This window comes from Anastrepha ludens, chromosome 4 (assembly GCF_028408465.1).
Source record: "Anastrepha ludens isolate Willacy chromosome 4, idAnaLude1.1, whole genome shotgun sequence".
NCBI lineage: Eukaryota > Metazoa > Arthropoda > Insecta > Diptera > Tephritidae > Anastrepha > Anastrepha ludens.
The window spans coordinates 71,857,600-71,977,401 of NC_071500.1; the positions used below are offsets into that span (position 1 = coordinate 71,857,600).

General features: G+C 35.6%; 3 protein-coding genes across 4 annotated transcripts; all 3 read left to right on the plus strand.

The window, feature by feature from the left end:
* Nucleotides 1-286: 286 nt before the first annotated feature.
* On the plus strand, nucleotides 287-4,858 carry LOC128859761 (probable serine/threonine-protein kinase tsuA). 2 transcript variants are annotated; one of them, XM_054096821.1, is made up of 10 exons: nucleotides 287-354; nucleotides 434-640; nucleotides 726-884; nucleotides 1,312-1,509; nucleotides 1,582-1,794; nucleotides 2,231-2,390; nucleotides 2,468-2,829; nucleotides 2,936-3,027; nucleotides 3,087-3,189; nucleotides 3,385-4,858. In XM_054096821.1, the coding sequence occupies exons 2-10, from the start codon at nucleotides 518-520 to the stop codon at nucleotides 3,910-3,912; spliced, it is 1,938 nt and encodes a 645-aa protein (XP_053952796.1). In that variant the 5' UTR covers nucleotides 287-354; nucleotides 434-517; the 3' UTR covers nucleotides 3,913-4,858. The 2 variants fall into 2 exon arrangements, with proteins under 2 accessions (XP_053952796.1, XP_053952797.1); XM_054096822.1 differs by having other exon boundaries at nucleotides 292-358.
* Nucleotides 4,859-8,916: 4,058 nt separating this feature from the next.
* Nucleotides 8,917-12,127, plus strand: LOC128859762 (ATP-dependent RNA helicase DDX54). The gene is made up of 9 exons (XM_054096823.1): nucleotides 8,917-9,038; nucleotides 9,100-9,300; nucleotides 9,357-9,705; nucleotides 9,780-9,959; nucleotides 10,020-10,183; nucleotides 10,245-10,655; nucleotides 10,726-11,004; nucleotides 11,078-11,239; nucleotides 11,322-12,127. The coding sequence occupies exons 1-9, from the start codon at nucleotides 9,036-9,038 to the stop codon at nucleotides 12,030-12,032; spliced, it is 2,460 nt and encodes an 819-aa protein (XP_053952798.1). The 5' UTR covers nucleotides 8,917-9,035; the 3' UTR covers nucleotides 12,033-12,127.
* A 2,317-nt stretch (nucleotides 12,128-14,444) lies between these two features.
* On the plus strand, nucleotides 14,445-84,436 carry LOC128859763 (integral membrane protein GPR155). The gene is made up of 13 exons (XM_054096824.1): nucleotides 14,445-15,391; nucleotides 74,843-75,132; nucleotides 75,217-75,356; nucleotides 75,419-75,747; nucleotides 75,816-75,981; nucleotides 76,048-76,479; nucleotides 76,547-76,700; nucleotides 77,046-77,138; nucleotides 77,203-77,566; nucleotides 77,643-77,850; nucleotides 77,932-78,107; nucleotides 78,185-78,310; nucleotides 83,403-84,436. The coding sequence occupies exons 1-13, from the start codon at nucleotides 15,168-15,170 to the stop codon at nucleotides 83,614-83,616; spliced, it is 2,916 nt and encodes a 971-aa protein (XP_053952799.1). The 5' UTR covers nucleotides 14,445-15,167; the 3' UTR covers nucleotides 83,617-84,436.
* The last annotated feature ends 35,366 nt before the right edge of the window (nucleotides 84,437-119,802 follow it).

Consider the following 119,802-nt stretch of genomic DNA (forward strand, 5'->3'; position numbering starts at 1 on the left):
ATACGCGAATAGGTATTTTTATTTAATTTTTTTTTTTTTTTTGGTGTTTTAATTTTGTTAAGCCGGTTTTGAGCGCACAAAGAAAAATTGGAAAACTTTATATTTTGTCATCATTAAAGTAAGCTAATGTCATTAATCATAAGTTTAAACTAACTGAAAAGTTATATAATTGAAATTTTCTTCACATTCCGTTCTAAAAGGTAGCTGCGCGTTCAAACTTTCGCATGCAACCCTACCATTTCTCCTTTTATTTCTGCTTTTTTTTTTGTTTTTATCTACATTTGGTCAACGAAACAGCACCACAAAACGGATTGACGCGACTGAAGTGACGGAAAAGAAAAAGCTTGCTATTTTGTACGTGCGTCTTGTTTCCTTTTCCTCTAATTTTAATTTCGTTTTTGAGAAACTAAACAATTTCCAAATGCATTTCCAGATTTCATTACTGCAGTGCTACCTTTCACGAATTACACAAAGTTAAAACAATAGAGGCAACCATATATTGAAGCAAAGGTAGAAAATGGTAGGCGGCGGTGGCGGTGTTGACAATAAAGTGGTGGCTACTTTGCGAGCGGATGGAAGTGTTTATCCTGCAAGCGGAACTTCAATTGGACAATTAGTGAATTTAATGAATTATAAGATTGTGAGTTTCTCTAGTGATACTCCTTAAAAATGTGTACTCAATTTCTTTCTATTTGTCTCGTTTTTAATTTGCACGGGCTGATCAGCGCACGGAAGTGGATGTCAGCAACAAGGCGCTGAACACATTTAACGTTCCCACAACTGTTGTAGATTTGGGAAAGCAATTATTACAATACGCCCGTGACGGTGATTTGAAAGGAGTAAAAAATATGTTGTCGCGAGGTGCTCCATTCACTTCGGACTGGGTAAGTGTATTGCACCTGTTCATCTGTCAATCTTTTCAGCATACATACAACCAGGAGAAATATATTGAGCCCGCTGCTGGAGTGAAAGCCCTTGACCAGACATAAATTTGAGTCGGACTGGGTTGTTATTTGCTGTTTCAACAGCATATAACTGCCCAAAAATGTTGAAAAATGTTGCTATATTGACAGTCTTTGGCCGGATATAAAAGCATGTCAATTCGGTACCGCATATGCGACTATCGGCTGTCGTTACTGTTGTGCAAATAAAAAAAATACAAATTGGCCAAAGGCTATGATATCTTAACTGGATTCTCGTATTACTGTGACTGAGGCAGTAGCATTGTAAAGATGGGTTCTGCTCACCAACACTCCAGCAGAAACTCCACCATTCTTTCGATTATTAATACTTATCATTCTTAAACTTTAGTTGGGTATGTCCGCGCTACACTTCGCAGCTATGAACAACCAGTACGAAATTTGCGATGCACTATTGAAAGGCGGCATTAATAGGGATTCCAAAACAAAAGTAGATCGTACGCCTCTGCATATGGCTTGTTTCTACGGCAATGATCGCATAGTGGAGCTTTTATTATCTAAAAAATGCTTAGTGAATCCTCGAGATATGGTATGTTGAGCATAAAACTCCACATATGTATATGTGCTTATGTTCATATGCGAAACAATTTCTGTGTTTTAGCTACGAATGACACCATTACACTGGGCAGTAGAGAAAGGTCACAAATCCATTGCTCGTTTGCTGCTTAAGCACAATGCCGATGTGACCATAACATCCAAGTTCGGAAAAACCCCCATCGCCCTTGCGGTAATGACAGAACAAGCAGATTTGCTGGAGGAATTGGAGTCGGCACGCCAATCGCAAATAAACCGCAAATATAATGAAGAGCATGAGGTGAGAATAAAGTATTTTTAAATTTCGACTAAGGCGGGAACATGCATGGTTAGAGTTTTTGCTGCAACATCTGGTAGTGTTAAATGCAGTTAACAAATAATCTTCATAATTACATGCTTAAAGTTTTAATTTTATTTGTGCTTTTCTATTTGTGTTTCTATAATAAATATGCGTGCATTCAAACAAACTTATGTTCAAAAAATCGTAAAAATGCGCGCAGGTGCGGTCCAAGCGATTCAAAGTAGGTACCCAAGTTAGCTTGCATTGATATAATCCATTTCGCTTTAAATTTCTTTCTGTGCATACTATTAATAATTTGGCGAAACGAGTATTCCAAATTATATTCTAATATTTCTTAGTAGTCTGCTTTCCCAAAGTTATCTAATTTTTTTAAATTAAAAATATTACCGAATTATAATGTAATTCAACATTACAGAAGGAAACTTCGGATGCGGTGAACTCTATCATGGGACTGACAAACTTTATCACCGAGGACGTTGGGAGTTCAACAAAAATTACATTGGATGCGGAGGATGATCTTACAAATAATAGCGATTTTACAGAAGCTAAATTTTCAGATTTGGCAAATATCAAAGGTAAATTTTGTTCATTAAAAGTGGAAGTAATTTTTTTTAAACAATTACCACATTTTGCCGCTTCTTGTTTTAAATAGAAACGGGTGTTTTAGATAAAACAACAATAAATATGCTTAAGGATCATGGTATTTCTATGATGCCAGAGGACGAAGACACGTCTAAAGAGTTACTCGCAACTGCCTTGCAAAACGGTCGTCAGCTGGTGCTGTCGGAAGGTGGAAAATTGCTACTTAATGAAACAAAAAACCTACATAATAATAACAATAACAATAATACGAGCAAAACTAACTCGATTAGCAGTGGAAAACCTAATTCAAATACCAGTAATATGAATTATACTGTCCTACCCGTACGTGGAACATTGGCATCGAGAACACAAAACTATAAAGCGCGAGCCAGTATCATTTCAAAAGCGAAAGATAATCTCAATATGTACAAGGTTTGTAAAGCATATATGCATATATATGTGTATTCGTTGAATAAGAAAATAATTTAAGAGCAAAATTTTATAATCTAATAATAATGTGTATAATATTTTGTTATAGAACGTACGCATTATTTCGCTGAATGACTTTAAAAAATTTTATGGCAACACAAGTATAAAAGGAGTGCAAAAGATTCCTGCTTCAATTGCGAGGTGAGTTAAATTCCAAACACAAAATCATTGCTATTAGTTGGACCTTCTAATTTCTTTAGCGAACGAATGGCGCGTATGAAGCAAATTAGTGATGAACAACGAATACTTAATCCTGGTAACCGGCAAGTTTACATGAATCCACGTCTTCTACCCCAGCGACAGGTATTTTTAGATGCAATGTTAAAAATTGTCAAGTGCTGACTAAATAAATATCCCTTTTACGTCTGTCAACGTTTTTTGTTTATTTGGTTTACTAACTGAGGTCTAATTATTAAGTATCTAAGTTTATTTATAAATAATATTATCTGTCTAATTAATTGAAATTATAACAAAAGCTTTATTTTCTCACTTGTGCAGTTAAAATCTGACCAAACCGTTGCGAAACCCGAGCAAACAACACCTATCATTGCGGAGGAGGATGATATTGACTCGATCATACAATTGGCTCCAACTGATAGTGACAACGAGATGTCGGACACTGATCAATTACAACAGCTACAAGTGCAAAAGCAAAATCAGCAGCCACATAAAACGAGTACAGTTAGTGTTCAAGGGACAAAACAATTGCTCAACATTGCTGCTCCTCCGCTAGTGCGTCAACCTTCTACAAATGTGATGAAACCAGGCACTTTCAATACTAGTAAAAATAACACGACTGGGAGTGAGACTGCCAAGCAACAACCTGCTCACCAATCGAATGTAATTTCTCTATTATCTGTGCCGGAAATATGCCGTCAACTATATGAGTTACGTCGTCACAATGATGAATTACGACGTAAATTTGAGACAGCACAGAAAGAGAAGGAAGAAATGCGTCAGCGTTTGGATAGGCTGGAAGAGTTATTGTTGGTGGAGAAGACGGATGATGGCTACATTGATACCTAGTTACAGCCGTTGAAAACACAGTGCATTCTAATTTTCTTTTCATATTTGTTGCAAATCACGTGAAAAATGTGAATTAACGCCTTTGGTTGGTATCGAAACAATAATTAAAACCCGATATCTAACATATTTAGTTAAATAGTAATTTATAGTCGTATGTAGTTGAGTAATGTGCATTGCAATCGTTCTTGAATAAGTTGAAATATAAATTATTTTTATTTTAAACTGTAAATAATTAATTTTTAAACATTTCATTACATGAGGCATTTGAATGTCCTGTGGCACTGAATTAGGCAGGTTTAAAAGTTTCATTCTACAAATATAAACTACATTTACTTTCAATATTTTTCAGTGTCTTACATTTTAGCGTTTGTGTCTTACACTCACCATACTAACATCAGGATAATAAATTTAATCAACATAGTGCGTACATATCCTTTCGGATTTTTTTTTTCATTCAAAGTAAAGAAAAATTTGTATTTATTAACTCACGAAAAAAAATTGTTAATTCGTTAGGATTTTTGTATTTTTCTAATGTCAATGTGGAACACAAATGAATACCAAACGCATAGACGCAAATGAACAACTTCAGAAATTATATGCTACTTATATAATATATATTACATATGTACATAAAAAGATGTATATGTTTAAAAAATGATGTAACTAATGCAATAATATTGTACAGACTATGGAGTAAGCATAATTTGAAGTCAAAAAGCGGAAAATTAACTTTTGTTTCTATTATTCGTATAAGAAAACTATTAAAAAAAAAGTAACAAAATAAATTGTTTTAAATAATAAGAAAGTTAATGTTATCTCGTAAGGTTTAATGAATAAAAGAAGTTTCTAAAAAGTAAAATAAGTTACTCAAATTTTTATGGAAATAATGATACACATATCTGCTTACACAATCAAAAGAGTAAGCCAGATATTAATTTCACATAGTTCTTTGTTGTAAGAGTATAAATTACTCCCCAATAAATTTTGTGGATTTTTGCGGCAGACTTGAAGTACTCAATTAGCAATGTCCGCTTGACGCAGGTTTATGGATTAATAAAGAAGCGAATGGTTGATTTCAATGCAAAATGGCTACAGAAATAAAAGCACAATGACAATGTATACGGATCCCCAGAATCTTATACACACGTACATTCTTTCTGCTGGTGTCAATACTAAATATTTACTTCATACAAATTCGATTAGATGTCATAATTTCGTTTTATAAATGTGCATCTATGCACCTTTGCTGCTCGGCCTAATCCCACGGCCCCCTTGACCTCCATTTACAATGTTAAGGTTTACGGGTGTGAATCAGAGACCTACATGGCTCACTGTTTTCTTGAGTTGTTCATACGCTAAATTTCTTGCTCACATTCAGTCAATTGAACCAAAATATTTGGTCAAGTGCAGTCAGCTCATGCAGGCGAACGCGTAGTTCAGCTCAGTCAACACGTATGATCTAATGTCTTCGGCTCAAATCTAATCATTGAACAAAAAGCAGCATTGAATGAAATTAGCATCGGCCTTTGCGTTCAAACGATCAAACTTGTTCAAAGAAGTAATTGTCATTATTGTAAATAGCACATGTTCGAGCAAACGAGCGTTGGCGTACAATGTACGCTGTAAATTGCGTTTCGTATTTGAAAGGATTAGTTGGTTTCAGCAATGTTTCCTTATTAACATTATTTTCTTTCGTGTTTTATTATAAGTTGTAAGAAAAAAAACAAATATGAAAATATAGTGTTTTTGCTTTAAAACTTTGCTTTTACTTTGCTATCGTTAGTTACAAGCAAAAACTCAAGCGGGATCATACGTGTTCAAACCGGCTCATTTGGCTCTATAGCCCTTTATTCTTGCTCAAAAAAATGAATGTATAGCCGAACGAGCAAATACCCGAAACGGCTGTATGAAGACGATTGGTGATAACATCGGAGAGCTAAAACGCAGCACATGATTTGATTGAGCTGAAATAAACAATGATAATAACTTATTTGAACAAGTTCGATCGTTTGAACGAAAAGGCCTGTTTTTTTATTCAAGCGAAGCGTATGAATGTTTTACACTGAGCCGGTGCAGTTCTCTGGTGTGAATACCGAAATAAAACTTCCTTCTAGTGCTATTGAGACCTTATTATATGTACACTCTTGTTAGCATCCTACAAATGGCATAATTATAAAGATGATTATTATAGATAAAGGCTTTCATGCACAACTTCCATCCCCAATATACTATATAGGTATGCATTAAGTTGTTCAAAATTGCTTCTAGGCTAAACTCTCGAAATAGTAAACAAAATTAAATTTCTTTTGTTGTTCTATAGGTTTTATTTGTACTCTATCGGAAAGTGTACGTTTTATATTGCACAACAAAATGCAGCTTCTAATACGTTCACACATAAGTAGATGATCCACTTTTTCGCGCTTACCTCTCCCAAAATTTGAGATTATAAAATAATCCTAGATAATAACGATACGTTTTGACATACAACCCTGTGTTTTCTGTGATCGATAATTATTATTACGAATGTAAGGAGAAACATCAAAATAAAAACTATATGAAATGGATGCCGGCAAAGAAAACAGGTCTGTAGATATAATTCTAATAAAATTTTTTTTAGGTATTACTAATTATGCATTCGGTGGTCTGGTGACTGACGTAGAGAGCAATCTTAAATTATGGAGGGAACACTTCTCGAACCTGTTAAACGGTGACAGCTGCGCATGTCATAGAGAATGTGAAGATCCCGATACCCCAATCGTTGACGACGGAATTGTCGTTCCGTTACCCGACCATGACGAGGTGAGAATAGCAATATCACGGCTAAAGAACAACAAAGCCGCGGGCGCCGACGGACTGCCGGCTGAGCTATTCAAACATGGCGGCGAGGAGCTGGTAAGGTGCATGCATCAGCTCCTATGCAGAATATGGTCGGATGAAAGCATGCCTGTCGATTGGAATTTAAGTGTGCTCTGCCCAATCCATAAGAAGGGCGATCCTGCAATTTGTGCCAATTACCGCGGGATTAGTCTTCTAAATATCGCCTATAAGGTTCTAGCGAGCGTATTGTGTGAAAGGCTGAAGCCCACCGTCAACCAACTGATTGGACCTTATCAGTGTGGCTTCAGACCTGGAAAGTCTACCATAGACCAAATATTCACAATACGCCAAATCTTGGAAAAGACCCATGAAAGGAGAATCGACACACACCATCTTTTCGTCGACTTCAAGGCTGCATTCGACAGTACGGAAAGGAGTTACCTGTATGCCGCGATGTCTGAATTTGGTATCCCCGCAAAACTAATACGGCTATGTAAGATGACGTTGCTCAACACCAGCAGCGCCGTCAGAATTGGGAAGGACCTCTCCGAGCCGTTTGATACCAAACGAGGTTTCAGACAGGGTGACTCGCTGTCGTGTGACTTCTTTAACCTGATGTTGGAGAGCATCGTACGAGCCGCAGAACTTAATCGCTCAGGCACAATTTTTTATAAGAGCGTACAATTGCTGGCGTACGCCGATGATATTGACATCATCGGCCTTAACAACCGCGCTGTTAGTTCTGCCTTCTCCAAACTGGATAAAGAGGCAAAGCGAATGGGTTTGGTGGTGAACGAGGACAAAACGAAGTACCTCCTGTCTTCAAACAAACAGTCGGCGCACTCGCGTATCGGCACCCACGTCACTGTTGACAGTTATAATTTTGAGGTTGTAAAAGACTTCGTGTATTTAGGAACCAGCATTAACACCGATAACAATGTCAGCCTTGAAATCCAACGTAGAATCTCTCTTGCCAACAAGTGCTACTTTGGACTAAGTAGGCAATTGAGCAGTAAAGTCCTCTCTCGTCGAACAAAACTAACACTCTACAAGACTCTCATCATGCCCGTCCTAACGTATGGCGCAGAAGCTTGGACGATGACAACATCCGATGAAGCGACGCTTGGAGTGTTCGAGAGAAAGATTCTGCGTAAGATTTTTGGACCTTTGCACGTTGGCAACGGCGAATATCGTAGACGATGGAACGATGAGCTGTATGAGCTTTACGACGACATAGACATAGCGCAGCGAATAAAGATCCAGCGGCTTCGTTGGCTGGGTCATGTCGTCCGAAAGGATACAAACGCTCCGGCTTTGAAAGTATTCGATGCGGTACCAGCTGGTGGTAGCAGAGGAAGAGGGCGGCCTCCTCTGCGTTGGAAAGATCAGGTGGAGAGGGACTTGGCTTCACTTGGAGTGTCCAATTGGCGCCGGTTAGCACGAGAAAGAAACGACTGGCGCGCTTTGTTAATCTCGGCCAAAATCGCGTAAGCGGTTATCGCGCCAATTAAGAAGAAGAAGAATTATGCATTCATATAACAGAAAAAAGCGTGTGCCCATAGTCGCTTGGGCCTGTTATTGCTTATTATAAAATGTAATATCGAATTTCGAATGCGTATTGCTGCCATAATTTTTTGAAACCTCAGTAAACGTTGTTTACGGATTTGCTCCAACTTTTTTTTATTAGCAGCCAATTGCGCAATTAAATTAGCTAATCATTTTCCTTATATTTTCTTCATATCTTTAATAATAATTAAACAAACCAAAAACACCGAAATATTCCATCAAAATAATTTCTATAAAGAAAAACCTTTCACAGCAGTATTGACTGCTGATTGTCAATTTTACAGATAATCTGCCAGATGTGAACGGGAAGATTAATTTTGTGGATTTTTTTGGTAATTAATGTATATGTGAACGTACTTTTACTTTATCATGTTGTTGTAACATCATAAAATCAAAGTTTAAAAAAACTTTTTATCCATTGGTGTTTCGAGCACGGAGATTAGAGCCTGAATTATCAACGTTACGTTATAATAAAAGTGTTCTTGATTTCCATAATAAAATGTAGGTTAAAAACGAGGAAGATAAAATGTATTCTGTGTACAGTGGCTTAAAAAGGGTTAGCGGTAAACTGCCTTATCGACCAAATCAATCAGCTGTGTGTTGTTAAACCTCTTTGCTGTTTTTTCATTCCTTGACCGCCGCCAAAACAAACCAAGTCACACGTGTTCTCAAAACTTGATCTTGCTTTATACCGTATAATTCTAGTAAAATCATAAATTTATTTATCTCTAAGTGCGAAAATGGTTAGTTGTGATATCCCTTGCAATTCTTTCATTAACAATAGAAATCGTCTTCAATTTATAGGCTAAAAGAAAAACTGATGTTGATTTGCCAGGTTTCCCTTCGCTTGAAAACGTCGATGGCGGTGATGGTGAGAACACAAAGAATAAAAGTTCAGGCAAAGCTAAGAAAAGCGGCGGATTTCAATCAATGGGTATTTCTTACGAAGTACTTAAGGGTATAACGAAAAGAGGATACAAAATACCTACACCCATTCAACGAAAGGTAACTGGAAAACAGCTACGCAGCAAATTGCTAAGCATTATAATTTTTTCGTTTAGACTATACCTTTGATACTGGAAGGACGTGATGTAGTGGCTATGGCTAAAACTGGCTCCGGCAAAACAGCATGTTTTCTCATACCCATGTTTGAGAAATTGAAGAACCGCGAACCCACAAAAGGAGCGCGTGCATTGATTCTCTCTCCCACAAGAGAGTTGGCTGTACAAACTTACAAATTTATCAAAGATTTGGGTCGTTTTATGGACCTAAAAACTATTTTAGTACTTGGTGGCGATTCCATGGACTCGCAGTTTTCTGCCATACACACTTGTCCGGATATAATTGTAGCAACACCTGGCCGTTTTCTGCATTTATGTGTCGAAATGGACCTTAAGCTGAATTCAGTAGGTCAGATAAATGTTTGAACGTATTTGTACACATTTCTCAATGGTTTTTATTTTTTATTTATTTATATTGCATAGAATATGTGGTGTTCGATGAAGCAGATCGGTTATTTGAAATGGGTTTCGGTGAACAACTGAATGAAACATTGCATCGTCTGCCTACAACGAGGCAAACAGTTCTGTTTTCGGCGACGCTTCCTAAGCTGTTGGTAAATTTTGCTCGAGCTGGTTTGAATGACCCCATTTTGTTGCGTTTAGGTACATGATTAGGCTTATTTTGGTTAAGAATTGTCTTATTTTTACAAACATTGCTTACAGATGTTGATTCGAAATTACCAGAGGGGTTAATGCTTAAATTCTTATACTGCCGCCCGGACGAGCGATATACGGCTTTAGTAGTGCTGCTCAAATACGTAATACCACCAAATGCTCAAACTGTAGTATTTGCTGGTACACAGCATCATGTTGAATTAATATGCTTTGTAAGTAAATATGCCAACATTCAAATTGAAACTATAACTAAATCAACTTTTCTGCGCATAGATTCTATCAAAGTGCGGAATATCCAACACGGCAGTGTATTCTAGTTTAGATCCTACGGCACGGAAAATTAATACTGCAAAATTTGTCAATAAGAAGGTGTCTGTGCTAACTGTAACCGACGTAGCAGCACGCGGTATTGACATACCAAGTTTAGACTATGTGGTAAATTTACATTTTCCTGGAAAGCCAAAACTGTTCGTACATCGTGTAGGTCGCTGTGCACGTGCTGGACGAACCGGTACCGCCTATTCGATATTCTCTACTGATGATGCTGCTCATGTTCTTGATTTACATTTGTTTCTTAATCGTTCATTCAATATAAATGACAACAAAGTGGTTGGTGTTACGCCCCAGGATTTGTTGGAAGAAGAGCATCTGTCTGTGACAGAAATTAAGAAAAGTCATGATATTGTAAGTAATTCACTTATGCCACAACTTTCTATATTTATACTAAATACAAATCCTTACAATTTTGCATAAGGCTGGAGTACTAAGAACAAGTGAAAATGCGTACAAAAAATATTTGTCATCACGTCCCGTAGCCTCGACGGAGTCAAATGCGCGCATAAAAAATATTAAGTTTTACAGTTGCAAACCCTTAGACGATTTTCTATCAGCAGCGCTAACCCTCGAAAAATCAGAAGATTTGAATGGCGAAAACAATAAGAAATCGGCAGAAGTTCAGGCGTCAGAAGCACGCAAACAACAGGAAGATAAACATGATTTAATGATAAAAATGCGCAACTTTAAGCCATCTACAGTAAGTAGGAATAACAAAAAAAAAAAAAGGAATGCCTAAACTCTTTTGAAACATTTTATTTATTGTACTTTAGACGATTTTCGAACTGAACCGTAGCCAAAGATCTCTACCGTTTACTATAATGAAAGAAAAACGCACAAAACATACCGATGTTATTGAGAAATATAGGAATAAAATGGATGAAATTGATAAGGAGGAGGCTAATAAACAATTCGCAGAAACCGAAAAGGAAGAGGTGTGTTTAAAATACAATATATGATTGTGCTCTTATATGTACATTCTAACACACGTTCACTTTTCCGATACCGTTATTTTAGATGGATGAAGCGGATGCAGATGATATTAATTCAGCTTTTGATACAATCGTCGCTCCAAAGAAGCGCAAGAATCTAGAAGATTTATACAAGAACAAGAAGAAAAAGAAGAAGACAAATACGAAAGACACTGAGAACTATATCCCTTACCAGTCGGCGGATAAACACACCGAAGATGGCCTTGCGATTAACTCTTTCGACCGTCAAGCCATGAATGCTGAATTCTCAGTGGTCGATCGTGATAACTCTGCAGATATGCGCCATAAGCCGGGTATGAAGAAATGGGATCGCATCAAAAAGAAAATGGTATCAGTGCAGGATCCGCGCGCTGGCAAAATACGTACCGAATCTGGAGCCTGGATTCCGGCTTCGTTTAAGACCGGTCGGTACAATGACTGGAAAGAAAAGTCTAAAATCGAAGAACAATTGCAGCGTGAAGCCGGCAGTGACGATGATGGTTTTAAGCCACTTTCTCATTCGCAACGTTACCCTGTGAGCCGACATGCGCGTCACAATGCGAAGGTAGCGGCTAAGAAGCGCGAAGGTGGTGGTGATAAAGAATTGCGACATCCAGAGCAAATCGTTAAAGCACGTATGCGCTTGGAGTTCATTAAGAAGCGTAATACTGAAAATGCGTTGCGTAAAGCGGAGAATAGGAAGCGCAGCATGCGGAAGAATCAGCGTACTAAGTTGAAGAAGGGTGGTAAAAAATAGGGACATAACAGATAAAGGTTCAGTGCGGTATTTTCGTTTTTTTTATTACATATAGGGATATGTATATAATATATTCTCCATTTACTTACAAAAATGATCAAACTGTGTTTTTTTTTTGTTTTTGTTAAATTTAAGTAAATACGAAGATCTTTCAATATGTGCAAATAGGCTGAAACCACTACGTCATTACCCTATGATCAAAAAGTACCGGGAATGTTTAATTCAAACGAATCGCGGACGTGGGAACCGACCCAAATTGTTTTCTTATGTTGGTAGGACTGTAAGACACACATCTGCCACTTTTTAGCGCCATCGGATCATTAATGTCTGCCTGGCTGGCCGGAAATGTGGGCAAACAGTTCCTGGATTTTGCATGATGATAACGTGCCATCGCACCGAGCAGAAATTGTGCTGGATTATTTGCCCAAACACCATGTAAATACCATCGTGCAAGCACCGTATTCAGTTGATATGGCCCCGTGCGACTTGTTTCTCAAGTTTAGCGACGAATCGAAATTTGAATTTTGGACTGATGACACTAGATCAAGAGTCATACGCAGAAAAAACGAAGCTTACCCTAGGGTCTGCGACAGACGATAAAGTTTCCAGTAAGCGTCATGTTCTAGGGATACTTGTCAGCAAAGGGTGTTGGTAAATTACACTTCGTAAACGACACAGTAGGTAACAGCACCACATCAATTTTTCGGAAACTATGTAACTTACTTCTATCTGCGCAAATGCTTCGTATGAATGAGATCTGCAACTCCTTGTCAAAATTTTTTATAAAAGTAGATGGTTGTCGCACGTTTTATATTGGGTTTCATGCTTGCATAAACGAAAATGTTCTCGAAAATCTTTTTAATAATCTTCGTCACTGTTAATATTTTCCCCGCTCATTTTAATTCACAAAAAAGAACTTCAATATTTCTTTCTCATTAAAATAACTCTTGTGAAACTCGTTTTCCCTCTTTTCAAATATATTAAATCACCAAAAACAGCTATTGGATGTAAGGCAAATTGAATACCTTATTTCGCGCCATTAAAAAAGAGATACTTTTTTCACGATTTTGACAAGTCCTGACGCCAATTCCCTTCGCAATACAAAAGTCATCTATGATACAAAATACAGAGAACGTTAATGTGGCGTGCGTCTTATGTTGTTCCACAAATGGAGAGATCTACAGTTTCAAGCCGAACGGAAGATATTTTTATGAGGAGCTTTTTCATGGCAGAAATACATTCGGAGGTTTGCCATTGCCTGTCGAGGGGCGCATGCTATTAGAAAAAAGTTTTGCTTAATTTTGGTGTTTCACCTAAACTCGAACCTACATTCTCCCTGTGAATTCTGAATGTTAGTCACGCACCAACCTTTCGCCCAGTAATTCTTCTCCCTTTTGTTTGTTTATACATGGACACGTATGACACGACGAATTCGAAAGGCGCAATCCAAGGTGGATTTAATAAGGTGACAGCATTCACCCAGCTGAATTTTTCGCCGTAGGTATGGCTTACGTCAAAATGATATGCTTTGTTTGTATGTATTGGTATGTTTTCATTCGTATGTTTACATTTGCTTGCTGATTTTGACATGATGCTTGCACCAAACGCAACAACAAATACATGTAGGGTTTTACTTATATGTGTTTGCTGTCACCTGTAATAAATTCGCCTTGGCGCAATCGTTTCTCTATCATTATTGTGAATGAATTTTCATTAACATGTAATTTCTCCTTAGTTTTGTTCGTTTTGTTCGTCTATTTTAATGTTAATGTATAATGTATACATTAACGTTCTCTAGAAGAAGAGTAGGCGAGAGCAATGGAAACAACCAAACAGAAAAAAATATATACACCTACACACATACTTTCTAACCACGGCGCCACAATATTACCAAACCATTAACTGAATTTTCACAAACATATAAGTTTCATTACTTTTGTTTATTTTGTTCGTTTGTCAAAATCACGAAAAATAAAGTAACTGTTTTTTAATGGCGCATACGCTCTTACGACACAGCGAATTTGGAAGGCGTAATCTGTTTCTCTATCATACTTGTATTGGATGAATATTGGCAAAGTGAAATGAAAAGTGGTTGGATATCATTCACAGTAGTAGTTAACTAATGACTGTGAAAGCATCAATTTTTGTATACAGTTCTCGCTAGCAAATTATTTGAACAAAACACAAAACTGTGTTTGTGAAATGTCCCATCTATGAATTTGATGGCGCCTTGATAATATATCAAAGATCCATCAAATTTGATGGTTGTTTTCCTTGTATCGCTGTGTGGGGGCCCTATTATGTTTAATCTTGTTTCTAATCGTTAAAATTGTCGTGCTTCTGGCAGCTCTGAACAACCAGCTGTTGATAAAACTACCCCTAGATGTCGCAAGTACTTATTTCTTAAAAAAAAATTATTTTGACATTATATGGCTGTATGATGGTGTATTCTTTTGTTATTTGTTCCTAAGTTTTACTGGCTTAGTATGTGCATAAATTAATCAAATTCGGTAAAAATATGTCCAAAGCACGCTGTAACTCTCCGCAGTGATAACGTAACGCTCCGTGCAATATTATTAACGCGCGGGTGCTGTTCTTAGCAAAACAGATCCATTAAAATTGTGAAGTTTCTGGTAGTGTAAAAAATTGCATATAGAAGAAAAACAAAACATTGTTACGAGGTCAAACAAATACACCGCGACGTAAATATAATATACAAGCTACGCTACTTTCGATTTTTTGCAACCGAAAATAAAATACACCATGTCTACGTAAAGCGAAATATTCTCAACTGTATGCCGTTCGGTGATTTCACTGAAATCTGCATACAAGTAATAAAGCGGATGGGCGAGAACAACCCCAATTTGCAAGCATAGTCGCTGCGCTCAGAGCCAAGGGCAACTGAAAAACCCAGACACAAAGCTTCGAAAAAACAATAAATTGTTTGATTTACAACGCGATATGTGACTAAATAACCCATAACATGAATGCTGCTGATAATATTAATTTTGTGTGCCTATATTTCAATATAATTGCAAATTAAAGTTGGAAATATACCGGAAAAATTTTGCAACATTTTTTTATGAAAAGAATATATAAGCGCAATTGGTGCCGTGTTATTCAAAATCAACAATAATGGATAGTTCAATGGCGTTGGGCGTATTTCGCAACGCCAACATTGAAAGTGTCGATTCAGATAACGACATGGATATGGATGATATTGACTCGATGTTTCGAGCTTCTACACTATCCACAGTTTTGACCACCACAACGACATCTGCACCGGACAGCGGACAGTCAGTGTCGATGAATAATTTTTATCCTGCTTTAGTACAATGTTTCGGCATAATCATTTGTGGGTAAGTAGATACTTAGTGGTAATTGTCAAAAATGTATAAATGTTAAAAATTGATTGGCCAACCATTATGGCCGCGGAAGTTTTGCCTCTATTGTCGAAGTGGTTGGACCTAATTTAAAAATTAGAGAATTATTCAGCTTATGGCGAATTGATAAAGAGAAGTGAAGGGATGCTCCAATATATGCGTATTGGCCCCAGAATTGAAAACCTGAAGAGACCGAAATGATTTTTTGTCTTCGTTCAAAAGTTATTAACAAAAACCACTTTTAAAGTGTTGCTCTCTTCAATCACTAAATACACTTCACATTCTTTTTACACGTGGTAATATATTTCAACATGCAAAAACATACTCACTCAAACCCTTTACTCGTATTGATTGAACATTTGATTTACATTTAAATAATTTTTTATATTTGACGAAAATGCTGTTAATTTTAATTAATATATAATAGTTTAATTATATTTCGAACGTTTGTAATACCGTACAAAATAAATGTGCTGGATGAACTGTCTAAGGAACAATATTAAGAAAAGAATAAAATGAACATTAAAGAACCCAGACAATCAATGGGAATAATTGTTGTAATTTTATTTATTTTATAATTAGTTATTTTAATAATTATTAATCACCCGAATTTTGGCCAGCGTTCCTTTTTATATAAACTAATAAAATTGAAAATTGCGCAATATTTTCTGTTGCGTCTGTACTTATACATAATTGCCTGAAGGTCTCCGTTCTAAAGCGTTCGCTTCATTTTTTCCAAAATACACAAAAACTTTCTTATTTCAAACTTTTTTTTTATTTATTATGAATTATTCTTTGTTATAAATTTGGTAATATATTTGCTGGTCTAATAAATAGGTTATAAAGCTCTCTTCAATGTTATTTCAGTACATTAAGGAAATATAGTCCTAAAAAATCGTAATTTTTTAAGCTTCCTCTGGGGAAACCCTAGCGTTGCCAGGGAGAACCTTACGTTCCCACGATAGTCGGTTCTACGTAACCGGCTACTACGTAGCCCAAAAATCGTTATATTGATCAGTACAAATTTATTGAGAGGCGTTCAATATACTATGTATATGTTTAAATGTATTCCTACATCTCATATGCGCATTCATATAAAAACCTGGGACCGAATTACGGCACAATAAAAATATAAAATAAAATACCGGCTGTTTATTCACGTAACTCATTTTGCATAATTTAAAGAAACTTGTTATCGAGTACCGCAGTCCAAAAGTGGCATTTCCAATCGATACGTATGTAAAGATTTGGCTCCATATTAAACAAATGCGCTAATACGCTAAACTGTTATGAGTTCTAATTAATCGTGCACGTAACTTTAATTTCCTTTGCTTACTCTAATTACCAGATACTTTCAAAAAGAAGAGATTTTCTATTATTTTCAAAGTTTTTTCGACCCAGAATTGAGCAGAGAACTGCTAACTAAAACCTTATATCTAATCTTTGATCTACGAACATAGATCTTTCGTTATACTAATATGTATTGGACTGATCCTGCCCACTAGTCACAGTTGCATTTCAACTATTCATTATAAATCAATTAATTTATAACCCATATCCTGAATGGATATCCTTTTTTGGGTGTTTGTCCAAGCACCACCTCACCTCTAATTTGTGGTGTTGGACTTGATGTAGTTTCTCGAAATAGAGTGGCCTTTTGTTTTACGTCGCTTCCGAACAGAAATTGTATCGGAAGTTTGTTACTGTTTTCCGACCGCTATTACATACCTTTTCTATCATTTTTGAGTTTCCTGCGTATTAAGCGTTTCGAACCCAAATGACAGTCACGCACAAACGCATTCGGCTACGGCCTTCGCTTATGTCGACTTAATTTTTTTAAAACAGAAGGTTTTATGTATGTATTTATGCACACTACTGATAAGCATATGGTGTCCTACGTGAATGTTACTTTCATATTCAATAATAGATAAGGCACATTTCTGCGCAGAGAATGATAAAGTGCTTAAGTCTATTTAACAGAAAGTTTTAAAATGGAGCTCGATACTGACCCTCCTCGTAAGTGTTTTAGCTTCATGGAGACGATACTGTGACGTCATGAAAAGTGAAATACACCGCACCAAGTGGTTTTTGTTGTTGTAGCAGAATAAACATTTCCAAAGTATATACAGGGAATGCTTCTGAAGTGACAGTCCTTGGCCGGGCATAACTCTGGGCCGTTCAAGTTGCGTAGAAAAACCGATCGTGGGAACGCACTAAACGGTCAAATGTTTTGCTGGAACGAACTCTAACTAGTCTAGCGCGTGATATAAATTTTATTAAGTTGAATATTATACAATTAATTGGAAAGGGTCCAATATGTATAACTTGCTAAACAAAGGAGGACGATATACTTTATTTGAAAACTGTGGAGAATAACTGAGCTCCTGAGAAGCCCATTATATTATATATAAACCAATTTTTTTTATTTCGCTTTTTGTTTAGAATCCTGCATAAATATGTATACCTCGTTGCTCACGTTCTAGTCCGAATGTGCGTAGAGCTCTATTATAATATAGCTAAAAAGTTCTCAAACTGCGATAAACGAATACAATATATTTGCATAATTTCTTTGTAGTAAACTTAAAATTTAAATACATTTTTCAAAAAGTCGTATGTATGTATATTGTTTTTTTACATTTTCGATCCCACAAAATATGTCGCTAACTCGTACATTCATAATTTGCAATAAAAAAGCTATCTGGCAATCTTTCATGGTTTATATATGAAATATATAGGGAAGTAGATGTCTCATATTTGTGTTATATTATGAGTCATGAGTGAAGAAGTGAAAATGTAAAAAAAAAACACTGTTTAATTTTAAACACCAATCTTCAATGCCTCGCAGTAAAGTCCTCTCTCGACGAACAAAACTAACACTCTAAAAGGCTCTCATTATGCCCGTCCTAACGTATGGCGCATAAGCGTGGACGATGACAACATCCGATGAAGCGACGCTTGGAGTTGAGAGAAAGATTCTGCGTAAGATTTTTTTACCTTTGCACGTTGGCCATGGCGAATATCGCAGGCGATGGAACGATGAGCTGTATGAGCTTTACGACGACATAGACATAGCCCAGCGAATAAAGATCCAGCGGCTACGTTGGCTGGGTCATGTCATTCGAATGGATACAAACGCTCCGGATTTGAGAGTATTCGATGTGGTACCAGCCGGTGGTACCAGAGGAAGAGGGAGGTCTCCTCTACGTTGGAAAGATCAGGTGGAGAAGAACTTGGCTTCACTTGGTGTGCCCGATTGGCGCCGGTGAGCACAAATAAACGACTGGCGTGCTTTGTTAAACTCGGCCAAAATCGCGTTAGCGGTTATCTCGCCAATTAAGAGGAAGAAGAATCTTCAATGCCATTGCTGAACGTCTTTATTGAAAAGCCAGCAGCCTATGAGGAAACTCTTGGAGTTGGTTGCAGAAATTTCAAAGTGTAGAAGCCAGGCAAGGCGGGGGAACAGCGTATCATGTTGGCTTCTTTAGACTTAGAGCTTTGGTTTTATTATGTAAGTGCCGACCTGCTTATAATCAGTCAAATAAAAGTTCACTGATCCCCACTCCGATTCCAATTTGATTCAGATTTGCTCGTCTTTTTCTGAGACATGGTCTCAAACATTGTTGTTGTTGATATTGTTGTAACAACATACAAATTGATGTCTGAGCAATGCTATTGAAATGAGAGTTTTTGCAGTAATCTACGTCGTTCCGGTAATGTAAAACCGACGACGGACTGTGGTGGATATGAAGGCGACAAGCCGGAAGGTTTTAATCGAGGAGCATACCTTCCATTTGGTGATTTATACACATATACGGTATATACTATTTATAAATTTCCCTTGTTTTATTAACAAAAATCATTCCAACGGCGTATGTGTCTTAATATGGTGGATTTGCTGTCGCTTCTCTTTCATAACTATGTTGTTGTAATTGCGACTTATATCTTGATTTAAAATCAAATCAAATTATAACTTCAATCATCACAAGATTGGGGTATGCCGTACAACATTTCAAATTATAGAGGCTTTTAATTTACTTTCATACAAACACACATATAAATAAACAGCGCAAATTCTGTTTCGCTTGCATGTTGATATTCAGTTACAGGATTTGTAAATCATTTTAATTAGTTTATTTGTTTTAATAATTCGCAAAAAACATATGTACATATATGCAATATCAAAATTAATAAATTATAGTTTATAAAAATTCAAACCATACCTTACTGCATTTTTTAATTACCGATAGACTATTAAATAAGTTGGCAGTTATAAAAAGTACTTATCAAACTACCGCTCCCGGTGGAACCTGCAAGTGTATACATATGTACATATCTAACTTCGATTGATTGCACTGATTTTCTTTCATGTAAAATGCAAATATTTGTTAGTGTACAAATTAATTTTAAATACAATTAAAAAAGCAGAGGTTGGGCAGATATAGTGACTAATGCAGTTTTACCTGGACGCGCATGGTTGCATGTATTATACAAAATGTACGAACAATTTATTTAGTAAAAGATTTCTTACTGCAACAAAAGCCATATGACAAAAGGTTCAAACATTGCACGAACTAAAATTTCAGTCTTATTTGCAAACTAAGAAAATTACATCAAAAAAAAAAACATACTTTTATACGGGTATGGTTTTTGACAACAAATCCACCCTCACTGCCATACTCTGAAGGCAGGTCCGTAGGGGTGCAATACTTAAAAAATTTACGCTAGGTATCTTTCTCGACATAGAAAGGGCTTTCTACCCGGTTGCTGTTGTCAGGGCTCTGCTTCAGACATCGCATAGCCAAATGATATTGCATTACCGGCATCAGGGAAGCATCTCCAATTTCCGAGTTCTGAACGAACTGTTACAAAACGCGCTCTTAATTATGGATAGCTATCTGATTGGACTGTAAGTTAACGCCACTAAAACCGAAATAGTGCTACTCGCAAACAAATATTAAATACCTGATTTCAAGGCCCCTTAAATGTGGTAGGACTTACCCTTATACTAAATTCACTCGGGATTATTATAGACAGTGAACTCAACTGGGATCGAAACATCGAAGGCAGGCCTAGAAAAGCAGTTACTACTCTATATGCATGCAAAACGGTTATAGGTAAACTTTGACCCGGGAGAGCTGTAGACTACGGTTACCGGACTTCTGCAGTGTCTTTCAAGCCGAGTTTATATCTATAAAGGAGGCTGCATTGTGGGTCAGGCACTCATCCGTCGCAGCATAATCGATCACTATCTACTCTGATAGTCAAGTTGCCATAAAATCTACAGTGTCAAGGTACTTCATCCAAAGTACCAATCGCATGTAAAGATATTCTAAATGAGCTGGCTCAAGCGGTGCCCCACGAACTAGACATAGCTACACTTCTGGGGTCCTAGACACAGAAACATGCCTAGCAATTACATCGCGGATGAACTGGCCAGAAGGAAACTGATTTTTTAAATCAGTCTATCCAACCCTGTTCCAGTTATGTTTAACATGTGGGTATCTCTAAGAGTAGATGGCTCGGAGTCCACTTGTGAGATAACTAGACGAGTCTGGCCTAAACAGAATGAGCACAGAACTAGGGCCATCATCAATCTAGGTCGGATTTATATTAGTGCAGTGGTTGGTATCATCACTGCCTAATGAGAATACATGAGAAAGAATGATCGTTGGACCTTCTCCTTCCACTAGAAACCGGTCCCAGTTCGCTGGCAACAGCGGTGCAGTCAACATCGCTCCGCGCGCGAAATGAAATTTTGCGTAAAGCTAAACAGTTTGTACCTCCAGGAAGCATTGTAAACGCGGCATTTTACAAAGAAGTGCTCCTTCGGCTGAAAAACCGCGTCGCCCGTGTTCGGCCCGACCTCGTCAAGAATTGCAGCCTTCATCACGATAATGCGCCGGCGCACACCGCCTTCTTCTGCACCTCTGCATTGGCCAAGATGGGAGTTCCGGTGCTTCCCCACCCTCCTTCCAGCTCAGACCTAACCACTCCGGACTTCTTCTTGTTCTCGCGCCTGAAAAGAAAGCTGAAGGGGAGGCGTTTCGACTCCATCGAGGCGATCCAAAAAACTGTGACAGCCGAATTGAACGCGATTCCGGCGGATGTTTCCTGCAGTGGAAGGACCGCTACCAGCGGTGTATTGATGCTCAAGGGCCCTATTTCGAAGAATATTAGTTGTATAAGCCAAAAGCTGCTTAAAAAATTAAGGTTCATTACTTTTCAATCAAGCCATGTATATGGAGTTTGACGTCTGTCGTAGCTGCAGGAATGGGGAGGAAATGGAAAACGTTGAACATTTATCCTGCCACTGTTCCGCTCTTGCCAGAACGTGATTTAGACAGCAAACTCATTTCGTTGGTTTCCTCTGAGACTTGGAGTCGGCAGTCATTCATAGTATTTTATCGTTTATCCGTGGGACGAAATGGATTCACCACATTGGGAATTAGGTGTGGAACTTGGATCCAATCTAGGACCTCCACTACGGGCCTTCAGGCCTCATTGGGTCCCTCGGCAACTATATGGAGAGTGGCAACCACAGAAACCTAACCTAACTTAAGACCACGCATAACTCGAAAACGGATCGTTCGACTTCAATAGTACTTTTTTTTGTTATGTTCACCTTGACCCAAAAACCGAAGTAAGTTGATCATTGCATTCCTGTCTCACTAATCTACTTCGAAAATCGTAATAAATCAACGCGCGAAAACTTCCACGAGTGAATTGCACTGAAAACAAACAAAAAAAAAATAAAAATAAAGCTCGTAAGTGAAAATTTATATGTAAATTTATGCTAAAAGGTACGAAGCCTTTCATTAACAAAATACCCAATTAAAGCTTATCACAAATGGTGTTGCAAAGGCGGGAGGGTCCGTGCGAGGCGAGGTGCACCCTTTTTTCATGTCGCACAGCACACAACCTCTTCTATAAATACCTTCAAATATTTTTTATAGAAGTATTTCAATTCAATAATTTGCTTTTCGATTATTTCTATGTGATAACATTCAATTGAAATTAATTATTTAATTTGTCTCATTGTAAAGAGTGCATGAGTCAATCCAATTTATAGTTCAATTATGCAGTTCACTGAATGTGATAATGCTAATCAATCCTCTGTACACTGTGAAATTGTGTGTGCTTTCCTAGCTCAATTATTTAATAATTTAACTACTCAGACTCTAAAAGTACAAGGGAATTCAAAAGTACTTACACTTTCAGTTCTACCTATCTCGTCACGTAACTGTTCTTAACGAGTATTTTTTCGATTGCCGATCAGCGTTATTTTCAATGACGTTTCTTTCGCAAGAGTTGCTTCATAAGAGTGATAAGCTACAAATAGCTATATATGCACACAGTGCCTCACAAAAGTATTCGGATATCTAATTTTTCTAGTAGAGAGCCGAAACAAAGATTATTCTATCTCGGGTCCATATTCAACAATTCATTTTTTAATACATATAAACACTTAGCTTTATCTTGAAAAAAAGAATTCAACATCTCAAAACAAAAACAAAATATGAACTGACTTGAACTCACATCACATACATAAGTATTTGGAGTTTTGAATCGTAATTGGCTTTACCGTTATCCACACAAAGGCGCGTCGCTCTTTGTGGAATTTTACATTCATTCAAATACGAGAAGTTGTTTATAATATGGGTAGGAAATAAAAAAAAAACTACTTTGGAGGAAAGGAAAAGAATATGAAGAAAAGCATTAAAAGAGATATTAAATTCCACAAAAAGAAGCATTTCAACCGTCCAGGAAAATTCGATAAATTTAGAACAGCAATCACGAAGGCCTGAAAAATGTTACAATAAGTCCCCGCGTTAAGCCCTACCCCAGATATTAATCGGAATCTCGCTGAGATTAGCAGAATAACCGTTAGTGATAAACTGTGCGAAGAACGCTTAGAGATCCTGGGTCTAATGCGCAAATACCATACATTAAGTCGGTAATAAGTGCAAAAAACCAAAAATGGTTTGGAAGTCGCAAAAAGTAATATGATCGCAGGTAAAAAATAATACTACGTGATGAGACTAAATTTAACATTCTTAGGCCAGATTGTGGTAATACAGTGTGGCGAAAAATTAATTCCGAAATGCACCTTTCAGTTAAGCACGGTGATAGCAATGGAATGTTGTGGGGATGCATAAGGCCAAACGGTGTCGCTAACTTGCAATTTATTACTAATAAAATTAACCATCGCCTTATATTCAAATATTAGAGAATAATTTTAGTGCTAGCGACAATAAACTTGATAAAACAAAAACCCAAAGCATACAGCTCAATATGCCAAGCTTTGGATATTATATTTATAACACCACAAATGTTTTGGAAACACCACTTCAGTTGCCTTATCTAAATCCGATCGAGCACTAGTGGGCGGTTTTGTTGCATACCATTCGGAAACAAGAAATTACGTCAAGGGACATCCTTAAAGCAGCGATACTCAAAGAATGTGCAGAAGTATCAGCTGTGACAACGCAGAATTGATTAATTAGAGAAGTTACTAAAATTAAAGGATATTAGGAAATTAGTTAAAAATACCATGAATTTTAGGTATGTTTGCAATTATTTTCCAAAATACTTTTGTGTCGTAAATGCACATACTTTTTACGTTAATGAATTATTTATTTACGTTTTTGCCTGAAAAAATAAAATATATTATTGACTTTATATAATGAAATGACTAAATTACTTTTTAGGCAATAAATAAAAACTGAAAATAGTTTCTGATATTTTATAACCTAGAAAAAAAATTGGCCGAATATTTTTGTGAGGTAGTGTATGTTTTTTTCATTACTTACATTCTGTCAAAAAAATATCGGGAATCGTTTAATAAATCGCAAAATAATTGTATAATCATCAACATTTATTTTATCGCCGTCAAAATAGGCTCCATTCGGAGCAATACACATTTGCCAACGATTACTCCAGTCATCGAAGCGCCGCCATTCAGCCGCCTGTTGACTGGTTTGCATGTCAAACTTATATAGCACGTCTCTTCACCTGTTATGATGCGCTGGACCAAGCATGTCTTAAGCCACCTTCTACCGATGAATTTTTTTAAAGAAATGTAACTCTCTTGGAACGAGTTGAGCAGCCACGCGTCTCATGCCCAATCGATGGTGTAAAATGTTGCGAATTGATTCGTGAGACACGCTAAGGTCATGAGCTACTTCTCTCAAACTTAAATGATGGTTTTCCAGCACCGTTTCTTTGACTTTGTCGACGTTTCCATCCATCAATGGGTGACTAGATCGAGGCAAATGTTCCAGGACTTATCGGCCCTCTGCAAAAACTTTATACCACTCGTAGAGGCGTGTTTTTGATGAAGCACACTCGCCATATTCTTTCTGTAATATTTTCAGCGATTCGGCACAGGAAATCCCGTTCAAAACACAAAATCTAAGTCAAATTCTTTGTTCGAGCAGAGCACACCTGCGGTTGACTGATATAATTAAATGCCTAAAACAAGCTAATTGACAGGTCACGCTCAAACTCTGCGACTCTATGAGAGACAACATTCCAGCAACAAAAAATTAGACATATGTGTAACGCGAGCTTTTTAAATGAACAATTCCCGATATTTTTTTAACAGAATGTATACATAGCTACTATTTTTAAATTAATATGGTATTAAGCGTAAATTTTAGACTTATTTGTTTTAATTATAACATATCTAAACACCGACGTTTCCAAACAGATCAAAAAAAAAAAATAACTAAAGTTTTGTTGTTTATCAATAATCTGAACTTTGCAGAACTAGTCCTTAATTTAAAGTGCACCTCAACTTGTTTCCTTTTCTTAACTGCATAACAAAAAAAAATTTGTTAGTTTTTAAGCGACGACAAGACATGAGTCAAAATCCACATTTTGTTTAACTCTTATATTTTCAAGACTGAGCGAAACGAGTCTTTCTTTGATTGCAATGCCTTAGTTCACTTCACTTCAAGTAATATTCTCGAAAAATAAATCGCTGTTTGTTGTAAAGAGAATGTGCATTTTTAAAAAATACTTATAAGACCTGAGCGTCCGATTTTGCATAGGAATTGGATGGTCTGGTTTTTAAGTGTTTTGGGTGTAGTGTACTTTTTGCAGCTTATATGACATATTTTTGTTATCACATTACGTACATGGTCTATACTACGTGCCATGCTAAATTTGGTAATGTTTCATAACGTGTGGACCAAAATTTTTGTATGTTTACAATTTCGTTTGTTGACAATAGCTCCATTCTTTTGTACACGAGTTGCAAAAGAACACTTCAGCTGGGTAAACTCAGATACTTCCAAAATTAAGCAAACGAAAAAAAATTAACAGTTAAATATATTGAAAACTTGGTGAGTATAAATTCATATTCAAAGTAAATTATAAATAGTATATAAAGTAAAATATAAATAAACTAAAATAAAGTTATTTTAACATAAATTAATAACAAGAAATGTTGGCTGCGCCCAAATATCTCAACCATCAGCTCCACGTAAAGCGCGAAGCATGGTGGAAAACCTTCAAGCATGAAGGTGCTTTTTTGAATATTAAAAAATAATTATTTATTTTGAAGTAAATATGAATAAAATTATTACTTACTGGAACTCGCAAGGAGGACATGGACCAACACATTGGTATTTCGGCTGCTCAAAATTCAGCTTTTCCAGCTAAACAACACTGCAGATACTTTTCGCACTCCTTCTTTTATTTTTTTCACTTCTGAAAAAATGTTATTTCAAAATTTTCAAAGTAAGTTTTATTCCTTTTCAAGTTCCTTAACTTCAAATCTCCACCTAGATTATGTTAAAAAACCAGTGTTAAAACAGAAATGTCATGATGCCATTTTAAAAATAAACTGTTAAGACAGCAAAGTGCGCACATAAGAAAACGCAACAAAATGGAAACAGAAATTTCACAGATGTGCGAATTGAATTTAACTGGGCTAATATATACAAGTTTTGCTGTTGCTTTTCATATAAATCGACATATAAGTGAGTGTTCTTTTGGAATATAATTGAAACATAAACGACTCACAGCTACATGAAACCAGCAACAGATTTAGGGTTTTTTTTTCTGTGAGAACCAATCAATCTGATCAATCTGCATTCCAAATATCCTTGTTTTGTAAAGGTAGTTGCACAATTTAAACATTTTTTGTTTTAAAATTTTCTTATTCTGCTTGTCTCATCTATTCAAATTTGAAGGACATGGAATGACGTGGTTTCCACTGAAATACTAAGGTCATTCACATATTTGAATGACTCGATATGCCATGTGTTAAAAACTGTTTGCTAAAGTAAAGACATTTCGTAAAAAGTACGAGTTAGTATTTGGTCTCTACTTATCAATTCAACATATCTGAGAGTCTTATTTATAATTTTGCTCTAGTTAGACGTATTGAAACTAGCTCATCTTAGGTCGGCCAAATTGATACTAACAATCAACCAACTGCAGATACATAATTCAGCCACAAAACAAATTTTTGTTGACATGTCTCGCAATGAAAGGTTTCGAAATGATTTCATTTCGAATTTCTATATGGTAATGTGTACAAAACTGTGCAAGGCTACTGAATAAAACACTGAAGGCCATAATGCCTGGAACGCTTGGTATTACAGCTAAATAGCGGTTATCCCTCAAAAAGCAATGGCGAACCTACAAGTGAATTTCTACCATGCAAATGCTCTTCATAAAGAATCATCTACCATTCGGAAGCAACGTAAAATTGTAAATGGAGGAGGAGCTCAGCCAAAGTGTCAAGAAAGCATGTAAGCTCCAATTACATACATAGGTATATGTATGCATGCAGTATATAGTCGTTCTTATATTTAAATGAAAGAATAAAATCGTCGAACCAAGGCGAATTTATACAAAGTGATATGGGTAGATCAGCTGATATATATTTCTTTATTTACCTTGGTTGTGGATTATCAAACTGAGATGTTTATTTACATTTTGTTTGCTTACATTTTAATTTTAATTTTCTATAAAAACAGAAAGAAAAAAAATCGTTTAAACTAGGGTGAGTGTATTCTAGAGCGGGAATTCAGCATTTTTCCTAGTCCTCAATGATTCCGTTAGTAAATTAAAAACAAAGAAGCGCTTGTAAGCATTTTTGTGGATAGTTTCCATCCAGCCATACAAATTACTCGTTTCATTACACGCAAATGTATCCCTGTACCTTATCGAATTCCTCGAATATCTTCATTTATTTGCATCCACTTGTATTTATAAAAAAATGCATTAGAGCAATTAAAGCAGATTAAGCAATATTTTGTTTATATTTTTCAATTCGATCCTCAAATATGCTTTGAAAATATGTAAGTTATTTCAATCAAAGCAAATTCATTCGCCTTGGTAACTACATATATCTATCACCTTGGAAGGAATAGAAAAACCAAATAAAAATTTGATGCGGTGGAGGCGATACATTTTTCTATCAGTAATCAAAATTGCGGTCTTTCCGTCATCACTAGAAAAAATTGTTATTTAGTGAAATAATGCATAGAATATACTTTCTTTGTGTGTTAATTTTTCGTACATAAATATTCAGTAATCAGTTGTGAATTGTTTGGTTTGCAACAGTGGTTGGTATTGCATAAATGTTCAATAGTAAGGAACCATTTTTTCAATGTCTTTAAGTGGTGGTAGCTTAACTAAATCTTGGTTTGAAATAGCAAATTCATATTCACCAAGGACTCTTCAGGTTAGTTCGATTATTGTGAATACGTTAGAAATGAACTCACAAAAACCGATTTTGAGTGCATACACTAAAACTTCACCTCAGCTGAGTTTTGTTTACAATTATTGTATGTAACTCAGATTACCGGTTTTGGCGCTGTATTTCTATTTCTCTTCCTAATATTATAATTTAATAAAAAAAAATTAAACGAGAGATCAGCTACCAAATTCATAAATTATAGAAGGCGTGAAAACGGTTTCTGGGGGAAAGAAGTAAGAAGCGTATTGCCATTTTAAACATTTTTGAGAAAGTGTTGCAATTAATTGGTAGCTGTTCGTTAATTAGACATTGAGCAAAGAGCCCAAAATGCTGAAAATTCCTAATGAAATAAATTATGTTAAGTACGCGTGTTTGTATGATAATGTTTAATAAATTTAAAATGTCTTTCTATCGGGTGTTTTTTTAGCTGCATGAGAACTATCGATAACTATGGTTTGACAGCTGAGAATGGCAACGGCGTTGACTTTTTTTTCAGTAAGGTTTGGCAAGTCATCATGAATCGTTTAACGCCAGAAGAACGCTTCCAAGTTGTGAAAATTTACTTTGAAAAAAAAAAAAAAAAAATTGAATAAATCTGTTCGTGAAGTTCATAGCGCACTGGTTTCATCATCGGTTTTTTTGGTTTTCTTTTAATGTATGCCGAGCATCGAGCCATGCTGACTGAATTTTTGTTTCCAAAAATTAATCAGCTAAACATCGACATTTGGTCCCAACAAGATGGCGCAACTTGCCATACAGCGCGCTTAACTAATACGTCTGATTTATTGCCATATTCAAACCACCATTGACGTCAACGGCCAGATTTATGGGGAAAAGTAGTTAAAAAAAAGAATTCATAGAAACAAAAAAGAAATTGCTCGGTGAGGTTTAACCCCTTTTTATAACTGCTTTTCATGCATTTAGCGGGAATATAAGGCTATCCACAAATTGCGTTGAAGTTACTGACGCCAAATCATTATCATTATGCCATGAGAGTTGCCCAGCTTTATGCCCTGTGTTGGTGTTTGCTTGTCCATATATGAACAGCGTTTTACAAATTCATTTATATAGATTATAATGTGCTTTATGGTAGCAACAAAATCAAGTTTTTTGATTGGCTATTTTAATTTCTTTCTACATATAATAGATATTTATATACACATGAAAATTTGTCGCCATTCGGCTGACTGAATTCTTTGTGTTCCTCTGTTAATAAAACAAAATAATAATTTGAATGTGCATACTTTTTACCGTGTTATCTATAAATATATTTTAGACGATATACCGACATTTTTTTTTGGCCAAATCTCATTAAAATATACTAAATATTTACGCTTATAAATATTTGTAGTCAAGCTAATATTCTTATTTGTATTTTCTTTTTTAACCTATTTGTACATTGGTAATAATGGCATCATTTTATTTATTTATTGAAGTGGATTATAATTGAACAAATTACACGAGGGTTGCCAGGCGCCATCTGACATTCCCACTGGAAAGTTTGATGTATTTTGCCATAAACGCACTCAGAATGTTTTGATGTGTGAGGCATATTGTTGTTTACAGTGGCTTTAAAAACTCATCTTGGCAGAAAAATGTAATTAAACCTCGAACATTTTCGACCGATTATTAGCAAGGATTAACAAGACTGAAATGCATCGATGAATTAAAATCATTATAAGAAATTCAGCCACCGTAAAAACTGTTCCAAGAATTTTCTCATGGTCATGGTCGTGAATTCAATTTGAATAACTCAATAAACATTTTATAACGCAGTGCACAGATTACTAAAAAAAAAATTGGTTCTTGATAACAGAATTGATTTTTTTGTAACTGATCTTATCAGGCCTATTATTAGTAACTGACGGCTGTGTTGCGGCGAGAGTAAATTCGAAAAAATATAAAAGGTATTAGTATTTATTTTTACTCATACTTCGACCTCACTTAAAACGTAGTGTACAAATTTTAATCAAAACAAGTGAGCTTATGGGAATTGCCACCAGTGTACACAGCTATAGAAAGCGGGTATTTAAAGCCTAGTTTTCCCTCCTGTCTCCTTTTATTTCGCCCAAGTTTTATAGTAAGAGGCATGTTTGCGATATCTTTATCTTACATGTAAACGAGTTGAGAATAACAGTCATATGCGCCAAGGGAATGAAACAATAAGAAAATCGCGTACTTCGCCTTTGTTTTTGGTTTTGCTTTTTGATTTTTTAATAAATAAGCCGAAACCACTTTTCCAATATTTTTTCGTAAAAGTTCCCAGATTTTTCTACATTCCGTTGGCAAAAACAATTGCTTCAATTCATGTTAATGTTATTCTGCTTAATCAATTGTTGTGAAATCACTCATTTTTAATTGGCAGTAAACAAGACTCGCCGGCAAATACTTGTACGTTACATGCTTTTAAATTTCTTGACTGGAAGTACATTTTGTTTTGCTTTCAAACTACATAGTACTTTGAATTTAATGTGTTACTGTAAGTTTGTTCGTTTTTTTATAAATAGTTCAAATAAATACAATAAAATTCAATGTGTATTAATCATAAAATATTTTATCTATTCCTGTGAATAAGTCAAATTGGATTCCTAACGTACCTTGTTTTTTTATTAATGGAAAAGAGTGCGAAACTCACACATTTTCGATACGATTAAGAGCATTTGCGTGTTCAATTGATAAAATTATCCAAATTAAATGTGTCAGCGTTTCGGTAAAGGTTTGATCATTTGAGTACATATATACAATTAGGGCGCTTCTTACTTTTCCACTTTCGAAATGTAGCGGCGTCAACTCGCCATTCGCTTCTACCACCTAAATAATGAACGCGTGATTGTTTTTTAACTGATTTTTAGTTGTCACAACTACGTGCCCCTAAAGTTTGAGAAAATAATAATATTCTTTCCTACAAATTATTGCATGCGAAACAACTTAATTAGTCATATAAACATTACAAGTAATGCCATTGGGCATCTCCTGACGTAGCGGTAAACTCTTGTTACTTCTACCGCAAACATTGGTACGCCCTTGTTGGGTCTAAATAAAAATAAATATAAAAAAATTGTATACATTGCCTATATTACTTAAACTTTATAAAAAGTTGATTTTAATTTTTCTTTACAAAAATTAGTATATGAAAATGACGTGACTCAAAGTACAATAAAAAAAGATGCTCCACGGTCTGCATCATTTCTCCTTGAAATGCTGATGGATCTGTAAAATGTAAAAAAATTCTCGTAAAATAAAGTTGTAGTTATAGTCTGTTGAGCCGGATTTATGAATTTCGAAAAATTTTGCAATTTACGGCATTTTAAAAAAAGTATGCGTTTTAAGTCATAAATGTCACACTTTAATTATGTTTATGAAATTTTTTGATAAAAATATCAAAAATCAAATCTATAGAAAAAACACTTTCGAATATTAAAAAAAACACCATCAAGAAATATTAAAAACTGTATGAGTTATCATGTAGACAGGCCGGAAAAAGTAGATTCGGGAAAAATAAGTTTAAAGTTTTAGGTTACCTGGTTACCTAGTTAATGGGCTGTAGAAGCTATAATATTGGGAATTTCCCAATAATACTTTTAAAATATAGAACAAAGTAAAATCGGATTTTTTTTAATTCTGGACGTATGCAACCCCTTAATACGAAGAAGTCTACATTATCACCCTAAAGCACTTATATTTTCTTGTTATAATTGTTTGATTTGTGTTAAATTATGAAAATAATATTTTTCTTAAAATTTTAATTTGCTGACAGCGACCCCTAAATATCAGTTTAGAAATGCAAAAAAACATAAGATTTAACATTTTTTTCATGTCTTAGAATAGAATAAAATTATGACGTGTCAAAAAAAAATTTTTTTTGTTATTTGAAAGAAAGAAATTTTGCGTTTGGTGCGCATTTAATTTTGTTGGAAATTTAAAGCAGTAGATTTTATGCAAGAACTCATTAATTTCATATTACTCACGCAATTAATATTACAAACAAATTAAAACATATAAATCCAATTTAAAACAAAACGCAAATTATTAATATCTTTGAAACGTGCGATATTTTTCAAAAAGAGTTATTCATAATTGATCAAAATCATTACTTTCTTCAAAACTGTCGCTATTACTTTGGTAAAAAATAATATATTCTCTATTTCTGCGATTATGGGGCTGTGTACTCCAAATAAAACTCACCAAAATACTGATTGATACCCCACTAACAAAAATTACTATCAAATAAACAAGAATGGACATGCTAAATGTTGCCTCCATTTCAATGACGTATCAGAAAGTCACGTGCAAATTTGACCAAATAAATGTATGAAGCTCTGATATGTGAAATATACCCAAAGGATTAAATAAGAACCACCCCAATACATATACTTATATATCTACATATGTGTGTGTGCATATGCGCATTGAAAAAGTCTCTGCAATTAGTGACTAGTTCGTTTAATGAGGTGCATATGTGTGTGCAAATTTATACAATACAAACATACGTATGAGTACTTTATATACTGTCACTCAACAAAAATTACTCTACAGAGAGAAATGTGTATATAGTATGTATATAGTCATATATATGTAAGTACTATTGATCCAACAGTGCAGTTCGTTTACATTTCGCATCGAAATTTTTCCTATGCGCCCTTGAACTTTCCAAAATGTTCATTACCAATTCATTCCTCGCTTTAAAGTTTAGTTATGTGACTGTGAAGTTGGAGGTCGCGTATAAAGCAGGAGAAGTATAAAGTTTTTGTTTTGCTACTTTTGCTATTTAGCTACAACTAGGAAAACCTAACGGCATATAGTGTTTCGTCGTTTTGGCGTATAGTGGTACTGAATGGTTCACAGCCCAGCGCAACGCGATGTTCAAAATGCAAAGAAGGCTATCGTTATTGCAAACTTCACTAAACTGATTAGCTGATGCCGTGCCGATCCCATTCTTTTTCCAGAAATACAGTATTCCGTTCCGAAATTATGTGAAATTTTGTATTTACGACTTTACTTTTCTCTTTCTATATTAAAGATGATTTTTCTATAAACTGCCACAATGTTTTTTTCATCTTCCTTATATCTACAAGACAGTAAATTTTTTGGCAGTTTTGTATTAAATTTGTAAATATAGTGTTAATTTCTGCTGAGTTTTTCATAGTTCAACACATTCTAGTAATGATAATGGATCCCTAGCTCTTGGCAACTAACTTCATTCAGCAAGAAAGAGCTATCTTTTATTCATAGCATACTTTGGATGTATGTACATAATAGTTATCCGGTAACCTCACTTGTCAGAGTTTTGTAATAGGATTTTTGGACACATTTACAGTCAATCAGCATTTCAGGCACACTTTGCATTCACATTTTAGGACGTCTCTTATTTCTGAAAATAATTAAAAGCAGTATTCTTAAAATTAATCACCGATTTTCGCTTCAATCTACACAATCTCGTATTTTATCATTTGTGTTGCCAATCTTGGTTTAAGTTGGTTAGTGGAAGTTAGTCAGCTGGGCCGAGGCGTTTGGGACATATACTATATGTATTCCAATTGCATGCCCTCAATTCATAGTAAAGGAGGTTTCTACCGGAAGTTGCAAGACTTTTTACGTAGATTTGCTTTTAAGAGACATTTATGTTTAAGGCCTTTTTGCAAAAATTATCTGCCTATCGACGGCGTCATAAAACTGTAAATATCCCCGTATGTAATATATTTGTGTTCATTGTAAAAGGATTTGTGAATTGTTAAATTATTAACTAGAATCTTAAAAGTTGTATTTATATTAATTTTTTCTTATCGAGCATTAAATATATGTCTAACTTAAAAAATTAAAAAAATCAAATTTTGCAAAAAAAATCTCCATTGTTTTAGAATTTCACAACCAGTCTGAACTGCTGGTTAGGATCAAGATAAAATCGTATTCAAAAATTATCTAATACAGATATTAATTTCTTTTGTTAAGCCAAAGCGAGCGTGTGAAATATTTAATTAGCTCAGGTAATTAATGTCTAAAAATTACTACTGATATTTAGATAGTGATAGTTTTCTAATTTATTTGCTGTCTAAAGTTTTAGGAAAAAGCTGGTTACTTTGTAAGAAAAATATTGTTATTTCTATTTATTTGACACATCGGAATAAATAATTCAAACAAAGGGATTTTTTATTTATTATATTGTAATTTCCCCAACAAAGGGAAAAGCGTACAATATTTTTATTCAAGTCAATTAATTTTCATCTTATTTAAATTGTGTATAAATAAGTTTGCTTAATAAGGAATGGACACGAAAAATATTGGTCGGGCGAAAATCGTTAGAGCAGCAAATTTATGTAAGCTATCAAAACAATTTTTATTTTATTTTCTTTATTAAGTGTACTATGCGAAACAAAAAACTCATATCACTTCTCTTTGTATAAACAAATTGGCGTAATTTAAACTTGACTCGCCTTATGGGATGGACATCGGTTTTTATTACGGTATCTGCTGCTCTCTGTCAATCCATTCTACACTGTTGCTCATTTTCAATTTCTTTTTTCAGTTTGGTCCTTTTTAATAATATTTAGTACGTGATTTTCCTACCAGTTTATAGCAAGACGGCTATAAGGATACAATGCTAGATCAGATCAGATCAAACTGAGTCTTCATGTTTTTTTATGAATGGCAGCCAAAGTTTTTGCAAACGCTCCCTCATATAAATTTCTTGATTTATAATGTCCGTGGTAATAAACATTTTGCTTTTCAGATGTTTCAAATCGTTGTTTTCCACTGCCAGGCCTTCGTTCCACAGGCATGTTTTTATTAAACTTTTTTAACACCTATGTTACCGTATTTTTCAGATAATTCAAAGCTTTGCCTTGGCATTCTCCGAAAAATTTCCCTTTGTTTTTGCTTTTTGCGCACAATTTTCACCGAATGCTCACACTTAACCGAATACATTTAAAAGAATACGTAGAAGTTTCAAAAAGTGAATACGCCAAATTAGTGACAGCAAACTTTATGAATATGTTTTTACACAATCAATGAGTGAAAACAGTTTAGAACTTTGATTTATATAGTTGTTATTAAAATATTTATATCTATATATATAAAAAGAAGTTACATTTCCTTGGTAATCTTATAACTCAAGAACCGCCAAACCGATTGACCCGAAAATTTTAGAGTTCTTTTCTATCTTTGGAGGAGGTGGTTTGTGTGAAGTTTGATTGAAATCGGTGCAGCCGTTCCTGAGTTATGACATTTTTTGTGATCACAAAGTGAAGAAGATCATGTTCGACGAAATTAAGTGGAAACACAACGACACAGACGGAGAAATCAGTCGGTTAATAGTGAAGCACCAAGAAACCATCGTGGGCGTACGTCCGTTTATGATATACGTCAAATGGACGGCGTGTCTTTCAATTACTATGCCACCATTGATTACAGCATGCATGCCTACATTGGCCAAATGAATATAGAATGTATACATTGCAAAGCAATTAAATTCAGAAACTAAACGCCTGGTATGTGCTGTGCTGGTGGGAAAGTCAAATTGCCGGTGCTAGAACTTCCGCCAGAACCTTTGCATTCATTGGTTTTTGGCAATTCACCAACGTCCAAGCATTTCCTCTTAAACATTAAAAAATACAATTCATTCTTTCAAATGACATCTTTTGGAGCTACAAATATTATAAGAGATGGATTTATGCCCACGTTTAAGTTTATTACTTCGTTTGGGATAAACAATATCATATTTAATTTATGTGCCGTCCCTGTGTTCGATGTTTTTAAAAATTCAGATCCGTTATCTACATATATTTCTCGAACTTTACAGATTCAAGGTCAAATATACCATAGAGCTGGGTCTTTGCTACTATTCCCAGATGGTGGCCATCAATTTTTGCAAATATATTTTATTGGTGATGAGAATCGTGAATTAGATCAGCGCTGTGCAATTTCGACGAATACGAGAAGATCAATCGTTAATAAATTGCAAACAATGTTCCATCAACACAATGAATTGGTGAAATTGTTCAAAGTGGCTATCGATCTGATGCCCACCGATGACCACGAAATAATAATAAAAGCCGATAAAACACCAATTGGGGAGCACGCCAGACGATTCAATATAAAAAAACATTTTATGTATGGTGGTGCGAAGCCCACTGGGGAATGCTAGTATTTTTATAAAAAACTTAACGAAAAAATTGCATTATGAAAAATATTGCGAATATTGTAAAAAGGTAAGGTGACTTAACTATCTAAGCACAAATGTACTTCATCCTTTGTGTTCGCGGTCGCCTTTGCTTTCTCTGCCCACCTATTTCATACGCACACGTCGGCTGGAACCAGTGAACTTTTAAAAATCCAAATATCAAATTAATCTAATTTAATCACACAATGATTTCTTCTGCTTCGTACAGATCAAAAATCAAATGCAAACTCACCGATTTTCGATGCCTAAAGAAATGGTTGATGTGTTCAAATCATACGTTTTGGAGTGACATCAATATGAGTGAAAAACCCGCATCGAAAACTGATTCGAACGAATGCAAAAGTGTATTGATCCCCTTGGACCATATTTAAAACAATATTAAAGCCCTTTTGGATTTTAAATACTAATTATTTACTTTTCTATCTCTAAACTTAAGCAGCAATCCTCGTATAGAGTACCCAAAGAAAGAAGTGTTAAACGTTTTTTCTCTTTATTTCGACCTTGAAATTAAAATTAGTTATCTTCGTTTCCTGGGCAATGGAATAAATGCTCACATGTCGATCAGACTTGACGATTTTTATGATTTTCTCAAGATTTTTAATGATTGGCCTACCAGAATGGATTCGTTGGAAGCACTGTTGTTGCATTTTGTTGTTGCATTCGATGCTGTATTAGGGCCAACAAGGTTTTCTTTTTTTAATCACCTGCTCCGATTCTTCACCTTGGTCGTATTAGAACTGAAGAATGATCGAATTTTCGTTTTTCTACTTTTATTTTGGAATATTGGAGTTTAGAACTGACTTCTTGAACACAAAACTGTCAAAGAAAATTTGTGTATGATCTGATGCAATGTTTACATAGTAAGATAATTCTCATTAAAGCATTTAGTAGAAAACATTCAGATCTCTTTACTACACCTAATATCTCCATTTAAATTTCAGTATTGCTACACACAGCGGTCGCTGTAGCGGTAGAATTTCGCCCGTGTTCAACGAGTTTCTTCTCGTCCTACTTTCTGGGAAATTCGATAATATGGCCTTTGTTAGTCCACAGAAAGGCTGAGGATCAATTAAAGGCATGTTTGTCCCTTTTTTGGTTGTATGATCAGCTATTGAATTTCTCTCATATCCCTCATATCCAGGAATCCAACCTAATAATACTGTGTTAAAGTTCCCTAAGGTGTTACGAAGGTTCAATAAGTTATTTCCCATTTTTGAGGAGATTACAGTTGACAGTAGGGCTTTCAAAGCCGCCTGACTATAGAAAATTATTTAAATGTACATTTCTCTCATTTCCTACGGATACATTCTCTCACACATATATCACCAGTAAACCATATCTGGAATCCTGGATCTACAGGTCGTACATTCACGAATAAGAACTTGAAAGTTCCAGCAGGGAGCAAATATGAATACGAGCATACCTAATGCGTCAGTTGGGCATGTTTTCATTGCTCCTGTTATATTGACACAAATGAGGCGGTACAATTTGTTGAGTTCATTTACCGCCTTTCGTTGCATAACTTTAGGCCACATCCGAGGGAAGCGGGACTATGGGTTTAACAACTGTAGTGAATGGCCAGTAGGTCATTCTGGGGCTCAGTCCGCATGTTTTTCCACAAAACCTTGTACGTGCAAAGAATGCTCTTGTGACTTTTGCAGTAACTTTCTCAAGATGGGAATGAGCGTTTTATAAAGTTTGATGCCAAGATAAATCGTTTCTGTGATGATCGTAAATCGTTTCACTGATTCATTAATCTAATATTTTTCCCATTGTTTTGAGGAAAAATTAGTTAAGACTGATTAGTCTGTATGATTCAGGCAAATGTTCGGGTTTTTTCCTTACCTTTGGAATAAATGCAATGTTTACTTCTGCCCATTTCGTATAAAGGTATTCTAGCAATAAACTTGCTTGGATAAAGTATGGACAATGTATTGGATTTCCTGTTGCAAAAAGCAAGGGAAAATCCCATCAGATCCTGGAAATTTGTATGGATTGAATGTCGATATAATCCATTGTGCTTTTCATGGACTGGTTTATTTGCCAACTATTAGTAGTGACAAGTTCTGCCAGCGTTGGAGACTCATATGAAGGTTGCACTTCGGCCTTAAAAAATTTCTCGTGAAAATCGTCTATATTCAAAGGTGGCATAGAACCTTTTTAGAGTAAGATTCAAATATTTATATATCTATATACAATACATTGTTATATGTATATTATATATTGTTACACCCTTCAACACACCCAGTTATTACTTTATTAAGCAACATAAACCTCTCACAGCGATATAAATATTATATAGGGGGGGCCATGTAAAATTTGCTGTTTGAATCGGCTATAAAAACAAAAACTAATTCAATATTTTTTCAAACTTTTTTTTTATTTTGAAGATTGAACATTGTCATTTATGAATGAAAAATAATATCGTTCAAATGACTGCCATGACTGGCTTTACAGTAGGCCATTCGATCAACCCAATTTTTAAGCACATTTTCGATTGTTTGGGCTCCAATTTCATGAATGGCAACTTCGATTTCGTGTTATAAAGCATCAATCGTCTCTATATGGTTCGCATAGCATTTGTCCTTAACGGCTCCCCACAAAAAATAGTCCAACGGGCTTAATCACAGCTCCGAGGCGGTCAATTGATATCGGAATTTCGGCTGATTATTCGGTTTTCAAAAACGGTAGCCAAAAGTTCGAGTGTAACTTTGGCAGTGTGACAAGTTGCACCGTCCTGTTGAAACCAAATGTCGTCCGGATGACAATTTTTGGAAACAAAAACTCGTTGAGCATATAACGGTAACGCTCGCCATTTACTGTAACCGCGGAAGAAGAAGAAGACTCACCACTTTGGAAATAGGTTTCCAATATTTCCCAATTTTGTTCAAGCGTATAGCGTCCCATTTCGTAAATGTCAAACCTTTAAGTAAATTATGAACACATTTGACATGCCATTTGTCTTACCATTCTCAAAAAAATAGGTGGTTCAAAAAGCAAATGCTATATGGCCCACCCTGTATATAAATATACTCATACATATGAATAAAATATTTTCAAATATAAATAATTTAAAAATTGAAAAAAAAAACCGGTACTAAATGTATGCTATAAAATCTGAAAGAAACTCTTAGACACTAAGCCGCTGTATATTAAAGGTGCAGTCTATTTTGTTTTCAGAACAATTGCGCGCAATTGTATTACTATATAATTTTATTTTATTTTTCCAATTTGAATAATTAAACAATGCAAATGCAAACATTTTCTTATTAATGAAATTATAAACTTAATTCCTTACAATGCACTGTTACTCTTTTGACAGTGCCTTTTTAGATTTGTGCCTCACGCAGTCAATTACAATCAATCAAAACAATATTTCTTATTCAGCGCATATTGACACAAAAAAGTCGCCTATTTTGTGATTCTATATGTGATTTCTGTAATAAATATTTGTTTGAGTTTATGATTGATACTACATATTAAAATTTATTTATTAATTCAATTATCATTCTGAATGAACTGCTTGTTTGCTACATCTTCAAAGATTTAGTAAATACTTTCGTACTTATACCTGTTGGTAAATCCACTGAAGTAGCTGTTCTTTACTGGATATTAACTCGTTTCGTTCCAGAATTCAGAACGAAATGTCCTGCGCGCGTTATTAGTTAAGTACTTTTTATGCTCTCCTTTCGCCTTCAAAACACCAATAATACGAATCGACATGTTTGTAAAAAATTTTTTTTTTTTTGAAAAGTCTGAACAATTTTTCTTCTATTCCCGCTGAGCTCTGCAAGTCGGCCTTTCAAGCCTTATCACAAATGTTCGATTGAGTTGGAGTCCGAGGATTGGAGAGGGCCAATATAACTGTGCATCATCTTTCTAATTCGTATGTTTGGTATTTACTCTCATGGTTGCTCTCAGTTTACTTGATATTTTTAATTTATTTTGGAGAAATTATTTTTTCTCTGCCTAGCTTACTTACACTGAGATAAAACAATGACGGTGAGCTGTTTGAAAGGCTGGGTTGTTAAACCACAATAGAATTGTAAAAAAATTATATCTGCTTTTAAAAACGAATGAAGATCGGAGAAGGGACAATAAGCTTTGGCAAGTTGTCAGGATTTCATTTCATTCAAATTGCATTTATATACAAATTAAGGAACATGTGATCGATGTGAGAGTAATAGTACATACATATAAATGTATGTATGCACGTATTTACATATTACTGAACATTGATATTAAGTTTAAGTTAAACACTATTCAAATAACCATGAAATCTATAGTAGCAAAAATACAGATATATGCACCTCTATGTACATTTTCTTGCGATAAAGATATTCCCATTTGGATCTAATCAGTTCCGCATTAGAATTTAATTTGTTTATTGTAATCTTTAATGTAATCTGAGTTAAAAGAATTTACAAGCTTCACCGCAACGTGATAGTATTTCTGAATAAATCTCGTGTTTGCCATCATTGGATTTAATATTGTATAATATTATACTCGTATATACATACGTCTGTATGTAGAAGTTTTTACATTCAGTCAGCTGAATTTTCAAGACATAGTTCATTGCTCGTGATATCAGTTGAAAGACAAAGAACGAAACAAAAAAAAAAAAAAAAAAAAAAACAAACAGTAGCAGTTTACAGCACATAACATTTCGCTTTTTTTTAATTTACAAGTGAATGCATGTGTTGTATTTGTAATTGTATTTTTATTACCAGTATAGAAGCACATACATATATGTACAAACGAGGTGTGTTCAAAAAGAATCGTGAATTTTGAATTTTCGCAGGTTACGTATATTCGAATTTCGATTTTTTTGTGGCGATATGTTGGTACTCATATCTCTCACTCATGCCGACGAGTTCGGCCATTTTAAATGTTTAGTTAATTGTTGACAGCTGCTTTGCTTGCACGTGTTTCGGCTCGTCTTCGATTTTTACCTATTCAAAAAGATGGATCAAGGAACCTGTATCAAATTTTGTGTGAAAAACGAAATTAAGTGCGCGGATGCATTCCGAATGTTGACTGGGTCAACGGAGAAGCTACTTTGGACCAAAGCAACGTTTATCGGTGGTACAAAATGTTCTCAGAAGGCCGAGGAGATGTGAACGACGAAAAGCGTGACGGACACCCGAGCACTTCAACAAGAGGCGAAAAAATTGATAAAGTGAAGAAAATGGTATTGGCCAATCGTCGAATCACTGTTAGAGAAGTGGCTGAGGACCTAGACATATCGATTGGCTCGTGCCATTCGATTTTTTTCAATGATTTGAGCATGCGACGGGTCGCCGTAAAATTCGTACCAAAACTGCTCAATTTCGAGCAAAAGCAGCATCGCATGAACATTGCTAATGAGATGTTGGACTCTGTCCGCGACGCCCCAAATTTGCCCCAGAGGATCATAACTGGTAAAGAATAGTGAGTTTATGGTTATGACCTGGAAACCAAAGCTCAATCATCTCAATGGAAGCTGCCGCACGAACCAAGACCAAGTTAGGTCGAATCTAAAAGTTTTGCTTATCGTTTTCTTCGATTGCAGGGGCGTTGTGCATCAGAAATTGGCTCGTGCATCACGATAACCCCCATGCTCAAAAACAACCCACTAATGATGCCACAGCCACCGTATTCCCCAGATCTGGCCCCCTGTGACTTTTTCTTGTTCCCGAAACTGAAGAGACCCATGAAAAGGCGACGCTACGCTACGATTGACGAGATAAAGACGGAATCGAAGGAAGAGCTGAACAAAGTAAAAAAAAAAAGTTTTTTTGAAGTGCTTCGAAGATTGGAAAAAACGTTGGCACAAGTGCTTAATATCTCATGGGGATTACTTTGAAGGGGACAAAATAAATAAATAATTTTTGAAAAAACAAAATTCGCGATACTTTTTGAACACACCTCCTAAGTATGCACGTGTGAGCTCACTGGCGTATCCATAAATGTGATAATCTTTCAGTTTCTAGTTGGTCTTTGCATTGGCTTTTTTTTTTTTTGTTAGTGACAGAAATGTATTATGTCAATAATTTTTCTTTAAAACCTATTGATTGGCTTTTTTGCCTTTGCTTTTCAATTTTACTAGCAATTTCTGTCAAGGTGTTGTAGCACACTTAGGAGTATGTGAGGCCCCATGTCCATGCTAGTGGTACGCAAAGAAATGCCCATACTTGAAGGTTAAAAATGTTTATTGAATTCGTCATGGAGGATTCAAATCCCCAAAACCTACGATAGATCCGGTCTTGGGTATAGTACCTATATTTGTTATTTGCTCAACGACTCATTCTTGATTGAATACATGCATACCTACAGTTTTATTATATTTTATTATTTATGTTCACTTACATGCAAACATACATGTGGCTGCTTAAGTAGAGTTTTTTTTTTAATTGCTTGCTTGCATTTTCAACTATGCAAGTATGCCATTGTGTTAGAGCTACTGAGCTACATCCCTCGCACCTGCTAGCCATCAATACATACATACATACATCTGTACATGGCAGCTTGGAATTGTTTGCACAGAATCAAATGAATCAACAGCCAGCCACATAATTTGTGACGACATGAAAGTCAATTGCATTGAATAACTGCTGGCTGGTCGTTTACATTTCATTGTGGTTTTGGGGTTTTTCCATTTTTTTAATTTATACCCAGATAGCATTTGTGTACAATTGTTATAAAATGACCGATTATAGGTGTATGCCAAACTTATGAGGATGTTAATGAAATCAATCATTTGCTGGGTCCTTATTAACAAGTTCATAAAATGGAGTTACGCTGATGTAGAGGCTGAGTAGATCATTGACTGATATCAAACTGATACATACTAGGCCCTACTAGAAAATACCAGGTGATAAAACGATTACTTCTGCTAGTAAGGTACTTATAGTTCTGAACCAAATAGCAAGTTTGACGGCAGGTACATACAAATGTATTTCCTATATTACATATTTAAATAGAAAAATCAAATAACACATAATTTCTTCGAATATTTTGTTTAGTGTGAGGCATGGTAATGGTTGTACGGGTGAGGCTAAGGGCTTATGCACTGCACTAATTATTTAATTATAATTATTTAGTATACCGAGGAATCGAACCAGCTCTTTAGGAGGAAGCAATTGTAGGTCTTCTTCCTCTAGTATGTACAAGCCCAGGATTCTGTGCCTCCTGTAGTCTAATGCCTCACAGTAATTAAGGGTGCCATAGACTCCTCTTCATCACAGCAGAACCTGTATGATCTTGTACTAGATAACCCTATTGTGTTAAAGTGTTTATTACAGGCAAAGTGACCTGTAAGTGCTCCACAGAGTAATCTGAGGCCCTTTTTATCAAGGGTTAGAGCAGATTTGGCTCTGTTGGCATTGAAGTTCAAAAACTTTTTGGAGTGTTCCCTGATTTTTGTTTGGATCAATTTTTTGTTTTCCTGTTTTATATTACTTTTGTCAAAGCCGAAAGATGGAGTTGGTCCAATAAATAGTCCTTCTGCCCCTCTTTTGGCATAAAAGTCTGCCTTCCCGTTTCCTTCGTATCCCAATCAGTGAGATTCCTGGTATCGGTATCAGTGAGATCTGATTATGAGTGGCCAGTTCGTTGAGAGCATTGTTGCACTCTATTAGGACCTTTGATGTGAATGTGAAGCTAAATGTGTGCGAAAGTATTTTAATTTTTACTTTCTCGAACACTCTTTTGGATATGATTTCCACAGTTTCCATTACGGCGAAGAGTTCCGCATGGAAAATCGTGGTATCTGCACTTACTGTTAGGGATTTGTGTGCTCTAGGCCCCAGTATTTCTGTTCCTACTCCTCGGAGCGTTTTGGAACCATAATCAATCATTAGATTATCAGAGAGTGCGTGACGTCACATTGGCCGAGTTGTGCAGTGTTGCTAACAATTTGCTCTTCCCAATAAATTTAGTGTTTTTTATAGGTGTATTCATAGGAAAAATAAGCAACAAAATACTACTGAAGACACTATAACGGCATTTTTACAAAAAGAGTTACATAACCTCAAATATAGCAAAAAAGTTGTTCTCTTAAAAAAAGAGTTTCTCTTAACAAAAAACTCATACATTAAATTCTACATAACCATAACACATTTATTAAAAAAAAGCATATTTAAAGACAATTTGTCACGCATACAAAGGTCTTTAAGTAATTCAATAAAAAATTGGGGTTTTATTTTCTTTAAATGAGCATTTTAGTGCGTTTTTATATCTAAAGCTAGGCAATACTGCAGTAGCGAGAGAGAGATTTGACTGCCGAAAGCAGAAGAACGCCAACAACACCTGCAATCGCGGGCAATGCCCCCAGATGTTAAAACAAGTAAAGCTAAATAAAACTGAGTGAATTATTTAACTATTGTAATTACTAAAAAATGTATATTTTACAAAATTATAAACATTACATTTAATTAGAACAGGCTAGAAAAATGTCATGAAGAAAGAACTAAAACTCTGAGACTAAATAGCAAAAAAATGCTAAATCACGAAAATGGTAATCTGACCATACTGGTGCTAATGCGACGTGACTCATTGTCAAATTCGCTGAGAGCAAAGTAACGGGACCACGATAGGCGCCATCTCATTATTCTTTCCATCATGGTATTTACTCGCTTTTCAAAAGAATCGGTACTACCAGTATCGATGTAGAGTATTACACATTAAATTGAACGTTGTACTTATCTTCACTGCTGACTTGCAGTAATCAAAAGAAGTCAATGCTACATAGGTATTAAAGCGAAATGACTATATTTACTGATTTTCTATTTTGAAGTCAATAATAGTCAAATTATTACTATTCGAATTGTTTCCTTTTTAAATTGAAGGCCTTGGACTCATTCGAAATCAGCTCTTTTTCAAAAACAAAGTATTGCTAGATGAAAATAAGGAAACCGATACTTTTGAAAATATATGCTCTATCGATTCTCATAAGTACTGGATACCATGACTAATTTTTATCACTCATACTGTGCAAAAACGGTTACTCACAGTAAGTCATTCCACTTGTTTATACATTTCGTAGACTGTTTTACACTGAGGTACCTACGTTTGTATATTATCTGACGTTTACGTCACATTTATTTGTTTAAATTATATCAAAGATCATTATTTCGATTTCGGTGACTGATACATTTTTTGTAAAATATTTAATTAAACCTGTTGTCATTATCCCACTGTGGGTTTTACCCAAACTTTAATTTTTTTGCGAAAGCCCAATACTTGATTGCGCAAATTTAAAACAAATTAAAATAAATCAAGAGCAATGACGTATGTATATGTTCATATGTACATAGGTACTAATTATTTGGTAACTGCATGCGTAAAATGTATGCTAAAAACAGTAACACTCGTGCCATAATTCCTCGGAAAAGTCTGCTAAAACAAGTCCAACAAGTTGTTGCATATTTTCAATGCGATTGTGTGACGGAAATTCACACTTTCGTTTTCTGAGCAAGTAAAATATTGTTGTAAATGGCTGTGGCTTATCTTCATAAGACATATTAAAAATCAGCTAAGCTCAAACTTTCGGATTTATGCTCGTTTTCTGGTTCAGTATCTAATATAAAATTTTTTTTTTCAGAAAATATCGAAGCCTCTGAGAAATAATAATAATAAAATTACTTCATTTTTATCGTTAAAGCAGATACTCAGAGAAAGCCAAGGTAGAGGCAGTCAGCCAACTAAGTTAGGTGGAAAAAAACAATCCTACCGCATTTGGAGTGGCAAGTAGTTCAACACAGTTACAAAATACGTAAACTAGTTCATGAATTGTTTTTTCTGGCTTATTCTTCAGATTTAGCCCTGTGGGATTATTTGCTGTTTAGATATGTGAAGAAATAGCTTAGCAGTAAGAAATTTGGGTCGAATGAAGATGCCATCGATTAAGCCTTTGGAGTTGATATAGAAATTGGGAAAACCATTGGATTACTTGCTAAGATTAAACTATATTGAAAAATAAAATGAATTTTTCCGTATAGGTTTCTCTTTATTTCAATTTTAAGAGACATATGGACACTCAAAGCTCGATATGTCTTAATACTCTGCATATTATTGTTGCATATTATTAGTCATGGGTATTATCCATCCACACTTTATTGTTATTCCCTGAAGCACCATAAAGTGTGGAAAAAATTTTGTTAAAAAAATTTAATCCAATCTGTAAAATAAATAAAACAATAAATAATTGGCAAGTACACTTCTGTTCCTTGGGCGTGGGCCTTGCGTCTCGGCCTACAGTTTTAAACCGACTCATATTTTTTATGAGGAGCTTTTTCATGGCAGGAATACACTCGGAGATTGGCCATTACCTGCCGAGGGGCAACCGCTATTAGAAAAAATTTAACATATTATAAATAAAAACTTAAAAGTCATATTTATAAAAGTGTTCCATTTTGCAAAATGTTCAAGCTATACTTTTTAGGCTTAATGATTTAGAAAGCTAAAATTATAAGAAATAACATAAATAAAAGGGAGTAACATTTTACGGAAAATAAAAATCTCAACAATATAAGTTTGCCTGCTACTTATTAAAGCTATCAAATATTTTTTTTTGTTTTTATTTTATTTTAATTGAGCTTATACAATGTTAATAACTATTATATAATATAAACTGGGGTTGTCATGCAGCACTAGCTTCAGAGGCTATCAGCTGCTATTAAATATTAAATATAAATATGCCATCATAACTTGTGTACCTGTCTGATAATTTTGAATTGATAGACTCACAGCAATAAGCATAAATCTCAAGTATTATTTTTCTTTTTCTACATTTTTCATAATCACATACCTGATATTGGCGTTTTTTCTGTTTCTGAACTTCGTTTTTTTCATTATTTCCCTGACCAGTTAAGTGTTTAAAGAATTTCTGACAGTTTTCAAGTATATGACAAAATAAGTCGTACAATTAAGGCTGCAAAATTTAGCAAGAAATATTAGGAGACGTCAGCACTAGAATTTCTGGCTACGTTCCACAGGGTACTCCATCTAATATTTGGAAAATTAATTATCGTTTTTTTCTTTAACAGCTAAAATAACATCTGCATGTGTCAGAAATTGAGTTGGGGCTAAAAATTTCTAAATAATCGTTGAAATGGTTTGAAGAGCACAACATACCGCCATTATCACTCTAAAGAGTATTCAGCTAAGCTGAGGGCGTGAAGCTATTATCAGTAGTTTTATAATAATGCGGGAAGCGCGTTTTAGATGGTTTGCTTTCCGTTGAACCACAGTGTCTGACAAAAAATTTGCAACTGGAACACATCTTTAGACATTTTTTCTCTTACAATGCATTTTTTCTTTTGAAATGCTTCTTATTGCATATTTGGGACTAGACTGTTTCCGTAACATGTTTTAAAATGTTCATTCAATTGAATTTGTGATAAAGTAAGTAATGGCCTCAACAAAATTCGATGAAACTTTGCGGATGCTAATTATTAATAACTATAATAACGGAGCTTGTCGAAAAGACATTTCCATAAAATTTAACATTTATAAGGCGTCAATTTCACGAATTATTTCTAGCTTTATAAAAAACTCATCCTACATCTTAAATATATAGAATGTGAAATTTTAGCTGACCTTTTTTGTTTATATAAAATAAATAAACTTCCATTGCTTAAAACAGCAAAGTAAAAGGTCACTGACAGTTAAACGGTGTGCAATTGAAAGTATTCACTTTATTTTATTTCAGTTACAAATCTTTTGTCCAACACTACATTTCTTGCAGCTTGTTTGATAATATAAGCCAAGACGCAGAAAATATTAGTCTTATGCTTACTTCGTGTTTAAAACACGTGGTCACTTGCTTTGAGGTGCTTCTACCGCGAACTACTTTTATATGTCTTTTTTCAAGGAACACCCAAACTGTTGATTGTTGTTTTGTTTCCGGCTCATATGCATACATCCAAGATTCGTCACCTGCTACTATGTTATAGATGTACTTTGAACTACCGCGCCTGAATTTCTCAATATACAGGGTGAACGATATGAAGTGTTACCAACTTCACACTGCTTGCATCTGTAAAACAGCTCATAACATCAACGTCAAAATTGTTCTAATGACAGTCTCAGTTTTGTTGAATTTTTTTTTCTGTGATGGAATTCAAACGTAATAGTGTGATTGCGTTATATTTGGTTGGAAAATCACAACCAGCCATTGTGCGTGAGCTCAGTCACCTCAAAGTGAATAAAATGTTTGTGTATCGCACTATAAAACGTTACAATGATACTGGTAGCATTGCAAAACGCTATGGAGGTGGAAGAAAAATGGCCAAAGAACTGAAAATATCGCAAGACAGCATTCGACGCATATTGAAAAATTAGCTCAAGGTCAAGGCTTACAAGTTCCAAAAAGCGCACGATCTTTCACCCCAGAAAAAAAACTTCCGTGCGAAAGAGCAAAGGAGTTGTTGCGCTTGCACGAACGTGACGAATTTCCTAACATTCTGTTTTCTGATGAAAAAAATTTCCCAATTGAGCAGTTCATAAACACTCAAAACGATCGTGTTTACTTGACCGAACGCTCATACAAGAATTTGAGCCTACGTATGGCCACTGGAAGCAATTTCCCATCGCAAGTAATGGTTTGGGCCGCAGTGACCACTGATGGACGCTCTCCAATCGTTTTTATCGAGCCTGGTGTCAAAGTGAATGCGACTTATTTCGGGAAAATGTTTTAGAAGCTGCTTTAGAGTCCAACAGGACTCGGCACCGTCTCATAAACCCAGAATGGTTAAAAAATCAGGTTCCACACTTCATTTCGTCCACACAATGGCTTTCGAATTTGCCGATCCGATGGACTATTTCATCTGGTTCATTTTGGAGAGCAAGATGAGGACTAAAAAATATGCCAGTATGGATGCGCTGAAAAAAGTGATTATACGAGAATGGGCCAAAATGGGCATGCAACTCATTTTTTGAGCGTTTGAAGGCTATAGTCAAGGCAAAAGGTGGTCATATCGAGCTAAAGTAAATATATCATTTTTGAACAATTTTGTCTTTGAAATCAATAAAAACTAATTTCACACAAAAAAGTTATGGTATTTTGAATATCGTTCACCCTGTACATTTACACCAATCAACACAAGTTCTGTTGGGGCGACTATCAAATTATGCGGTAAGTAACGAGACCAAATCTTCTTGACGATTCTTGTTCATGCAATATGAATTGTTTTCTGGCTGCCACTATCTCGCAATATGATGATCTGGTAATATCAATTGCAACAACCGTTTTTGGACGGCCTTCACAAAATTCATCCTGTTGGTACGCGTTTCACAGTGACTAAGTGTGGTACTTCAACGTCAAAAGTCGAAGTAAGTTGATCAAAGCACTCCTGTCCCGAGAATAGACAGCGAAAATTGCAATAAATCGTCGCGCGAAAATTTTTACGTGTTCATACCATCTTTTGGGCGAAATGAATTTTTCAACTCACAGAAAAAATAACAAATAAAGGTCGAAAGTGAAAACGTTATACCTTCTGCTCAAATATGAACGAGACGTTATCAATAAAACGGTCCGCGGATGACATATGGCAAAAATAAATTTTTTGTTTTTTGGTAGGACTGTTATAAGCTTACATGGCAAATTTCAGCGTGATATGTCACATAGTTTGTTTCCTGTGCTACTGTAAACAAGTCAAGCTCGAGTGTAGGTATATAAGTTATGCTAAAAAATACCAAAATGTTCGTTAAAAATTTCGAATTTCAGCTCATCACACGAAGCGTTGCAAAGATGCGTAAAAAAAGGGCGTAAAGTAAAAAAAGGAAACCGATTTATCATAGAAATGCAGAAATGAAGATGTAGTTTTCGGGAAATATAGGCGGAATATGGTATTGAGTAGAGTAGTCTATAATCCTCAATCCGAAAAAATATACAAAAAAGCATTTCATAATGCAACTCACTTTTCAAAAAGCTACCCTGCTAATCGTATATATTTTGTTGTTAATTAATTTCAATTTCACTCCTGTTTTAACAATTGTAAATGTGCAAGCTGCACTTGCATATATGTATGTATCTACAGTGTATGTTTGTATATACATATGTACATACAGAGTTTTCAACACATTACATACAAGCATTTAAACGTACTCGTATTAAGCGTGTTAATAATCGCTTTGAATTCTTTACTATTCAGAGCCATTTCAAGTATGCAAATATTTACATTGCAACCTGTAATATTGGATTAACGCATAGTGTTATTACAAGTGTTACAACTGCAGTAGTTGTAACTTTTGAGTGAACTTTTATACACTCGTATGTACATATAGATTATGCGAGCAAAAGTGATAAGACGGGTACTTGTAAATGTAGTTAAATAAGCAAACGAGGGGCTAGAAAATGATGAAAACAAAATTACTGCTTATAGAAAATTAATTGAATTGAAATACTATTTTCGTCTGAAATTATTGTCAGAAGTTCAAATTAACTTTTAAAAATATTCGTTAAGATGTAGATTTGTGCACAAAGACACCAATTATTCGTTCTAAATTGGATAACTTAGATCATTTTATTTTTTATTGTAATTTTTTTATAATTTTTGGACTAAAGAAAGATGTTTTATCTAAGATTGTAGATTAATGTACTTATTTTTCAAGTAAGGCCTTGTTAGAACAATTTTGATAATAATTTCATAAAAATCAATTATTTCTTTCTTTTGGGAAATAATAATTCAAACCACCACACTTATTTAGAAAATTATAATTTTCACTAATAACACCAAAATTCAGACCAAGATTTTTAATCAAGAAGTTATATATGTATATCATATTGCAGTGTACTCTCTCTTCAGCGGACACCTAAGAAATGGAAAAATTTGTCCGCTTATGAGGGAAGATTAAAAAAAATTTAATAATATGTTATGGGAGAATTAAAGTGTTATAGGAGGGTTGTCCGCTCAAGAGAAAAAAATTGGAAAAAATGTTTAAGGATTTGTGGTATGTACCGAAAAAAATGTCCACTTATGGGAGGTGTCCGCTTAAGAGATGTGTTCGTTAGGAGTTGTATATAAATGTTTATGAATAAAAGAGAACGACTGAACTCCGCTTCGGCCATGTTCGGCTACAAAAGTGCAGTTCTGTTTCGGTTAGGCTTTGGCAAAAAAGAAGCCGAGCTTTGGCCGAACATTTCTATGTTTCTTTCTTTCAGAACATTTTTAAAAGAGGCTCTGGGATCTACATGATATCGAAACAATAATATTAATGCTGCCCAGGTATTGTAATATTTTTTAATACCAGTACCAGCCTACATTTTCTAGTGGAAAAAATGCTCTAAAATATCTATCTGCTCCTCTATTGGACGTGAACATGAAACCACTTGAAAAGGTTCAGTTCTATCGGGCTTAAAAAACGATACCTGGATGTTCCTACTGAAAATCAACAGTCATGAAAATGGAAAATTTGTTATTCTAAAAGTGTCTGCCTTGTTGTATCAGTCACTTTGAAATAAAAAAAAAAATGTGTTCGAAAATGTAATCGTAAGCCCCGAAAACTGCTTTTGAGTATATTTTTAAAATATTCTGCGCCATTTTGAATTTTCGAAATCTCGCTTATATTTTCATTCCGTAAACCGCCATTCGCTAATGATTATTTCCAAGACAATTTAAAAATTTGTCGGTTTTGTGCAATATTCCTAAAACGACCAGGAAAATATCCACTTCAAGACTTCTAAACTAAGAAAGTTGTAAAAATAACCATCTCCGAGTATTTAAAAGTGAAAAATAAAATTTAATAATATAATTATTAAAATAAAAATTTAAAAATTACTATTTAATAATATTATTATAATTTTTAAATTTTATAATTTCCTTCTTATTTTCACAGTTCAGTAATGTGCAATTTATATACGAATATCTCTAATACCTTTAACCTTTCCATGACCTCAATTTACTTTGCTCCGTTTACCTTTCAAAATTCACACAATATACTAATACAAAAGTTTTACAAACTTGTATGCTTATAAAGCCTTACTCGGTTTTACGCGTAAGCATTGCAGTGCATTATTAAACATATTAGTAAGTAACTGTATTTTGTGAAAGTTTACTACATTTAAGTGATGCTATTTCATAATGAATTGTTGCATATTTATACTGTAATAATATTGCATTTACCCAGTTGGCAATTTACTCAGATGCGATTAGTTAGGTTAGTCCGGCTAGGGCTACTCTTGAAAAGAGTTTGCTACACCTAAACAGTCCAGATTCTCGAAGAAAGAGTTTCCTATAAATCTTAACGCACTTGGCGCAGAACCGAATAGAATCTACTTCCTACTCATCTATATAACTTCTACAGAAATCGTTATGACGGGCCCAGTCCCGTGAATCGCCGTATATTAATTTCTCGCGATCCTAAATAAGCTCTGTGTAGAGCCAGACGCTTCAAATCTAAGAATTTTGTAGTTTTCGTAGCTTAGTAAATGAAATAATTAAATTAACCAGAATAGGAATATACCTATATGCGCATATACAAGTTTTTATATACACTTTTATTTATATTTACCTCTTTCTTACTTAAGTTCATTCACTTTATTCTACATCTATGACAGTCTGTAGAAGCGTGACCGCCATAACTTGGAAACTATTTGATCAATTCGAAACTAACAAACTGCTTTATGTGAGCTTATAAAAATTATTATATGAAATATATTCAATGAAATGTATAGTCGCCACCATTAGCTATAACGGCTTCACATCTTCGAGTCATATTTTGTGTTATTTTCTGCGCAAGTTTTGGAGGTAATCGGCTCCAAATCAGTCGAATTTGTCTTGTTAACTGTTTGAGTGTCCATATTTGTTTTCCTTTGAGTTTTTGCTTAACTATTGCACAAGCATTTTCAATGGAGTTTGCATCAGGCGACTATGAAAGCCAATCCAATATTTCAATCCTATTTTGCGGTTTAAACTCTACACACTTTCGGCTTTGGAATCATGTCTTCTTGTAAAACCCTAGGTTGGTTAGTTCTTCCAAACACATTCGCAATTGACGGTAAAAATGATTTTTGGTAAATTTTACTCATCTGAGCTGCATTGAAATAGGCGGTAAACACAAATAAACGACCGATTTTTAGGAGAAGCAACACCACACTTGAAGCTTAACTGACTGATTAACAGTTCGTTGAAGTTACCAATCATCAGCAGTACTACAACAGGGCCAACGTATACTACGGCCAAAAGGACGATTCAAGAATATTGAGTTTGCACAATTCAGTACATTGCCTTAGCCCATGCAAGTCGTTTTTTTCAATGTGTGGTAATAAGAGCAGCGGCTTTGTCAATGTGCTCCGGAATTTGAGGTCTTCTGCACGTAAACATCCCTGAATCGTGTCTTCGGATACATTGCAAACCCCTTTTTCATAAAACTGTTGCAGCTTCACCCAACGATCAGTTCGGCTTCGTTTCAAACCAATCAACGAATTTCTGATCTTGATTTGGAGAGGTATTGGCTAATAGAGCAGCCAGAATGATTCCGTTACGGCGCCTCATTTGACTGACAGCCGTCCTTTGGCTTACGACAAGAACAATACAGAACAGTTCACTCATTGTTTGTATGCGCATTTATTCTATCGAGGGTATATATATATATATAATTGGCGCGTACACCCTTTTTTGGGTGTTTGGCCGAGCTCCTCCTCCTATTTGTGGTATGCGTCTTGATGTTGTTCCACAAATGGAGGGACCTACAGTTTCAAGCCGACTCCGAACGGCAGAAATTTTTATGAGGAGCTTTTTCATGGCAGAAATATACTCGGAGGTTTGCCATTGCCTGCCGAGGGGCGACCGCTATTAGAAAAATGTTTTTATTAATTTTGCTTTCACCGAGAATCGATCCAACGTTCTATCTGTAAATTCCGAATGGTAATCACGCACCAACCCATTCGGCTACGGCGGCCGCCAGGTCGAGGGTATAAGAATATGAAAAATTATAAAATTCTTAAATGGTTACAATGAGCGTGTGGGATTTGTGATTTTTGGAGTTTGCTTTATTATATTATTGCTGTATTTCGCGCCCTCCCGCAATAAAATTAAAGTTACGGCATAAAATAGTGACGAATTTTCACTCATTTTTCTTTATCCGTCGAGTGTTGTCCGATGTGGCCGCAATGATGGCGCCCAAATTAGTGCAACTGTTGTTAGTAACTGCTCTAGCTCTCTCTTTAATTTTGCAAACATGAAACCCGGCAGGTCTTGTATATAGATTTGGTCTGGTTTTCCAAAATGCTGTCTCAGGTCTTTTCCTCGCACTTCTATCCGCGTCCTCATTGCTTAAAACATCACCGTCTCCCGGCCTCAGTAAAGATGCTGTAATGTTGAAGAGATTGTTGAGAGCTTCGCCATTCATCCAAAATGTAGCATTCTACTGTGTTCATATGTTAAAATCATAAAAAATACGTGACAAAGCATCATGCACGAAAAAATAAGTGAGTAGTCCAATTTTCCAGTATCTACAGTCTTATGAGAAATTTTTCGTTGGGCCGAGTTTAGGAATGTGCATATTACAAAATTTTAACCATGCATATGTATACTCGTCTTGGCCAACTTCCGTAGAAAAGTTTATGAAAGCACAAACATTTATCAGATTTTATTTAGCAAGTCAAAGAACCGTCATCGGAGAAGCCCAATCACAAATGCAAGCTGGGTAGTGCATCACAAGAATACTTGCACAAACACATATGTTATGTTAGTTAACTACGTAGCTATTAAATATTGAATATGAAATATGTTTGTACATATGTAATTAAGTATAACTGGTTGCATGCATTCTCCTCCCATATCAACAATTACGAAATCGATGAGAAACCCTTACAGTAGAAGAAGAAAAGTAAAAGCCCACTATTTTGTTCAACTATTTTCAGGACTGGTTAATTTGGTAAGCAAAATCAGTCGATCTTTATTTATATCGTCTAGATCTTACTGAAAGGCAAATCAACAAGCCTTTAAAAATGTCGACCGGAAAGTATAATTATGACGCAAGCCATATTGTTAAAGATTACTTAAAATACGTTTCCTAGTGTTTATAAATTACTTTGGGCGTGGATTATGTTTTATAATGTTCACTCCGCCTTATCTCGAGAAGTAGTCGCTTTCAAAGACTCACTAGATTAAAAACGTGGGTATCGCGGGTAACGAGATAAAATAAGTATGAAGTGAAAAAAAGTAAATAAATATTCCGGCAGCTAAGGGGCATTTAGGGGCCTGGCTTCGATACTAGTCAGGGAATACCGAACTTGCATTAAGATGCGGGCCCAACCTAGATAGGAAAAGGGCTTGAGACGTGGTTTCCCTATGAAATGAGAGGTTTGTGGTTTTCTTGATTAACAGTGGTCTGCTCCTGGAAGGGTGGGATTTGCGTCAAAACAGGCGAGCTCACGCGTGGATCGGAACCGCTCGAGGGAATTTCCATTCAATTCAAACAATGGGTTATGGGTTATTTAATAATTTGAACATATTGTTCAGGAATATCAAAGTCATGTACAGTGGCTCACAGCTTATTTCGTGTGGCTGTATGTTAAACTAAAAAATTGTAAAATTATTTTTATTTGATTTACTTTAAAAAAAATTTAAATGCACAATCAAAGATAAATTATTTCTAATTACAAACATGTATAAACGCATTCAAATTTTTTCTGCTTTAGTAGAATATTTACAACAAAAACAGAATACTAGGTAAATTGACGTCACAGCTTATTTCGTGTGTTTACTTTTACCGTTATTGGCGCCAGTAAACCGGTTAGCAATTATAGGAAATTTGTTTTGCATAGTATATTAATTAGATTATATCCTTATTTAGTTTACACATTGAAAGGAGTCGGTTGCCCAGCTTAATTTAAAAATACCGTGATGGGTCGTCGTACGTCGATTGAAAGGCGCGAATTAGTGATTACGCATTACAAAAATGGAAAGTCGCAGAAAAAAATTGCTGAAATTGTAAATTTAAGTACTTCCACAGTACATTACATTATTCAACGCTTTTCTCGTGAAAAAAGAGTGGTTGACGAAGGCCGCCAAGCTCCAAACAAAATTTTTACAGAAGCTGATGAAAGGTGGATATTAAGAAAAATTAAAAAAGACCCACGAATTAGTGCGGCAGCTTTGACAAAAGAGGTTGAAAAAGTACTTGGTAAGTCATGTAATCCTGAAACAATAAGAAGAATTCTGCGCAAAGCCGATTTCCATGGTCGTACAGCTCGAAACAAACCGTTTGTTAATGAGCGTAACAGAAGATTAAGGGTGGAGTTTGCCGAAAACCATGTTAATAAAGACCAAACATTTTGGAATGACGTTATTTTCGCCGACGAAAGCAAATTCAACCTCTTTGGTTCCGATGGAAAGTCTTTCGTTTGGCGTAAGCCCAACGCGGAGCTGGACCCGAAGAATCTGCGTGGTACAGTAAAACACGGTGGGGGTCATGGAATGGTTTGGGGCTGCATGTCAACAGCTGGTGTCGGAAACTTGGTTTTTATCGTCGAAATTATGGATAAAACAGTTTATTTGAATTTATTAAAAAATAATTTACTACAAAGTGCTGAAAAATTAGGCATTCGGGACAGGTTCAGGTTCTATCAGGACAATGATCCGAAGCATAAGTCGGAATTTGTGCAACGGTGGCTTATATGGAATTGCCCTCATGTGGTAAAAACGCCAGCACAATCACCTGATCTCAATGTAATTGAGAATTTATGGAATATTCTGGATCAAAAAATTAGAAAACATAACATAAGCAACAAGATCTAAAAACAGCATTGCAAGTGGAGTGGGAGAAAATATCTCCTGAATACACTGGAAAACTTGTTAGCTCCATGCAATCCCGGTTAAAAGCTGTATTAAAACAAAAAGGCTACCCTACAAAATATTAGATTAGTAAAAACTTAATAAATTTAAAAAAAAATCATGTTTTTTCTAGTTTGGTTAAGCACACGAAATAAGGTGTGACGTGGACTTACTTATAATTTTGATTTTGCTGTAAATATATTACTTAAGAAGAAATAATTTAAGTTTATTTATGTATGTTTGTAACAAGAAATTGTTTATCTTTGAATGTACGTTTAAGTTTTTTTTCTAAATAAAGTTTATACAAAAATATTAAACTTTTTTATTTTGATAAACGGGCACACGAAATAAGCTGTGAGCCACTGTATTTACATTAACTAATTTGATAGAAATCCTTACCAAATTTTATATAATAATTATAATTTATAAAATACCTCTACCTACTTAAAGTGGATTAAATTGTTCAATTGGCAATGTTAAATTAATTGATTTCTACAAAAAGCTTTCGTATACAACTTTAAGCCGAACTTGCTAGAAAAAACGGGCTTAGGCGTTTCTGATAAATAATTATTAGGATTTGACTTGTTTATGCACTAAAATTATTTACTTAACTTGCTTACGTCTATTTATCAAGTTCAAACCGGCAATTTGCACGCTGAGCGTACCAAAAATTATTAACTGTAAATAATTTCCAGCGTCATCGTCTACGTCTTTAGAGAGACAAATCGTTCAAGTCAACTTTAAACACGCCTTCTAGGTTATTTTTGTCCTCCCTTTACTGCAGTCCCGTCAGTTATTGTCTTTCAGTGCAACAATAAAAACCCAAACAATTTTTTTGTGTTGATAACGATGCTGCTCATGCCGTTCAATATCTACAGACGTATCATTTGCAAATTTTAGTATTTGCTTACACACACTACGTATCTACTTTTTGTGTTAAACTCAATATTTCTGGAAATTGCGTTCATTTTCATTATGATGTAATTTGTGTATTAGATTTCGTTATAATATTTAAAGAGATTCAAAGAAATTTATTGGTTTTGTTCTTGGTTTTCACTGCAAGCTATGTGCGTATGCATGTGTGTACATATGTTTACGGAGACGAAATAATTTGGTAGATGCTTTTTTATAATATTTTTACGGCAAAAAAAGCACTTATGACATAGCCATTGTCTGCCAAGGAAGAACTGTTGTCAAAAATGAAGTTTTCTATTGCATTGCCACCAACATGGCCTAGCCAACAGATTCTTGGATGTTTATTCATTAAACTGTGTCTATAACGTCGTAAAGTTCAGCGATATTTGTCACTGTCAACGCCCAGAGGGTTCATAAATTTTTGGCATGATCTCTCCCTCGCACATTCCAACGGCCGCCTCATAGGATGTTATCATCATGCTTGAGAGGCTGTGATGAGAAACTCATGTGTAAAGTGTAGTTTTCTTATCGATAGAGGACGCAATTCCGCACCGTACGGTACCATAATATGGTACACACATTTAAAAAATAATTGATTGTAGTTTCGAACCCCCTAAATACTTATTTACCCGTTAAAAACTTTACGATATCAGGCAATACGATGCTTATGACACCTTGTGAATGACCTAAATATTAAAATAATTGTTTGTTGAATAGATGGGAAAATTCTATAAAAGTAATAGTTACAGTTTTTAAACGGTCAACGGTGTTACACCAACTTTGAGCGACTTTTGCTGTTTGGAAGCCCAAAACTCTTGTATAGAAGAACTAGGCAACTGGCTGTGCAATTTCGTTAATTTGAGATCACACTACACTGCATCCTTCGTAGCACATTAGCGTTCGCTCCTCGGCGGCCAATGGCAAACCTCCGAGAATATTTCTGCCATGAAAATGCTTCTCATAAAAAGCTGTCTTTCAAGATCCACAGTGTAAATCGGAGGAGGTGCTTGACCAAACATCCAACAAAAGGTGAACCTCCAATTATCTGTACAAATATAACAAAAACTAATGCATGCGGGTATGATGTTTGAAGTGGTAGATTTGAATCAATTGTACTCATACTTATAATATTACTTAAAACAGTTACTTCTGAATGATACCAACCAGAAGTTCTCGGAAAATTAAGGAAAGCCAACCGCCGAAGACGAATTATCCTTCCCCAAGACAATACGAGCTTTCACGTATCGACACACACAATAGAGTTTTTAAATACTCAAACTATCGAACTAATGTGTCATCTGTTATACAGCCTTGTTTGGCACCTAATAGTTTCTGTTTGTTTCCGAGAATCAAATTGAGGGGTCAACGTTTTTCAACGCTTGTAGCAGCTGTTGAAGCCTTTAGTTCGTTTTGGAGGTATCCACTTATGAGTGGCACAGAACTTAGGCTTTCGAGTTTGTTGAAGTGGCCTTAAAGTCATAAACTTTTATGCAAGGTTCGTTATAAATATGTGACATTTTTTAATCTAAATCAGTCAAGCTGTGCACATAAATATGTATGCGGATAGGGCTTTTTATTGATTTATTTTTAGTGTCTACGATTGCTTTTATTTATTTATTCATTAATGACTAACAAAATTCAGAACAGACATTTAAGATATTAATTCAAAACTAAAATACAAATTTTGCAATATTTAAGATTAAAAAGTTTAGATTATCAATATAAGAAACCATTAAATTGCCTAAAATTACAAGGTCCGCCACTCGAAGGGTAATCAACTTCAGCTATTGTTCGTGAGCTCGAGCACTTTAAAGTAAATAAAGTTTTTGTTTATCGCACCATTACTCGTTATAATGGTACTGATAGCATCGCGAAACGTCATGGAGGTGGTCATCAAAAGACTGCAGTCTCATGTGAAATGGTACAAAAAGTGCAGAAGCGACTTGAGCGAAATCTCCGACGAAGTGCCAATCAAATGGCGAAAGAACTGAAAATATCTGGCCGTAGCATCCGGCGCATAATCTCACACCAAAACAGCAATAAGTCAGCCTTGAGAAAATCAAGTAGTTGCTACGCTCGGCCGAAAGCGGTCAATTTCCGAACATTCTGTTTTCTGATGGGAAGTTTTCAAATTGAACAATTCGTAAACTCGCAAAACGGTAGGGTTTATTTGACCGACCGGTCATACGAAATTTTGAGTCATAACAAATATTTAAAAAGTATTATTTTGATTTTTTACATAGAAAGTAATTTTTTTCATTGCATTAGAAATGCCTGTTTGGCCCCAGAAATGTTAAATCCAAAAAGGTTGAGACATAACTGAAGTCAGATGTCTGACGAGTGACGCATTAACACTATATAATGCCCTACTAACATGGCAGATACATAATAATCTAGTGCACTAGTGCGGATCGGTCTAAAACGGAAACGTATATTATATTAGGTGAAGTAAAAAGTTTTGGATGCTTTTTGTTTTTCCTTTTTTCAATCATGAAATTAATATAATGCTGAATTAATTATCTTTATGTAAATGGTTCCGAGCAATGGAAGAAGTGCCCAAATGCCGGTTTAATTCGACTATTTCTAGTAGTAGAGCGTGCTTTCTCTTCGATGTTCATATGCCCGGGCAACGATGTCCATAGTAACAACAAAATTAGTATCACTGCATTGCATTTGCATTTGATATTGTGTTAGGGCCATAAAAAGCACAAATTTTGTTGGCCGCCTGCTCCGACTTTCCATCTTGGGGGTACTTAAGTGTGAATCGAATCGCTGTAGTACACATTCGGCTTCACCGAATACAAAACTGTGACTTGTAACTTTTTTTAAGTATAATATCCCCTTAAAATCATCATGTAATATGTCATATGCGCCCAATAATGAAAGCACATTAAAATAATATCAAAAATTCGTTTATTGCTTTATAAAATGTTCTCCCTGGAAGTCAATACACTTCTGTATTCGCTTAAACCAATTTCTGAAGCGCTTTTGCCACTAAGAAGTGGATACCTCCAAAAAACGAGCTAACTAACGGCTTCAACAGCTTCTTCAGACGTTGAAAAAGGTATTCCTCTCATTTTATTGTTGATGTTCGGGAACAAACAGAAATCATTAGGTACCACATCAGCGCTGTAAGTCGGATGACCCTTTAATTTGATCTTTTGAGTCTTTTAAAACTCTATTGCGAAAACCGATTTGTGAGAGCTCGCATTGTCTTGGGGAAGGATGATTCGTCTTCGGCTGTTGGTTTTCCTTAATTCTTTGAGAACTTCTCTACGCCAATGGAAATGGTCCATTGTTTTGGACAATTGTCAAATTATGCGATATACAATGAGGACACATCTTCTTGACGATTCTTGTTCGTGCAATATGGAATGTATGCAGATTGCGTCTATCTGGCAATATGGCATATGACGACCTTATGATGTCAATTGCAGCATCGATTGTTTTTGGCATAACAACCGTTTTTGGGCGGACTGCACAAAATTTATCCTGCAATAATCAACGGTCACGTTGTACCAACGTTTCACAGGGGCTAAGTGTGGTGGATCTTGTTGTACCAACGTTTCACAGTGGCTAAGTGTGGAGGATCTTGTTTTACCAACGTTTCATAGTGGCTAAGTGTGGTGCTTCTACGTCAAAAGTTGAAGTAAGTAGATCAATGCACTCCTGTCTCGAGAATCTACGTCAAAAATCGTAATAAATCATCGCACGAAAATTTTCACACCTTTCATACTATCTTTTGGGCGAAATGAATTTTTGAATTCACTGAAAAAAGATCAAATAAAGCTTGTAAGTAAAAACGTGTATGCTAAAACATACCAAACTTTTCAATAAAAATCATTTTTGCAATGTACGTACAGACTGTGAAGTACAGCTCACTTAAGACATCTACATTAGTTAGCGAAGTTTTTGGACAACCCAAGGTGATAATTTTAGTGCAGAACATTAAAAACCAAAATGGTTAAGTCATGAAACTGAGCAAAGTTTGAGTTCAAGAAACTTGTTTATTGAGTTATTTTTATGTGTGGGCAGGAACAGATATAAAAATATTTGGCGATTACATTAATATTTTTTTTGTTTTTAGTATTATAATTATTTACATACTATACATACATACGACTCTGTTCGAAACAATAGCAGTGGCTTATAGTCGAGAAAATATCTCAGAGCGAGATTTCATTTATGATTTTTGTTTTATTTGCTGATGTTTAAGTTTATAAGATAAACAGTTAGCAACGAAAAATATGTACAGAACTCTATTTTTTATAGAAATGCTTGAATATAAATCTTTTTATTTTGGAATGGCCTTTGTTGGGGAGTACTGCTGCACATCTACGAAGCATAAAGTCTCGCTGTCAGCACGCCTTTCTCACAGTCTTTCAGAGATCTGTGACATTTGTATGATTATTATACAGTTTCTTTGGCTTCTGCCCAAAAATTTTCAATAGGATTGCGGCCAGGTGACTGAGCTGACCAGCCCATGACCTCGGCCCCGTTTGAAACAAACGAATTTCTTCCCAACTTGCTGGGATGCTTTGAGTCTCGAATCTTGCATATGCACCAATTTCAGATGCATCTTCTACTCCGCATGGTTGGCTTCATAATCTGCAGGTACAACTTGGCATTCATGCTTTCTTTTATCCAATATACTGGACCAGTATAGTTTTAGGAGAAGCAGCCCTATACGTTGATTTTAGCTTACTGTCCTGGTAACGTTTTTAGGGTTTAAAGAAGCATTATTTGATCTTCGTACAACCGAATAAAACAATTCTCATTACATCGCACAATAACATTCTCGAACTGACCAATACAGGTGCTCTTGTTCTGGTTCATACATGTCGTGGCTGTAGTAGTGACACTTTTCTTGCGTTTCTTCCGAAAAGTTTAGCTGCTGTGAGCTTCTTTCTTCTGAGCTGACAAGCCCACGTTAAGGTTTAGCTCATCTATAAATTTTTTGATGGTATTAAATATGTTTTTCAACTCTTCTCCGCGCTCTTGTTTTGCTTTTTGGCATGCATTTCTTAACGTTAGCAATCATTTTTGCTAACCAGCCCAGCAAATCCTGGATAAACTTGTTAGTTTTCCACTCCAACAGCAATTTCTTAAAAAGTTTTCCTTCTCCGCCGTACTAATGTTTGTTATTATATAATAAAACGTACACGCAACTAAAAATCCTTAAAAAAATTTAGTTTCACTCCAATTCGACTAAATACCAAAAGTGTTGTTAAGAAAAGAGGATTCTAATTTTTAATTGCTTCTTTGATGGATGCTTTAAAAAAACTGTAAAGGTATTTATTTTATTCTTTTCGTTTTTACATATTCATTATTTAATTATATATATTTTTATTTACCTTAGTTTCCCCTCTTATGCTTTATTTTTTTTCAATTGGGCCTTATATGTGCCCGCGTGCACCGAAGAAAATGAAATGAGCGAAATAAAAAGGTAAAGCTAAGTTATAATGATTTCGCGCAGAGTTGCTTTATTTCGTAAATTTTTAAGGGTTGCTTAAATCGGCAACAAGTCTCTTTCTTGCATTGTTATTTTTGAGCACAGCAAGCAAGCAATCGGAGCAAACAATTAACAGAAGTTTTGAACATGGCAACGAGATCATTAAAATAAATTCAGTGGTGCGGTATTCAGGTCTGCCATCTAGCATTCAACAGTTTTATTAGCAATTATTGTTGACATTAATAATACCATGCATTATTTAATTGTTTAAATAATTCGTAAGTTTGGCTAAGAAAGGACGGAAGCCTATTGCCATACCCAATACTTTTGACGTGATAACGTCTTATAATTCGATTTAGCCGGCTGCACGCACGAAAAAATGTGTCGTTACCTTGCTCCTTTGTCGTTACCTTGCTCATTTGTCGTTACCTTGCTCATTGTCGTTACTTTGAATGAACTGCAAACGAAAGCGCGGAACGAACGACAAAGCAAACAAAGCAAACGAACGGCAACGTTCGACATCTTGCTCTCTCCTACTTAAGTGAGCGTATATATGTATGTATATGCGCATATGTACATATATAAATTCACGTATTTGTATTTGCATATGCCTTCTTATTGATTATTATTAATTTGATTTACTTGAAGAATTTAAAATAAAACCAAGTTTGTTAATAATACCTGTTGTTTTAATGTTATTATTATTATTTTTTTTATTATATATGAAGGAAAAAATGTATGGTAATATTTACCACATACCTTATAAGATATGTTGTATACTAATATATGTATATAAACATGCATATACATATACAATTTCGCGCAATTTTCAAAAAGAACAAATCTAGGTATATTTAAAGATGCATACAAATCATATGGACATATCAAATATACGAATCTATTCCGTACGCAAGCAAATGTAAGCTAATGTGCTTGAACTGCAAGCGAGAGCGCGGAACGAACGACAAAGAGCACAATCGGCCCCCGCGTTCGGCAACGTTCGACATCTGGCTCTGTCCTACTTGAGTGAGCATATATGTATATGTATGTGTATGCGCATTTGTATGTAAATTCACATATTTGTATTTGCATATGCCTTCTTCCTGTGTGCATGGTAATGAACCATTTCTGTGTTGAGAATAGGACGATGATAGAAAAAGTAGGAAATGAAAGGGAGTGTTTCGAGTGTAAAGTGTCTTGAAAAAGGCAAATCGATGATGATGCCTCTTAGTGTTGTTGACTTATTAACGTCTGATGCACAATCGAAATTGAACATATCTTTCATGAATTTGATAAATGTTTCGTAATTTTTCACGTTTGTGTAAATGTAACTTGACCTATTCCATTGCAATTCCATTTACCCCCTCCTCTATATCCATACAAAATATCTATCAAACAAATAAAATTAAAATTTTGTTTTGAAAATTGCAACCCTTACATCAGTATTTTCTTATGGCGTTGTCACGTTAAACTATCGTCAGTAAACCGACTTTACAGACAACCTCTTTTTATTGTAAGCCACTGCTATTTTTTCGCACAGAGTTGTGCATTGTACATATGTTTTAATAGAAGTGCATGTAAACGGTATTTTCCGATACAATTTTGTTGCTTTTGCGTATGTATGTAGCTCCATATATTCAACACAAGCTATTATATGTTGGTGTGATAACACTAATTAAAAAAAACGTTTTACGACTCAAATGCAATAAATCTGCTACTTCACCTAAAACAAAGTTATTATTAGTGCTATGATTGGTGATTATTTTTATTGCAATGTAGGCGTGACAAAAAAAAAATGTTCGTAGCATTACGGCAATACGTGAATCACACTATTTTGAACACGCTATACTTGAACTTTTCAAAAATATCTGTATCATTTTTTTCAATTTTGTTTGTTTTGATTTGCAATGCTTATGAACGGAAATCTAGACTCGTAAACAAAATATAATAACAAAATGGAAATGGGCGGCGTTTGAAAGGGGTGTGTCTGCCGTTAGCCATAAGTGCGTGTTTGTGAAAACTTCTTATTTCATTTTATGTTACACTGCTTCCGATATTTGTACATTCAGCGGGTAATAAAAGAGAAACGCGTTTAATGTCACTTATTCAGCGTCTTGTTTCCGTTCTTACTAAAATAACGAATTGCGATTTGCATTTAAATTGAAAGTTTGGAAAACAAAAAAGGCGACAAATATTGTTAATGTGTTGAAGATTGATTGCTATGGGTCAGCGGAAGTCTGTAAAGTGTTGTAATTACAGTGTAAATATGTGGAAGCGAGAGGACTTATGAGCGCACGACGCACCGTGGGCTATTAAGCATTTAAAAAGTAAATCAAATCATTGAAAAAAACTGCTTGCGTAATTAAGTTAAAAAATAATAAAAGGCAAAATCTTTTCAAATAATTGTATCACTTAAGCAGCCCATACCTATACTTATTAATATTTCTATCAAGTTTTGTTTTCAATTAACATACATTTGCCGATAGGAAACTTTACCAGAAACCAGAGTATACTTTTTCAAAATTTTTCGAGGTCATAATTGCTGTAGTACTTGGATTGGAGTTTGCTTCACAATTTTATTTTCGCCCAATTAGCGCACTTAAAAAATTTTTAATGTATAAATTTATATTAAGCACAACTCTATTAGTATTTTATTAGGAAAAAATACTGTTGTGACTGCTGTGTGCCCTATGGCGCATAACGTCAAATGTAGGCCACAATCGCTTTTCATGTACTTTTAAACCTGATTCTTTAGAGCAATTGTGACCCCGAATTTAGAGTCAGCAAGTCGAAAAGTATGCTCTGATTTTTGGTATACTACAATTTTCGCTTGTTTAGGCGATAGCCGAATGGGTTGTTGCGTGGCTATCATTCGGGAGTGCGTAGGTTTGAATCTACTGGCATTAACATCAAAGAATAGAAAAAGGTTTTTCGAAATGCGGTCGCCCCTAATCAGCGTGGCCATGAAAAAGATCCTCATAAAAACTATTTGCGTCATTTATTTATTAATTGAAATTCTGTTTATTTCTTTCGTCAGAAAAATTTCAATGGGCTAGAAGTAGTCAGATTTTCTTGTAAAGCAAAATTTCGAAAATATTACCTGAACATTTTAACTCAGTTGAATGAATATTTCTCGAGATATCCGCCAATTAATGTGGAGCTCTCAGACCCTCAAAACAAAATCTTTAAATGCGGTTTTCACAAAACTATAGTATGTTCTCGAAGTTGCTGACCACTGTACTTTAAAAACCATGCAATGGATTTAAATAGATTTATAGAACCAGTACTTGATTAAAAATTATTTGCAAGATTTATATATCGGAATGATTGACGTACATACATGCATATGTGCCACTTGTGAACTAGACAGCTGCAATAAAAAACAGGCAAGCAATGGAGCGCGTAAAGGTCAAAATAAAGATTTCCATCACTCTAAGTCATCTTTTCTTATTGAGTAAAAAAGTTATTCAAAAACAAAATCGGATGATTAACTTTGTGCCAGTTTGTGGCAGAATTTTTGTTTTTATTAAAATTTGTCTTTATTTTTTGCTTACAAAAGTTGTGGTTTTGTTTCTTGAAAATTCGGGAAAAAGTTTTTGTTTTTAAAAGCCGGTATTTTGTTAATTTAAATATGTTTAAAATTGAAATAAATGAAATGAAGGAAATGAAAATGTTTGGTAACTATGTGTATATGAACGATTAATTGGGTTGACTATTGTTTTCCAATATTGAGCCCATTGATCAAGAGCTGGTATATGTTTTCTTTGAAGCAAATAAATAAGCTTATTTCTTTCTCTGATAGCAGAGAAATGGAGCATCTTTCTTGACAAATTACCGAACTAATCTTCCTTTCTGCATTTTTAAAAATTGTCGTTATACAGCACGTGGTTATAGTTTTTGACCGGTTTTGCTTATTTTATTTACTGATCCCAGGGTGTACAGTGAGCCAAGTAGCCAAAAACTAAAAAAAGTATACATGGTTATTTGACAATTCGTTTGAATGTTTTTATCTTAAGCGTTATCAGTTTGAACCCGAATGAAACTACTTTTCAATTGTGGAATTATTTTGTGAAATATAGAAAAATAAAATTAAACAAATACCGCAAAATTCGTGTATTTTGGGCAAAATCACTAAGTGTGCTGTCTCGATGCTTTGCGTCCCGCGCGACGAATTTGCAAGAAAAAATTGGGAAATTGCGTGTCATACTTTCTTATTCTCTGGAACAGTAAAGACAAAAGCTCTACTATGACCCTAAATGAGGCTAGTTGTACGGCATGCATGCATATCTCTTAAAGAAAGATTTTCCACTGTCCTGTCTCTCGACGCTTAAGGCCGACGGGCCAATTAGATGTCCTAAATTCTGTAGTTTTCGCGAAGCGTTGTAGGATGAGAAAAAAAAACAATTAGCCAAATGAAGTTTTGGGGATAGTTTAATATATATTTGAACTAAAAAAAAAAAAAGTGTACAATCTCCAACAATATATTGTAAGCCGAGTTATCAATAGATTCCCAGAGCGCCTTGCCACTGAAGTATCCAACTTCTGTACAAGATACAACTTGCAATTTTCATCTGAAAACAAAAAAAAAAAAGATTATTAATTTTGATGTAATTATCTTCGATGTGAACTAAGAAAATTGGGAGAAACACGTAAAATTCGAATTTTTGGGGAAGGTATATTAGAAAAAAAAGTGGTTTTTCAAGGAAAGAAAACTCTTCAACTGGGTAAAAAAGTCGCTTGAAAAAAGTTTTTGGATGTTTTTTTTAGTTCACATAGAAGAGAAAACAATACTGAATATAACGCATTTTGAATGAAATGGATAGCTCGTTTAGTTTTTTTGCAATCGTGTACATAAATTAGGTAAAATCGTGAAAATGAAAAGCCGAGAAAACGCGCTTCAAACTACAACAATAAGCGCACGGTTGCTCGACGCCGCACTACGCTCGGCTCTGTAGCTCTGCAAATACTTGGAATTTAACTCTGAAAATTTGTGTCTCATGTTCTTGAATATCTAAGCTATTGATTTCAGGAAAAAAAAAATCGATTTTTTTGACCTTTTAATTGGCCCGCCGGCCTTAACAACTGGGTCTGAACAGTGCCGCTTGAAGAAAGTTGTCTTCAAAGCATCATCCATTTCATGAGAAATTCGGGCCTTAGCTGTGAAGAGAAAATATGTGCTTTGTTCTTCGTTTTTTTTTAAACATATTTTTTTATATTATAAATCATTATCACTTGCTTCCTATGGGCTAATGGAAGCAAACTACTAACGCATATAAATCATTTCACATACACGTTGTCAAATAAGCACGTTGTCACTGTACATACATTAGGCGAAAAAGTCTGCGTTCAGTTTCTCTTTCTACAATATTCACATTATTTTCCGTTTGTATAAAAATATAGTTCTTATTATGAAAAAAAAAAACCAAAGTTATTTGAACAAAGCTATAGTCTTGTGCAACAGGGCTTGGGTGTACTTCGACGAATTTTGTTCCCAATGCTGACATGAAATACCTAAATGGTATAAACGCAAATCCTCGGGTACACTTCGGTCATGAAAAGGCTTCTCATCTAATCTATCACTTTTCCAAAGCGGAGATCGCCTGGTTTCAGGCGGCCAGTGGCGCATTCACTGTTCAACAAAACGTTCACGTTGGAAAATGCCAAAAGGCAAGCAATGTTTAAAATAAGAAACGGAGATTTTAAAATATCGCATTTTGAAATTAAAATGCATAATACTTGTTGCTCAGCCATCGCGCAGTGCCTTATTTATATTTTTAAATTATTAAATAATCTTTAAAAGGCAATTGCCAGCGCGGCACAGAAACGTTACGAAAGTTAAAACAGCTGTGCATTTGTGGAATTAAATAAAATTAGCCAAACAAATTTATAAACAACTTATCAGCGGAATTAGTGTTAATTAACTTTTTTGTTTTAATTCAAAATATATAATACAAGGTGTTTACCAAGCCATACAGAACCTTTTAAACAAAGTATATTTAGGGAGCTTCACCATCCATATCACAGGGTGTTTTGTTACCGACTAGAAAGACGTTTTCGTAAGCATAACACTTTTACATCAAAAGATAACTGAAAGACCTTTATAGTGAGACAAGATAAAAATAAGAATGGCTGCCATTCATAAGGCAATCCTTGCAATAAAAATGCTTTGACTTCTTGAAGACTAAAATCGCAGTTACTGCTTCTGGACTGTTGTAATGTATTCATCTTTCATGTACAAATTAGTATCGAACCAGAAGTAAATCATCTCTATTATCACAAGCGACAGATGTTCCTAACCAGGTGGAAAGATTTTGGGGTGTGTGCGAGGAGAGTTGAACCCATTAAAACCAGATGAAAGATAAAATTAATAAGCCCATTTCATTATAAATTTTGTTTTATTTGTATCCAACAATCTTATCATTCGGTATCCATTTTCACCCAACACTTGGAAATAAATTGAAGCATCACTATTTTCCCAAACAAAAGAACCATGGCTTGTTTCTGAAATCAATAAAGAACAATAACATCCATATCTTATTTTATTTATCCAACTTCACCGCTAAATTCAAAAGCTTTCACATACTTACTTCTTGAACAGACCTCGTATATGTATATGATATACACCTGTGTTCGCAATAATAGCAGTGCGAGATATTACAAAGTTTTGACTATTTATTTATTTTTTTATTTTGCAAACATTTGCACATAAAAGGTTATTATTTTCTATTTGTGTATTTATGGATGCATGGTGAAAAAAATACAGAAGGTGTGGCCAATATCAGACCGTTAACCGGCTCTCAGCGAATTTGAAAGGATTCAGCATGGATATACTTAGACTTGCCATAAATTCTGTGACAAATTTTACAATTTTACGAATTACCGCACGATCAATCGTTTTTCTCAAACATGAAAGCCTTCCATCGCTCAACTGGTCATCTCATGACAACGCGCTTGTGAAAAATTAAACTTGGCAGATGCAAGCAGCTTCTTCGTTGGCACGCGACCAACGGCCATGCAAATATTCAAATTTTCACAAATGAGAAAATGTTCACTGCTGAAGAAGATTTTAAGAAGCAAAACGACAAAATCTACGCTAAAACTTCTAAAGACGCAAAAAATGTTGTTCCAAGAGTTCAGCGTGGCCCCCATTCAGCCCCCGTAATTGTTTGGCGTCGGGTGTCTTGTAAAGGCGTTATATCTCTTCATTTCTGCGAAAAAGAGGTTAGGACCGGAGCAAAAATGCAGGGGGGGATATGTTAGAAGGCTTGGTGAAGCAGTTGACTGGGAATCTCTTCAATGGAGAGCTTTGGATCTTCCAGCAAAATTCCGCTCCAGCCCATAAGGCAAAAACCAACCACCAGATCTGAATCCATTGGACTACAGTTTGTGGTCAGAATTGAAAACCATTGCCTGTCGAATACCTCGCTGAAATTCGGAGAGTCTAAAACATTCTTTGGGTCGAGCAGCGACGGTCAAAATCCATAGAAACCGTGCGTGCTGCTATAGCCGAATGGCCTAATCGTTTGAAGGATGAAAATTTTACATGATTAAATAAAACCAACTTCATTAAAAAAGTATTCTAATTTCATATCTAAGGACTTAATATAACTTGTAACAAAACTTATGACAGGTGGCTACTGACAATGATGGCAATGCAGTGCATAAATGGCCATGCAAAGCCTTATCTATAAAAGCATTTTAGCCCACTGCAACATATCCGTCGGCTACCATAATTGGCATGAATATTAAGTTTCATGTTAGTTTAGTTTTGCGGTTAAAGGAGTACTCTCCTGGGCAACACCTGTTTTTCGGGCAGTTGCGGGGGTGTCACCTCCGACTTCTTTAGTGGATGTTTCCGGCAAGAGACGACTTTTACCGGCTTTCTCAGCTCGAATCCAACCTCTTCTGCAGTTTTTCATGACGTCAAATAGTTCGTCAAGCTCTGAGACTCCGGTCTTTATTTCCGTGGAAGTATTTCTACTCTTCAATATAACTGCTTTCATCTTCCTAAGCACTCTCAAACATTTCTCTACGGCTTCCTCTTCTTCAGCTCGCATTTTGAGAATAAACTCTTGTCGCGGAGATGCAGTGGTTTCCCGTTCTGTGTTTGCATCCTTTGCAGTTACAGGGGTATGCGACGGCGCATTGGGCGCATTTGCAGTATTTTTAACCTCTTTTGACGTTACTCTTACATCTTGAGGCGTCATTTCAGCTCCTTCATTGACCGTCTTTGATTTCCCTATAGTCGGCAATGTTCCACTCGTAAGGGGCAAATTCCCTTTTTGTGGTGGCGAGTGAAGCAATCGAGGTTTCCTTACAAAAGGGCTCTGCTCTATATCTCCATCAGTAATGGCCTTCTGCTGTTTTTCTTCTTTTTGTTTCTTTTCCATAATTTTTTCCATTCTTTTTTATTTAACCAGCGCATCGTGTGCAGGGGGGCGGGCCGAAATAGTCAAGAGGCGGTGTACCCTCGGAGGCAATGCTCCTACCCCAGTTCCCTGAGGCCTGACCTACGCTTTACCGATCCCGGAAAACACGGACGGACCGGCGCTCGCCCGGAGCAACGAAAGCTACTACTCTTTCGCCCAATGAACACTTCCTGACCAGGGTCCAAGACGGCTGGTTACTGATATACAACGAAGCTAACACATCGGCAGAGCGAACTCACATCACCCCTTTGAGGTCGCAGGTGGAAAGCCATAACGTCCTATCCAGGGACTCCCAGTGCGCCCCGTTGCATACCGGTCATGCTTTTTACATACAGTCGCACCTAACATGGTGAACAGACACTGACCAGCACACCGCCCAATATGGGAACAGACATGTGCTGGATTTTGTCTCCTAACTTTCTAGCTAACTCTTACAAAGTCGCTGAAACGGGGGACATCTTGACTAGGGTCCGCGGGGTCGTCGTGCCCGTCACCTCCTTATGGGAGATGCCCTTGCGGGGGAGGGTCAACCATACTAACAAAACGGGTCTACAAATTTTAATAACTTTGGCCTGTAGAAGTTTTTGTCAGCTGATTTGATATACCCCTTAAATGCAAACCAGACGTAACGACGTTCATTAGTCACATGCTACATTGTCATGTGTTACATTTCCGTTTACATCATTAAACGTTTGTTGTTGCTGTTAGCATGACGCACATATGTACATACACATAACCAGAAATTGTTGCCGGCAATATCAATCACGGGACATAAAAGAGACAAAATTGCTCACATGAAAGTGTTGGATGTTGAAGGACAGTTTTAAACTTATACATATGTATGGATGTAAAAATACTGGTTGGTTAAAAAGCGTCGAAAGCTGCACTTAGTAACCTGTAAGGGAAGAAAATTTATCACTGAGCAAGTGCATGATATTGTTTGTGAAAATCCAAGCTTGACTAAGCGTGATACTGTTGATGCCATATATAGCACATCTCAGATGGACGTGTACTCACTCCATATTTAAAACGAAGAATTCCATATGGAAAAGCTGTTCGGACAGTTAGTGCCGCATTCGTTATGAGTAATAATTCAGTAAAACCTGCGGAACAACATTTTGCAGAGCTTTCGAAAAATCATTACAGATATGGTACAAAATTATTGATGGATCGCTGGAATAAGTGTACATATAAGATGACGGAAAATATGTTGACTCAAATAGTATTTTCAGTTAAACACTTGCATTGTTTTATTTTTGCTTTCTTACTTTTCAACCAACCTATACTTAAGTTCTTATATCCATTTGTTAATTCCTCCTCTGCTCCTTTTCGTTCTCGATTGTGTCAAAAGCTTAAAACATTTTCGTGGAGCCGATGGCTGAAGTAATTTGTATTGAAACTTAAAACCATTTTGGTGTATCACTCCTGCAATTCAACTTTCTTATCCCAGTACCGAGAAAACTCAAAAGTAATTCCGATGGGAAATGGGACAGGTAGAAATTACACAAACAGTCACGCATTTTGCGCGTGCGGACAATTGTTCTAGTTCAGTATAACTTTGTTCATATAACGGTTGTTTGTAACAGCCAATATGTATAGCCACATCGTCATTAAAATTTTGTTGTACAGTCTGTGTCTGAAGAAAAGAACCCGTTTTTCTTGTAATTTCAAGATAGGTATATTTCGTTCTGCTTTTTGGTGCATAATAGTCCCACTTAAGGGCTAACTCAGGTTAGTGTCGCCGCGGCTGTAAAAGTGATTAAAAAATCAAAAAAAGTTTGTTGTGATGTGGAATCAGCGGTATAAGGTGTACAAAAATTTTGATGACATTTCAGAGTGCGGCTTGAAGCAAGTGACGACAAAAAAGCAGGATAATCAACGGTCGTCCAACTTTTTAAGGGGGACCCTTCTTTGTGACTACGCCAAGCGCAATAAGTTCTTGCTAAAAAGGGAACGTCGTACGTCGACTGAAGAAGACGATCATATCGTACCGTCCCACATCATCAAAACAACTACTCTCAGAAAAACACATTGAGAAACAACAAAACAAGAAAATGGCGTCACAGTATTGGACTGTCCTTCCCAGTCCCCAGAAAACGTATCTTGCCGGAAGTCCAGTCCATGATTTAAAGCAACTCGTGCGTTAAGCTCGCAAAATCTAGTCCTGTTTGTCGACGAGGTGCGCAGAATAACCGGTTCAAAGCTTAAGGAAGATGTCAGGCTATACTCGACAACGATGAAGACTACACGGCTTATTGAGTAAATGCGACTGGTAGTTTTGTACATACTTTCATGTAAAAAAAAATTTAAATATATATCTTTTATACTTCATGAATAATCGCGATCCCTTTTTTCTGATACAGACTTTAAATGCCCTTAAGCCCGAAAAATCAAACAACTATGGTATTCCACTCCCATAAGGACCTACCATTATTATGGATTATCAATTCTATGCCAAATCGAATACAAAATTCATTGACGATCATGGTGGACACAGTGATTATTGATTAATCTTCGATAATTTAAACAGCATTTTAAATCAAATAACAAAGCTCTGTTTGTGTTGTATCTATTTCTATTTGGTGCCTATTTTAATGACCACAGGCTCTTTTCCGTTTTGTTTCTTTTGTCACTAGTTTAAGTTTTAAAAGATCCTTGAATGATTATCTATATTTGTTATATTCATCTATGAAATAAAAACCACATGCAATTGAATATCTGTTATTTTTAATTTAAAAAAAACTTGCATTTTCCGTGTGGACATAGGGTATCTATTTTAGTGACCATATGTGTATGTATGCCAAAATATCCAGATTGATAAGAGAAAGTGATTAGTCCAGTCCGCCCATTGGTCTGTTAATCTGTTTGGCAGCAAAAATTTAATCCGATAATCTTATAGTATATTTACTTTTATATTCTTTATATTTTAGTGCCACTTACTCATTTTCTTATACTTCTATGGCTCTTTTAATCCACAGTTATATCGCTGGTCGTTTTAAAATCATTTCAAATTCCGAAACTAAAGGCCTAGGCACATTCGTGGGTACATTTGCGTTGCCATCACTAATCTTTCTCTCGCTGGTCGAGCTTGATTGGAGTACTGTAAATTGGACTTTTCTGCTGGCAATGGCAATTTCTAAGACTATCGTTTTCTTTGCTGTGCTGATAATTTCACTGCTCATTACACGCCCGCTCAACTATGCTCGCGCCGGTTTGCTGAGTATTTTCTGTACCCAGAGTAATGATTTTGCGATTGGTTACCCTATAGGTAGGTAGATGGGTTTTTTACAAGTTTCTTTTCTTCATTGAATTAAAACGTTTATTAACAAATTTATTTGTGGTTTGCTTTCAGTATTGGCCTTATACCAAGATGTGCATCCGGAATATGCTTCTTACTTGTACTTGATGTCTCCCATTTCATTAGCGGTGCTCAATCCCATCGGTTTGGTACTAATGGAAATATCCAAAATCATACAAACTAAAGCCGAAGTGGTAGGTAAAATTTTTTTCGGATTTTTGCAGTTTTTTAATTGATATTTTCTCCCCTTTCTTAGGCTCAGGAATCGCTCAACTGTCCGGACAGTTGTCCTGCCGAACAATTGACAAAGCGCGCTCGCTGTTTAAGTGAAAACCAATTGCTTGTTTTGCATACGCTTCAATCGCTATTTTTCAATCCCATGTTACTAATGACGCTGCTTGGCGTTGGCGGCGCATTTGTCTTTCCGAACGGTATGCCCGAGGTAATTGCGAGTGTATTGCGTGTCTTCGGCCAATCCTTCTCGGCGACAGCGCTTTTTCTGCTGGGCTTGAAAATCGTTGGGCAAGGTGGTTCATTACGTGGCTCAGGCTTTCTGCTCCCCGGTATCTTGATATTGGTTAAAATGTAAGTTAACAAAATATTGCATACACTTAGGCGGCCGGCTTAAATTTATACAAAAATGCATTTTATAGATTGGTACTGCCACTAGTGTGCCGACAGACAGTAAACATCATGCAGGCGGGTACAGATTTCAATGACACAACTGAATTGAGTACTTTCGGATTTTTGTATGGTACATTCCCGTCAGCTCCGGGCGCATTTGTGATCGCTACACAATATAATGTGGAAGTAGAATTGGTAAGTGAAAGCAGCATTAGTGAACTGGTACAATGGCAATTCAATTAATTCGACAATCTGCTTTAGGTCGCTACGGGCATGGTGCTTTGCACTTTCATCTCGGCGCCACTAATGTTCATCTCGGCTAAAATGATTTCACTGACAAATTTGAATCCAGTGGATTATATACATGAGTTGGATATATTTTCATTTGACATAAGCGTTGCCGGTGTTGCTGCCTGTGGTTGGGTTCTGTTATTGTTAATTGTGACAAAACGTTTCAGACGCATGCCGCAACGTATAACATTTTGCTTGGTGCTTTCACAATTAATGTGCTGCTTGGCGGTAATAATCTGGGCGAAATTCGATCACGTGGAAAAGTGGGTGATATACTTGCAGTTCATTCTCTTCAACATGGGGTCGTTTAGTAGTCGATTATGGACAGCCATTTTGGCAATTACCTTGTTGTTCCTGCAATGTCGTAGTTTGTGCTTTGTGCTGAAAATGTGGCCTTACATGGTGAGTTGAAATACTCGTTGTGGCAGGTATATAAATTTAACTATTATTTACTTCCTCCTTCAAACAGATCGCTCTTGCTTGGGGTATACCTGCGATTATCTCAGCTCTGCTAATCGCTTTGGATAGTCAGATTATATCGCCTGATAAACATAATCCTAGTTTTCAATTTGGCACCGCGCAGGCAGCCGTCACCGTGTTTATGCTTGTTATGTGCTTCTGCGGTAAGTAGTAATTACCTATTCATTCTCGGAAATTCTAGTATTTATTTTAGTGATGAGGAAACTCTTTTTGACAAGTTACGATGGGTTCTCCAAGGCATAAGCGGTGTTTGCGGCATTCAACGGCTACCGAAAAGCTAATTCCATGGCTATTAACTGTGCGTGTTAAGTCACTAACTAGCCATTGCAGCTTTTTTTGGTTGCTGAAGTCGATAAACGCCTGGTGCTTTGCGCGGCCTTTCAGTGATATATTTAAAGTTTTCAATCTGATTGAAACACCAGTATAATAAGCCCTTTTCAATTGCCTTATATTTGTGGTTAAAGCCTTATTATGAAATTTAATTGCAGTAACTGTCGGCTGTTTAGTTATGCATCAACGTTACAAGAAGCGTTATGAAAAATACTTAACATATACCCGCGAGCTATCCAATCCTGATTCCGGTAAGAAAATTGTTTATTTATTATGAGCTTAACGCTAATATACCAATGATTGCTAAATTTGTAGAACCTTCTGACTTACAATCGACCATTTCGACTGCAAATTTACTTTCGAATACGGAGGGTGCGCGTGTAGCCAATGGCGATGCGCCTACACAAAGACGCCGTTACGCATCCTATTCATCTTCTGATGACGAGGATATCATTTCGACGGCAGATAATGATGCGGGCACGATTGTTGGCGGCTGTGGTGGTGGTAATGGCAATTGTTGTTCCACCATTACCGCTCCAACAACCACAACTGTTGTTGTAGATATTGAAGATTTGCTTCAGCGGCGCCAATCGGCCTCAAATCCAACACCAGAAGATGGAACACGACAAAGAAACGTTGATAAAGCAATCACTCCATCGACAGATCAATTCGAGGATGAGTAAGTTTGAGATTTCACTATCATTAGAACTTAATATACTAACATTTTTTACGTTCTGTCTCTCTTCGTCGTCTAGAAACCTTGGCATACGTTCAGGGATTTGTAGTCCGGCCTTTAACTGTGGCGCTAGCTCTTCGCGTCAAAGTTGTCAAACTATTATTGAGCGCTATCAAGACCAATCACGTCGTGGTTTAGAACCGTTGGAATGCCCCAGTGATGCTGACGAACATCAGACTTTGAAGCATACAGTATTGTTGATCTTGCTGCTGTGTTCAATGTTTGTGGTATGTTGAAAAATGATAGCAGATCTTTTGGAGAAGTCTGATTTTTCTTATAAAACAAAACAAAAACAATTATATTCCCAGGGTTTGGCTGTATCTATATGGACTCTGGTCATGGATGGAATGTCTGGTATTTATCTGGAATTAAGTTTTCTCGACGCTTTCTTGAATTTCGGTCAGAGTTTAATCGTGTTGGCAGTGTTTATCACTGATACTAGTGAGCTGCTGACACCTTTGGTGAAAATTTGGCGCAAATTATGGTGCGTAGAAGTGTCTCGGATTTGTAAAAACAATTTTCCATCTAAAATCAATACCTTATTCAATTTAATCCATATAGGTACGGCGCAAATGTACTGACCTTGCCACACTGGTCAAGTCTCAGTCCGGAAACCAAACATATTTGCGAACAATTCCGCAATCATCACTTGGATAATTGTAAAAAAGATATTGCCAAGGATCGAAGGTAGGTTTCACCAGATTTTTGCTTGCTTTTTTGTTTTCATTCTTATGGGTATGAAATTAGTTTGAGGCATAACATTTTTAGAGAACTAAATTAAGTCTTAGATTAAAACTTTCTCAACCACAACCAGTTAAACAGGTCAAAAATTTCAATACAAACATATGTACATATTTAACTTACTCGATATGGGGCTAATTTTTTTATAATATTTTTTGTCTGGCACAATGCGCCCATTGATAGCAATTTATCATCATCATATGGATATGGATAATTTTATCATATTTATATACTTATTGTAATTGGTATGCTATTGATCACAAATGTTATTTCCTATATGTGTATATACATCCACATATTTATTTCCTAGATGGCGAAATTATAGGGGCCATACGTTTGCTTTATAATTTTAAATATAACCTAGTTTTTTTTTTCAAAATGAAGCCCACATTTGATTGGAACTCTTTCGGTCAGACACTTCGCCGGCCCAGTAGTTTTGTGAGCAGCATAACATGTATTAATTCGCAAATTCAGTGTGAGATTCATAACATGTATTAGATCGAAGATTCAGGGTGAGATCCGGATATGAAACTTATAAAATTGCAGAAAAGTTTTACAGCGATGAGAAGCCTTATTTCTAGCTTTTAGTGTCTGTCGTAATGTAGTATCGTTTTCTATCGCCTTAAACAGCTGCTGGTTGTCATAAGAATCTTTTTCATGGCAGAAATGCTCTTCATGGTTTGTCATTGCCTGACAAAAGCTTTTAGAAAACACTAATTTCTCACTTCCATAAAAAATGAACAAATGTTGATTTTTAAACAATCAACATAATTTAAAAATGTGACACGCATTACAGTTGTTTGCAGCCCAGTAGAGTCATAAAAAGCCAGAAAAATGCTTAATATTAATTTTAGTACTTAGTTAAAGTCAAATGCAGCCCTATTGATCGTTCATAGTGTTTTCTTCTAATATCAGCTGATTCACATGTTTTGAAAAGGTACGTAATTTCTTGTTGCACGTTTTATTTTTAATATACACTTATTTAAATATTTAAATTTTTGAGGGTATTTGAAAAAGTCGGCTCTGAGCGAATTTGACAGAATCGGCTGATGGACTGGCGTCAGTTGTGGTCACGGAACGGTTTGTTTACGAAAAAACTAAGATTGTGTTAGTGATATACGAAAAAATTAACCAATGACACTTCGTTGCCATCTGAACAACGACTGATTGGACGAGTGTGTAAATACATGAGAAATGATCGTGCAGAATTCGGCTGCCGAATCCACAAGTGATGTGACAGCCAAAGTTCCCCTCACAATATTCTTTTTCACCATAGCTAAATAGCAAACCTTGTAATCTATCATCGTTAAGCGTGGAGGCGATCGCGTTAGCTTCGCTATTCGAGCGTTTTATTTAGTCCAGATGTCGCAGTGGGCGAGTGACCTAAGTGCATTCGCACTCGAAGCGTGTTTCAATGCCAATGATTTGTATGCATCTGTACGTCGTAGATTTTATCCACGTTGCAATGTTCGTCTTTACGTGATTTCCAAAGTGGGATTTGTTTCATAAATAGTTTCGAAGTTTCCCAGGGGTACATCGAGAACAAACGAAAATGTTGAACTCGTCGCTACAAGTTTGCACGATAAACCACATCAGTCCGTGCGCAAGAGAGCGGCGGCTCTGAGACTTCCAACAACTAGAAAACTAGGATTTTAGCCTTCAAAATTGAAATCGTAAATTTCTGTGACAGAATGTTCGAGCGATTTCCTACGGTAAACACTATCTTTTGGAGTTTTTCGAGTAATGAAGCCCATTTTAATTTAAATGGAAGTAGAAATAAGGACAATTGCCGTTATTGGTCACCTAACGGACAGAACCCACTTTCCACTTTCGTAACTCGCATATTTATCTAGTAGGGCCTTCCCAGTTGCACTGGAAAACGCTACTTCCCGTTCTTTCCAGGAATCGTCTGGTGTTCCTCAAGGTGGTATTATCGGCCTACTTGTCTTTATAATTTTTATTAATGATATAAGTTCACTTTTCTCTTTTCGAAATTCCTTCTTTACGCTGATGATCTTGAAAATTACTCCGCCATACCGAATTTTGAAGATTGCAATTTGACATAAACAGAGTTTATTTTTGAAGCGAGAAAAATCATTTAGGTATATTTGAATCTGGATAAATGCTTTCGAGTTGTTTTTTCCGGAAAAGTAAATACTGTATAGTATTATACTGATCATGTTTGGGAGTACAAACTGTCGACCAAATTAGAGAGGTATTTTTCGACTCCAACATTCAGTAACCATATACGTAGATAATTTAATTCCGAATGCTTACGTTACGCTAGCCTTTGTCCGGCGTAATTGAACACATTTTAAAGATCCTTGTACTCACAAAAAGTTGTACATAGCATTTGTTAAGGTCCGTTTGGAATATGCCACTTCCTATGCGGTCCTTCTAATCCACTTACTATACATAACAAGAATTAAGAGTTTACAAAATTTTTTTATAAAATTTGCGTTACGACTACTGAACTTTTCAGAGCTATTGCCAAGGCGAATCTATTCAAGGTGGCATTCAAGCAACAATAACATTGTTTAAATTAGAACTGTCAAGGGAAAGAAAATAGAAGAAATGGATTGAATGACAAATATATAAAATTTGTTAGTCGCGTATTCACAAAACAACAACAACAACCCGTCATATCGTTTTACTGGTATTTAAAGGTAAATGGAAGAAGAGAAAATCAACTACTCTAATCACACTACATTCTATAGATACGCCACTGGTCATTGGCGATGTCAGCTTTTGAATTTAACATCGCTTCCGTCGTGTTTCTTTGTACTAAATGTGCCATATGATTATATTGACATCTTATGAAGATTACCTCTTAATATACCTGTTAGGTGCTTACACCATTTTGTACAATTGAATAAATTCAAGATGCTATGAATGCATGCATTGCACAAATTTAAGAGAGCTCGATAATATCAAAAAGCTATTCCTAAATCATTTACAAACTCGTAGATCCCACTTACAAGTGCATAACTGGTAAGAATCTAATTGCATTATATAGTTATATAAATAAAGGATCGCACGATTTGCCATAAAGTCTGTCACAAATTTTACAATGCATACGGCGAGAACAAATTCGCAGAAAAAAGTTCCGATATTTTTACTTTTGTTCATGTGCATTGTCTACTCATCAGTTTCGTGGCAAATTTTGTTTGTTAAGAATGGAAGGGGGGGAAAGGCTAAGGAAAAAAGTATTATAACTTCATATTTATATCGGACTTAAGGGGTTAGGGGTAGTCAGAGGCTCGAAAAAATTATGATTTTCAATAACTTTTTTTTGCTAGTCAATTGCTTTATTTTACAAATATAAAAAACATAGCATTAATACATCATATTTCGGCTTGAATTTAGCAAATTTTCAAAAAAAAAAATTAATAATTGCAAAATTTATCGCTGTTTGTGTGGAGCCCATTTCTGCAGAAGTCCCTTGCGGTGATCATCACTAGTCCTTGGAGATTCATCTAAAATCAGTCGGACAAGAGAAACGAGTTTTATTAATAGATAATCTTGTGCCTGATCAAGCTTTTCTCACAATTAACAATATAGCGGCCACAGGAAATATTAAAAAAAGGGGGAAAACCGGCAAATAATTGTTTAAAAAAATCGAAATTTTTGAAAAAAGAGGTTGTCTGTAAAGTCGGTTTACTGACGATAGTTTAACGTGACAACGTCATAAGTAAATATTGATGGAATGGTTGCAATTTTTTTAAATTTTATTTGTTTGATAGATATTTTGTATTGATATAGAGGTGGAGGTAAATGGAATTGCAATGGAATAGGTCAAGTTACATTTACACAAACGTGAAAAATGATGAAACATTTATCAAATTCATGAAAGATATCTTCAATTTCGATTGAGCATCAGACGTTAATAAGTCAACAACACTAAGAGGCACCATCATCGATTTGCCTTTTTCAAGACACTTTACACTCGAAACACTCCCTTTCATTTCCTACTTTTTCTATCATCGTCCTATTCTCAACAGAGAAATGGTTCATTACCATGCACACAGGAAGAAGGCATATGCAAATACAAGTATGTGAATTTATATAGAAATGCGCATATATATACATATACATACATATATATGCTCACTCAAGTAGGACAGAGCCAGATGTCGAACGTTGCCGTTCGTTTGCTTTGTCGTTCGTTCCGCGCTTTCGCTTGCAGTTCATTCAAGGTAACGACAATGAACAAGGTAACGGCAATTAGCAAGGTAACGACAAATGAGCAAGGTAACGACACATTTTTTCGTGCGTGCAGCCGGCTAAATCGAATTATAAGACGTTATCACGTCAAAAAATCCTTCGATCAGGCACGAGTTTTTTATATTTTTCAAAAGCAGTATAAATTTTATTGAAATCTACCAAGCGGTTTTTAAGTTACAGTGATCACCAGTTCAAAAACGCAAAAACGCACAGTATTTTTAAGATATTAAAAAAAAAAAACAATGTTTTGAAAATTTTGACGGCCCTTAACCCCTTTGTTTGTAACAGAACTTATGGCAGGGCTAAGTATGTACATACTTTGAAAAAAAAAAACCTGTTCCCGAAGTTGGTAGAACACTGGCGGCATCATCGGGTCCTTATTTCTGCCATGCTGACTGAATTTTTGTATCCTTAAACTTATTAGCTAAATGTGGTCGATACATTCAGTTCCATACAGCGCGCTTAACAATCGATTTATTGCAATATTCAAGCCACCATTGACGCCAAAAGACCAGATTTGTTGGAAAAAGTAGTCGAAAATTGGACCGATCGAATGGACCTTGAAACTCGTAGACGCGGCGAACATACACCAGATATCACATTAAAACAAAAAAATAAATGCCAGGAAATTATCTACCAGATTATAGTTCAACAAAATTCATTGTAATATTTCTATTTTACTTTACTTGAAAAAATACTAGTATTAGTAGTATATAGGTCAGTTGCCCTAGTATAAATTTTCCTGTTTTTCATCTTATTAACACTGAATTTGAAAATTCTTATAACTAATCTGTTTTCTTTCTATTCTCCACAGGTGGCGTATTAAAGTCTATCGCAGAGTATTTTACGGCACCGAATTCGTGGATTGGCTGATCGAAGTGGGTCTTTCAAAGGACCGCCTGGAGGCTGTGCATTATGCCAGGCACTTAGTGGACGGGCGTGTTCTGCGCCATATAAATAATGTATACCAATTTGAAGACAAGCAGCTCCTATATAATTTCTGTGCACGCATGCAAAATAATTCTTAAGTGTGGAGCAATAAAAAGCTAGAAATTATTGTAATTTTACGAGTATATACATACAATGATTGGAGAATTCGAGTTTAATACCTCCAAGCGAGAAACGATGCATTGGACGTGGTGCTGTGATGCGTGTCAAATATTTTGTATAAGTTCACTTATTATCTTACATAGATATATAATATTTTAGTTTGGAAAGTTACTGGCGTAAGCAGCCATTTACGTGATTAACTTTAATGATATCTTCCCACTTAGCTGCTGCAGTTAGTTAATGTTTGGTATAATTGATTTATTGTTATTTCGGCTAAATGTAAACTCTTATTAAGTGTTAGGAATTTGCAATAACTAGTCGACCTAGTTTTAATTGCCCCTCTCCACATGCATGAGCATGTATGTAAAACTCACGTCACAAAGATTTATAAGCTTTCAATTAATTTTATTTTAATTGTGCAATATTAAGTATTTTGATTTTAAGATTGATTACGCAAATGTTTTTTGTTGTTTTGTTTTATTTTTATTGAATTGTACGTACGTACACATGTTATGCCAAATATCTTTTGTAAATTATAATAGAAATCATGTATACAATATTTTAAGAAAGAAAGAGTTGCGTATTTTAAAGAGAGAAGAAATAAAATTGTAATATAGGCAAAAATATGCTTAGGATAAGTTGATACAGTTGATTGTGATTGCTTTTAAGCATTGTTTTAATCTGTTTTGGCTACAAGCCATCAATGAGCAGATGTAATGAAAATTTATTATAATACATTAAAACCATACAAAAATAAATAAACAATAATTTGCTATGGTCACAAAGAAGCTGATAAAATGCACAACACGTGTTTTTGCTATTTTTATTGCGCTTTTTATTTATGTGCAATTTGAAGATTGGCGCAGCGACACTTTTAGTAGAAATTTTAAATATGTTACGACTTCTCGAGTACTTTGTATGCATAGGTGCCACTAATGTCCGTCTCATTTTCATTTAAATTGCTTTGCTAACAAAATAACTACCAGCTTAGGAGAAATCAATTCGATAATTCGCGCAGTATTGCCGCAGTCGTCAATTATTACCAAGTAGAAGTATTTCCAAGCCGGTGTCGGAGCACAGAAGGAGGGAGTATTGTGCGAGGCGAGTTAATATTTGATATGAAATTGTTTGGCATTGTACACATAATGTGCAGGTATTGTGGTAACCCTATTTGTTGTTTGCCTACAATTGTGAAAAGTTGTGCTCGCTTTTAACACGTTTCGTTCCGCGTAACCCATACTTGGGTTATGGGCCTGCTTCCGTGGGGTCCATGTAACCCACATGTGGGTTACGTTATTCTTGTTCAAGTTCAGTAAGATTTTCAGTTGCATTTTGAATACAAATTTAATGGAATAAGTTCTGAAGCATAAAATAGATATACAACATAAAAGTATAAAAAATACCACTTTTTGAATTTGAAAAGGTCGAGCCAAGGAGCACCAGGAGATTTGGTGGCTCCTAAAACACTCAGGCTAAAGAGCCCATTGTATTTAAAGCTATGGAAAGGGGGTAGATAGTCAAGGAGGAAGGGAGAAAAGTATCAGAGAAAGAGATAGAAAAGAATAGAGACAGAGATAGAGATAGGTAGTCCTGTGAGAATTTTCCAGATTCTTTGGCAAATCTGTAAATATCCTCCAGTTTTAGAAAACGAATATTACTCATTCTCATGACATCGGAACCCAATACTCGTAGTCGTGCTCTAGCAAAGGCAGGACACTCACAGAGAAAGTGCTCAGTGCTATCTGCCTCCTCCAAGCACGACAGGCATACCGGGTCCTCGATGATTCCAATGGTGGTCATATGCTGACCCCATGGGTTGTGTCCTGTAATGATGCCGACCGTCAACCGAATGTCTTTCCTTCTAAGTTTTAGTAGAAAGTTTGACAGTTTTCTGTTCGGACTTGTCACAAAACACTTTGCAGTTCTGCAGCGTTCTAGACCGGACCATCGCTCTTTATGTAGATTGCCTACATAATCGCTGATCCAATTCTTGATTCCTGCGGGACTGATTCCGATTATTGGCTTTGGCCCCTGTGGGGGCACCGCTGATCCACGGTTGGCCGATTCGTCGGCAATTTCGTTTCCTTGAACACCGGAGTGTCCCGGAACCCATATAAGTACAAGCCTGGCTTGTCTTGCGACAGAATTAAGACCACTAGTAGGTTGCATTGGTGGTAGTACAGGGTGAGCCATATAGCGTTTGCTTTTTGAACCACCTATTTTTTTGAGAATGGTAACACAAATGACATGTCAAATGTGTTCATAATTTACTTAAAGGTTTGACATTTATGAAATGGGACGCTATACGCCTGAACAAAATTGGGAAATATTGAAAACCTATTTCCAAAGTGGTGAGTCTTCTTCTTCTTATTTTCTTATGAAGCTCATTTTCACATCGGTGGCTACGTCAATAAGCAAAATTTTCGGATTTGGGGCTCAGAAAATCCACACGTTACTGTAGAGAAGCAAATGCATCCACAACGAGTCACTGTTTGGTGCGGTTTTTGGTCTGGCGGCATTATCGGGCCATTTTTTTTTTTCGAAAATGAGCGAGGAGCCGCGGTTACAGTAAATGGCGAGCGTTACCGTGACATGCTCAACGAGTTTTTGTTTGCAAAAATTGAAGAGGATGACATGGACGACATTTGGTTTCAACAGGACGGTGCAACTTGTCACACTGCCAAAGTTACACTCGAACTTTTGGCTACCGTTTTTGAAAGCCGAATAATCAGCCGAAATTCCGATATCAATTGGCCGCTTCGGAGCTGTGATTTAAGCCCGTTGGACTATTTTTTGTGGGTAGCCGTTAAGAACAAATGCGATGCGAACCATGCATTGACGCTTTAAACCACGAAATCGAAGTTGCCATTCATGAAATTGGAGCCCAAACAATCGAAAATGTGCTTAAAAATTGGGTTGATCGAATGGCCTCCTGTAAAGCCAGTCGTGGCAGTCATTTGAACGATATTATTTTTCATTCATAAATGACAATGTTCAATCTTCAAAATAAAAAACAAAGTTTGAAAAAATATTGATTCGTTTTTTTTTATAGCCGATTCAAAAAGCAAATTTTACATGGCCCACCCTGTAGTAGGTTACATTAGTGGTATTCCCACACATCTCTCCGCTATCGTTCTAGTGCCTCGACAGTAAAACTTGGGCCGGCAGGGAATTCAACGGAATCACTTTGATACGAAACGTGTCAATCAAAAACATTTTGCAGTCAATAGTATTCTACAAGGTGGCGCAAAATTAAGCATCCAATTTTGTTTTTAAGTAATTTTAAGTTCTTTAAATAAAAGGAAAAGTGTTACGAAGATTTCTTGGAGGTATAAGAAAATCAATCTTTGAAGCAATAGACTTGCTGGCTGATCTAATGCAACAAAAATAATAATAATAAGTTGCTATAGCGCCGTCTGGTGGGCGCATGGTGCCCTCATAAATGTTTTAAAAATGTTTCGACATTCAACCTTTGCCTTCACTTGAGACCACGTCGTGTTCATCCTCGTTGCACTGATTTCATCATTAAGGCTGCGTCTCAATGAACCTCAGGGTCGTCTACTCCTGCGCGTTTCGCTTGGATTCCAATCGAAGACCATTCTACTGATTTCGGAAGCAGGTGTCCGTAGTTTATGACTTATCCATTTCCATTTGCCTTCACGGAGTTTCAATTGCTTATTGCGACTGAGAAATCCTTAGCTTGAAGCCGAAGTATCTGGCCACCATATCGATTGACGAATTCAATATTCACTAAAAACGGCTAAATTAGACATTTTGGACCGTCCAGTGATTGCACGCAATTAGGTTTTTAGTGGCGAAGGACATATTTTCTTTGACAATGGTTTCAAAGAGTTTGGAAATAGTCGAGAGCTTGGAAATTGATCGATGATTACTTACTTCATTATTGTTGCCGCTTTTAAAAATTGGGGATATTATTAGTTTCCAGTCCTCGATGAAAATTGCAGATAAAGATAATGACTCATTTAATATGATTAGAAGAGAAAGAACTGCCGCATATGTCTTTCGAAAAATGACAGAAGCCAATCGATATGAGTCTGAGAGGAGTGTTTTAAGCTTAATATTCCGTGTATGAAATCATCATCTGGAACACTTACGTGCCCAACATTCGGAGTTGAAGATTGATTTAAACATCTATCTAAGCGATAGCATTAGAATCACTATTATTTTGAACAAAATTGGAATGGAAAAATTCTGCGATGATGCGGCATACTAGCAGTTTTACTATCGAAACAAATAGCAGATGGAACACTACTTTAGGATTTCTTAGATTTAATGCAATTAAAGCCATTTTCTTGCCTATCGTGGTTCGCAGTTGTACCACTCAAGTGGGAAAGGCGTTTTTCGAATTATGGTAAAAGAATGTTTTGTAAACATATTTCGAAAATAAGAGATTTAAATTATTATTATTATTATTATAGTTGCAATTAATGTTTCAGATCTTACCCTTACAAAGAACGTAGTCCAAATAAATGTGATACAGACAGTCACTATCTCAGTTATTTCATCAGTTATTATTATTGTTAGGTCAAAATTTCCATCTGTCTTTTAACTTTTTCGACTGTCATTTTGTGCAGAATAATTTATGCAATATTACAGCAGATTACCAGCTAACATCAGCAAAAGATTACGGAGCCAGTAATAGCGTTGAACAACGTAGGGCCCAGCACTAGACGATCACGGGAGCCGTAGACGAATGGATTGGTGCGTGATTACCATTTATCCGTATTAAATGATACAAAGTTTTTTATTAGCGGTCGCCCTCGGCGTGGATTTCTTCTATGGATAAAGCTGCTTATAAAAAATATCTGCCGTTCGGAGTCGGCTTAAAACAGTAAGTCCCTCCATTTGTGGAACAACATCAAGACTCATGCCACAAAAAAGAAGAGAAGCTCGGCCAAACCCTCTTGGGTGCACGAACTCAAATGGGCAACTGCAAAAAAAAAACCAAATCTGATTTATTTATTAGGTCAGCCAGAAAATTAGGATGCGTTCTTTTGACGATTTACGATAAATAAAAAGTTGGACTTGCAGTCCCGTCTTCTTCTATTTACAGGAACTGAATGAGTCGCCCTCGTGTGCATTGCGTTGCCGCCACTAACCAAAAAGGCGCTAAGATCGTCAAAACTCATTGTGCATGCACAACAGCACCACACTCTCGGGCGTGAGTTCGTGTTCGAAATGTGAATTGAAATATTCACTGCAATAATTTCGTGTACACTTATTTTTTATTCTTTTATCTGTCATTCCTTTCATCGGGGATTTATTTGTTATTTAAAATATTTTCAAAATAATTTATTTCATACAAAGACGTATTCAACAAAAAACAAAAATCAAAACAGAAGACGAAAACGCTACCTAAAAAAAGTTGCAGAAAAAATTCGCATTTATTGTGTTTCCTCAGAAAAAAATCAAACAATACACGCCACAAATTTACATCAATTCAACAGATACATGCATATAAAATAATTGCTCGTACACAAGAAGAATCTTGATTGAATTTTAAGTGGCTATACAAAAATGGTTCGTTTTTCTATGTAAATAATAACACAAGTTATACCTACCAAGCTGCTGAATAAAAGATAGAGAATACAGATATAAAATAGCTATTTAGCAGTACGTGAACCGCCGTATTTGGCACAATGCTTAATTTCGCAAAAACTTTATGCCAGTCAGTCACCTTAAAAGCCATCCCATGCATTCTCGCTATGTTCTCTGTACGCCCCATCAGAAGAGTGTGGCCGTCAAAGTTCCAGTCTCGCGCCATCAATAACTCAATCAATAGCTGTTGTGGTCATGTAAACTAACCACGCGGCGCCTGTGTGTAGTCACAAAGACTGACCGCATTTGCAATTATTATTTTATTTTTAATACAGTTATAGTGGTTGTTTTTGTTTTACAGCTACAAGATACAGCTTTATGTGAATCTGGTTAATCGATCAAATGTCAACACGCTGCTGACAGTTGGAATGAAAATTTTGCATAAATAAATAAGTTAAAACATAGAATAACACAAAACATAACATCAGTGGTGCACAAACTGAACGTCTGCAAACGACTTAATTTTATTTTTAATATTATTTGGCCGACTTCCTCTTATGTGTGGTGTGCGATTAGATGTTTTACGCAGCCTCCGAACGCCAGATGATTATTCTTTTCAGAAACACCTCGAAAGTTTTCATAGCCTGCCGACGAGCTAAAGTCCAACACAAGAGCCAAATTTAGTTACCTAGCAAAAAATTAAAAATTAGTAGCAAAAAAAAAACATGCATGTGGTAAGACCTCCATTACATTGTTTCTATGTTTTCTTTTTGCGGCATGCGGTCGAATAGGATAATTTTGCCAAGTCTCTCTTGATGCGGCGCAAAATTTTGTTAAGAATTTAAATTTCAGAACGACTTTATTCGTATGAATTCGGCATTATATGCGGAATATAATTATGAGCAAATGGCCATCGTGATTTTGCGGATACGGATACGGAGCATCCTAATGAATCACTTTTGGATGATAAATGTGACTCAGTTTATGACGGAGACCTGAAGGTCCGACTACCATTCGGCACAGGTTCGAAACTTCGGTCATGAAACACCAAACGGTAGACAAGGTTTTTTCGAATAGTTGTCCCGCTCGGCAGATAATGGTAAGCCTCTGATTGTATTCCATCCACGTATAAAACCATCTACCGTTCGGGGGCGAATGTTTTTTTGGGATGATGCCCGTAAAGAGGAAACTCGCAAACTCTCATGAGTACTGCTATACCAGCATAACAGTGTTCACGATTTGTATGTAGCCTCACAGCTACACCTACTTACTAAAGACTACTACTCTCTACCACTCTCCTCGGCACCCCTACGGTACCTACGACACCTTGTGAACTACTACCTAGTTTTTGTTTAATTCCTTTACATTGATATTTTGTGTGGGAATAAGTTTCCGTCCTTTTTTTCCAAAATTACGAATTATTTAAACATTTAGAAGCTACAATTTTACTCCATCTCAAGCAACATACGGATTCCTCTGACGAAAAATTCGAGTTCTTTTGACTTGATCCATTCATTGAGCCAGTTTGCGATGGTCTCGTAAGAAGTGAACCGCTCTCCAATAAGGGCAGATTGCATTGATCGCAACAGATTGAAATCCGAAGGTGCAATGTCTGGGGAATACGGCGGGCGGGGCAAGATTTCCCATTTCAGTCCCTCTAAATATTTCTGGACGGATTTAGCAACGTATGGCCTGGCGTTGTCATTTAGCAAAATCAGTTTGTCATGTCTACCGTCCCATTTCGGCCGCTTTTCTTTGAGAGCTCGATTCAAACGCATTAGCTGCAGTCGGTAACGATCGCTAACTTTTTCGACGCTTACGGTTATCATAATAGATCCATTTTTCATCGCCAGTGACAGTGCGATGCAGAAAACCGTTCTGCCGTTCAAGAAGCATCAGACGTCACCAAACGTCTCTCGATATCCCCCTCCTTCAATTGATGTGGCACCCACTTATCTGCTTTCTGGACCGTTTCCCTCACGTGCAAAGGTTTACCGATGGTTGATCTGTCAACATTCAAATCTTAAGATATTTCATCAAGGGTTTGACATGCGTCTTCATCCAATAATTGCTGTAGTTGAGTATCTACGATTTTTTGGTGCCCCTTCGCAATCTTTACCACTCACGTCGAAATTGCTACTTTGGAAGCGTTGAAATCACTCTTTGCAAGTAGTATTTGATGGAGCGAGAGTACCGTAAATATTGATCAATATACGACACGTTTCAGCTCCACTTTTCTTTAAAAGGTAATACTGAAGCATGACTTCCCGCAAATGCAGTTTTTTTTGAGAGGAACATATACCTTTACATTGCCAGTATATTACTAGAGCGAACGCAAAAATAGTATCAGCAGCGACACCTTTTTTACGAGGGTGGAAACTTATTCCCATACCCAATAAAATAGAGGAAACAAGTATTAACTGTATTAATGTTTAAAAATGCTTTTTTTGAAGATCTGCAATTCATATTAATCCAATACTCATTGACATTAAGTAACCACTTAAACACTTATTTTCCCGTTGTATGTACTCTCGAAGTTCGGATTTGGAGCTTTAGTAAGGTATTATTTTAAATCCATGTGAGTAAATAACTAAACAAAAAAAGCAAAATATGGTTTATTATCTGCCTGTTCCTCCTATTTAATTACCATAGCATAACTTTTTTGCCGAAAAATATATTACAGGTGCTATAAGAGGACAAAACACACAAAAAGACAAGCAATGGAGCGCGTAAGAGTCAAAATAAAGATTTCCATCACTCAAAATATTTGTTCTTTTTTTGGATTTAGTAAAAAGTTATTCAAAATAAAGGAACGGAGTATCACAATAAAGTTTGCAAGCCCCTGTTTTGCATTCTTTCAATACTGGTGTAAAATAAACTCAATTAGTAGGCTATGCAGGTAGGCTTTTGTGTTGACAAGAATTGTTGCGCAAATCACAAATCGGAACAGTTGGCATGCTGATGAGTTGCGGAAGGTATGGTTAAGTAAATACTAGAGCATTCAATCCCGGGAAACTCTGGAAATGAATTCAGGATTTCGTTGTTCGAAATAGCAACTCCGGGGTGCCGCGATTTTTCTGGATATAGCATTCATGTCATCCTAATATGAGTCGTCGCGATTGCCGTCGGTATCCTTTGTTGTATTTGGACTACACTACTAATTGCGTAATGCGGCATTATGTGCCCAAAGCCGACGCGATAGCAACTAATAGTATTAAATAATAATAATATTATAATTACATCTCATCAAATTTCGGGTGGGTAGTTTCACATAGAAAAAAAAGAGTAAAAATAAATTATTAACGATGCCCATTTTTATAATCCCGGGACTAGTTCTGGGGTTTAGATATTCATTATTTTGCAACAACTTAACTCGAAGGAGCTATTGCTTGAGAAGCTCTTCTTCTATAAAATATATAATAAATTAATGAGCTTTAACTACCCAAGTTTGTTCACATAATTAAATCACTTTAAGGGTTTACAATATTCCCTATAATTTTCAAGCTATAGTTTTTTCGTTAGTTAATTTATTGTTTATTGCGTAGCAAAATAACAAATTTAAAAAATGTTCATCAAAATGTTCAACTTTTTATCGGAACGTTTGAAAAACTTCTGGGTATGCAGTTAGCCTACTAAATTTTAATATAATAAATCTTAAGTTTGAAGTAGCTCCAAAATCGCATCAAACACTGACAAATTTTTCACATACAATTTACATAAATTGAATTGATGTTGAGCATATTTTTCCATATAAAGAACTTTCGAACGTGTGTTTATAGCGAAAAAACAGAAAGAAGATGGCCGTTCCCCGACTAGAAATTTTGGTACGGCGGTGATTAGGCGCAAATAAGTCTGACCGCATTCCAAATTTGCGCCTCATAAGGCAGCCAAACTAGGCCCAAGTCCCGAAAGGTATCGCCACACATCTGCCTTATTACGCGCAGGTTCGAAAAACCGAACTTCGGTAATACTCCGGATGCCCTTCTACAAATCAGTTAGGGATTCCATTTTAGCCTAAGTGAGACACTACCACAGATTTTCGTGACCACAAACAAATTTGGTATTCTTCTGGCATGCCAATCTTTGCCTTGCCTAACGTGGGCCTGGTAAGGTAATAGTGAGGCGTTCCTCAGTAAGGCTTGCCTAATTCGGGCCTAACTGATTCTTCGGCATGCCTCACTGTAATTCTAGTCGGGTCACTCATTTAATTTTAATATTATTTGATAAAACACGAATACTACAATAATATTTCAGTCATTTAAAGAGTTAAATGTTGAACGCAAAAAACCCAGCTGATTTCCACCGAAAAAGTGTTGTAAGCACAAAGTGTTACTTTTTACTTTTTTTGGGATTTTGCTGTCTCCATCCCAGGCTTAAAAGAGACTGCAACTCCGGGATTGACATCCCTAACATGTATGTACGCTAACTTCCTTCGTGAAAAAATGTCATTTGGTTTTTGAATAAATAAAGGCTAACATAAGTCCAAACATATGCTTTCATTTTCATCCAAGAAGGAAATTGGTTGTTGAATTTTATTTATTAATATCACATTACAAATCAATTAAATCTTTTATCATTAAGCACAGAAGCTCTCCGGTATTCAGTTTAAAATCAAAGGCATAGCTCCAGTTTCAGAATGCAAACTTTACTTTATCTCTAGGGCACAGAAAATACACTGGAGTCCCAAGATTGGGATGTCTTACGCCAGATTAAATTATCTATTACAGTTCTTACCCTGCAGGAAAAACTAGTTGAATGAGTCTTTGTTAGTGTCTGTGACAATTTCGAAAATTCTATATCACGACAATTAGGCCCACACTACTGGCACACGCCAAGAACTGTCGCTGCAATGGCAAAACATGTTTGGAAGGTGTATATGCTCTTGTCTCTACAACAACAAAATAGTTTTATTATGAATGGATAAACATTAACGATCACGTGGATATCAAACCAAAAATTGTCACTTCAGTAACACTAAATAATTTTTTATGAAAAACAAAAAGTTTCGAAAGTGTAGTGATTTTGCTGTGTTCGTGATATTTGACCCACCAACTAAATAGTATACGGTTCGACATAATAGCGTAAAAACACCAACCAGGAATCGTTCACACTCTTCGCCATATGAAGGAAAGAAGTCTTGTAGCGCTAGAACTGGATGAAGCAGTTGGCATTGCAAAATTCCGATTAAAAACAAGAGACAGCAGTCATTCTTTATTAGTACACGCCACAATTACAGCCCATATTTGACCTTAAGTCCACGGTTTTCAGATAATTCAAGTGCTTGATCAATAGTTTGTGCTGCCATCTTGTTCATAAATTACTTCGTAAATACGTGGCCGAATGGATTTGTACAAATTCTCCAGATAGCCTAACGAAATTTCAGACCAGGCCGTTTTAATGATGCGTCCATCCGGCTTATCCAGATTGAACTCACCGGGATAGTTATTTATTTATTTACATATAAAGTCTAGAACACCTTCTTTGTTCTTGCCCTGCATTAGCTAGAACCTGAATGAAATGTTTAGGAGCTTTAGAATATGAGCGATTAGAATGTCTCACGGGGTTAGAGATTCAGAGCTTAGGTACTTAGATTAGCAAAAGACGCAGGCTTATTACAAGGAGCCAACTTCAAGGAAACGTAAAGGTCAAGCTCCATCTGATACCACTAAGGACCAATGGATCTATATGATGGTTTTCAGCCAGCCAGGTCAACCTAACCTAACCTATATACACAATTTCAGAGGTTGCGCGAGCAATTAGCGCGATTCGGGCATAATTTTCTTTGTTATTATTTCCGTAAAAAGGGTAAAATTTCGATGTTCTCTTCTTGGAACATTAAAGTTTATGTTTTCCAGAAGGCCAGCATAAAGTTAAGGAGAAAACAGATCTTCTACTTTCTAGAGCTTTGAGATTTAAATGAAGTAAACTAGCATTATATGATAGAAGAGGTTCAGTTAAAACGTAAACACGAAAATTGTACTTACGAAAGACGTTTTGGATTTTCTTAATCCTACGGCCACCAAATAATAGTGGCATACTCAAGGTGAGAACGTATAAAAGTTTTGTAACGCAATTTTAATTTGTATGGGTCCAATTACTCCGAGCGATTCCGCTGAATGAAAGCAATGTTAATGGGATTAATATGTAAATGTAAATTTAATATAAAAAAAAAACACTCAGGTCTTTTATTTGATCAACAGTCTCCAGGACATGGCTAGCAATACTATAGGAGCTTTCATAAATAAGACGCGAAGATTTTAGAAATTGGTATAATAATTTATTTAATAAAATAATAATTATAATTTTTTAATAAAAGACTGTCAATCTCAGCTTGAAGAAGTTATCAGCGTATAACAGAAACTGAGCATATGAAAAGCAAGAAGGAATATCACGAACAATATGAAAATGAGGGGACCTAGAATACTTTTCGGAGGGACACCAGATATAGTATGGAAGGGTCTAGATGAAAAGCCGTCAATAGAGACAACACACCACCTATTACTCAAATACGACTTAAGCCATTGCAAAAAGATAGAGTGAAAGACTAGGCAGGCTATTTTATGAATTAGTAACTTATGAGAGGCTTTATCTCGAATGCTTTGGAGAAATCTGTGTAGATGCAATCGGCTTCCATAAGTACACGCTGAGATACAGTATTCACTAAAAACTGCAAGGTTCGAAACTGTGGAACGCCCTGTGACAAAAACTTGGTTTATTTTTAAAGGAGAAATAAATCTTATCCTTAACTATGCTATCGATTAACTAGGAAATATTAGAGAGTTTCGATATAGGCCTGTAATTACATACGTCACTCTTGTTTCCACATGTATTAATAGGCATCGATAAACTCACCCTTACGAAGTGACATATTGAATAGTATTTCTAGAGGCACAACTAGTGCAAGGCAACCTTTTAACAAAAGGGTTGCAATACCGTTAACGTTTGCCTTAGAGCAATGTTTTAGTTTGAATATAGCAAAATATTATCATCAACTGAAATAGACGTTGAGCCAAAATCAAGTGTAGAATTAATATCAGATGAAAAGTCGAAATGAGGAGCATCACCAACACACAAAAAATTGGATTTGAAAAAATCTGCGAACAGATTGGCAGCAGAACTGGAAGTGACCGCAAATTTGTTATTGAAAGAGACAGATGAAGGAATAAGTAAGCACGATTTTTTCGAAATTATGAAATTCCAAAACGTCCTAGAGTTCGACTTTATATTGTACTTGATTCGAAATTAGCGATGTACTTTCTGTAAAGGAACCTGCCCAAACGGTTGAATTCCTTCATATAATACTGGTATTTATAGGACTGGGCATTGGTCTGAACAAATTTCTTGTAAAACTTGTTCCTTAAATTTTTTAACTTTTTTATACGCTTTGTGTACCACGGCAATTTTATTATTTGTAACAGAACTCCAAGCCATATGGTTTCTTGCGAAATCGAGTGTTTTTTGCGAAATTTATTCAAAAATGCCTTTTTTGTAATTTTGTATGCCTCAAATGTGGCGCTTTTAGAATATCTTTTCGAACAATGGATTCACAGGTGGCAACATTTGTCATTTTTTTAATTGTTGCTGCTGAAAATGCGGTATCTGATGCAATCCTAGTGATTTTAGGTCTCTTTCGGTGTTAAAGGTATCGCAGTTCTGCGGTTATAGTTCTTACCATAGTAAATACTTTGTTTCACGTAAAGATCCACAACATTTGGACTTCGACCAATATCACAATTGATGCTTGTTTATTTTCCACCAAAGTACAGTCTTCATTTGAATTCTCAAAAACCTTTATGTTACCAGATCAAATACGGTTGCTTTAATAACCATTTTATTCCAAAAAAAAATATTGCCTCTAATCAACTGAACCGGACTGTATCTGTAAAAAATACGCAGTCGGAATAATAGCTTCAAATACCTCGCGGGCAGAATTTACAAAGGACGAGGAAACTTACAAAGTACAATCGCCTGGACTATTGGGAATTACGCTGCATCAATGTAGGTTGCAGAAAACATGACACAAGTTTTTTATGTTATGAGCTCCGTGTTGTCCCAGATGCTCTTTTTTCTTACATCAATGTGTATGGGGGATTCATATAAATACTCCACGTTAAGTAGTTCGTGAAAAAAGTCAAATGTACAATAGCATCCTGTAACGAAAATGTTGAGCCCAAAAGGATACTGTGAAGGAGTGGGTCACATTCATCGTGAACCACCATTAACATGTAGTTTTTTAGGCCATACGCTAGCTGTCGACGCGAAGGACAGGCTACTAAAAATAAGTAGCACTATAGGATGCTAAACAACGACCTAGATGGCCTTGATCCTCAATTTAGCCGAGCGTGGTGAGAGGAACACCATTTATTTCATTATCTTACACTGTGAACACTGATTAATATTTTTAAGACAGAAATCCGACATTTGCTGTAGACATTGGGCATTAGAGGGAAATTTTAACTCAAATTAGTGGTATCACAATGGGCCTCCGGCATTGAGTAGGCTCTTCTATACTCCCATGGAGACTGGCAACCTTAATACCAAACCTGTAGATAGTCCAGCCAGCGCATTAATAGTCAAATATTGGGATGAATGAACCTTTTCTTGGGAAGAAGAAGCCTTGAACATCCAGGGAAGCTTGGTAATTTGGGTCATATTTAAAACAATTAAAAAAAAAGAATAGATGCAATTTTAAGTTTTTTTAAATATTTAATTTCCAAAGTAGTTCCATACATAAATCATAAGAGTTATAGACGAAAAAATCCCTTCAAGCCTTCACACATTTAATGAAGAAAAGTGTGCAAGGCACGCAAAGTTAATAACATCATACATTTTCACAAAGCAATTTTAGTATATTTAAGCTGCATAGGATTACACACACATTTTCCATTCATTTCATGCTAAAATTAATTACCCTTTTATTAATTGCAAAATATGGAACACGAAACGAGTTGCGGCAGTCAGACGTCAGCAAAAAATTAGGTAAATGGTTGATTGACTGTGTATTCATGGTTACCTAAATAGACTTTGATGGAGAATAGTCGTTAAAATTGTCATTTTATCACACAAATTCCACTAAATCACCTTCCTAATGAATTCTGCGCCCAAAGCAAATGTAAACATAGACAAAGGGGCAAATAGAAAAGCAAATACAAAATATATAGATATGCGCAGGTACTTTTTATAATATGATAATTTTTAAAAATCGAATACTCGAACAATGACATGTTTTATTTAAATAACGAAAATAGGACATATATTGCATTTTCATCGTTAAAATCGTAAGCAAGTCATGTAAGCCGTAAGTGATGGAAAAAGGCGTCCAATAATAATAATTAAATACAGCCCCCGAAAAATATAGCACCTCAACATTTTTTACCAGTTTTGACTAGTTTTCCTTTCGCACCCACCCATGCGGCTACGCGGCCACCTATAAAAGTTTAGTTAATTTAAGAAGTTATACAAAAATTAGGGAAATTGTACATATTTTTATGAAACTTTCGAAATGTTTAATCAGAACTAAAAACAAAGAGTAAGGTACGTTTTTAGTACGTAAAGTTTTAGTATAATAAAGTGCAAGTTTGAACTGGTTCAAAACTCTTCAATTTTTCATCATTTTTTTTTTTTGACTATGTTTCGCACTATTCCACTACTACTGCTATACATCCTACGCAAATTTTTAACAAAAAACTATTCTAAACTGAGTTTAAGTAAAGGTAAAAAAATTAAAACGAACTTATCAAATTGAAAATATATATATATTTTTTTTCTTATTCTGAGTAATGCGGTTTAAAGAAAGAACGAACTTTTCTGGAGACTACGGCTCGATATTGGGATGCGATACAAAGAAATCGGAAGATACTGACTACTTACACATATGCATCCACCTAATAGCAGGAACCTGGCATCAAGTGATTACCGAATCAATTTGTTGGCGAAAAATATGAAGCAAATGACTACTTCATGGAAAGACATTGTCGTAGCCTCACTTTTTCGATAGCCATATTCCGGTTATTTAATTAATAGCATTAAAAAATTACCATTCTATGCTAATATACGATTTTTTAACACTATTTTCAATACCAGCGAATGAAACTAATAACTTCTTACAAATGCAGCCCTACTTACTTGACTTACAGAGACCGAACTTGACAAAATGAATTGTTTTCTTGACTGAATAAAAATTCGCTAAACAATTCGATAAAAGTCAAGTTGATTTTATTTAGAAAGTATTGAAATTATGATCTAAGTACCTATAACATATAATATCATAGAATAGAATAGGTAGATTTGAGGTTTGCACTTCGACCTCATGGTCTCTTGTGGCCTCTACTCTCACAGCACTTCATCCAAGTCCAGTTCTCCTATTAAACTTAAGATAGACCTGGATTGGACTGAAGGTACATGGCTTTCTTCTCAATCGTCTTCGAGCTATAGTGCCACATTCAAGGAGTAGGTGCATTGAAATCTTCGTGGATTGGTCGCTAAAACGGCAAGAGCCAGTTGACCATATCCCAATCCTATGCAGATGACTAAGCAATTTGCAAATGCACGTGATCATTCTCTGTTTATCCTTGGGGAGGGTTATGAGTTTCCTAAATCTCTTTTGATTCTACACAAAACAATGATATATTTTTTATTAAATAATTTTTTTTTTCGGACCCTAGTTTCAGTTTTTCTTTCACGACACAGTTTAATTGTGAAGTGAATTAAGCATTTGAGAAAGGAGGGCTACCCTAATGAAGTGTATACGAAGGTTAATGAACCTAACTGTCAAATAGTACACGCTTAGACATTGTGCCATAAAATAATAGTTAATAAACAGGCGCTTCCATACTGCAAAAGTGTTCAGCCCCCTCATTCAATTTTTGAAGTACGTGTTAGTGTTTTTAGGGCCAGATAGCAATATCATGAGAGAAACACGCTCGACGAAGCTCGCCCAATATCAGCATAGCAGTGACCGCTATCTAAAACAACTTTTTGATGTTTTATAACCGAAATATTCAACGAAACTGGTGTCTGCTTCTGGTATGTCATGCACTATCGCACACGGCAGACGGAAACTATTATTTTATACATATTATATTTACAAGGTGGCACAAAATTCATCATCAGTTTAGTTTTTGAATAGCTTTTTTAATAAATAAAAAATAAAAGTGTTTTGAGTATATTGACCTATACGCACTTCATGCCTGTTTGTTTCTGTACTAGAGTTGTCTAGTTCAAAAGTGCCAAATAGTATTGACGTACAATTTCATTTGCAAAAATTATACATATTCCGATAGAGTGATTAATTTTGCACCACCTTGCATATGCAGTGGCCACCGAATGTGTTGGTGCCTGACTAACACTCGGTCGTGCACGGGTTCGGAGCCGCAAATAAAAGAAACAAATTTTCTATTAGCGGCCGCACCTCGGCAGGCAATATCAAACCTCCTGGTGATTACTGCCATGAAAAGTTAATCATAAAAACAACTCTGGGTCGTCCATTTGTGGAAAACCTCAAGACAAAAATTGGGGTAGCTCGGCCTTCCTCTTTCGACTGCCTACAAAATACGGCTCGTGCAAGAACTGAAGCCAAATGGTCATCGTTTGCGTCGCATTTTTGCTAAATAGGCTCAATTAAATTATTATTCAGATTTATTGGAAAATATAGTAAAAAATTGGACTGATCGAATGGGCTATGTAACTCGAAGCCGCGGCAGACAAGTGCCGAAGGTCATATTTAAAAAATAAATGCCATGAAATCATCTACTAGATTATAATAAAAAAATCCAATCCAAAAATATTTATGCTTTGTATTATCGTTTTAAGTTGTGAAGCGTCTCAAACACCCGATATATTGAACATATTGCATATCAATTAAATTCTCTCACCACGGAATGCCTTGAAATAAATAAATGCACAACGCTAATTGAATATTCCTAGGAGCGGCAATTTGAGAAGAAAAGTGAAAAATTATAGCTACTCGAGCAAGAAAAAACGAGGAAGAAGATACAAGGGCAAATGAAAAGTGATTATGTGAAATACATAAGATCAAATGAAAGGAAAAATGTAAGTAAATGATTGTAGCAAATTGACTGTTGTTTTCACAATTAAGTGGAAATTGAATGGCTGCTGGCATTGCTCTTCGAACCTAATTACGTACATATTTCTATGTCGTGCATTCGTTTAGTAAAGTTTGAATAAAATTCAACACACATATGAAATATCTATTACGTTGGTGAAATTCAGATCGCGCGCCAGCTCGCTTCAGGGTAGGTTAATAACAGTGTATGTGTCTAAGCAATAGAAGCTTCGACAATAAAAAATGGCATTGCAATCCCTAAATTTGCGCTTTAATAAACATCTACCATTACCGACACCTTCTAGAAGCAGAATTTCGTCGCAAACTTTCTAAATGACTTTGCTCCTTCTTTTTGTGTATATGAACGTATTTAAGTGGAACAAACGTCAGCTTTTGCCATGACATCAATTTGTATATTTATTTATCTTTGGCTTAGAGTTTATTGCCTGAAAAGAGTGAAGGCAAAATAGCAGACAGCGAAGAGTGTCGCGTAATTTGATTCATTTTAATTATTTTTCTGCTTTTACTCATATTTCGTTCATAAAAGTGTCGGTTAATGCCTTTAGTTTGGCCGATATTGAGGACACTATACACAGAACCTTGAATAAATGCGAATACAAGTTTTATTTAATTTTTTATGTAACAAAAAAATTTAGGAATTCTAAACAACCAATTTGACCTCTCTTTCTTGATCATCAAATATGTTGTGTAGGTACTGGGAAGAACACTAAAGCTTTGCGTAGCTCACACATCTCCTTTATTTTGCTTAATAATAATTATATCTCAATGTATACAGGATCTCTTATCTCTACAGTACTCATATCCGTACTTCATCATCATTAGCACTGCAGTCTTGTGCAGACCATTGCTTTCATAATTTATTTATTTTATTTAGGTCAAACATGCAACCATAGGTTATATTGACAATGATTGACCTGAAGAAATGCTTATATATTTAAATCCTAGACTACAAAAAAATTAGCAATAAAATTAAAATTACAGTTATTAGTAAAAAATTTGAAGTTATAGGAGTTATTAAAGACTAGAAAAAAAAAAAAATTGTAGTAGTAGTAGATGTAGGGATTGATTGGAATTAAAGAATGAGAAATCATTTGAGTGCATTCAGCAATATTCGGCAAAGTAATGAAAAAATTCATTTCTCAAACGCAAGTTCTCTTTTATATAGCTGCGTAACTAAGTTCCCGCTGTTTGTCAATAGATGCCGCCAGCAGTGTGTGCTAGTCGATTCTAACATTACCTAAACGTCATAAACCAAGCTTAGACATATGTATGGTAAACAAACTATTTCGACACATTAGTGATTTTGTTTCGGTATCATATACTTTTGGTTTTGTAAAAATGTCTGATTTTGTGCCGAATAATCGTCATTTGCGGGAAGTGTTGATTTTCCTCTTTCATTCGAAAAAGACGGCGGCTGAAGCGCATCGAGATCTACAAAAAGTTTATGGAGATGCTGCTTTAAGTGAAACAACGTGCCAAGATTGGTCCCGTCGCTTCAAAGACGATGATTTTAATGTTGACGACCGTCCGCGTGAGGGAAGGCCAAAAACCTTCGAAGACGCTGAATTGGAGGCATTACTCAATGAGGATCGGTGTCAAACGCAAGAAGAGCTTGCTTCAGTATTAGGAGTTACTCGCCAATCCATTTCCAAGCGATTGCATGCTTTGGGAATGTTTCAGAAACAGGGTACTGGAGTTTCTTATGAGTTAAAACCAAGGGATGTTGAACGTCGTTTTTTCGCCTGTGAACAACTTTTCCAGCGGCAAAAAGGGAAGGGTTTTCTTCATCGCATCTTCGCATCGTGACGGGTGAAAGTCATGGAGACTGCCCGGTCATGCTTCTACGTCGTAGCCTCGGACGGATATTCACGCTGCGAAGGTTATGCTAGGTATTTGGTGGGACCAAGTTGGTGCTATTTATTATGAACTGTTAAAACCAAGCGAAACCATCACTGGGGATCGGTATCGACTTCAATTAATGCGATTGAGCCGTGCACTGAGAGACATGGAAAAGTGATTCTACAGCATGACAACGTTAGGCCTCACGTTGCCAAGCCCGTTAAAAACTACCTGGAAACACTGAAATTGGAAATCCTACCCCACCCGCCATATTCTCCAGATATTACGCCGCCCGATTATCACCTGTTCCGATCGATGGCACATGGTCTAGCTGACCAGCAGTTCCATTCATTTGAAGACATCAAAAAATGGCTTGATCCGTGGATAGACTCAAAAGATGAAGAGTTTTACCGCGAGGGTATAGGAGATCTACCAGAAAGATGGGAAAAAGTAGAAGCCAGCGATGGGCAATACTTTCAATGACACACTTGTAACCATTTTTTCAGAGACAGACAGAGAACATAAAGTATTGACGTTCAGTCATGAAAAAACTGTCGTTCATCGGAACGAAGTTAAGCGAACGGCAAGATTTTGAAAATATAAGCCGATCATTGTCAGATGCAAGTGAAGTAGCAAAATATTTGAAAAAATTCAAAAATAAATGGGTCCAACGGTATTCCGAAGTCAAAAACGTTGACGACTTCCCCAGTGGAAGCCAAAAACAAAAAACAACTACCTCTCCAAAGCAAGCGCAGAAAATCCTCGATTTGTTTGTAACAAACCTGAACTTATCGTTGTGTGAAGCTGAAGTAGGTACGAGCAAGAGTCTCATGCTCTACCGGCTGAGCGGCCCGTCCGGATTGGTGCGTGGTCACCATTCGAAAGTGCACAGGTTCGAATCTCTGTGCATGAAACTCCAATTGATGGAAAAAGTTGTATCTAATAGTTGCCGCCCCTCAGCAGTAAGAGCAAACCTCCGAATATATTTCTGCCATGAAAAATCTGCTCATAAAAAAGTATCTGCCGTTCGGAATCGGCTTAAAAACTGTAGGTCCCTCCATTTGTGGCACAACACCAAGACGCACGCCAGAAATAGCAGGAGGAGCTCAGCCAAACTCCCGGAAAGTATGTAAGCGCCAATTATATTTAACTTCAGCAAAACCTTTTCCAATTAAATTTATACGTACACTTTTTTTAAAGAGTAATGGAGCAGGCCTCACTCTTTAACCTAATTGATGCCAATGTCCAGGGTTCCGCACACATATTTGGTTTTATTTCATTTCATTTCGATCCACTCATACTAATGAGAAGTAATTTTCACATCTCAATTTACTAAGGGGCCATATACAATAGTATTTAGTTTACCCTATCTTAAGATGAAATGGAGTTCGAAATCATAACATTCTTCTATCTGAGCTACAAAATATTTATTTTCAACATATTCCTCAGATATGAAACATATTTGTTCCTTTCAGAAAAATAGGCGAAAGCTTATAACCTCTTAAAATACAGCAAAAAAGTTTTTTTTTTTTTGACTAAACATACGGTACATATACATTTCTATATGAAAGTTAATTAACCGAAAGTACCTACGTGGTTCAAAGTTGTTTTTTTTTAATCTCATTTAATTACATTAAATTTTAAAGTCTTCGTTCCCAGTAAGTACGCACAATTGTGAAATATGTCAATTTGTCAGTATGCATGCACACATGTACATAACAACACACATATGTAGGCACTAGTCTGAGAATGGGACATATGAATAATACGGGTAAAAGTAGAAAAAAATTGCGCATACGCCGTGTTGCTCCATGGGAATTTCACAGAAACACTTTTGTGCGAATGCATGTTTGCTATACACATATTATGTTGACTTGACTTGGAAATAAATCAAATAAAAAATATGCTTTCACGTGCTTTTATCACAGATTGTATGATAGATGTGGATCAGTTACTTAAAATTTTGTATTTGTGTGTGTAAGGTGAGGGAAAAACAATTTTCATGAATGGCATATGAAATAATTTCTTCATTCTTCAAGTCTGCAATTCACAAAGAAAGAAAGCATATGAAAAGAGTTATTGGAAATGAAAGCTTAAAAAAGTAAAAACGCTATTCTTAGACGGTACGATTTATATTAAGAAATGGTGGCTTTATACCTAACTTTGCACTGTGTTTATGGCAGGAAAACAATTCTTTTTAATTACAATACATTCTAACTTCTTAATAACGTTCTACTTATATAAGTATACATTGCACAAACCTATGTATGTATAAGTATAAGTATATATACATATGTACGTACACATGAACATAGCTTGATAGCAGTTTTACATCGGAAGCGTATGGCAATCCTACATCTACGTTATTTGAGAGGAGAAATGAGTTGCTCGTTTTAAAAGAAGGAAATGCCAAAAGAAAAGTGAGTGCAGAGACCTTGAGACATAAAATTCTATTTATAACAAACCGACTTACGAAATATTTTTAGATTAGAGTCAATTGTTGAGAAAGGTTGTTACTATATGCGAATGTATCCGAGGGTTGACTTTTATATTTTGTACCTTTGCAACACTACGTGTAATGAGCTGTTATTCGATGTTTTTATCGAAAAATTTAGTAGGTTTTGGCATAAATTTAAATATAACATTTTCACTCACTCGCTTTATTTGCTCTTTCTTCAGTGAGTTCACAATAATTAACTCGCGAAAATTTTGGCGCGATGATTTACTGCACTTTTCAATGCGGATAATCGAAATAGGAGTTTATTTGTCAACTTTCTTCTTTGAGTTTCGCGAAAGCCATCCAAAAGCGGTGTTGTGCCAGAAGTAGTCAATGCTGTGCGTTAATTGATAACGCAAGATCGACAGGTGACATATAGCGATATAGAGGCATCCTTAGGACCAGTTGGACCAGCATAAATACATTCAATATTGTATGAACATTTCATCGTCAAGAAGATTTGTTCTCATTGGAAACCGTATAATTTGACAATTGCTTAAAAAATTAGTTGTGTGAATTGGTGTAAAGAAATGTTGAAGAGATTCAGCCGTGGTGGTCCAAAGCACGTCCAAAAATGTTCGTGGACGCAGTACCTCAAAGCAAATGGTCGCCTGTTTTTCTCGGAAAATCCGATGAAGCCGCAACTGCAATACTAGAAAAACTTAAAACAGAAAATTCTGTGTGGCACAGAACCCTTGATTAACACACTAATTTGTGTTTATTCTCGAACATCAAAAATATAATGCAAGTTCAACGTTTTTCAATGCCTGAAGTAGCTGTTAAAGAAAAAAGCGTTCGTAAAATTTGTCAAGATAGCCGAAAACAAATCACGGGATATCTTAAAATTCTTGTTAAATTGGAGGGGACCGTTGATTACAAACCCGTATAAGATATGAGAAAACACTTTTTTCGTGTGAAATTTATTCATTTAAAAATAATTTTTTTAAAAAGCTATACTACATTCCCCTCCGATTTCGAAAAATTTTAAGAAAGTACTCAACAAAAATTTATTCAAATATGTATTGAAATGTATGCGCCATGTACTTGGGCGAAAACGGTTCAATACCCGTTTCACAAAAATTTTAAATAATCCTCCTTGAAATATAATTTTGAAACTTTTGAAATCTCTTCTATAAGGAAAGTGGCATTATTTTTTTCGATTTCTTCCAACTCTAGTACCAACCCTTCCTATAGAGTTAAGAAATACTAACATCTCAATTTTGATATCCTGATATGCTCTTCACAATCTCACGGACAGACATATCTATCCCAATTCCGATGGGGTGTTACAAGCAACTGTTATGTAAGAATAGTTATTATGTAAGAATAAAGGTTGAAATGAAAAGTAATAAATGTTGCCTCATTTAGTTAAAGAGTAGTGACTACCATTCGGAATTCAGAGAGAGAACGTAGGTTCGAATCTCGGTGAAAGACCAAAATGAAGAAAAGGTTTATTCTAATAGCGGGCGCCTCTCGACAGACAATGGCAAATCTCCAAGTGAATTTCTGCTCTGAAAAAGCTCCTCATAAAAATAAAAATATCTGCCGTTCGAAGTCGGCTTGAAACTGTAGGTCTCTCCATTTGTGGAACAACATCAAGACGCACGCCACAAATAGAAGGAAGAGCTCGGCCAAACACCCAAACACCTATATGTAATCCCGTAATTCCTACAGAAAACTTTTGGAGATTACTTTTTGCAACATTTTAATACTTTTAAAATTTTAAAAAGAAAATAAAAAAGTTAACACCACGGGTAATAATGCGCCATTAGGGTTTAGTATAAACCTTTACAGAGAATATTATTGGTAAATATAGTTTTTACGAGTTCTTTCAAATAATTTAGATGAACTTGAGACCAAATTTGGAAAACTTCAATACATTGTACGAAAACATTTTAACGTTTAAGTATAAAACGGCAGTAGGCCTTCCTCTTTCATATCATAATTGCAATACCGCATTCTTGTTTTTTGTTGGCTGCTCCATTGTTTTATTTACTTTTATTATTCATATATCCGTTATACGAGCTAAGCTCGCAAAACCCTAATGGACCTCGTTTTGAGTGTCATTTGAATTACAAAAAAAAAAAAAAAAACTTAGAACTTGGAAAAAGTTTTTTTTTATTGAACTTTATTACAATGTTCAAAGTTTTCCACAGCCAGAAACGTTTGTTTTAAGTTACAAGTCTTTGGAAAGGTAGAGCAAACTCCTCTCTTCCGGTGGCCTTAAATCTAATTAGGTGGGTACTGCACACAGCCAGGCAAGCTCAACAATACGTTTTTCAAAATTATTATTCTCCTTGTTGCCGCTTTATTCACATTTGCTGCAATTCATGGCCATCTCTATTGAAGTATACATACATACAAGAATATACATATATATAAATAAGTATATCATCATTTGCGCATTTTTTCATCAAACCGATTGGTATGAAAATATGTAATTTACTCGCCTTTTCTTTTTCTTTCGACGGCATGCAAGTGCCAGATACGCAATGATACACCAATAAAAATGTATGCATGTGTGTGGAAGTATGTATGCGCACTATGTATGGTGTAAATGTGTAAAAATACTCAAGCATATTCGCATAAACCAAAAATAGCCACCGAAACGTATGCGTGTGTGTGTATAAGCTAGTTGTGCTTACCGAACAATAACATTTATTGTTCATTCGATGCAATGAAATTTTATGGACGAGATTAAAGATTTCAATTTTATTAAATTTACTTTTCTGATTTCATTTATGGAATGCAAATGAATGCATTTATTGGAAAAATTAGTCATTATGTAAGTAAAGAATAGTGGTGGTTGTGGGTTGTGGAGGAGAGGGCAGTTGAGAACAGATACAGTAGTGCCCCGATTTTAGTAACTAATTAATGTGAGCGATTGTTGTGCAATTCGAAAAGTTTCAGTTACCGATATATTTACTAGAAAAGACAAAATGCAATTTATGTATTGTACTAAATACAAATCCTAACAAAATCTGCCTGAATATTTCGCAAAAATATTTTATTGAAAATTGAGATTGTAAATATTTTTATATACAACAGATACGGTACATTCAATTTAGTTTTTCAATAACTTTTATAAATAAAAAAAAATTATTTTAAGGAAAATCATTTTATCTGTTTTTATACAGCAGCTGTATGATTCACAGGTGTCAAATATGATGACGTACGACGCCATCCCAAAGGGTGTGTAATTTTGCGCCAGCTTTTATATTGAGTACTCTGAAGCAGTTGTTTGGTTCTTTATAGTTGTAAGTTTTTTCTGTACAGCTTCATCTCAAATTTCTTTAAAACTTAAATTGTGCCTTAACATAAAATTCTGCAAATTTTAAATCTCTAGCAACGACGTAGTAAGCTGTGAATAAATTGTTTTCCAATTGGTGTTTCATTAAATTTTTAAAACTATATCAATTTCTGCAGTCAATAAAAAAAATTCACTGGATCATCCTGTGATACAGCGCAAAGTACGACTTTGCGCAATAAGGAAGGTGACTCAGTGAAGGGCAAACCATAAAGTGGTCGTCCAAATTGATTAGCATGCGCCCATTTGGAAAATAATGTAAAGCCATAATTTAGGAAGAACTGCTCCATGTTGGCAAAAAAATGGAAACCACGCATATATAAGAACAGAAATGGCATACAACTTATAGAAAGAAAAACGAAACAAAAAACAAACTTCAGCATTTTCCTTGCACGCAAGTTGTATGAGACACACTATAAATATATTGTACATTTTTGCGTGCTTACGGACTGCAAAAATTAGTTGAAGATATTGCCGGGTAACAAATTTTACTGCTTCCAATCTGGGGAAATATTTCTGATTCGAAAAAAAAACTATCGAGTAAGCCATTTGTGAAAGCGGGATGCCGTTCTTCACCGAGTCAACTATCAACATAGAAATTTACGTGAAAGATTGTTTGCAAAAATGTCTTTTACCCTTCCTATGCCAGCATAATGGTCTAACTCTATTTTGAACCTATTTCGCTCCAGCGCATTATGCTAATGATTGAAAATAGGGAAGTCAACAAAAAATGTTCGGAAATAAAAAGAAAGTGTGGCTGACAGCATTGCTATAAGTGGTCGAAACCGTTGTACAAAACTTCATGGCGGGTCTTTCAAGAAAAGTTCCAGAATATGAACAGAATAATTTCTTTTCCTATTCACTTAAATATGTGTTTTTAGTTCGTTTTAGTTGGGCGACCGCTATTAGAAAAAACTTTTTCATGAACTGGTATTTCATGCCCAGAGATTCAAATCCGGGCGCTTCCGAATGGTAGTTACGCACCAGCCCAATCGGCTTCGGCGGCCATCGTCTACTCTATTTCATCATCACTGGCTACATCTATCCTGGCTAGTGTTAACGTTAGTTAACAAATGTGAAACAGCATCTATGTTTAAGCGCCGTCTAATGATCAGATTCCTTACTCCACTTAGCGGTAGTTCATCTTTCACTTCCCAATCGGGGTCAATCCATGGAGGCATAAGTGGATTGCACGATTTTTCCAAAGTCAAAGAGGCATCATTGTCCTTTTGTGCGTTTTAAGCTGCAGCTCTTAAACTTCATATTAATACTCAAAGCTAAGGTATCTGCGCTGAAATCAATGGCAGTTAATTTAAAAATTGAAGAGTTACAATTATTGGACACCTTTTTGATACAAAGCTGCGAAAATCGAATGTTCGGAAAACCAATACCCTACTGTACCTATTATTGTGAAAATAAAAAATTCAGCAAACGTTTCAATGGGCGGCAGCACGGAGCCGCTGACGTTGGTAAATTGGAGTCTGGGCAGGTGTAGAACGCATGCGCATGCTTTGGCAAAACGCATGGAAGCAACAAAATTTGCAACACAATGATGCAGTTTGGGAATCATACGATTACGATATCAAATACGCCTACTTAATTCCAGGTGCCGGTATTACAATTCTGGTGAGGCAGACGTCAGTCGTGTGCCTATAATTTGATTTAGCTCATTTGTATGCGACTAATAAAGCCACTGTAGTCGAGTGCGCTTGTGCATGGCATATTGGCTGGAGCTTCTCAAAATGATTTTAACTGCTCAGTTATCAAATATCTCATAATTTCTGCATTTCTGTCCATGAAAATTATCTTCTTATGAATCCAAGTAACTTTAAACTACGGGTTAAAAATGTTAAGGGTGGACTGGCAAATCGCACAGCACTAAGATCGGCCTGAACCTGTCACGAATGTATATTTCATGTTGTTATCATTTTCAATAGCGGAACAACATATAATAAGACTTGTATAAGTAAACGTGTAAAAATTTTCCACAACTATAAACAAATTTTCAGTAGAATGGGTAGGAGTAATTACAATTAGGAATGGGCCCATTTTATTAGTATCTAAAAATGGACAAATGTAGAGATGGGCACGAATATATGTCTTATGCGTCCCTAATGTCAAAATCACCTTCATGTGGTATCTTCTATTTAAAACGAACGAAGTTTTGAAGACCGTTCATATAACTTTATCACATCAAGGGTGAGGAAATGTTGTCGCCACCAGGTAGCTTATTTCTGTCTGAAAGATCTACTGTCCGCTCCACCGACAGAATCGGATGCGGTTGGCTAATCTCCTATACATCGTCCATCTCTCAATTACTGAAATCGCAGAGATCCTTTGTTCCGTGCTGGGGCTTAAGGATTTACAAATATATTATTGAACTTAAAGTACGTGACAAACGTACATACCATGGGTGTTTAAATAATAAGGTATAACCATACTCGCTAGCGGCGAATCTTGCTCGATAACTTTGTAGTTGCTTTCGCATACAAATTTTTCGTTAAGTTAGTCGAGCAGAGAAATGGCGAATAGAAGGCCTTATATAAATATAGAGAGAAAGAGTTACTCGTAATGTTAAAAAATTGAGACTGGTGTGATGCAGCAACTTTCAACAAGGCATCTCTCTAAATTAAACGCCCAAAAGTATGGAAGAATTCTAACTTTATCCAACGCCTCAAACTCGAACTCTTGAGCATCCACCATTTTTCATCATCATTAGCAACTTTCTTTTCTTTCTTTCGGAATTGATTTTCATATTTTCCTGATATCTTTCAGTGAATTCATGTAGGTCCCAATGGCCTTATTTTTTGAACGTAAGCGCATACTAACAGCCGTATATGTGACTTTAAGCTGTTCGTACAATTTTTCAGCATTCAGCAGCGATATTTTTTGATTAGTTGATTGAGCTCTCAACTTCAAGCTTCTTGGAGTGTGCTGTTCGTTGTCTCGAAAAATATACCAACCCGGAGGCTCGCCAACTTGCAAATCGAGATGAGCAATGCCGGGGACTCAAACGAAAAATACCAAATGATCTTATTCCAAAAATTCTAACGGCTGGCAAACATATGTAAATTTCTGTTAGCTGGCTTCTAGTTATTTATGTATTTCATGTAAATATTATCGCATTTAATAGAAAAATATTTCTTAATAGTGAGAACTAGGTGAAACAGAATAAAATGTATTTAAGAATTTATAACATTTCAATACAATAAGTTGATTTCGATAGGGGTATACCCTTATGCCATCAAGTACTTTATTTCTACAAATAAACTAAACTTTACTTTACATATTTTACACTCTAAAAATATAATTTAATACATTTTTTCTAGTTCGCATTGGTATGCACTTTAAAACACGTATACGAGTATGTGTTTAAATTTTGCAGGACCTATAACCAGTACTAGTAGTGTCAGTAGTGTCTTAGTATCTTTTGTGAATACTTGAAAACTAAGTTTCACTCTAAAAATATTCATGTGATAGTTAATTTCGAGCATCAATATTTTCCAGTTATATTATTGTGTTAGAATCTTTTCATATTTGCTACGATAAAACCTATAATGAAAGCGCCATCTATCTAGCGGCCCCTGTAGCCGAATGCTTCTGTACGTGACTACTGATTTTGATTTCAAGTAGCCTGGAAATATGAAGCATCAAATTAAAAAAGAGTTTATTGCACACCATTCGTCAGCCACTGATAAGCCTCCGATTGTATTTATGCTATGAAAAGCTTTTCGTAAGAATTACCTGCCGTTAAGAGTCGGCGTAAACCTGTAGCTCACTATTTGTAAGTCAGCATTAAGGCACACACTGCAAATTTGAGGAACAGTTCGAGCATACTGGGACGTGGCAGCCGAAGTTGCTCGCGCTATTTTATTTTCAACCATAGCCAATGGGCAAAGCTGGTAAGTCTATCATCTATAAAAAATCAGCTCTAAGTAGATAAACCGTCCTTCTTATTCCGAAAAATCGGTTAAAAGCATAAAAAATTAAATTTGAATATCGGACTGGAAAGATCGTCTTCTTATTTGAGTAAAATATTAATTATACTATGATTTATGAGCGAATACAAAATGATTTACATTTATCCTTTGATGACGCGTTGAGTCTGAGTGCCTGGCTACCAATTTATTTCGTAAAACTAGAAATATCCGTAAAGAGCCGCAATTAATTAGTTGCAATGAAAAACTGTCAGCCGAGTCAAGGACACAGTAGGTTGAATGAAAAAGGCGAAGGAAGTTGAATTGTCCAAACCACACGACCACCGCAGCTAACGGGGTTAACATTGACAAGGGTCGAAATAGGTTTTGCACAGTAGTTGCTTGATTTTTTTTTTTGCATCACATACAGCTCCAAATAACAAAATTAAGTTATTATAAACTTATTTACAAATGCATGTAAGTGATGGAGAACATGTGTGTGTGTGTGTGTATTTAAACAAACAAATAAACGCTTTCACCCCATAGATGCGCGACACTACCCTGCAAGAAAGTCCATCAGTATACAACTGATGTGCTTGAAATTAATTTATATACATAGTAAATCTCTGCAGTTTATTTATGTAAAGAGAAACAATTATAAATAACTGCAACAGTTAAATCTAAAGCACTGGGTGGCAGGGCCGTCGACTAGATAAAAAGTAACATACTAAGGCATACTAAATAATTTGGTACAGAAATATTTATAATGTGCTTAGTTTACGTAGAGAAACAAAGTGTGATAGGATATTAACGTTAGTGGCATTGATGGATCGGTTCAGAAATTTCAAAAAATTGGTTTTTGAAGTGAAACTTTTTTACGTGCGTCAGAGTATAATTTTAAGGCCGCAACACACGAGCTAGCGTTACGAAAAACCGTCACGAAATGTATAAGCCTACGGCATACAAGCTATTCTCTTTCTCCGCTTTGTGCAGTGCTTCGTAGTCTCCCCACTCTGTTGTCGACCGCTTGCAAGCAGAATTTCTAAGACTGTTGATTAATTGTTTGGAAACTCTTGATGAACAAATGATTCAATTTCTACAACAAAGAGAAGGATTGTCGATATACTCTTTTAATTGTCAAAGTCTACTTGCTCATACTATTAACGTTATGGAAAAATGCAATGTGGTAGTTTTTCATGAGACTTGGTTGCGTGAAGACGAGGAAATCAGTTTACCGAATTTTAACTGCATCATCCAGTGTAAAAGAAGTAATGTTCGAACCGGAGGAGTCGCTATCTATCACAACTAAAATGATACCGTGAATGTCCTCACACCACACTTACGATTTACCGCCGTACAGTCAACATCAAATGCAGCTATAGCAGAAGATGTCGGTGATATTTGTATTCCTGTGTGCCGTGCGATAAATGGACAAAACACAGTAATTGTGGGTGTCTACATAACTCCGAATTCACATATCAACGACATTATCGTATTTTTACATGGTTTGTTATTAAGATACACTCGTGATGGTGGTAAACTTCTTCCTCAACGCGATGATCTGAAACCTCTCATATTAACTGGCGATTTCAATGTAAATTTTGCATCGGACACTTCCATGAAAGTAATAGAATTTTTAGAACATCAACTGAATTTAAAAATGAGTAATGGCCGCTATATTTCAACAACAAAATCAGGAGCAACGATGGATGCCGTATTTTCTCGCCATATCGACACAATCGATACTAGATTTGAAAGTATTCTTACATTTTGCGTTGCATAATTTACGCTTTTCGAATCCTATCCATACTTATGAAGCGCGATGCTTATTGATTAACTTAAAATCATTGCAGAACAGGAGAATAATCTTACCCTTGTCTTTTAATTTTGATTTGATCCGTTGCGCTGTTGATTGTCCGGTGTTTCTTGAGAGGATTTTCTTTATTATTTCGGTCAGAGCTCTTCGCAGTTCCGGGTCTTTCTATGTTGGTCTCTCAAAATATCTTTATGCTCGAAGTGTTCCATTGCTAGAGTTTTATTTGAGTTTAAAAAAAAATCTAAATTTGTTAAAATAAAATAAATTTTATACACCTCTCCAGCAAAAAAGTATGGATAGAATCCATGCAACAGTTTTTACTTTCTGCCTTAAGAAATATTCGCCGATCTATTTGGCTCGTATTTTCCAATTTTTTCAAGGCGAGTTTCTCTTACTTTTTATTCTGAATATAAGTCAAAACTTGCCATTAATATATACCAGTTCTATAAATACACCATCCACTAGTAAAAGTTTTGCTTTCAAAAACATTTTCTTTTATGCAGTTAAGATAATGTCGGAATAGCACTGAAAATATTGGACCGACCACTTGAAGCACTGCCAGCATAGCTTGGGTGACCATTTGAATGGTGTGCTTGCTATTCCAAACTTTGACCATTTACTGTGCTCTTTCATTTGATACCCATTTTTCTATATCGTGTACAATTTTAGATTTTTACGATTTTTTTCAAATCACTATCACACTTTAAGGTACTAAAAACGCAAATGTATAATATTATATTTGAGTTTTAGTTTATCGATTTCCTCGTATGTGATTGGGGAATCGGACGATGTAATTTACCCGACGCTCTGCTAAAATAAGTTGAAATATTTTGTAATGTTGAAGATAGGGTTCAAGTGTTGAGGCTGAGATATGTTTTTGATCAGTAGGTTTTATAAATAACTGGTTAAAGTCAATATCAGAATATATATATATATATATAATTTGTACAATAATTCATTAAAATAAAAATAAAACTTACCAAAAATAGTAAATTTTGAACCGTTCAAAATGAATTTATAATAAAACAAAAAGGTATAATAAAAATTATTATAAAAATTAACTTTAACATTGTAATACATTAAATGATTGAAAATAATCATTTCCATGAGTTCGAATTATAGACACTAAAATTGAAAGACCCAAAGCCCCTTCACAAACACTAAAAGTTAAAAATATTATACTAAAATATCTTCTAAAATCTATTAAATTTAAATAAATAAATAATAAAAAAAATAAACTTAAAACAATATATTCTAATCTTAAAAGTATACACAATAAATGTTTACGATTAAAAACAAAAACAAATACTCCTATTAAAATTAAAAAACAAGGTAATCCCCAATATATATATATATAATATATATGTATATGTATATACAATATATAATTGGCTCCTCCTCCAATTTACGGTGTGCGTCTTCATATTTTTCCGTAAATGGGGAAATCAGAACACCTCGCTGTAAATGCTTTGCTGTTCTTAATTACACATTTTAAATCGCATACTTTAAATAATAATAATTTTTTAATACGATACGGTTACTTACTTAACTTAATGCAATATAGTTGGTGGACTTTCTTCGCACCAGAACCGACAAAGTTTTCATTCATCGAATCACTGAGAATAAATGAGCCCCAACAAACAGATAAAGTTTCCCTGCAGGATATGTATATTTATATGTTTATTCTCTATCTTGACTGTGAGTGAAAGCAATGATGAAAATTAACCGGCCGCCCATTTAGTGTCCTTCTTGATTTTCGCGTAGGAATGGTACTTGGGTAGGAAAACTATCATTTTACTGCCTTTACTTATTTGCTGTATTTATGGCAGCAGCGACAAATTGGAAGCTCATAAAATGTTGGAAGCTGTCAAAAATTATGCATGAAGAAATGAACCGAGTGATATATATATTCAAATATACAAGTGGGAGTTGACGCGTGTGCAACCCGGAGCGAACAAATGTACTGACCTCGACAATACGACTCTGACAAAAAGTGATAGGCGGCACTGATGAACGGAGGGGACAAGAGACACGCATCTACACAAGCTGGTGCTGTGTCTTTAGCTGATTGGTGCCTGATTCTCAGTCCATTACTTTTCAATTTCGTAAAAGTAATTTCAAAAGTATTTTCATTTTTTGTTTTTGCAATTCCATTGCAAGGAATTATATTTTTTAATTGGAATTAATTACTATATGTGCTGATAATGTAATTTTAGTTTGTTCTCTATTTTGAAAGGAAATCAGAATGTAATCCACTTTTTAAGCTACATTGCATGGAATTGAATAATATTATATATTTTTTGCTTCCCTATTCTATTAATTTAAAACGTAATCGCAAAACATTGATTGAATAATTGGTTGGTTAATGAATTAAAATCATATTTTTTTAATGCAGTCGATTGTCATGCTGCCAGCGGGGATGAGGACCTGATTAAGCTAAAAATCGGCTCTTTCTACGACTTTAGCGACGAACAAATTAGCTTAGGAAAAAAAAAATTGAATTCCGCTATCTGCTTTAAGTTTTACTATGTCGTATGTATTACAGAGTCTGCAACAGAGGTATTATCTATTGAACTAGAGGCCAATTTGTAACTTGCCGATTCTTTCTTCAGTAACTAAAAAGAATTGAAGGAATTGCCGCAGTTAGAAATGAATTTAGAAAGGTGAATGCACGGTTAATAGACTATCATCTTGTTCTAAATGTTCCCGGAATATATTCAGAACATTCAGAAATTCGTATATTCAGAAATTCCTCAAAAGATATATTACCGACTTCAAAGTACTGCCCATCAACCGCAACACACTTATACCAGCGTTTGATCCAGCTCTCGAAACATTTCTGCAACTTTATTTCCGGTATAGACATCAGAGTCGTCTTCGGTTTGTCCATTACTTCCTTTCGGATGTTAAAACGCGTTCCCCGTAGTGGTTTTTTGACTCGATCAAACAGAGAAAAAAACGCAGGGAACCATATCAGGTGAATTCGTTGGCTGTTGGAGGGTATTCGTTTCGTTATTGGTAAAAACTTCACGGATTCCTTTTTTTTTAACAAATTGCTTCACGTAAGCGTCTCAGAATGCGCAAATAATAGTCCTTATTAACTGTCTCAACTTATTGTAAAAATTCGTAGTGTACAATACCCTTGTAATCTATACAAACCGTAAGTATTGCTTTCGTTTCTAAGTGAAAACGGCTTGGTTCTTTTTGGTCTTGGTTCATTCGTAGTTCTCGATTTGCTCGCCTGATGGATTGGATTGCGTATCGTGTTCATAATTCAGGACTTTGCCTTGGGAATCAGGCGTTTGGCGATGCCAATGTGGTCCCTTTTTTGGATGAAATTCAGGTCCTTTGAAACGTACTTTGCAGCAACATATCGCAAACCTAAATCGTTAATTACAATTTCCTGATTGGATCCATAAGCCATGTTCAAATCCTCTGCTCGCTCTCTGATGGTTGATTTACAGTTATTAATCAACTGTTTTTTCACTTTGTTGAAGTTTTCGATGTCGACGGCCTGCCATCACGCAGACCATTCGTCATCCGCGATGGGCTCACGATCTCTCTGCCACTCGTAAGCGGCTGTCAGCTGTTTTCTTTAGAGCATCATTACCGAAACAGTTTTCCAACCATCTAATCCATCACCATTGAATCCATTTTTAACGCAAAATCTAATTCAAAATTGTTATAGCAAATTCAAGTCCATATTTAAAACTATAACAAATTAAGAATTTGTGCAGAGGTAATATAGATTTACCCAATACGGCGTTATTTTCACAAACTTCAAGCGATGACGATAAAACTTTGGTAGAAATGTTAACCACCTGTTGGTTATTCCGGGAACTTTTTGATCAATAAGGTATTTTCATTTGCAAGCATTGCTCTCTCCGAATGTCACTTTGAAATATTGACTTTACTGAAAGCCAACACACATTTAATAAAGTGATATAGAGAAAACCTATTTTCTCATTATTTGCAGTTTATCGCTTGTTGTTGACTTCACAAATAAATGTTTCCGTGCAACTATTTGTCTTTGTCTAATATGCAAAATGTTTCATTTAACGCTTGGGAATGAACTTTCAGCTTCTTAATTAATTTTACAATGCTTTTGAGGAAAAACTAAAACAAGCTTGCAATTCCAAGTGATGGAATTCCGCGAAAAAGATTGTACCATAATTTCAATTCAAAGTACTTGGAAAAATTTACATCATCTGTATAATTCTTTATTCATAGTATTGTCCATCGACAAACACTTATTTCGTCAATCTCTTAGGCAATTTTTGAATTCCTTGTTGACTTTATGAAATTATGTACGCATTAATATATAAGTATAATATAACAATTATAAAATTGTGTGAATCCTTTTCTGTCAATTAAGAAAGTAAGTCACTTGAATCGGCTACGTTGGTTAGGCAGCTGGAGTGAGTGGCAAAACCTGGTGGCTTAACAGTGTGTGAAATATTAATAGCTACGACCACAATTGGTTGAAAGGTACCGAGCTGTAAGTTAGACTTATATTACGATCACTCCAGAATACTTAGCAACATCGTATCCACTCATTTGTACTGATTGTATTGTGAATAGCCTAATACAAAGAGTTCGTGTAGTTCCTTCTCTATACGCATACCCTCAATCGAAGATTGGGTGAAATGCCAAAATTGAAAATGTCATAAATAAATCGGAGTTCAATGGAAAGCTTATTGGAGAAATCTCTTGAAAAAACTCTCCATTTAGCATAAATTTACGCATTAAAATTATTGTATCTAAGAAGCAGTTGAGTGATGGCTAACTAGTGTTCTACTTGTACTCTTTACGATCCACATTTATTGCGATAGTCGAGCACCAATTGATATACTGGACTAACTGATACGCCGCTCGAAAATAGTCAAGGATTTTTTTTTTTGAATATTTTGTTAGTAAGCTATTACGGTGCCAGATCACAATGGCTTGCAGGAAACTTTTTAGCCAATGAGCTGTCTAAGTAGCGCACGCTTGAGGTAATTTCTTCTTTCTTGAAGAACCCACTACTGCAACATATAAATTATTGAAAGAAGTGTAAGCCAACAAACGTTTTTGAATAGTTTAAGCTGTCCGATAAGATGTTGAAGATAGTTTACGCCTTTTTTATATACAAGCACCGATTTTAT

Bases quoted from the DNA above. Each gene is read 5' to 3' on its own strand.
- LOC128859761 (XM_054096821.1), top strand. From the start codon at position 518: ATGGTAGGCGGCGGTGGCGGTGTTGACAATAAAGTGGTGGCTACTTTG. The intron at 641-725 runs GTGAGTTTCTCT...CGGGCTGATCAG, and splicing joins ATTTAATGAATTATAAGATT to CGCACGGAAGTGGATGTCAG. The intron at 2,391-2,467 runs GTAAATTTTGTT...TGTTTTAAATAG, and splicing joins AGATTTGGCAAATATCAAAG to AAACGGGTGTTTTAGATAAA.
- LOC128859762 (XM_054096823.1), top strand. The intron at 9,706-9,779 runs GTCAGATAAATG...TATATTGCATAG, and splicing joins CCTTAAGCTGAATTCAGTAG to AATATGTGGTGTTCGATGAA. The intron at 11,005-11,077 runs GTAAGTAGGAAT...ATTGTACTTTAG, and splicing joins GCAACTTTAAGCCATCTACA to ACGATTTTCGAACTGAACCG.
- LOC128859763 (XM_054096824.1), top strand. From the start codon at position 15,168: ATGGATAGTTCAATGGCGTTGGGCGTATTTCGCAACGCCAACATTGAA. The intron at 75,357-75,418 runs GTAGGTAAAATT...CCCCTTTCTTAG, and splicing joins TACAAACTAAAGCCGAAGTG to GCTCAGGAATCGCTCAACTG. The intron at 78,108-78,184 runs GTGCGTAGAAGT...TAATCCATATAG, and splicing joins AAAATTTGGCGCAAATTATG to GTACGGCGCAAATGTACTGA.